Source organism: Hevea brasiliensis, chromosome 2, assembly GCF_030052815.1.
Source record: "Hevea brasiliensis isolate MT/VB/25A 57/8 chromosome 2, ASM3005281v1, whole genome shotgun sequence".
Lineage (NCBI taxonomy): Eukaryota > Viridiplantae > Streptophyta > Magnoliopsida > Malpighiales > Euphorbiaceae > Hevea > Hevea brasiliensis.
Genome location: NC_079494.1, coordinates 4,695,436 through 4,839,614, shown reverse-complemented (window position 1 = coordinate 4,839,614; position 144,179 = coordinate 4,695,436). Strand labels below are relative to the sequence as shown.

Sequence of the window (144,179 nt, the reverse complement as noted above, 5' to 3'; positions counted from 1 at the left end):
AACAGGAAATTTAAATTGCAGGAAATTAAAATCAACTTAGATCAAGGAACTAGAGGTTGATAACAGGAAATTTAAATTGCAGGAAATTAAAAATTAGCAGGAAATTTAAATTGCTGGAAATTAAAATCAACTTAGATCAAGGAACCAGAGGTTGATAGCAGGAAATTTAAATTGCAGGAAATTAAAATCAACTTAGATCAAGGAACCAGAGGTTGACAACAGGAAATTTAAATTGCACTTACAAAGCAAGCCTAATCCGAACACGAGAAGTTCTTCCCCAATGAAGTGTACTTAACAGAATCCCGAAGACCAATGATGAATGGAGAACGAGTTACAAGACTTAACCTATGACCCTATTTCTTCAAATGCCCCTTTTTTGTTTTTTTTTCTTTCTCCCGAAAAGCGCCCTTGTGGGTTTTTACTTCCCCTTCGTCTATATGACTAGAAGTGCCCTTCCAGGTTTTCACCTCTAGTTTTTTTTTTTTTTTTTTTTTTTAGATAACTCACTTTTTCAGGATGCCCTTTCGGGTTTTCATCCTTCACTCATTTTGCAGAAGGCGCCCTTTCGAGTTTTCACCCTCTTTCCCACATTTTGCTAGGAGTGCCCTTTCGGGTTTTCACTCCTTTTTCTTTTTTTTTTTAAGGATGCCCTTTCGGGTTTTCATTCCTATTTTCCTTTTGTGTACCTTTTTCCTGGTCATTCCCTGCAAATCTCATAGTAAAGTATGTGAGGTTATCAATTGTCAAATCCTAATCTTATGGCAAAAATTTTAACTGATTAATAGCGCATTAAATAACGAGATTGCAGAAGGATAATGTTAAATAATAAATATAAGGGAAAGATAGAAGCATAGGGAATGAAGTATGACTTTATTACGATTTTAATAAAAACAAAGAAGAAGTTTCAAAGAAGAAGGGTACAAGGATAGCTCTCACATATTCCCTGTGGCTGATTTTGAAATCCCTTAACTGCCATTATTTCAAGTTCTCTGAAGCCTCATGCCGTGACAGTTTCCTCTTCATCCTGGTTTCATGCCCCCCACTCCTTATTTCTCCCTTTTTGTTCTCGGGGTGCCCTTTCGGGTTTTCACCCCTAGGTTTTTTTTTAGGCATAGTATTTCTTGACGGTGTCAGCATTCACAAGCCTCGGAAACTCTTCACCGTCCATGTGGGTCAAGATCAAGGCTCCTCCAGAAAATGCCTTTTTAACCACATAGGGTCCCTCGTAAGTTGGTGACCATTTGCCCCGGGGATCGTTTTGATTCGGCAGCACTTTCTTCAGAACTAGGTCCCCGGGTTGGAATTCGCGTGGGCGAACGCTTTTATCAAATGCTCTAGCCATCCTCATCTGGTACAACTGCCCATGACATGCTGCTGCTAACCTTTTCTCATCTAGCAAGTTTAACTGATCCAACCTTGACTGGATCCATTCTGACTCATCAATCCCTGATTCCTTCAGAATCCTTAGGGAAGGAATTTCAACTTCGATAGGTGATACCGCTTCCATCCCGAAAACCAGTGAGTATAGAGTTGCCCCGGTTGAGGTTCTTACAGAAGTCCGGTATGCGTGGAGGGCATAAGGAAGCATATTATGCCAATCCCTATACGTGACCGTCATTTTCCGGATTATCATCTTGAGGTTTTTGTTTGCAGCTTCCACCGCTCCATTCATCTGGGGACGGTATGGGGAGGAATTGAGGTGTCGGATTTTGTATTGATCACACAATTTCTGAATCCTTGGACCATTCAGATTCTTAGCGTTATCAGTGACGATTTCATTAGGGAGGCCATGCCGGCAGATGATATTGTTTCTGAGGAATTTGAGAAACGTGTTCTGCGTGATATGGGCGTATGACGTGGCTTCGACCCACTTAGAAAAATAGTCGATTGCTACTAGGATAAATCTGTGCCCATTGGAAGCCTTAGGGTTGATGGGACCAATCACATCGATGCCCCACATTGTGAAAGGCCATGGCGAGGCGAGGTTGAACAATTTGTGAGGCGGCACATTTATCGGATCTACATAGATTTGACACTTATGGCATTTTTGGAAATACTCGATGCAATCCTTTTCCATTGTAGTCCAAAAATATCCCCGTCGCATGATTTGCTTAGCCATCATGTGCCCATTGGCATGGGTTGCACAGTTTCCCTCATGCGTCTCAAAAAGGATTTTCTTCGCTTCTTTTGCATCCACACATCTCAACAGTTCACCGTTGGACCCTCTCTTGTATAGGGTTTCACCACTGGGGAAGTATCCCAATGCTAATCTCCGAAGCATCCTCTTTTCGTTTCGGTTTGCCCCTGAGGGGAATTCTCTGGTTCTGCAGTAGACCAGGATGTTATGATACCAAGGTTTACCGTCGGGTTCTTCCTCAATCATGAAGTAATAAGCTGGCTCATTTCTTGCCTTAATCTTCAATATCTGAGCCATCTGCCCTTCTTCGATTTGAGCCATAACGGCTAGAGTAGCTAAAGCATCAGCAAATTGATTCTTGTCTCTACTAAGGTGAGTGAAAGAGATCTCTTCGAATTTCTTAATCAGCTCCAGTAAGTACTTCTGATATGGGATTAGCTTGGGGTCCTTGGTTTGCCATTCTCCCTTGACTTGGTATATAATCAGGGCTGAGTCTCCATATACCTCTAACTTCCTGATTTTCATTTTGATTGCAGCCTGTAGACCCCTCACACAAGCTTCATATTCTGCGACGTTGTTGGTGCAGTCAAACCTCAACTTGACAGCTATCGAGAAGTGTTTTCTATCTGGGGATATCAATACAGCTCCAATTCCATTACCGGACAAATTGACAGCTTCGTCGAAATACATTTCCCATACATCGGTTGGCCCCTCTTCTTCGCAATCTACTTCATTAATATGCTCATCAGGGAACTCAAAATCCAGAGCTTCATAATCCTGAATAGGATTTTCTGCTAGGAGGTCAGCAATCACGCTACCTTTCACCGCTTTCCGGGTCATATAGACTATGTCGTATTGGGAGAGTATGACCTGCCATTTAGCTATCCTCCCTGGCACGAATGGGCTTTCGAATACGTACTTGATAGGATCCATCCTGGAGATGAGCCATGTCTTGTGATTCAACATATAGTGCTTGAGGCGATTTGCTGTCCAAGCTAACGCGCAGCAAGTCTTTTCTAAGAAAGAGTACCTTGACTCACAATCATTGAACTTCTTGCTCAAGTAATAAATAGCCCTCTCCTTTCGGCCGGTATCATCATGTTGTCCCAAAACGCACCCCATCGAGTTTTGTTGGACCGCCATATACAGGATAAGAGGCCTCCCTGCCATGGGTGGAACCAATACTGGTGGACTGGTCAAGTATTGCTTAATTTTCTCAAAAGCCTCTTGGCAAACTGAATCCCATTGGGTGGAATTATTCTTCCAGAGTAGTCTGAAAATAGGCTCAGCTTTGGCAGTGAGATTAGAAATAAATCTCGAAATGTAGTTCAACTTTCCCAGAAAACTGCGCACCTCCCTTTCTGTTTTTGGGGATGGCATTTCTTGAATAGCTCGAACCTTGTCTGGATCAACCTCTATTCCCCTCTCGCTTACTATGAATCCCAACAACTTTCCCGATCTAGCTCCGAATATGCATTTGGCGGTGGTTCGGGCCAACTGGTATTTCCTGAGCCTTTCGAATACCCTCCTCATCACCTGTACGTGGCTTTCTTTTCCTCTGGATTTAATGATCATATCATCCACGTACACCTCAACTTCTTTATGCATCATATCGTGGAATAATGTGACCATGGCGCGCTGATAGGTGGCACCAGCATTCTTCAATCCGAAGGGCATGACCCGATAGCAAAATACTCCCCATTGAGTGATAAAAGCGGTTTTTTCTTTGTCTTCCTCATCCATTGGGATTTGATTGTACCCAGACGCCCCATCAATGCATGAGCATCTGCCCAATCCCGCAGCATTGTCTACTAACACGTCAATGTGGGGGAGAGGGAAATCATCTTTTAGACTTGCTTTATTAAGATCCCTGTAGTCAACGCACACCCTGACTCTCCCGTCCTTCTTCATTACCGGGACGACGTTAGCCACCCATTGGGGATATTTGACCACTTCCAGGAACCCAGCGTCATACTGTTTCTTGATTTCATCCCTAACTTTGAGCAGGGTGTCGGGATTCATTCTCCTTAACTTCTGCTTTACCGGGACTGTCCTCGGAATTAGGGGAATTTTGTGTGTCACTATCTGAGGGTCCAAACCCACCATATCATCATAGCTCCAGGAAAATATGTCGAGGAATTCTTTAAGCAAACTGATTATATCTCCCAATTCTTCACTCTCCACTACCTTAAGTTCCCTTTTTACTTCTTCTGTGCCTAAATTTATGGTGTGCGTTTCGTCTCCATAAGGCATTAGGGAGGGTTCATCCTTTTCATTACTTTCTTGTGCAAGGTCTTCCTCAGAATCACTTGAAGTAATGGCAGTTATGGGGATTTCAAAATTAACCAGAGGAATTTCTGAGTCTATTGGATTATTAGGTGTTAATTGACGAATGGTCCTGAATGAATAAAAATGGAACATATTATAAGGATGAAATTCAAAAGGAAAGAATTGGATTTAAAATGCACTATTAATTCATTAATATTTATGCCATAAGAAAAAGGTCCATTTACAGTATTACACTTGTCACCATGGACAAAATGATCAAGTGTAGATAACCAAAGGTACTTTACTCGAAATTGAGTACAGGGACGTCCTCTGCCGACCAGTTGTCTAGTTCTTGCCCCTCAGCTATCGGTGAGACTAGAGCTTCATACAAGGGATCCAGGTAGATGACATCGATGGATGGTTCATCAGGTGATTCTTCCACCTCTGCCGGATTTTCAATGACCGGTTTAGTGAAGACTTCTGTGATTCTCGGGACTACTTTCATCTTTCCCATTTTCTGATCGAATCTCTGATCCCGAAGTGTTTTCCTCATCCAGAATCGTCCATCCATAAGGGCATCTTCCTCATAACCCAAACCACAGCGACCTATCTTCTGAATAGCCGGTATAGGTTCAACGATCCCTTGCAATGCGGTGCCCAAGCCTTTGCCCTCCTGATATCCATTCTTTGACATCACTTTGGCCACCATAGCCATAGCCTTATCATTTCCGGTGTCTTGTAACTCAAGGGCCTGGAAAGAACTTTCCAACGACTCCTCGGCCGCTTCCACATAAGGGAGTGATTGCGGCTTGGTGACTAATATGGCTTCTTCTCCTCTCACCGTGATGATTTTGCCGTCCATAATATATTTGATCTTTTGGTGCAAAGTTGAAGGAACGGCGTTCGCAGAATGGATCCAAGGCCTCCCCAATAACATAGTGTAGGCCGGCTCAATGTTCATCACCTGAAACGTGACGTTAAAAGTACATGCACCGACTTGGATTGGCAAGTCAATGTCTCCCAGCACTTCTCTCCTTGTACCGTCGAAGGCTCTCACCACCATAGCACTCTGACGTATATCAGATTGGTCAACCGGCAGCCTGGCCAAGGTGGTATTAGGCAGTACATTAAGAGCTGACCCGTTATCAATAAGTACCTTGGCTACTATACAATCCTTACACTTCACTGTTACATGCAGAGCTTTAGTGTGCCTTAAACCCGTAGGGTCTATCTCGTCCTCCGAGAAAGTAACAAAACTGGATGCCTGGATTTGTCCCACTATCTTCTCAAACTGCCCCGGAGTAATGTCGGGGTTTACAAAGGCCTGATCCAGGATTCTCTGCAAGGCTTGTCGGTGCACTTCCGAACTCAAGATCAGCGATAACAGCGAAATTCGGGCAGGTGTCTTTCTCAACTGCTCCACCACATCATACTCGCTCTGTTTCATTATTTGGAGCAGCAGTTCCTCCTCTGCTTTATGCTCAGCAGGCTCTACTTCCTCTGTCTTCTCAACCTCCTCTTCTGCATTCTTCAATGGCTCTCCCATCTTTACTTTCCCTTTTCTCTTTTCTCTTTCTTCGTTCACGTAACACCTCCCACTTCGAGTTATGAGCTCAACTTCTTGCTCATGCGAGGAGGATTTTGTGGTAGTGACAGGTCGAAGATTATCCTGGGGAGTAGCACTGGTGGTAGGTCCGGCATAAGTCATCTGAAAGTGTTCATGAGGAGTGAAACATGGCTTAGGAGGTGCCGGGGGTGAAGCAAGGTTAGGAGCCGGTGTACTGCTTGACGCTCTTTGGGTGAAGACTTGGAAATTGTAGTTCCAAGGTATGGCATGGGTGTTGGTAATAGGGAGCTGAGATGGGGCTCGGATAACTGTTACTGGCGGCAAGGCTACTGGGGGTGAGAAGGTGATTCTGGGTTTAGAGGTAGAAGCATTCTGGCTGTATCTAGTTGTGTTCACTACCTCTTCCATCTTCGATCTTGTCTGGTATCTCAGAACCTTGAGAGACAACAAGTTTTGAACCTCTTGCCTGAATCCCTCACAGCCCCGCAGCTCATAATCAGCTGCCCCTCCATGATAAGGACACCCCGTACCTTCTTCTAATCCCGTTACCTGACGGCGAAGGTAGCCTTCCCTTATTGCCACAGCAAAAATTTCTTTAAAGTAAGGAACCAGCTTGTCTACTTCCGGTGTTGATCCTTCTCCATCAGACTCTATCATATTTACACCACTGCTCGCATTATGGTTAGGCAGTGGGTTTGAGGTAACATTGGGGAGGGAACCATTTCCCTCAATTTTTAGCCACCCATTCCGGATTAAAGCGTGCACTCTTCCTCTGAGTGCTCCGCAGTTGTCAGTTGAGTGCCCTTGTGCTCCCCCATGATACTCACAACGGGCAGTGGCATCATACCACCTGGGATATGGAGGCTGAATTGGGTCTAGGAGGACTGGTACAATTTGATTGATACCGACAAGGTATCGGTATATTTCACTGAGAGGGAGGGGAAGAGGTGGATCAGGGTTTCTTGGGGGTCTTGGGTTGTTTTGTGGTGGTCTTGGTTGAGCAGGAGGAGGAGGTGGTATCGGTTGGTAATTTATAGGTGGGAGATATTGTGGGCGCGGGTGTGGATAATTTGGGAAAGGAGGCGGAATGTTTGCGACTGTTTGGCCATGAGGGGGAGGATATGGCCGATAATTGTTTTGAGGGAATGGGGAATAATTGCTTTGACGGGTGACAGAATGCACATCACCCTCCTTCTTCTTGCCAAAGCTGGCAGTCTTTTTCGCAGGGTTCTCAGCCAAGTCCTGCAACCATCCCATTCTTAGATTGACCTCTATTCTTTCACCGGCCTGTATGATGTCAGAGAAGCTGTTGGAAGTGTTCCCAATCATCAAATTGAAATAGGGGGCTTTCAACGTCTCAATGAACAGAGAGCACAGCTCATTGTCAGTCACCGGAGGGTGTACTTCTGCCGCCTTTTCTCTCCATCTCTGGGCATACTCCTTGAAGCTTTCTCTATCTCTCTGCACCAGGTTTTGAAGATCCCTTCTTATGGGGGCCACATCGCAGTTAAATTTGTACTGCTTTAAGAAGGCATCAGCTAAATCCTTCCAGGAACGCAGTCTGCTCCTATCCAACTGAATACACCATCTCAAAGCTGCCCCGGAGAGGCTCGCATGAAAGAAGTGGACCAGCAGTCTGTCATCCTCTGTCAGAGCAGACATCTTGGCGATATAGGTGGCCAAGTGAATACAAGGGTCTGAATTCCCAGTGTACTTATCGAAATCAGGGACCTTGAACTTGGGTGGCACCACCACATTGGGAACCAATCTTAGTGATGCCACGTCGACCGAACCATACATGTTCAGCCCCTCTATTGCTCTCAGTCTCTCTTCTAGAGCAGATAGTTTCTCGTTTTCTTTCATCTTATTTTCCCCTCCCACTGCATGATATGCTCCCCCGGCCGGGAGCTGAAGGGTGGAGTAAACTGGAGGGATTAGGATTGAAGGGTGAGGCTCGGCATTTGAGACAGCCGGGTAATAAGAGAAAGGCAGGTCATTATTCATAGCGACCGGATTGACGGTGACTGTCGGGTCCGGGATAGGTGATTGAAAGGTGAAAGAAGTTGTAGCTTGATGGGGATCCATCGTTGTAGGTGGTGGAGGAGGTAGCGGTAGGCTAGGCTCTGCTGTGGGTTTATTCTGGGACATTTCCCTCATTAGTCTCATAAGTTCTGAGACCTGATCTTTCAATTCGGAAACCTGCCCTTGTAGGTTCTGTACTTGTTCCTGATCTTCCATTATTTTCCTTGTCCGAGATCTTGTTAAGTACACTCGCTTGGGTTGAACCGTGTGTTTGGTCAGACTTGCCTTGTTTGAAGCAATGTTGATTTCCTGTAGGGAGTCGAAAAAAGGATTTTTAATGAATTTTGAATTTTGTAAAGAAACTAAAAGTCCTGGTCTGGACGGATCTGATGGCATTTGGGAGCCAGAATGAAATCTGCGAAAGGATAATTGCATCAACTTTATCATGGCATCGTTCGATAGTCTGACTGTGAATGACTGGATTGAATGTGCGTTTATGATACCTGTCCATATAGCGCATTCAATTTTTCATATAACCCTAGCGAGGGAGTTCCTACGGGAGTCATATTATTCATTCACAAATTTGCTAAACAATGGTCCAAAAATCATTTCATTAACTGAATAATTTGTACACCGTATTCTTTACATCGGTCTAGGCTCTGGGAGGTTCTTTATAATGAGATGACATTTTCTGAGATACTCATATAACCTTTCTTCTTGTTTGGCAGGGTTGAATGCTTTTAGAGCATACTCGGATTCAGGTAGGAGTTCTTGCTTTCCCTGTGCTATCGTTCTCTCCAGCTGGTCAACATTCTCTTTCAGCTCTTGATAGAGAGCAGCTAGTCTTTCTTTCTCCTTCCTTTCCTTAGCACATTCTTTCAAGATATCGTTGATGAGTAGGGTCTGTTCTTTTAATTCGAGCTTCTTCTTTTTGTTTTCCTGTTTATACTCTTCAACGAGTATCTCTTGGTATTTGATCTTTTCCTGAAGCTTATTATTCTGTGCTTCTACTTCTTTCATTACATCGTGGAGAGAGTTTTTTCCCTTTTCCCACCATATCTCTTGCTCTTCAAAACCCATCTTTTCGGCCCTTGCCTCTTCCCTGAGCCTTCTTACTTTCCTCTTGAGAATATGCTGTTTGTCCTCCAACTGTTTTATTTGTTCTTGCAGTTGCGAGTTTTCGGTGTTTGCCTTTTGTAGTGAGTTTATCAAATGGCTATCAGCTTCTTCTAATAGGACGTTCCGGCGAGGGTCACTGTCTTCGAATTCTACAGTTGAGTGTTCTCGGTCCCTGCCAGCCCTCCATTCAAGATAATCGCGTGTGGCACTTGGACCTTTAAGCGACCTTTCTATCAGAGAGATGTTTTCCCAGGATTTGCGAGCCATTTTCAACCCTTCCTCTTCCTTGAGCTCATGGTATAAATGACCTTGGTGGTATTCTTCAATGTCGATTCTGGTCTGTGTTGAGCCAAACTGCCTCATTACCAATGCCGGAGTGTAACTTGTGTATCCGGTTACTCCGATTAGGGACACCGACTGATTACCTCCCGTGTTGATCAAAACGGATTGGCCTGACACCCACAGCTTCCTCCAACAATAATCATGGCTATTGAAACTCAAAATTTGTTCCCGCCACTGCTGTTCATTCTTCGGACTGATTACTAACCGGGTCATCTTCTCGATGGGAGGCTGGTCAAGGTACCAAGTCAATCCCTTTGTCTCGACAGGGCATATGTGACTGATAATCCAGAGATATAACAATTGAGAACAACACTTGATGGACCCTTTACCCTGTTGTCTGCAGTAGGTAAGGGTTAATAAGGTCTCCGCAAGAATTGCGTGCTCGGATTGACCCCGCCTTTCTACCGCCCAGAATACTTCCACCGTGCTGCAGGTTATGATTCCTAATGGTCCCGGGAACAAAATCAGGCCATAGATTCCCAATGCGAGTGCTACTGAAGCTTGATCCCACTGTTTCTCTTGGAGGCATTGATCTAACCACTTCTCGAGGTAGGTCCAATACCATCCATGCGTGTTCCCTTTGACCGTTTCTTTTGACTTTGCCTCCTCCGAAGGAATACCCAACAAATGTGTTAATCGTTTCCAGGTCTGCCTATGCTCAAGGTGTAGGTAGATCCGATTCTGTGTTGAGTAAGGAATCTCTAGTAATGCCTGATATTCTTCCATAGTGGGAACTGTATCAATGTCATTGAAATAGAATACCCCGTGCTTTGGATTCCAAACTGACAGCATGGCCTTTAATGCCGGGATTTGGACCTTGACTCGCATTAGGGTTGCAATTTTCCCGTATTTCCTTTCAAATCGTGCCTTGACCTGATCGGGAAGCGACCTCCATCCATTAGACAGACCCTCGAGGCTGTTCATTCTGACCTCAATTTTATTCAGATCCCATGAGGGTAGTAAGCTAGCATGTGCCTTGGAAACATTATTTTGCGAGGGTACTGGAGTATGAGTTGATTTGGACCAAAGTTTAGCATTCTGAACTTCTTCTGCCGACTGACTCAAGGATGCCATGATAAAAATGATGCCTTATCCTTTTCACAGACTCTTGGTTTGATGATGGCTGCGGAAAAACTCGTTAGTAAGATAAATTTGGGTAATTTTGAATCATATCATATAGGTGACACATACACATTTATCAAAGTAGGAAAATGTGTAGGTGTTTCAGTAGAATTCAAGATTACCCTCACAAAAACGAACAAAAGGAAATTAAAGCAGAACGAGGTAAGAGTAAAAATGCCCCTTTGTCCTAGCATAGGGAGACTCCTGATATAGGATGAGTGCTACCTAATTGGATAGTTCTATCTTATAAGGTAGCTTACTACGGCTTTCAGCTATTGTGATAGTTTAGCTCAAGGTCTAATTTTCTAAAAGCCACAGGTTCCCAAATTGCCCTTACTGTAACAGTAGAGCCCTGTTCTATAACCATGATATTATCGGGAAAATTCCACAAGTATCACAGTGGATAGAACGAGTTTCAATCTGAGCAGAAGTCTTCACGGATACTAACGGGGTAAAACCCACGGGTACCGCTACATGACCCCCTCCTACTTTCCTAAAAGGGTAAGAAAGCCCGGGTATAGGACCGAAGTGTGTGAGGACATAGTGTGAGTGTTCAGTGTGTGAAGGGACACCTTTACCTCTTCCCAATTCAGGGGGATTTTATTCTTTCCATTTTTTCCTTTTTCCTTTTTTTTTCGAAACGAAGAGCACTGTGGGAGGATAAAACAAGCAAAACAAGCAAAACAAGCGGAACAGTTAGTAGGAATAAACAAAAATTAACACGTAAACTATCGCCGGGTGAGCCCAACTAACTATAATTTGATTGGAAAATTAAATCTACTTTTTAGACCTCTAGACCGGGGTTAAATTCGGATATACTAAAAAGTCCCCAGTGGAGTCTCCAAGCTGTAGCAAGGAGTTTTGCGGTCGCCTGAACTAACCCTCACCGAAGTGGGAAAGAGTGAGGAGTCGCCACTTTAGTTTTGAGGGAAACTAAAGAAAACCATTTGTGAAAATAGATTGAAATGAAACCACTTCAAGACAGAGATTCTAGGTTCGGGGTCCGTAAACGGGTAGGGAAGGTGTTAGGCACCCCACCTCATCCCTTAATAAGAGTAAGTAGATTTAACTTTGCATTAGTTAGGAGGACGTGAGTGGACATGTTAATCCTTTTGTCAAAAGGAAAATTTAATTTTTCACTAAATTCGGATCACCCAGATACATAAGTAAATGAGACAACCTTAGTGAGTTACTGTTGTATGTTAATTTTGTTTGAAAGGAATATTTTATTGAATTTTAATTTAAGGATCGGATAAGAACTCTTCTCCGAACTCTTTAATATTTATTAAAAATTCTGAGTTGAGACCGGATAAGAACTCTCATCCGATCTCTATTTAATATTTATTAAAATTTTGAGTTGAGACCGGATAAGAACCCTCCTCCGATCTCTATTAAGTATTCATTAAAATTTTGAATCGAGACCGGATAAGAACTCTCCTCCGATCTCTATTTAATATTTATTAAAATTTTGAGTTGAGACCGGATAAGAACTCTCCTCCGATCTCTTTTAAATTATTTGTTAAAAATTTTGTTTGAGGAACGGATAAAGACTCTCTTCCGACCTCTTCGAAATTTGGACACAGCCATATATCATAGGAGTCTAAGTTTAAGAGTCCTAGTATTTAAAGGTGCCAGAGGTCGAAATAAGACTTCTTTTAACTCGTTAGTACTTTGAGACTAAATAAGGGACGTCGGACTGAATTTTGCTGACCTCCCCTAAGGTTACTTTACCAGTATCCTGTCTGCCCTTTTACTTATCTGAGTTTTGATTTTTATTCCGCCTTATGGCATTATGCCGGATCGCCTTCCATGTCAGCCTAGTGATTCAATTTTGCTATTTCCCTGACGTGTTATTTAGACCCTCTTTTTTTTTAAAGAGACACTTTAAACACAGTTACCTACATTTTGCCTAGCTGCTTCTACGTAACTCGGGGCTAGATGACTTGTGTTCAGAAATAATAAAGGTTAATAAAAGTGTGGGTTAGCCAGCACAGGAGTAACCTAGAGCATATCTTTCCTTTGTATTTTTTAGCGTGACATGAACTTAAAGAAAACAACAGGCACAAGAAAGAGAACGAAGGAAATACGTGAAACGAGAACTAGACTTAATAAAATGGCGATATTAACACTGACCTGTAGGGAGTCGAGTCTATTGAACTAACTACAGAATCGCAAAAAGTAGCAAGATTGCAGGTTGGCAGCCGGAGGACTACGGTTCGCCTCGAAATGAAGTATTCTTTTTTAAAATGTAAACGGGTCAGAATAACCAAGCTTTAGTGGAGTTGAGCTTAGACAATATGAATGGAAATAGAGGATAACAAAGACAGAAAGTGAGAGTGCCACAGAATAATGAACGAACTGAAAATGAAAAATTCGGTATTCAAGAATCCTTTTGCAAGAAAACACTTGAAAACTAGTTTGAAAGTTTTTCCTACGAAATCTCAAAGAAAATAGCAGAGTAACAAACTGAATTAAGTTTCAGAGTTATTCTGCTATAGTTACTGCCTCTTGTCTATATGTTTTTTTTTCGTCTCCTTGAACAGTTTTTAGGCAGGTATTTATAGGAATCGGGTGCTCCCCATGAAGGGTCAGGATTTATTTTGAGGGAGATGGAGGGTCTGGATTTTGAAGGATATGATCGGATGCTTGAGAATTAAAGAGAACCAAGATGAACGGCTGAGATTATTCTTCAGAATATTCGTCCTTTTCTTCTTTCAATCTGACGGTCTCAAATCCTCTTGTCCGGAGCGAACTGAGGGCTAAGAGCGAAAGACGCTGGTCTTGTCGTCTTCTCTCTTGATCCAAGGGTTCCGGGTTTGTCCTTACAAGTGAGATCAACGGTGGAGATTGGGATGTACAGGACTGTCATGACATACCACGGCACTGTCGGCATTGCGGGCGATTCTTAGGCGTGCGGTGGAGATCTCGTGCGCCACGCTTTAACTACCTCGGCTCACGATTCGGCGGCGATTATTTGGGATTTGTCTTATTCTTTTTGCCTTCCGATCCCTCCCACGCTCCTATTCTGATCTCTCATGCTGATCTCCCATCTTCCGATCTTTATTATTCCGATCCCTAGAGATCGCCCAAATGATGTAATCCGATCTTTTGGAAATAAAAGTCAATTATCATCTAATTATTATTGCATTGATTATTTTCCGATCTCTGATGTGTTTATCCGATCTGGTTCCTAACTGAACAACCCTTAACTGATTCGCAATTCGAAACATTTATCTTAATATGCCGATCTCTAATTAGCCGTTCTCTTTATGGAATTTGGAGTGTTCGAGAGACGTGTCAGAACAGCTGGTGAATCCCGTTAACCAATGCATTGCCTGGGACATCGTGAGCATTAAATGCTCGAACGAGTATAAATAGGGATAAAGGGTTAGCCATTTGCTCCTGTATGTCATTTTCAGTCTCTTGCTCACAACTTCAAAGTTCTCTCGTTTTCTCAAGTTCTTCCGACGCCGATCAGACTCCGGTAAGGGCTTTGATCTTCTTTTTAGTTTAAATTCTTTATTTCCTTTGAAAATGAGCGTAGAAGGTCAGAGAGCGACGAGCCCTCCTTCCATTCAGTTCTCGTGGTCGTCTGATGAAGAAGAGGTGGTCGGGCCGAGCACACAACCAGAACCTCCTAGGGTCTCCGTTCCAGCTCGGGGGCGGATCGCACCATCAAGGCATGCACCTTCTTCAGGGAGGGAGAATCTTCCTATGGACGAGCTGCCATCGATCTTGCAAGAATCCGATCTGCAATCGTTCATCCAGGAGTACAATATTCGTCCTGATTCGTACGAACTTATCCGGTGTCACGGCGATCATCGAGTCGATCACTTCTTTGAAGAGAATGACATGGTTATGGTATACGAGGAACAGTTAAAGGCCGGTCTTCGGTTCCCTCTGGACGACTTCTTCAAGGAGGTCCTAAAATTTCACCGAGTGTGCATTGCCCAAATTCACCCTAACTCGTGGCGGATCTTAGTAACCTTCCGAGGCTTGTGCCAAGCTAAGGGAATCAGTCCTACGGCTAAGGTGTTCGCCGAACTGCACAGGCTAACTAGCCGAAAGGACGATGAGCCTTTGGTTTTCAGTGAAGCCTCATTGTGGGCTCTTTATCGATCTGCCTTCCTCCCTTAAGAATTGGAAGAACCGCTTCTTCATTCTGAGGAGCAAAAATCCGACCTGCTTTGAGGACTTCCCCCGTAGCTGGTGGCACCAGGGACCCTTGATTCCGAAGCGTATTACCCTGAATAAGGAGGAAAGCCTAATAGTGATGGAACTGAAGAATCAGGTGGCCACTCAGAAGTTTTCCTGTTTAGATGCGGTGACTGCCGAGCTGCACCATTGGACCATACAGCTGATCACCGGCCAAGATCGCAAACTTCCGCTCTCTGACCTCGGCATTGGTATTTTCTACATCTCAGATCTCAGGACCTTAGCGATCTCACTGACCTCTTCTTTGTGCAGGTATGGCGGGTGGTGAGGGTTCCAGGAAGCGGAAGAAAGAAAGGGAGATTTCCCGGAAGGTGAAAGAGATGAAGCGTTCGGCACTGCTTCAAACACCCGGTCATGAACCTGGGGAGACGCAAGGAGGCCCGCCCCGACCTTCGGGACCGCCAATCGCAGAAGCTGTCCGATCTCCTCCTCAACGAGAAGAGCCGCCTCCACCACCTCCAGCTGTTCCAAGCACAGAAGGGGGTCGTTCTCGACCTCCTGCGAGGCCCCCTTCTCGAGACGCTCAAGTGCTGATTGCTTCCCTGGAGAACAACCGGACTATTCGGGAGAACCCCGATTTTTCCAAAGTCTTGGGGTCTTCCATCTGCCTTCGAGAGGATAGGGACAGACTGTCTCCGGACAATCTCGACGACATCCTGACCCGATCCATGAGTTTGAATGTAGAGTGCCTGGTGAACCAGCACGTAGTCCGGGAAAAGGCACACCGCCTGGGTAAGGAGGTCAAGAAGAAGAGTCAAGAAGTGGCATCCCTCCGATCCCAACTCTCATCCGCTCAGGATTACATATCTCAAATTGAGGGGCGCATAAAGTACTATGAGGATAAGCTGGCCGAACAGACTCATGTTCTGGCTGAAAGGGATCATGCCCTTAGAGAAGTCCAGGCGCTCCGGGCCAACGAAGCTGCTTAGGTCGCTCACCTTGCTGAGGAGCTTAAGGCAAAAGATGAAGAGATGGTGACAGGAATAGCCGGTGCTTATGTGAACGCTCACAAGGATCTCTTGGCCGAGCTCCAAAAGCGTTACCCAGAGGAGGACTTCTCTTGGATGGCCGACCTGGCTCCCGGAGGCGAGGAGGAAAGTGAAGAGGAGGCCGAGGATGAGAGAGAAAATGAGCAAAATGTAGATCAGGCGGGGGTGATCCCCCAGCCGAATGACTTCTACAAATTTTGAAATGAAATGAAGTGAAATGCCCTTTTTGTTCGATGAATGGTTATGATCGGAAAATTTCTAAATTATTAAACACTTGATTGTCTGAGTATGTTGAAATAACTGAAAATGATTATTAACCTAAGTGTGAGAGATCGGAAAACACAATGAGCATGAGATCGGTAAACGGGACTTGGTCAAAATCGGCTTAAACACTTAGGATCGGGGTCATCATTAAACCGGTATGGAACCTTAGCTCTTAAACTTTTGAAAGGGAGATCGGCAATAAAACTGGTAAGAAAAGATCTAGTGTCAGTTCATTTCGTTTGTCAACAGAGATCAGGAATATACTTGACTGGTCCGGAGATTCGACAATGGGTTTGTGAGATCGGTAAGGCTTTGACTGATGTGAGGACTTAGCATTGATTCAATTCTTTGTGAGGAGAGATCAGAAATGTGACTGTCTATCAAAGTGGGATCGAAAATGTGATTAGCTGTCACAGGGAGACTTAATGCTGGGGATCGGTTTCGAAGTTTTATTGATTTTGGGGATCGGCCAAAATATGGTGTCGACAAGGGGAGCCACTATCCTGGAAAAATCTTGCACAAAACGCCTATAGTAGCCAGCTAGACCCAGAAAACTTCGCACCTCAGTGACTGTTATAGGCCTAAGCCAATCAGTTACAACCTCAATTTTCTTGGGATATACTTGAATGCCTTCACTAGAAACCACGTGTCCCAAGAATGAGATACTTTCTAGCCAAAATTCACATTTTGAAAATTTGGCATATAGCTGGTGCTCCCTCAAAGTCTGCAACACCATCCTCAAGTGCCACACGTGTTCTTCCTCGGTCCGAGAGTATACCAAAATGTCATCTATGAATACGATGACAAAACAGTCCAGGAATGGCCTGAACACCCTGTTCATCAGGTCCATGAAGGCTGCTGGTGCATTAGTGAGTCTAAAAGACATCACCAAGAACTCATAATGACCATATCTCATCCTGAATGCTGTTTTGGACACATCCTCATTCTTGATTCTCAACTGATGGTAGCCTGATTGCAGGTCTATCTTAGAAAAGAATCTAGCCCCTTGGAGCTGATCAAACAGATCGTCGATCCGAGGAAGTGGATACTTGTTCTTCACAGTCACCTTGTTCAGCTGTCTGTAGTCAATACACAACCTCAATGACACATCTTTCTTTCTCACAAATAGAACAGGAGCGCCCCAGGGTGAAGTGCTCAGACGTATAAAACCCTTGTCCAAAAGCTCCTATAGTTGCTCCTTTAGCTCTTTCAATTCTGTTGGTGCCATCCTGTAAGGCGGTATTGATATGGGGTTTGTACCCGGAACAACATCAATGCAGAACTCTATTTCCCTTCCTGGTGGCAACCTTGAAGCTCTTCAGGGAAGACATCCATGAATTCTCTAACAACAGGAACATTTTCCATGTTGACACCTTCTACAGATGTATCTCTCACCAATGCCAAATACCCTTGACATCCACGCCTCAATATTTTTCTAGCACTAATTACTGACACCAAATTATATGGAGCCACGCTCCTGTCACCATCAAAACTAAACTCTTCCACACCAGGTATGTGGAAATACACCTTTTTGTTCCTGCAGTCTAAAGTGGCACAATGAGTTGCCAGCCAATCCATTCTCAAGATTACATCGAAATTTATTACTGGTAGAGGAACCAAGTTTGCTGAGAGGATCTTTCCATCCACTACTACTGGGCTAGCTAGAAAAACCATATCTACATCTATGTTGTCACTAAGCGGGGTAGCTACAGACAAAGGGTATTCTAAAGTGGTAGGGTTTCTACCCAATCTCATGGCAAACACAGGGGAGACAAATGAGTGCGTAGCACCCGGATCTATTAAAACACGAGCCTCATAGGAACAGACCAGAAGAATACCTGCCACAACTACATTGGAAGCCTGAGCATCCTGATGGGTCAGGGTGAAAACTCGAGCTTGACCCCTACCCTGGGTGGCAGAACCCTGATACTGACTTCTATCTCTTGATCTGCCTCCAAATCCACGTCCCCCTTGTCCTCGGCCCTATTGGCCACTGAACTGACTGCCTGCCATGCTGGAAGCACCAGGATACAATTGACGAGAAACATTTGCAACAGAACCTTGTGACCCCATCTGTGGCTTGCTGAACACGTGGCATTCCCTAGCAAAGTGACCTGGTTGGCCACACTTGAAACATACTCCTGAACCCATCATACAAGGTCCTGAATGTCCTCTTCCACATTGTGCACAAGGTGCCAAGGAGGATCCTGAACCAGACCTAGAACTGCTGTACCCCGAACTGTGACCACTGCTGGATCCGTACCCTGATCTGAATCCTCGAGATTTGTGTCTAAAACCACTCTTTGTATTCCTGCTTCTTCCTCTGTAATTAGTTTGGCCACCACTATCCGTAGTACCCATGTGGGGAACACCTGAAGAACCCTCTGCTCTATTTTTTTTGCCCTTCCGCTGTCATCCATAACATAACTAATCTCAATCTGTCTGGCTCGATCAACTACCACATCAAAAGACCGATCAGACATCATGGCCAGGTTTGCATACCTCCTGTCCAACCCCTTTAGGAATCTCTTCACCTTCATAGTTTCTGTAGCTACTGCTGTAGGGGCATACCTGCTCAGTTTCAGAAATTCTATAGCATATTCATCTACAGATCTGCCATTCTGTCTTAAGGCCTCAAAGGCCCACTGCTTTTGATCTCTGAAACTTTCTGGTACAAACCGGTTGATGAACAGTTCCACAAACTGAATCGACGACAAACCCTCCATCCGAGGTAATATGTAGTCATTCATCCATTGTCTAGGCATAGGCCCCATGACATGCTATATACACTCTATAAGTTTTCTATCAGTCAACTGCAAATCTGTTCCTACCTGTCTCCAGGAATCCAAAAATCGATATGCATCGTCTGACACATCATAAGTACCAGGCACCAACTTCTTGAAATTGATTATCTGTTTGTAAGGTTCCCCTCTTGGTGCGGTGGACTGCTGCTGCTGTGCAGGGTGGACCATTTACTGTGCCATCATATCGATGGTTCTCTGCAACCCGGCTAGAGTAGCTGCCATGGGGTCCATAGGACCCTGTGCCATAAAAGACTGATCCTGAACTGGTGGCAGCTGCTCTTCTACTTGAGCAGCTCTAGGCCTCCTACCCCGCCTCCTCAGGGTAGGCATCTCATCCTGTGCTGACACCTCGTCAGGCACATCTAGTTCTGGTGCAGTGGCAGCTCTCCTGCTTCTGTGCATTTTCCTGAAATTCAGCAGCATTAGCCCACGAAATTCAAAACTGCACATTACACAGCTCTATAGACTCATATTTACACACAATATATGAAGCAGAGACTATAAGCAAAGATGACAATGCAAGACGAATGTGGACCCTATTTTCCGCATGTGACTCCTAGTAGACTCTTCCCAACACTTTAGACAATTATTCCCTATGAATCTAGAGCCTAAGGTCTGATACCACATTTGTCACGACCCAACCTGTGGGCCGGACCGGTACTAGGGCCTGGGCCAGCCTAAAGCCTCCGAGGCCCGTAGTAAGCCTAACTATTCCTTAACCCAACTCTAAGGCCCATTTGGGCCCAATTTTAAGAATCCAACCGGACAGAGTCTGACCATAAAATGGACCTTTCAACGGGGAGTTTTTTGACTCACCCGACCTGTAAACACATTATATAATCAATTGGGGAGCTCAGCTCACCCTCCACATACTCATACAACATAAAAATAAATGAGAGCTCAGCTCCCTCCTCCAGTCCATCAACATGCATAAAATAATAAGTTTACAGGTCCAAAATAACAATTTATATTATAGACCCAATTCAAATAAATATTTCTAACACATGCGAAAATTCTAAGAGTTAACAGGTTTATACAAAAATAAATAAATGACTTGCGAGGGAGAAAAGCAGGTTAACCTCAAAAATATCCTCCTGTGGCCTGGAAAAATATTGAACAGGAGTGAGCGTTCAACTCAGAGAGTAAAATATCAATTTTAACTATAATCTCTATAATTATCTAAAGCTAATGCATCCTGTAGAGTGAAATGCAACATCACTAATATTTTTCACATCATAACAACAAAAAGGTAATTTGGAGCACTCACGCACCCAGTAATGTCAAATCATAAATAAATGGGAGCTGATCCCCTATACAGCTCTCTTAAATCCAACCTGTGCTAGCGAAGAACTCAGCTCGGACTTCTACTTAATAACCAAATCAGGGTCCCAGCGAAGAACTCAAGCCGTGTCTATCCCGAAGGACCGGGTCCTAGCGAAGATCTCAAGCCGTGTCTACCCGTCCTATCCATAGCCAACACCACATCACACGCACGCCAACGCACGCACACTGCTCCAAATTACCACAACAACATCTATGGCACTTTAACAGTTATAAATGCAACATAAATCGTGCCTAGAGTTTAACTACATAGATATATGCATATAAGTGATGCATGGACATGCTTGAACATATAATAATATCGAAATTACAATTAAAATTAATATTTTACTCACAGACTTAACAGCAATCATTGTGGCGGCTGGGCGGAGGAAGAAGGCTGTCCCGGCTCACCTGACAATTTTATTATAATCATTTAATAAATTTGACTCAATACAAATTAAGAAAAGACTAAATACGTCCTAAGTCGTGCCGAAAATCCGGCCGAGTCTCCCCTATATTTAGGACCTACCCAACCTGCAAAAGGGCTCAAAACGCACTTCTATATTCACAAATCATACACTCACAACTCAATCACATCACACAGCCCCTCCTGGGCCCATCCAAACAGTCCTCAATCACAATATGTAAATTTATGGTTTAGTCCATATAATTGATATTTTTTTTGCAAAAACTGCCCAAATAAGCTCAAAAAAATTCTAAAACTTTTCCCTGCGGTCCTTAGCAATATTACTAGGCTATTGCAAAAAGAATCAAAATTTTTTGAGCTACTACGAATATTTTATGGATTTTTAATCCCATTTAAGTACTAGAAAATTACAAAAAAGTAAGGTTCGGGTTTACCTATGCCAATTCCGACTTCGGAGATGCGCTTGGGACATCTGACAATGGTTGGGTAGCCAAAACCTCGATCCGATTCGGAGACTTTTTCGGTAACCGGTCTGTCTGGCCGGAAATTCACAGACCCGAACAACTGTCGAATTTTCGTGAATTGAAGATACTTACACGAAGCCCACAACACGAGGGTTAGCATATAAATTTTACAGAATTTTCTAAGCTCATTAAATGCTCGAAAAAATACTGCGAAGTTCTGTAGGACCCACCAAAAAATGGTGTCAGAAAATTTTGAAATTTATATTGCCGTGAAGCTCTCAACGAGTGGAGCGCTCTGGTACTCTCGGTTTTCTCTTGGGGTTCACAGTTTGCGAGAAATCTAGTCCAAAATTTAAAATGGGCTAAAACTTCCCGGATAAAAATTGGACAAACCGCTCGATAGATTTTGGTGTTCTTGGTGTCTATGGAAAGCTCTCGAGGTGTAGATGGGTTTAGACATAAGACCCGGCCCAATCAGCGGCCGAATCGACCGAATTTCGGCCAGGAAGACGAAGCATCGTGCGCGCGAGGGGGAGGCATTCGCGCCCGTTTTCCGGCCACCTGGAGCGTCGGCCGGCCGTGGGGAGGTGGTGGGGCGGCGCGCCGGCGAATTGGGGTGGCTGGGGAGGCGGCGGCGCGGGTTGGGGGTGAGGGAGGAGAGAGAAAATGAGGAGGGAAGGAGGGGAGGTCGGGATGCGTGCGGGGAGGAAGAAAAAGGAAGAAGAAGCCGATCCGATTCGACCGGTCCGATCCGGTCCGGTTCGATTCGGCCGGTTCGATTCAGCATACAAAATTTTGAATTTTTACTCTGTCTTAGGACCGAAAACGAGATCCAAAAATTCCGAAAAAAATTCCAGAAAACTCAGAAAAATTCGTAGACTCCAAATATATTTTTAGTTTTGCCACGTGGTCTTTAAATTAATTTTTTAAAATCATCAAAGTTTATATTTTCGAAAAATCGAACCGATTTCTAAAATCCGAAAAATTTCAAATAATTTTCTAAAATTCAAATAAAATAAAATATTAATATTTACTAAAAAATAATAAATTTAAAAATTAGGGTGTGACAAAGCCAAATTGATTGGGAAAGATAGAAGTGTCATGGCGTAGTCGATGTTTCATAACTCTACCACAGATTCATAGTATGGCTTATGAGTTTAATTTCTCTATAGTTTGAACAACTCTGTATGTCTCCCTTATTTTTAAAAATAGATAATAAAATACTCCTCCATTCATCAGGCATTTTCTTTGAGTTTAGAATCTTATTAAACAATTTAGTTAACCATGCCACTCTCATATCTCCCAAATATTTCCACATTTCAATTGCTATTTCATCGGGTCTACAGGCTTTACCCACTTTCATTCTCTTAAATGTTTCCTTTACTTCTAAAGATCTAATCCTTCTAGTATAATTCACATTCTTTTCTATTGCTCTGTAGTCAATATTCACGCTATTACCACTTTGACAATTATTGAAGAGATCATCAAAATAATTTCTCCATATTTCTTTAATGTCCTCATCTTTCACCAACACTTTTCCTTCTTTATCCTTAATGCACCTAACTTAATTAAGTTCTTGATATTTCTTTTCTCTCCTCCTTGCTAATCTATAAATATCTTTCTGTCATTCTTTAGTTTCAAGTTTCTTATAAAACTTTTCAAATGCCTGCGCTCTTACTTGACTGACTACATTTTTTTGCCTCTTTCTTTGTTATCTTGTACTGTTTATATGCCTCATTATTATCATACTTGGGTAATTTCCTATACCATTGCCTTTTGTACTTCCTCGTTCCACCACCATGAAATATTTCAAACAAAAAAAACCTATAATTTAGAACAAATAAAAAAGGAAAGTAAACTTATTTTTGTGGGACCAAAAGAGTAAAGGAAGGAAATCATTAATTTATCAATAATGTGTTCAGTAAAATTTGTCCAATAATGGGGGAAATTTTTTTAACAAAGAACAAACGAGAATAATTACATCAGGCTAATGCAACTCTATACTTTAAAAAAAAAAAAAAAAAAAATTCCGAGTAAGGATTATACAACAGTAAGCTCTCTTTACAAAGTTTACATAGACGCCAGAAGATCTCTCATTTCTGTCACAGAAGGGATGGTTTCATTGGGATAGATCTTTGCAACAAGTTGGGCAAAACTTTCATACTTGTCCAAAAACTCCTGTCAAATCATAAGAATGCAAGATATGAATTGTATCAAGACGCCTTTCTAACTTTATTAATGGTCTGCTAGCAAATCAGACACCATATAACTACAATTTCATATAAACACATATCATTGCAATAATAACTTGTAATAAATAAGATTTAACAAGCCGTGAAAAATCATCCACTTAATCAACTTAAAAAAGGCTCATTTTCAATCTGCTCCATTGGGCTCTTTAAGTCATGGACTTCACACCAAAACTAGTTGAGTTTTGACTGATATTAGCTAGCAGGTTTTTCCACAGTGATACTCGTCCATTTGGAACTTCCAAACCTAACCCAACTTCTAGATTTGGTTTTGTACTCTTCTGGTTGTTTACCAGAAATAGAAACAGTATTCTCTTAGGATGATTTCTTTAAAAAACTCAATCGAAAAAGTCTTCAATAATATAAGGACAGGACACCAGGGAAGGGATTAATGTGCATTACTAATTTCAGTATGACGCAAAAATTCTAAAACTTCAGCTCACATGACCATTCACTTTGTTTCTGTATTACGTATCAAGTTCCATTTTTTACACAAGTGATGAAGGCAGTAATGATTTCCAACAATTTTTCATGCTAACCAAAAAGGGGAAAAGGAGGAATCAATTGCCAGATTCCCTAGGGCAAACAACAGACAGCTGAACAAGTATGCTATATCACAAGTCCATTATCATCTACATCTACATATCACAAAACTTCAATTTACAGGTTCAAAAACAGAGTATGGGATATCACTTGAATGGATGGTATCCTGGTGGGGCTTCAAGGAGGATACCATTAATGTTTTTCTCAATAGTCCATTTGGCAGTTCCTAAAACCACTTAATCCGCAACCTGGTTAAATTCTTTGTTCCCTAATAAATAATATAAGAATTTAGCAACATCCACATCACAATTACTTGTACTACTTAATGTTTTTGAAAAAGCATTATGTAATGGAGTCTCGAGATTTAATAGGAGATCAGACCTTGCATTTATCCCATAAAGAAGGTAGCAGTTTCTCCGAAGTTAAGTTCTTTTGCAACTTCTTATACATTGCACTAAGGGACTTGTCAAACTGCCAGATAAGCCAAGTAATTACAGCTCTCACATTCAGACCAGGAAAAATACATTTTAGAGGCATTAACCGACTTACCCCAGATAAACTAGCTTTCAACATCTTCCGGAGATCCATTTTTGACAATCCAAGCTGGAAAGGGATCTGAAAACAAAAAGAGCAAAGCCAAGAGTCAATAAGCACAGCATTGCACAGCATTACACATCCCATTCATACTCTGCCATATAAGAAATAGGAGACAAGCACCAAACTCCATCACTCACCACACAAAATTCCTAGAAGTAATAATATTCTTGATATTTAAATAATCAATGATTTTCTATGAAAGTTAAAGAATGTGCAAAAAAGGAAAAAGAAAAAAGGATTATCATGCAATATCACCTTGCAAAAAATAAAGCTTTATGATGCACAAAAATATAAAACTGTCAACTATAGGTGACATGTGATGACCAAAACATAACCTCTTCTGGAGTAATTGTGTACATCAAATCCTTAATCTTGCGAGCAAACTGGAAAAGCCATTCAAATTGCTGCAAAGGGCAAAGTTAATGAGCACACACATTAAAATAGAAGGAAACGACCTCACAAATAAAATGCAGGAAAAATCATAAAAGAACTAGAATTTCTTACATAATAAATGATCATGCTGATATGACGAGTACAGGCTTGCTCATAAGCTTCACTGGCCTGGTGATAAAATTTGGCTAATGTCGGAACAACATTGGCTAGGTCATACAAGCTGCAAGCAACAGCTTCTAATCAGCAGAGGTGATCATTAAAAGAAGAAAGAAAAAAAAAAGTTTAATAACATTGTTAAATTTCCAAAAAAAGAAAAAGGAAATGCCTATTTTGAAATGCTGCATAGTTCTCCAAAAGAAATATGTCGGCATATTTTAGATCTGTCTGTGCAATTTTCTCCAAAGTTACAAACATTATGCTAACGTGTCCAACAATATCCAGTGTACCCCAAAACAAGGTTAAAAATAGATGATTTTGGCAATGTTTGAAGCATTATAACTACTCAAGATTAGATTAAGAATGCTTGCTCGAAAAGACTACTCACAAATTTTGTATAAGCCTGATCAACCAAATCCTTAGATTGTCCCTGAATGTACTGTTCCATGCGAGTTGCAAACCTTTGCAGAAATGAGAACATCTTTATATGTTGTAGAATCAAATTTTCAATGATAGATAGATATACAATTTTTAAAGCCAGAATCATTTGAATCTGTTCAGAACTAAGTCAGAGATGTCAATGCTGGATAAATTTCAACAATTATCCCTGAATTTATATAATTGTAACACTAAAGTCCTTTAACTTTAAAATGTAACATAAAACTCTCTAAACTTTCAAATTTTGCACAGTAAAATCCTTCTGACTTTCAATTACTGATTTTTTAGTTAGCAACTGATGTGAATAGCTCCCGCATGGTACTTAGTTAACATTTCTATCTCCTCTTATGCAAAGTGTAAAATTATTCTCTTTATGCATGAAAAATTATTCTGTCTATAGAGAGAAGAAGGATTCAATTTACACATGGCTTGAGAGAGAAAAGAGAAATACTGAATAAGCTTCATGCTCAAACTATCCAAGTTAGTGTCTAACTGAAAAACTGGTAATTGGAGGTTAGAGTGATTTTACTGTGCAAAATTTGAAAGTTGATAGGGTTTTATGTTACATTTTTAAGTTAAGGGACTGTAATGTTACAACTAAATAAGTCCAGGGACAATTGTCAAAATTTATCCGTCAATGCCAGTTTTCAGATCAACCCAGAAGCATGAAATTATTTGCATCAGTCAACACTACATTTACAAATTAATCCACCCAGGGACATTTGCAACTCACATTACTTATTTGAAAAGCATAAGATGGAAGTTTGCTAAAAGAACAGACATCTGATCTAGATTTCCTTCGTATGTATGATAAGACCCCCATCTGCCACACATTACACTCATTTCTTTCTATCTGATGGCAGGCTTCGTCAACAAACTGCAATACAAAATCACTTGGTAAAAATGAAATAATATTGAAATTGCCAAGCCATAACTCATTTCTGTTCAGAGCTAAAACATACACGGCCGAACTGCATAGAGATTCTTGACTCTAGATCACCAAGTAAGAGACGCACAAATCCAGCTGCATCAGCCTTCTGACCAGAGAGATATCGCTTTGTAATCCCATGCATTGATATGCAGCGTAGAGTATCAATCTTGTATGCCCAATCAACAACAGCATAAAAATCTTCCTAAAAAGTCATTAAATGGAGACCTTCTACAAGTCAAAACCAAGAATTTTGAAGTAATCTACAAAAGCGCTCTCCAAATCACCAGCAATGCCTACTGCTGCTTGTAAACAACATAAAAACCCTAGATAAGATGACGGCAATCCTAGAAAATAAAATGCTTTTACTAAATCATCTTGTTATGCAACAGTGTGAGGTATACATTACTTGAATTCCATCAAGCAAGTCCTGAAGAGATTCATTTAGTGCAGCCAGATCTGCAGAATTTTTACCTAGAAAATCAAATGCGTTTACTAAATCATCTGCAGGCTATAGAAGTGGAAAAGATTCATGGTAAAAGTTAGATGCAACATTGAATTGCAATGAGGGTGCATCTGATAAAGGTTACCAACCTTACTGTCATTCTCATCAATGTCCATAATACCCAAATCATCATCATCATCCTTGTCCTCATCATTGTCATTTCCACCCCTAGTACCATTAGCAAGACCACCTAAGGGGACAAGTGTAGGAACTTCAAAGCACATGAAATGTGCAAAAAAGGAACTCTGCAGTTTGAACCATGGAAGAATAAACTCTTACTACAAAAAGTAAAGACAGAAGCAATTTTCCAATACAAGTGTATAGAAAATTACTACCTCATCCACAAGGAGTGGAATAAAAATTGTCAGCATTTTGGCATAAGCATCAGAAACTGATGGTGTATTGCTGTATGTGGACTTTGATTGGAGCCCGTGGAAGCTTCAAGCCAGACAGTTGGATTAGTTGACGCTTTTGTACTAGCACGAAGCTCGTTAGCAAACTCATGAGCCTGTAAACAAATGTGAAAACTTTCGAAACATTGCCAGTAAGAAACTCCTAAAAATATGCCCTTGTTTAGAATTTAAAGAACCAGATTTCAGTTCATTGCACAAAATAAAAACTTCAGATGTATGCATAAATACTTAAGAAGTAACTCAATGATTGCCCAGAAAAAGGAGTTTGTTGCCTGACCTCCCGGCGAAGAAGCAAGTTCAGGGAGCTACAATATGCTTTTCTCAAAGGCCCCAAGCAATTCTCATCAAGACTCTGACAGTAGAAGGCAAAAAAAGAGAAAAGTTCAGAAAGGGAAAAATGAGATGTACACTTCTAAAATTTTATTTATAGCAAAAGGACAGTAAATCAACCTTTAAATGTTGCAGTAGGCGAGCATATGTTCTGCATTTGTACCGTAAATCTGCATGATCAGGCCTCTTCAACTGCCCCCGCTGTTTATGCAGCCATACAAGCAATGCTCAATAATTACCAGCCCCAATATTCTTATTATTAAAACAAAAGCAGCACAAAGAATACATGTACCTGTGAAAAGTAACTCTTGTCACTTATCATGAAATCCACCAAACTGGTAAAGTAGTTTCTCAAGAACTCAGAAGCTCTCCTAACAAATGTAGTTTTTAATTTTTCAAGTTCTGCCCTCTTCTCTTTAACCTGTAAAACATCAGTCACTACATTAGAAAGACAATTCCACAAGCTATGTTTGTATAATCTATAGCTTCCTAATTCAGCTCCACGGGAACATTTAATCCATAAGATTGATTCATAAAAAATAAGGCAACTGTAATGGTCGGGCTCCAACCACTAGAGGAATTATCCGCTTCTGCCATAAGCCTTACGGTTTTGTCCCATAGGTGGAATGAAGAGCTTCCTAAAAGGTCACCCATCCTAGGATTTCTCTCAAGCGAGCACGCTTAACCCTGGAGTTCTTCCAACTTTCCAGGCCATTCCACCAAAAGGCACTTTTAGTGATTAGTTCCCCCATTTTATATATCATTACTTTTTGAACCCAAGATCATCTCCGTGCTTTGCCGATGTGGGATTTGCCTAAGGGACCTTTCTTTCCCCCCTTTTGGGACTCAGCGTCCTCGTCGAGGTTTGCCCCACCATCGCCCAAGAGAACACGCGAGCGGCTCTAACACTAATTGTATGAGTTTCACTTAAAAGCCTTTTAATCAATAAATTAAGAACTGAAAATTGAAATAAGATAAGATAAGATGCTCCGGCACACTGTGTGACATGCCTTGCTCGGCTACACTGTAGACGGGTAAGGGGTGTTACAGCAACAGAAAAGAGTATGATTTGTGTTCTTAGGTTTCAGTAACATGTTGCTATGAATTAGGTTCAGAATATAAAGACATTATTTACTTTAGCTGCTAGACATAGAAACATTACCAATTAATCCCTTGCACAGTATTTTTAATAATCCGCTTTCTCATTAAGCTGGCATGGAACAGTAAGGAAAAAAAAAAAAAGCAGAGTACATACAGCACGCATGTTTGCATAGTTGGGATCCAGATTAGGTACTTGGAGACCATGTAAAGCACCAGTTAACCATTCACATGCTTCAATATTTTGAAGCATTTGTGCTTCATCAAATGAACCTCCAGTTAGGCATGCTGCATACTACAGCCAATGGAACAATGTTAAAAGATGAGAAAACTTAAAACATTTAAACTTAAATTATTTGAAGACACAAAAGTGAAGGATAACATACTGCAGAAGGTACATGCAACCGTTCAAGGAGCTTATCAAGTTCTTCAATGAGTAATTTATTATTCACAGACTGCATCTCCAACTTGTTATTGCGGGTTTCGATCTGGACATCATGAAAGCAATAATCATCAATCATTAAATTTAAAATAAACATATAAAGCATTCTCCTTCAGGCTTCAGCCAATTATAGAGGCAAAATCATGACTTAATTTAATGTACATAGTAAGCCTTTAGCATCTCGAGGTGAATAATCTCTCCCTAAAATATCTCTTGCAAAGAATATCACAGAATTCTAAATCCCCTAGTGCAATGAAATGAGCTGGTTTTTCACCTTTAAAAAAAAAAGAGAGATAAATGAAGAATAAGAGAATAAACACCATTTTGTGCAATAAAAGAAGAAACATGATACACGAGGTTAGTGGTTTAAATGAATTCAAAAGCATACAAAAGTACAAGGAAAGGATGTGTCTAGAGACACAATGATACATATGCCTGCAACTGTGAAAACAATATGCCCATCGCTATAAGAACCAGCAATAGCATGACAAGTATGACATAACACAGGAGTACCAGAGAAAACAATAGTAAACACCACTTTTGTGCAAGAATGTCCTTACCGACTCAATGTCTTCTCTCATGTGTCTAAGTTTCATATTGAAGATGCCTAACCACTAATCCATATCATCAACACAATTTGTTGCTGCCTCAAGCCCTTGCAGAACCTAAAAGACCCAACAATCAAAGGAAGATAGAACAGTGTACATTTCATAACGTCAGAAGTAATATCACTAGGTAATAAACATAAACAGCATATAAAATATCACCAGTAAATGCAGCTGTTAAATATTAAAAGAACTCAACCACAAGGTACGGAGATAACATCTACAATGCACAATAAATTTTATAACAAAAACTCAACCAAAAGAACAGACATTAAACTCATAGAAACTATTACAATATTAAAACAAAAGGCTAAACTCTTGCACACAATTATACTATCAAAGGAAATACCTCTTCTATCAAAGGTTCACTTTCTAAAATAGCATGCACATTTGCAGCTTCAAGAGCATGAAGTTCACGCTTTAACCTTTCAGAAAATGCCTCTGCTTCACCAATACACATAACATAACTGCACATCATTGAATAATGAAATACATCAGGCCAGTAATAATGCAGATTGACAGGCAAAATTGATGCCATGCAGCTGCCGTCTATGACTATTCAAACATAAGGGGAAAAAGTCAAAAAGAAAAAAAAAAGAAAAAAGAAAAACCATTTTCAGCAATGAATAAGGATCAACAGTAGGGCAGACAATCATACAACCAATACACATCATAGTTCCAACAAAAATGGTATGATTGGTGAGTGCCAGAATCTAAAAGAATAGTCTGAAAAACTAATATGCACACACCACTAGGCCAGAGTAGTTTTCTACACACTAAACTGAGTTTTGAAAAGGAAAAATTCAAATAAATGAGAAGCAAGAAGGATCCTAAGGATAGATCCCCTTCTCATTTTATGGGAACCTTAGAAAGAATTCTTGCAAACTGTAAATCACAGGTGAGTACAGGGTCTGAAGCCCATGCGTGATATAACAGTTTCAGAAAACTTCATTGACCTCAGTGAAAATGTTCACCAGACAGCACCAGGAGTCTGAACTGTTCAGTTTTCACCTCCTCCATTTGTTAAAACCAGCTCTCACAGTCTCACTCGAATCTTGCATTACTAAAAGTAAGCCTTGCAGGAAAAGAAAAGGAAAAAAAAAAAAAAAGCATAATTATCAAGCAGGGCCTCCATATCCTCTTCATCAGCTTGGGAGACGAGTGCTCTTTCAACACTCACTTTCAAGTCACTTTCCGCCACTGTAGTAGCAACAGGCCCATCTTGCAGATTCCTTTTCTTGGTAACTGTAGGCGTATTTTCCTACATCAAATTAACAAGTACAAAGAATTTTAGAAGACAACAATAATGCATGAATAATGATCTGCACTTCCAAATTTGTTAGGGGAATTTCAACTTCATAAATCATACTGGCTATGAATTTCAAATTCAATCTTACCCTATAACCATCCTGTTGGAATATCACTTGTGGGAATAAGTCCCATATTGGTAGTGAACAAGAAAATTAAAGGGCATATAAATGTTGGCAAACCAAACCTAAGTCATTTCGGTGATGGAGAGCCCAGTTTCAAGCCTAGTTCAGCTTTTAGCCTGCCAATTTGACACTCACTTTGGATCATAAATCTTAACATGGTATCAGAACAGGTCAAAGCCCGATTTCGGTTTCAGATCAATTTCTAGGTGTTACAGCCGTGATTTAGTTTTTGATTTCAAGTGTCAACCGGATGTCTTGATTGCCACTTAAGAGGGAATGTTGGAATATCACTTGTGGGAATAAGTCTCATATTGGTAATGTATAAGAAAATTAAAGGGTATATAAGTGTTGACAAACCAAACCAATGTGATGGAAAGCGGAGAGGCCAGTTCAGTTTGTAGCCTACCAATTTGATACTTACACTCTTTTGGTCATAAATCTTAACACATCCTAAATATGTGAAGTGTCATAGGATCAGTAAATTCATTAGAACGTTATATTCCAACAACCCCTAACAACACACACACACACCACATAGTCATGGTTTTTAAACCCATGCACAATGTATTGTACACATGGAAGAGCATCCTAAACTTCAAAAATCAATACATATATAGAAAAAGAATTAATTTAAACATTATTTAAAAATACATATGCAAAATGATTGGTCTAATCAAACTGGGGTCATCAGGCTGCAAGCACAAGAGTTCAAATCTTGCGACTAGCCAATTCAATAAAAAAAAGGGCTAAAAATGAAAAGAATTCATATATTCCACCCAATTCATTTAAGATTGATTATGTTGAATGTTGATGGATCTAGTCAAACCTGCTGTATATATTTCATTGTTGGGGAAGAAGATGGAATTTAAATACGTATGCTACAATCTGGTCCATATCCAATCGATAATAAATTATCACGCATTGCTGCAGAACGTAATAAACTGTGGTTGAGCATCTTAGGAGTGGCCACAGTTTAGGTTTGATGAAATCATGAACCGGAACCAAACCGCAAGGGAATAGTTTGGAAGACGATTTCTGACCCACCGACTCTAGTTCGAGCCCCAACTTAAAACGGTTTAAAGGGCGGTTTGAAAAATAACAGTTTAAGACAGTTTGGAGAACGGTTTAGGAGTAATTTAAGAGTGACTTAGGCAAAAAAAATTAGAAAAAAATTTGATTGATTTAAAATTTAAATTATATTTGTAAAAATATTTTAATTTTTCTTAGTTCAATCAAAATAAAATAAGAAAAAAGAAAATGAAAATAATTTTTCTTTAAGAAAAATTTAATAAGTAAAGACTTGAACTTGATTAAAAGCTAGAGATGAAAAGACTTGAACTTGATTAAAAAGTTAGAGATGAAATTAATTTTTTTAAAGAAATTAGAAAAAGGTGCATGAATTTAATTTTGACTATATATCTCTTTAGAATTTAAAGGAATCAAAATTTTTAGTTCTATTCTTTCTTTTTTAAAAAAATTATATGATAATTGATAATTAAAAAAGTATAAAAGAGAAAAAAAAATTAAAATAGAGGGTATTGAAAATTTTATTGAGGATATAAAATAATAACAGGGTAATTGAGATAGTATTAAAAATTTTAGTGAGCATATAAAATAATAAAGTAGGAAAATTGAGAGAGTACTGAGAATTAAAAAGAGTGTAGAAAATAATTATTTAGAAAATTTGAGAGAAATTGAAAAAATATTAAGAACTAAAGAGAGTGTAGAGAATAATTGTATAGAGAATTAATGACATATAAATGAATTAGGAGTAGGGTGAGATGTTTGTTGAATTCTTTTGTATTTAAATCGCCAGTTTGGTTCGGTTCGAAACTGTAGGTTCATTCCGGTTTGGAACCACCGGTTCACAGTTCCTGAAAAATATGAACCTAAATCAAACCGCAGAAGGGCGGTTTTGGTCTAATTTGAAGCCGGTTCCGGTTTTAATCAAACCGGTTCTAGTTTGAAATCGGACCGTGACCACCCCTGGAGCATCTAGTTTAGAATTTTAAACATAAATCAGGTCAACTCTATCCAGCAAGATTCTTTAGGAAGTTACAAGAGTCATCAATACACCACTAAAGCTATGCCCTCCCCAACATTATTGAGCTTTGAAATTAAAACCCAATTTCAACTCAACTCAACTCAACTAAGCCTTTATCCCAATTTCATTGAACACCATGCTACAGAAGATAGCATACAGTTTCAAGCATTAATAACAGTAGCATACAAGGTTTTAAGTGACAGAAATATTCAGGATATTTATGGAAAAGTTCCTAAGAAAATACAGTGACCAGTAATAGTACTGAAAAAAGCAAGAAAATAGGAAAGTATCCCCAAAATAGATAAGTTACATGCTACAAGTAACAGTATTTGGTGAAAGTAAACTACAAAATCATAGGAGTGTATCTTAGCCCAAAGTGCCATCTCCACAACATCTATTCCAACTACTTTGGGTAGACGGCCAAGTACATCTTTGCAGATGTTTAAGACACAAAATATAAGACGATTACTACAAAAGAAATTTAAATGAATGAGATAAACTGAAAATAATAACTCTTTAGTAAACTAAATTCAAGAAAACTAGCAACGCATCAGATGGAGAAAATCTTCAATTTAGAACTCTTTCCTAATTCATGAAAGGAAGATGGGATGAAAGAGTTGTCACCAGCTACGCTTACCTATCATCAATGTTGCGCATAGTCCACTGACGTAGAGCAACACTCTGGCTTCTAAGATTATCAAATCCCTGTAAGTTCAGTAAGAAGCTGCATTTAAAGGGGTTTGGTGATATGAAGTTCATAACTGAAGGAGAAACCCTTTTCCCTTTTGATCAAGTGCTTCCTTAACTCAGATAGTCACCAAGCAACAAACCCAAATGTAACATAGAACTATTTCCAACGGAACAAACATCAAAGAAGCATTGCCAAGGTAAATGTACATCCACTAGGATCATTAGTTATAACCTCCACCTTTGAAAGATGCTTTAGCTTGTATAACTTCGCAGGCTGCACAATAAAACCAAAGCATCATCATCATCCTAAATCAGTACATTTATTCTTTTACTTTTTTTCTTTTCTCCAAAACCAAAAAAGAAAAAGGTAGAATTTATAGCATTTGTATGATCAATCCCCTCAAATGAACATGTAACTATTCAAGCTTTGTTGGTCATGGGTGGTAACGGAGCCAAAAACTTTAGTTAGTGGGTTCAATTTTATTTAAACATTAATACATATATAACCTTAAAAAAACTACAATTGTTCTCGACGAGTTTTCATATTTTGGAAGAGCTAAATAATCGCTTCATTATCTACACTATCAAATACACCTTTTCAATGCAGGTAACTAGACAATCATTTATCAATTGATCACCTATTCCGTTACATTTTTGCAAATAATATCTTCGAATTTTATCTTGATTATTACAATGATAGTCCAATATTTTAGTGTGCAATGCCAAATCACTATGAAGGCTTTCTAAGTCAATCTCCACGCGAGATTGCTTTGAAGATTTTTGCTCATTTTGTTACTGATGCTCAAAGGGTTTTCTTTTTGCAAGAAATTTATCTATTACCTAAAAAACAAAATATCTTTCATAATTAAATTTAATTCTTACAAAATAATAAAATAAAATAGATGCAATTTTCTTAGAATGATATTAAACTAAATGGGTCAAACAAAATAGAAATTTTGATACATATTAGATTGACATCAAACCAGTGTTATCAAGGCGAAAGGCGACACTAAGGCGATAGAGTATTCTATTGCCTTAGGCGAGAGGCGAGAGGCGAGGCGAGGGCCTTTTTGAAGCGAGGCGCCATAACCTTAATTGTTTAAATTATATATATGTATATACTTTTAAATAGTTGATAAGTAAAAAAACATATTAAAAAGAAAAAAAATATGATTTACACTATGTTTATATCTAAAATAAGAGAAATTAAAAATAGTGCACACCTGTATTTCCAGCTTAAGTATAAGATACAAGTGAAAGTATGAGACTGTAAAATTAAAATATATAGCATAAGTGAAAACACACATAATAATAAGAGATGTTAAAAAAAGAAATAGTTCATACCTGAATTTTCAGCAGATGTATATGATAAAAGTGACGCTATAAAATTATACATAATAAATAAAAAATTAGAAATAAGTCATAAGTCACATAATAGAAAATATAAATTATAGAATTTCAGACATTAATACATAAAAATAAGTTGTAAGTCATAATAAACAAAATGCAATAAGTACATAAAAAACTTATAACTAAAACTACTCATCATCAAGATTTCCAAAATCATCTTCATTTTCAACAACGGCCATCACAAATTCTTCCTCCTCTTCATCATCATCAACTTGCAAAGAGGATGCACCTCTCATTGCACGAGGCCTTCGAAATGATAGAGTTTCAACTGGTGGTGTTGATCTTGCAGCCGATCTCGATTCATAACAAGATTCAGAAACTCCAGCTGCTCTACCAACATCACCCCAGGTCAATACGTCATTCATGAAAATAAGAGAATCATCATCATCATCATCCCCATCACCTTTTTCTAATTCACCAAGCAACCATTCATTACTCTCATCAATATTTGCCAAATCAATAGGTGTTGTAATATCCCCAAAAGTGTGTCGGCGTAGCAACACTCTATTGTACTTCACATATACCAAATTGTCCAAGCGTTCTTGAAATAGCCGATTTCTTTTCTTACTATGAAGCTGTCATTTATTTCTGATAACAAATAAGTTAAACTTCAAACTCAAAAGGCTAAAGATAAAATAACAAATTAAGAAATCTATATATATATATTACTTACATGCTCAAATACACTCCAATTTCTTTCGCAACCACTTGCACTACATGTGAGACTCAGAACCTTTACAGCAAACTTTTGTAGGTTTGGAGTTGAAGAACCATATGTTTTCCACCAAGCAGCTATTAAAATATAGAACCAATGATTGTTAAATTCATGATATAAATTAATAAATGAGCAAAATGAAAAATTAATAAGAATAAAAATAATAACTGGAGATTTGGTTGTTCTTCCTCTAATAGTGAAGGAAAACCAAAGGTCCTCAGAATCGCCTTGTATTTCTCAATTTCATCAAGAATCATATCAACTTTTGCTGAATTTTTTTCCATTTTATGAATGCATGAAAGCAATCTGTATTGACCTCTTCATCGATTCAATTCTCATCTTATTTGGATAAAAATTCAAGATTCAAAAATATCCAAAGAAGATGCAAAGGACGATGCAATTGAAGTGACCATCTCGCATCAATAATCTCAAAAATGCTCTTGTATTTCTCTTCATTGCCATTGAGTGAGTTGGCAATGGCTTCTTTAGCCCTATCCATGGCTTCATAAATATATCCCATAGCTGGTTTTTTTTCATTATCAACAAGTCGAAGCACACGAACAAGAGGACCGGAAACCTTAAGAGCATAAACAACATGATTCCAGAAGGCAGGACTCAAAACTGTCCTTTCACACTTTTTGCCTTTCACCTCTTTAGCCCATTTACTAGTTGTCCAACTTTCTGAAGTAAACATTTTTCTAATGTTAGCTTTCTGAAGATGAATCCTTCCCAGTGTAATAAAAGCAGTAGCAAATCTAGTTTACTCTTGCCTTAGCAATTCTACTCCATTAGTAAACTTCCGCAACATATTTAGAACTCCTGAAGAGCCATATGTGAAACCAGTAAGCTCAACAGCTTTGCAGAATGTTTCTTTGAAAACACGGATCTTAAAGATATCCTCCAACATCAAATCTATACAATGAGCTGCACATGGAGTCTAGTATAGATGAGAAAATTTTGCTTCCAATATTCTCCCTGTCATAAACAAGTAGAAAAATTCATTCCATTAATAATAAAAATAAAATGATATTTTTTTTAGTAATATAAAAAATTAAATAAAAATTTTACCTGTTGCAACATTATTTGATGCATTATCTATAACAACTTGAACTACTTTTTCAGGACCAATTTCCATCAATTCTTTCTCAATCAAACTAGCCAACAATCTCAATCAAACTAGCCAACAATGCCGCCGTCTTTGATTCATCATTTGCATCAACTGATTTAATAAATACACTTCCCTTTGGACTATTAGCCAAGAAATTAATCAAGGTTCTCCCTTTTCTATCCGTCCATCCATCACACATCAATGTACATCCATAATTTTCCCATTCTTCTTTATGAGAGTCGAGAAGATCATTTATGATTTGCACTTCTTTGTTAAGTAACCGAACTCTAACCTCATGAAAACTTGGAGGTTTTATTTCTTTCCCATAATTTCCAATTGCTCGAATCATTTCCCCAAAGCTATCATAATTCACAGCATTAAAAGTTATTCCCACATCATACATCCATCGTGCTATGGCAACACAAGCACGCTCCCTTAACTCCTTTTTAGCTGGACTATTTTCATCAATGGTAGTTTGCCTCATATTTTTTCCCAAAACAGCAGATCTAGGGGAAAAATAACAATCAATAGGCCCTCTACTACTTTGTGGTGGTAAAACTTTTGGTTTTTTAAAAGCACTAGTACCTGTAACTTCCAGTACTTGCCTTCTTCTTTCACTGCCAATTTCTTGCATCAACTCTTCCTCTTCCTCATTTTCATCTAATCCCGATTTCAACATCATCAAATTCAGGTGGTCTTTACATATTCATAATTGATTTTTGCTCTCTTTTTTTAGCAATGAATTCCTGCATTTGATTCCTTACATCTTCTGGACATTTTGGACACCGAATTACATTTTTGTAACCTCCAGCAAGATGTTGCTTGATTCTATCAATTCCTCCTTTATAAACTTTCATACAGTACATGCATTGAAGATCATTGGTATTGTTTTCACTAACTTGAATTACATGTGCCCATCCTGGGTCCGTTCTTCTACTACTAGCAGAAGATCCAGATGTATTATTCTTATCACCCATTTATAATCTAACAAAAAAATTAACAAGAATAAAAAATAAATTAATTAACAACAAATTAACAATATCCAATATAAATTAAATAAGTAATTAACAAGATTAATAAGTAAAAAGTAAAACAGTAAACTAATTAACAACAAATTAACAATGCCCATATAAATTAAACAATTAATTAATAAGAACAAAAAGTAAAATCATAAATTAACAATGCCTATATAAATTAAACAATTAATTAATAAGAACAAAAAGTAAAATCATCAAATTAATAATAAATTAATAATACCATATAAAATAAACTAATGTCTAATTAACAAGACAAAAGTAAAACTAATTAATCTAACAACTAATTAACAATGATAAGAAGTAAAAAGTAAACTAATTAACAACAAAGTAATAATATCCATATAAATTACACAATTACTTACTAAGAACAAAAAGAAAAATAATCAAATTAACAATAAATTAATAATACCCATATAAAATAAACATCTAATATCTAATTAACAAGAAAAAAGTAAAATTAATCAAATTAAAACTAATTAACAACAAGAACAAGTAAAAGGTAAACTAATTAATAATAAATTAACAATACCCATATAAATTAAACAATTAATTAACAATAATAAAAAGATAAAAAATTAAATTAACAATAAATTAATAATACCTATATAAAATAAATAAATAATTAATAAATAATGTCTAATTAACAAGGTAAAAAGTAAAACTAATCAAATTAATAAGAATAACAAATAAAAATTAAACTAAATACCAACAAATCAACAATACCCATATTAATTAATCAACTAATTAAACAAGAATACAAAGTAAAATAATCAATTTACCAATACCCATAAAATTTAAATAATTAATTAACAAAAATAAAATAAATAAATAAATAAATAAATAAATAAATAATAATAACTAATTAATTAAAAGGAGGAGAAGGAAAAAAAAAAGAAAAAATAAAAAGGGACTGCTGAAAAAAGAAGGATAGGAGAGAGAGAAAAAAAAAAGAAAAAATAAAAAACAGAGCAGCAGGAAAGGGACGTGAGATCGAACAGAGGAGAGCAGCAGTAGAAGAAAAGTGGAGAGGGAGAGAAAAAAAAAAAAAAAAAAAGGGGACGTGAGAGCGATCGAACAGAGCAACGGCAAACAGCGCAGCAGGAAAGAAAAAAAAAAGACTTGAGAGAGAGATCGAACAGAGGTGGAGAGGGAGAAAAAAAAAAAAAAGAAAGGGACGTAAGAGAGAGAGAGATCGAAGCGGGAGAAGAAGAAGAAGAAGAAGAAGAGAGAGAGAGAGAGAGAGAGAGAGAGAGAGAGAGAGCGTACCTGTTGTCGTCGTGAAGTCGAGGTTGAGCCGTTGAGGAGAAAAGCGTCGTGTCTCTGCTGGTGGAATGGCTGCATCAGGTACGCAGATAGGTTTATTGACTTTTTAATTTAAAAAAAAAAAAAAAAAAAACTTACCGTTGCTGTGAAGAGGCGTCACCTCTCGCCTGCGTCGCCTCTCGCCTCTCCGGCCGGAGGCGTCGCCTCCTCCAAGCCGAGCCAAGCGTTCCAGTCGAGGCGACAGAGGGGCGCCTCGCCTCGCCTCGCCTCGCCTCGCCTGGGCGCCTCGCTCGCCTTTGATAACACTGCATCAAACTAAATGGATTGAAATAATTTCTATTTGACTAATTTATTAAAATTTATGCTAATTAAGTCAAGGAAACAAAATAATACCCATACAATAAAGTAAAGAGGAATTCTAATAATTTAGCTAATTTATAAATTACAAATCAATTATCAATTGAAGTTAGCAAAATTAGAATAATACCATGACCTTTTGCACTTAGAGACTCTTTTGTGTTGTGGAATGACAAGAACCAAGCCAAAATTGGTGAGATTAATAAATGGGATGAAAAGAGAGAGTTTGAGAAAGAAGTAGAGGGGTGAATGAGAGAGAGGAGCTGCTTAGCTTGGCTTCTTGGAGACTCTTCACTCTTGAATTGTGGGTTTAAAAATTGATGTGTTGGACACTCTTTTAGCAAGTATGTGAGAAAAATAGAACAGAAAAAAAAACATTGAGAATGATTGAAAAGCTTGATTATTCCCTCAAGCCAATGGTATCAATTTATAATTTGTACAGGACAACTAAATAGGAAATACAATCCTAATTAAATACGTAATTATAGCCACGATTCTAGCACCTAAATATATTCACACAATCACTACAGATACACATATCCTAGCTATTTATGGTACATATCTTAACACTCCCCCTCAAGCTGGAGCATACAAATCATATGCTCTAAGCTTGTTACAAATATATTCAATCCGAGAGCCTCTGAGAGACTTTGTCAGGATATCTGCTAATTGGTCATTTGAGCTAGCAAAGCTAGTGGCAATACACCCAGATTCAATCTTTTGTCTAATGAAATGACAATCCACCTCTATATGTTTCGTTCTCTCATAAAACACTGGATTAGAGGCAATGTGAAGTGCAGCTTGATTGTCACAAATTAGCTGCATTTGTTAAGTTCCCCATACTTCAACTCTTGGAGAAGTTGTTTCAACCATATAAGTTCACAAGTTGCCAAAGGCATAGCTCGATATTCTGCTTCTGAACTTGACCTAGCAATCACATCTTGCTTCTTACTTTTCTAAGAAATCAAATTACCTCCAATCATAATGCAATATCCTGAAGTAGACCGTCTGTTTGAAGGAGAACCTGCCCAATCTGTATCTGAGTAACCAATAATTTGTGAATGACCCTTGTCTTCATATAATAGGCCTTGTCCTGGAACTCCTTTAATATATCTGAGAGCTCCTTTAATATATCTGAGTATCCGAATAACTGCATCCCAATGACTACCACATGGTGCTTGAAGGAACTGACTGACCACACTTACAGCAAATGAGATGTCTGGGAGTGTGATTGTAAGATAATTGAGTTTTCCAACCAATCTCCGGTATCTACCAGGATCCTCCAATGGCTCCCCCTGTCCAGGAACAAGTTTGACATTTGGATCCATAGGAGTATCTGCGTGTCTACAATCTAACATGCTCGTCTCTGTCAATATATCAAAAGCATATTTCCTTTGAGAAATGGCGATACCTGTCTTGGATTGTGCCACTTCAATCCCCAAGAAATACTTTAGCTTCCCAAGATTCTTAGTCTAAAAATGATTGGACAAGTGTTGTTTGAGTTTTGAGAACCCAACATAATCATTTCCTGTAATAACAATGTCATCAACATAAACAACGAGATAAATGCACTTATCATGGCCATTATGGTGGAAAAATTCCGAATGGTCAGCTTCACTTCGAGACATTCCAAATTGTTAGACTACAGTATTGAACCGTCCAACCCATGCTTTCGAAGATTGTTTCGAGCCATATAAAGAACGCCGTAGGCGACACACCAAACCGGACTCCCCCTGAGCAACAAATTCTGGTGGTTGCTCCATATAAACTTCCTCAGCTAGCTTGCCATGTAAAAAGGCATTTTTGATATCCAGTTGATGAAATAGCTAGTGATGGATGGCAGCCAAGGAAATAAGAAGGCGAACCGAGACAATCTTAGCCACGGGAGAGAACATATCACTGTAATCAAGGCCAAAGATCTGAGTATAGCCTTTTGCAACAAAGCAAGCTTTAAGTCTATCAATCTAGCCATCTGGCCCTACCTTGACTGTATAAACCCATCGACAGCCAACAATAGATTTTCCCTTCGATAATGGCACCAAATCCCGAGTGCATTATCCCAAGTGCAGTCATCTCTTCAATCATTGCATTACACCATCCTGGATGTTCCAAAGCTTCTCTAACAGTCTTAGGTATAGATACATTAAACAAAGCGGTGACAAAAGCATAGTAAGAAGGAGACAAACGATGATAACTCACAAAATTATAAATAGAATGAGAATTTTGTGACGAACAAATACCTTTTCGGATGGCAATGAGAGGAGTAGCATCGTCTGTTGAAGGCGAGATCGGAATAGGTGAAGATGAAGGAGGGCGAGAGTCACTAGGAGCCGGTGTTGTACCTGTATCAAGCAAATGAGCATCAATGGTGTTAGTGGGAGGATGAGGACGACATGAATTGACGTGTAGAGGTGGAGGACCGATTAGTGGTGGAGGAAGAGTAGGAACTGCTAAGGCAGTGGGAATAAAAACCTTGGATGCGGTGTTGAAGGAAAAATAAAGAGATGTTTCAAAGAAGGTTACATCAGCTAACACAAAGCATTTATTTATAAGTGAATTGTAGCATTTGTAACCTTTTGAAGTCTAGAATATCTCAAAAAGACACATTTTATTGATTTGGGCTGAAGTTTGTCTTTGTCAGGAGTGTGATCATGAACAAAACAAATACAACCAAATACACGCAGGAACAACTGATGGGCATCTTGGTCGGGGAACAAAATGGAATGAGGACTTTGATTCTGCAAAACAGAAGAAGGCATTCGGTTAATTAAGTAACAAGCAATAAGAATAGCATCTCCCCAAAAATGAAGAGAAACATTATGGTGAATGAGTAAAGTGCGGGCAGTCTCAACTAGATGACGTTTCTTTCATTCGGCAACCCCATTTTGTTGAGGGGTATGGGCACATGAAGTTTGATGAGTAATACCCTGAGAAGATAAGAAATGAGTAAAGGGAGTAGACAAATATTCTTTTCCATTGTAACTACGAAATATTTTAATAGAAACACCAAATTGATTACGTATTTCAGTAGAGAATTTTTGAAATATAGAGAATAATTCAGAATGAGTCTTCATTAAAAATAACCAAGTGCAACGAGAATAATCATCAACAAAAATAACAAAATAATGAAATCCCAAAGTTGTACTGATACGACTTGGACCCCAAATGTCTGAATGGACAATTTCAAACATAGACTTAGCCCTATTATTGACTCGCTTGGGAAAGGAAACACGACTTTATTTCCTAAGTTGACAGGACTCATATTCAAAAGAAGATAAACTAGAAAGATTAGGAACTAATTTTTGCAATTTGGCAAGACTCGGATGACCTAGACGATTGTGAAGAAGATCAACGGAAGTGGTAGAGGCAAGAGCAACTAGAGAATTTGAAGTAGAAAGATGGTACAACCCTTGTGACTCACATCCTACTCTAATCATCTTCCACGTACTCTAGTCCTGCACAACAACAAAGTCAGCTGTAAAGGTGACAGAACAATTGAGAGTTTTAGTCAATTTACTCATGGAGATTAAATTATATAGGCATTACAGAACAGTTGAGATTTTAGTCAATTTACTAATGGAGATAAAATTATATAGGCATTCTGGAGTGAACAAAACTGTGGTTAAAGGAATAGGTGGAAAATTTTTTACTTCTTCTATGCCCTTAAATAAAGTTTGTGAACCATTAGCCAAAGTAACTTTAGACAAAACCGGAGGAGAAACTAGAGATGAGAAAAAACTTTTGTCACCAGATATATGATCAGAAGCACCAGAGTCTAGAATCCATGGACCAGTAAGCAAAGACTGTGTTGGACAAGCAAAGAAATTACCAGAATGAGCACTGCTAGAAGATTGCTATTTGACTGTTTGATATTGCAAATACTCCTTGTAATCAGCTCCAGTTACTAGGATAGAATCTGACACCTGATCCTTTCCATTAGGTAATGGAAGAATACCATTTTCACCGGATTGAGCCATATGAGCAGCTGATCGGCCCACATTATTTGACTAAATGTGGCGTGGTGGTCGATCATGAAGGGCCCAACAAGTGTCTCAAGTATGATTACTCTTATCACAATAAGTGCAATGGAGCTTTTTACCCTTGCCTCTCTGATAAGTACCCTGTCTCAGTTGGTTTCCACTTTGTGCAGCTAAAATTGAAGATTCAATTCCAGAGAAATTATTCTTATTGAGTGAGATGCGTAGAAGCCGAGCAGACACATCCTCTAAAGTGGAAACAATCGGACTAATTAATATCTAGTCTCTAAAAGAATCAAGGTCAGGTCTTAGCCCAATCAATGCCAAAACCATGAAGAACCTGTCCCGCTGTTACTCAGAAATATTATCAGTACATGGCATGATAGAATTAAATTTATCTTTCAGTGATTCTACCTGTCCCAAATAATTAGACATATCTTGTTTATTTTGCTGCAGATGAACCATATCTGATATTACCTCATAAATACGCTGCACATCATTTATATATAAGGTTTTCGCCTTAGTCCAGACCTTGCAATAGGTTTTACAAGACTGAAAAATAAAATATTAAGTAATTTTGGGTCTAGAGAATGCCACAAAAGACTATATAATTGAGCATCAATCTTAGTCCAATTAGTTCTATTTGTTAAAGCTATATCTATGGCATTTTTAACCAAGTAGTCATCATACCCCTACCCCATAAACCATAATTCCACTGATGCAACCCAAGACATATAATTTTGACTTCCTACTAATTTAACAGTAGTAATAGCTGGTGAATTACCAATGGAAGAAAATATGGATTTGAGAATCTCAGAACCTGTGTTGGATATGGGTTTGAGAATTTCAAAACCTGTGTTGGAGGTTGTATTGGAGGATTTCTCAATCTCAGACATGTTGGCAAGAGAAGCACACTGAAATGTTGCTCAGAAATACGTCAGAAAAGCCAACTGTATGAAGAAGTAGTGACAAAAAAGTGAGAAACAGGTGACGAGACCAACGTGGTTGAGGTCGCCTGAGGTGGGCGAGTCGACGGGAAGAAGCGCCGGTGAGATACTGTCGCCGAAGAGGGCTCACACGCCGACGCGTGTGACGGCAGGCTGACAGTGCGTGACGGAGCGTGAAGGCTCGTGTACCAGAGTCTTTCGCCAGCGGTCAGTGGAGAGGCCGATCCTGGGTTGGGTAATCCACTAGGCTAGGCTGTTACAGCCACAGACTCCCAGAAAGTGAACGGAAAAAGAGAGAAAGTTCCTCCCTATGAGGACTTTGTTTCAGATTTCAAATCAGACCCATCGGGAGCTCTGATACCATGTCAGAAAAATAGAACAGAAGAAGAATATTGAGAATGATTGAAGAGCTTGATTATTCTCTCAAGCCAATGGTGTCAATTTATAATATGTACAGGACAACTAAATAGGAAATACAATCCTAATTAAATACGTAATTATAGCCATGATTCTAGCACTTAAATATATTCACATAATCACTACAGATACATATATCCTAATTATTATTTATGGTACGTATCTTAACAGGGCAAATCAGCATTTTTTTTTTTTATCGAAGTGGGTCACTACTTAAAAAAAATTGAAGTGGAGTCAAAGGAGCTTTAGAGTGGGGTCAAAAAACCTTAATAACATATAATATATGAAAAAAAAAAATTAGTGGGGACAATTGACCCCACTACAAAAGTTGTGGCACCTCCACTGGGAATGGGTGAAACATGTTAGATGACTCCATTTGCAACAAAGGCCATAAGCAAATGTATTTACACCATGCAATATTGCAATAAAAGTAAAAATGACCTCAAGTACTCCTCTAGTGGAATATTTTAAGACTCGAAGAAATGCTTTAGTCTGATTACCCTTTGATTTTGCTGTAAAAAACAAATTTTTTCATTGAAACCACCAGAGAGCAACCAGATATTTTGTCAATTGAAAAAGAGGATGATCAATACTGTAGCATCTTATCAACTTCTTAGTGTAACACTAGGCTGCTATAGGGCACCCAGATGTGAAATTTCCAAGCAACAGCACAGTACAGTAAACTAAAGTATGATTTAGAGGAACCAAACTTTAATACGGTCAAGTGTCTGATTCTATAATGACAGCACAATTAAGCTTTTAAAAATATCAAGTTTCAAAATGAAATTTACGACAAAGCATATCAAATCTCCCACGTACAATGCTAAAAACTCTTTCCCCTACTGCTCCAACAGCTTTCCATTAGCAATTCCAAGTATTTCCGCAAAGTTCAAGTTTCTAATATTTTTAATATAAGTATAGTATGCATAAAAAAAATGACAAGTATAACACGTTGCAACTCGTTCAAGTTTCTGAATGTTATTGTTCTTTTCATAAACCTAACCACTTGGGGCCTCCAAGCAATCAGTGAAAATACACTATCCCATGCTAAAATGCCATCGAGCAAACTGATTAACAATGTGATTTAAATATTATCAAAATCTCACTCTTAGAGCACTGATACGAGACAGAAATTGCTTTACTTCTAAATGTCAAAAGAGCCGCTCATCATCCAGACATCCCATCCGTTTAATCGATCTATGCTTATTAATTTGACTAACTATAGTGCCTATTCAATAGCAACAGTCGGAGCTAAACTTTTAACAGTGGCTAGAAATGTCGCTAATGGATTAGCTCTATATAGCTTGAAATTTCCCCAGACACCAGGAAACAAGTAACTCAAATCCAATAAGAAACAAATCGGGAAGATTATGTGTAAGCAAGAATGCAAAAGAATGATCAGAAGAACAAAAACGGAAAAAGAAAAATAGGCATACTAGAGATAGCGAGAACTCTAGGCTTGGCCATTTGGCGACCTAACTTGCCAGATTTGCCCCAGATCCCTTGGCTCTTGGCAACGCGGATCGACATGACGATCTTCTGCTTGGTGCCTTCGATTACTGCCTCGCAGGCCTTTCTGAGCTCGTCGTCATCAGCGCTCGATTTCGCCATTTTTCAGTTGCTTAGCAGAATTCGGTTCAAATTCAAAAATCGAATCAAATCGAGTCAATTTTATTTAATCGATTTGATTTTAAAATTTAATATGTTCGATTTGATTTTACATTATAAAAATTTCAGTTATTTCGATTAGGTTCGATTTGAAAGAGAAAAAATTAATTAAATCAAATCGAATAGAATAGTAATTTATATAGTCAAATAAAACTAAATCGAATAGAATCGATTTTTGAATTGATTTAATTTTATGAAAAAATTATGAATTATATTTAATTTTATATATATTAATTGTTTAATTTCCTTGATTAATGATTATTAGGTTCAAATCAAAATTAAAATTAGATCAAATAACTTAAAAATTAAATTTAAATTAAAAATTAATAAAAAAATCAAACCAATTAATTTAAATCAAATTAAATTAAAATAGAGTAATTCAATTCAATTTTTTATCTATTTTAATTCGATTTAATTTTTGAAATTTATAATTTAATTTTTATAATTTAATTTAATTTAATTAAATTAAATTCGATTCGATTTAAATCAAATTTTCACCTCTACTTAGCTCGCCCAGGCGTGAAAGTTGAGAGAGAGAGATACAGATGAGCAAGCGTGTGTAGTTTTGGTTGTTTTGTAATGTTTCATTGTTTCTTATTTGTTAATCTAATTGATTTTCATTTTTCTTATCTGTCACTGTTTTCGGCTTGGGCTTTGTAGCGTTGTCCCATCTCCTCCTACACCAGTAGGCCTATTTGGCATTATTTTGGCAGTCAGAAATCATATTTTTAAATATATTAATTAAAAAAATATTAAAAAATAATTTAAAATTAAAGTTAAAATATTTTAATTATGAAAACAAAACAGTTTTTTTAGAATTATTCTTTAATTACATTTAAAATAATATTTTTATTTAAAAAAAGTAATTAATTTTGTCCCTCTAATTTTAATGTCAAATGAGTATTAAACTACTAAGCTAATTAAATTATATATTTAACTTATATTTGATAGAGCATAATATAATATAATATAATTAATTATATAATATAATTAAAATTATAATGTAATTGTCATTATATTTATCTATTTAATTATAAAATAAAAATAAAAATATTATAATATAATGATAATTTTTATTTTAATATTTAATTTATCTATAATGTTAATAATAAGTGGTAATGAATCTAGCGATTGGTAGTCAATGATAGTGGTGACAGAGATGATGATAGTTTAATGGTGGTAGTGGTAGCAAGATGAGGCACTGGTGGTGGTAATGTTTATGAAGTGATAAATATGACACTAACTAAATGGTGATAACAGTCGTTAAATGATAATCATAACAATGGTGGTAATAAGATTGTGGTTGTGATGGTGATGATTATGACAGTGGTAACAGAGTAGGAATAATAGTGGTAGTGGTAGTAATGAGTGCAATGATGATAGTGATAGTATTGACAATAAATTAAAAAATCAAAATAAGTAATTATAATTACATAACTATTATATTATTTTAAATATATTAATTATATTATATAATTATCATTTCATTACGTCAAATTTTAAAGTTTTAAATATTTTATTTTTCATTAAATTTGTGAGTTGATAAATCTTTTCCTTTAAAATCTCCTATTACCTTTAAAAATTTACATTTTCCCTTAATACAGAGAAAAATTTTACTTTAAAAATCTTATTTTAAGAATTCATATTTCATTTTAATGTTTACAAAAGATTAATTCAGTCTAGACTCGTGGTTGCTCTTCTTAATAAGTATCTTTTACAAAAATTGAGAGCAATAGATCCTAGCCTAACCCTTTCAGTTTCATTTTTCTTTTAACCGGACTTGCTATTGGACTTCTTAACATTTTAAAATGAGGAATAAATTTTGATAACTGTTTCTAAATTTATCTAGTTGTAATATTACAATCTCTCAACTTAAAAATGTAACATAAAATCTCATCAACTTTCAAAATTTGCACAATAAAATCCCCTTTACCTCAAATTATTAGTTTTTCAGTTAGACGTTGATTGGATAGTTCCAGCATGAAACTTGATCAGTATTTCTTTTTTTTCTCTCATGCCATGTATACATTGAATCATTTTTCTTTTTATAGACAAAATAATTTTTCATGTATAAAGAGAATAATTTTATATTTTGCATAAAAGATGAGAGAGAAATGTTGACTAAGTACCATACGAGAGATATTCACATCAATTTCTAACTGAAAAATCAGTAATTGAAAATCAGAGGAATTTTATTGTGTAAAATTTAAAAATTTAGAAGGTTTTATATTACATTTTAAAATTAAAGGATTACAGTGTTACAACTATATAAATTCAGAGACAGTAGTTAAAATTTATCATTAAAATGAGCCACGAAGAGAAGCATCACATGCCTCAATTTAGATTGTTATCTTATTTTAGTCATTTAATTTTAATTTATTAAAATAAAATCTCTTAATTTTTATTTTATTTCAAAAATGTAAAGAAATTTACTATTGTAGGTTAATTAAATTAATTTTCTAATTTATTAATTTAACCTGCAATAGTAAGTTTTTATGTACATTTTTTTAAGTAACATTAAATTAATTTTGAATCAAAATAAATATGTAAATTATTATTTATTATTTATTATGTTTTTATTTTTCTATATAAAAAATCAAAATATCGATAACATATCATTATATGTTAATAAAAATATAATTTTAAAATTTTAAATTTATTATTATATTATCATTTTTCCAAGTTTTACAAATTAAGTTTTATTTAACAATAAATACAATTAATAAGTTTATTAATAAATTTAGTTAAAATAAAATAATTTTATTGATAATAATTATTAATTAATTTAATTATGAAGGTAAAAAAAAAGAAAAAGAAGAAAAAAATAGTAAAAAAGTATTTTTATTTTTTTTTAATTTGAAACCTACTATTAAAAACGAGAATAACTTTTTTTAAAATAAAATAAAAATTAATAAATTTTACTTTAATAAATTAAAATTAAATAATTAAAATAAAACAACAATATAAGCCGATGAAAATTTGGTGCAATTTTACCTACTTTCTATTACTCTTGTCAAATTTTGATGGAATGCTGAACCGCTTGAATATTTTAAAAACTTTTTAAATTTCATTAATAATTAAAAAAAAAACTTTAAATTATTTATTACCATATTGAAAAAAAAATAAGATACTAATAGTGCATTACAAAGTTACAAACCTCCTTGCCAAAAGAAATAGCCATAGCCTCATAACACTTTATTCTCTATCAATTTTATTATCACTAATTTTTATTTTAAAAAAAATAAATTATTGACTAAAATTATTAAAGAAAAGCCTAATATAGTTCTCTCATTATTTTTTTTATGAATTAAAAATTTTAGTAGTTTTATTATTATAATCTCATTATTATTATTGGATCTCTTTCTTACTGAAATTTGTTTATATTCGAATTAAAAAAAATTATTCTATAATATTAAAAGTTAGAAGCATGTATTTATTTTATTTAATTTATAATTTTAATTAAATTTGATTTTCTTGATTGTTTTTGTCACGACCCAACCTATGGGCCGGACCGGCACTAGGACCTGGGCCAGCCTAAAGCCCCCGAGGCCCGTAGTAAGCCTAACTATTCATTTACCCAATTCTAAAGCCCATTTGGGCCCAATTTCAAGAAACCAAACGAACAGAGTTCGGCCATAAAATGGACTTTCCAACGGAGAGTTTTCGACTCACCCGACCTGTAAACACAATAAATACTCAATTGGGGAGCTCAGCTCACCCTCCACATACTCATCAGCATAAAAATAAATGGGAGCTCAGCTCCCTCATCCAATCCATCAAACATGCATAGAATATTAAGTTTACAGGTCTAAAATAATAATTTAGTTTACAGACCCAAATCAAATAAACATTTCTAACACATGCGGAAATTCTAAGATTTAATAAGTTTATACAAACATTAGTAATCGACCTGCGAGGGAGAAAGCAGGTTAACCTCAAAAATATCCTCCTGTGGCCTGGAAAAATTTTTGAACAGGAGTGAGCATTCGACTCAGAGAGTAAAATATCAATTTTAACCATAATCTCTATAACTATCTAAAACTAATGCACCCTGGAGAGTGAAATGCAACATCAACAATATTTTCACATCATAACATTAAAAAGGTAATTTGGAGCACTCACGCACCCTGTAGCATCAATCATAATATATGGGAGCTGATCCCCTATACAGCTCTCTTAAATCCAACTCGTGCCTGAAGAACTCAAGCCGGACTTTCGCTTAATAAACCAAATCGAGGGTCCCAGCGAAGAACTCAAGCCGTGACTACCCCTCGAAGGATCGGGTCCCAGCGAAGAACTCAAGCCGTGACTACCCGTCCTGTCCATAGTCCACACCACATCATACGCACACCAACGCACGCAACTCAGCCTAGAGTTTAACAGTTATGAATGCAACATAAGTCGTGCCTAGAGTTTAACTATATAATATATGCATATAAGTGATGCATGGGCATGCTGAACATATAATAATATCGAAATTACAATTAAAATTAATATTTTACTCACAGTGTGACACCCCTTACCCGTGTACAGTATACCCGAGTAAGTAATGCCACACGGTGTACCGGCACACTCTAATATACCTTAATTATTTTATACCATGCTTTTGAATATAATTTGTGAAATATACTTTATTTAAGCTATTTATCAAAATTATTATTTATTTGAGGTTCCGAAAATTTTAAAGAAAATCCGGCGGAGTACCGGCTAAAAATGGAGAAAACAGTTCTTCGAAACCTGTTAAAAACACTTCCAAATAATTACCAAACAATCCCAACATCAATTTATCAGCAAAATCTCAATATTAAGATCTCAACAACATTTCAATTCCAGTTCTCAATCATCTATCACATGTGATGATCACATATAAATTACAAGTAAACATTTACTTTTCCATTCACAAGTACAATTTTCATAATTTACATAAACATCAATATACATTACACAAGTTTAATTACATAGGAGAAAAACAAAGTTAAGTTACAAAATGTCAAAATGACACCTAATGTCCTACCAATGCACCGCAGAAGTTGAGTTGACACGGACATCGCAGAGTCAGCAGGATGGACTCACCCGACCGTGGTCTACTGGGCTCACGATCTGTATCTCCAGTACCTACGCGTGGCAAAAGCAACGCGCTAAGCAATAATGCTTAGTGGTGCAATAATATAATAAAAGAAAATAGCAAGAAATTAAATGTGTAGTGAATGCGTACGTTTTATTTGTTTGGTATTTGTATATTATTTACTTTGTCCACTTTTATTCATTTGGTTGCCCCAAGTAACCTACACTAGACGACTGGACTGGATAACGGGTAAACTGGCACTGGGTATCTAGTACCTCGGGCCGTCACACCATCGGTCACATATGCATCTCCCGGTGTGCATAGCGGCTAACAAGTCAGAATAATATTAGGCACGAGGCCAAGTCTCAATATAATGTCAAAATGGCTAAAAGCCATAAAATCACGGAATGGCATATTGCCATGTGCAGTACTGCTAACTGAACCCTATTGGCATGCCAAACTATCCAAACCAATCTTGTTAGGTATACTAGGGCATTCGATACTTTAAAATTCTTCAATCTTTGAATTTCAAGTTTCGGTGTTACTATTCACCTCTATGGTCAACTAAAATGTTGACTTTTAGGTAGAAATTAGGTACATTGGTTTTGGCACTTCCAACATACCACATTTTGTGTTTAAAACTTGTTGGCATTGAGCGTTAATACCATTTCTAAGCATTAAACAAAAGGAGCAAATTTTTCAGATTTTGTACCATAATTTTACTGTTCCATTTGGAACTGTTACAGTGGAAATTTGAAGAAATGGCAAACATGAAAGTTGTTCCTTATTTTGTCTAGTTGAATTTCATTTTTTGAATCACTCCATTTGGAGTTTTGTATCTCCAGATATGGTCCAAAAACCACAGCTGGCCGGATTTCCATTCTGCAGAAATTACCATATCTACAGTAACATGAACAGTGACTGCCACTGCTATTTAGGTTAGGTTCTGGCCATAATTTGGGGTAGGTTTCTTCATGAAAGTTGTTTGTCTATGTCTTAACTTGTTGCTGTAAAAATTTCAGGTCAATTGACCAAATCTACAGTGAGTTATGGCTTACTGTTCATTTGGTCAATTCTACAGGGGCTATTGCAGTGTGTCCGGATTGGGGCCAAGTTTTGGTCCTCTTGCTTTGGTCTTTTGGGCATGGTTTCTTCAGCAAAAATGTGCCATTATAAGCCTAGTTTCATGTCCAATTGGCCAAAAATCAATTGGACCTACACAGCCAAAGTTATGGCTGTGCAAGTGGACTGAAATTTCAGTCACTCTGCTGCACTAAGAAGGCAGCCTACACATTCACTTGGCTATACTATTTTTCAGTCCAATTCATGGTCAACATACCTAAAATGGTCACTAATTGACCCTTATAATGTTCTTTCACAATTTCATAAGCTAAATCCAAGTTTCACTTCTCAAAACCCTAATGTCCAATTTAAATTACCCATAAACCTCAATTAGCACACTAATTCAACATCCATGCATATTTATACCTTAAACATCATTTCTATCCATTCTAAATTCATTAAAACAATCAACCACATCCTTCCTTAGGGCTGCCAAAAATTGAAGATGCCCTAACACATATAATTTACTTCAAATTCTTACAATTTCTTAACTTAAAATGATGCTCTAACAAGGATTAAAGGAGTGAGAGTGAAAGGATAGCACTAACCTCACTTTAACCTCTTGTAGGGCAGATTTCTTCAAGCTAAAACTTCACTTTCCTTCTTCTTCTTGGCTGCCAAAAGCTTCCTCAAGTGATATGGTCAAGGTTTAATGAAAGGGGTTAGGGTTTAGTGGTGTAACAAGGTAGGAAATTAAGCTTGCTTGATTGAACATCAATGGAGGGAGGAAGAAGAGAAACTCACGTTTTTGGCTGAAGAGAAGGAAGCTGGTTTTTGGTCTTCCTTGGTCTTTATTTAGCTCTTTTATTAGTTAGTCAAATGGTTACTTAATGGTGATTGGTTGGCAATTTTAAATGACATCATCAAGATGTCATAAATGAGCTTTTCTTTGATTTTTCTTTTCTTTTCATCACTACTCAATTTCGATTTAATTTCTAGTAATGTTTATTCATATTTTATGTCATATTAATTATTTACTCAACTAGACAAGTCGGCCAAAAATCACCTCTGAAGGCGAAATGACCAAAATGCCCTCCGTTTGGCTTAACGGGTCAAAATTATCTGTACCGATTGAAAAATTTTTCTAGGTATTTTCTTGGCATTCTAATGCCATGGGAACCTCAATAACCCTTCTCTGGAGTCCCAAAAATTATTTTATAATTTTTCCCTTGGGTCTAGGGCTCCTCGTTGAGAGAACCGCAACTTCCCTCTGGTTACCCATCGTTAGGGCACCGGCTCGTTTAACTTGGTTGTATTTTATTTCAAAAATTTTTATTAAATTTTTCTTATTAATATTTGAGTTAATTATGATTCCCGACTTTAGTTTAAATATTTTTCCGGACGTTCTAGCTGTCCGGACTGACACCGGTCACCGGAACAGTAGAATGTACGGAGTTGGTACAGGGAGGGTGTTACACACAAACTTGACGACAATCACTGTGGCGGCTGGGCGGAGGAAGAAGGCTGTCCCGGCTCACCTGACAATTATATTACAATTATTTAATACAATTGACTCAATACAATTCAAGAAAAGACTAATTGCGTCCTAAGTCGTGCCGAAAATCCGGCAGAGTCTCCCCTATACCTAGGACCTACCCAACCTGCAAAATGGCTCAAAACACACTTCTATATTTACAATCCATATATCCATAGCTCAATCATATCACACAGCCCCTCCTGGGCCCATCAAATCAATCATCCATCACAGTATGTAATATTTCAATTTAATCCTTATAATTGACCATTTTTGCAAAAACTGCCCAAATAAGCTCTAAAAATTCTAAAACTTTGCCCCGCGGTCCTTAGCAATATTACTAAGCTATTGCAAAAAGAATCATAATTTTCTAAGCTACCACGAATATTTTATGGATTTTTAATCCTATTTAAGCACTAGAAAATTACGAAAAAGCAAGGTTCGGGTTTACCTTTGCCAATTTCAACTTCGGGAACGCGCTCGGGACATTTGACAATGGGGGGCTAGCCAAAACCTCGGTCCAATTCGGAAACTTTTCCGGTAACGGGTCTGTCTGGCCGGAATTTCGCAGACCCGGTCAACTGTCGAATTTCCACGAATCGAGGATACCTACACGAAGCCCATAACACGGGGGTTAGTACATAAATTTTTCAGAATTTTCTAAGCTCATTAAATGCTCGGAAAAACACTGCGAAGTTCCATGGGACCCACCGAAAAACGGTGTCGGAAAAATTTGAAATTTATGTCGCCGTGAAGTTCTCGACGAGTGGAGCGTGCTGGTACCCTCGGTTTTCTCGTGAGATTCACGATTTTCGAGAAATCTAGCCCAAAAGTCGAAATGGGCTAAAAACTTTGCGAGCAAAAATTGGACAAACCGCTCGATGGATTTCGGCGTTCTTGGTGTCTCTGGAAAGCTCTCGCCAAGTAGATGATTTTAGACACAAGACTCGGTCCAATTGGTGGCCGGATTGGCCGGATTTTGGCCGGAGAAGTCGAAACGCGCATGAGGGAGGATTCGCGCAGTTTCCGGCCGTTTAGCGGCATTGGCCGGGAGGCTGGGTGGCGGCCGATCGTGACAGGGGAGGTGGCCGTGGCCAGGCGTATGAGAGAGAAAACAGGAGGAAGAGAGAAGGGGGAAGGGACGCGCGCGGGAGGAAGAAAAAGGGGAGGGAGCTGGTCCGATTCGACCGATCCGATCCGGTTCGGTTCGATTCGACCGGTTCGATTCGAAATACAAAATTTTAAATTTTTACTCTGCCTCGGGACCGAAAACGAGGTCCAAAAATTTCGAAAAAATTTCAGAAAACTCAGAAAAATACGTAGACTCCAAATATATTTTTAGTTTTGCCACATGGTCTTTAAATTAATTTTTAAAATTCATCAAAGTTTATATTTTCAGAAAATCGAACCCGATTTTTAAAATCCGAAAAATCTCAAAAAAATTCCTAAAATTTAAATAAAATTAAAATACCAAAAATGCTCATAAATTTAAAATTTTTGGGGTGTTACAGTTTTAAAAAAATTATATTTAAAATAAATTGATGAACTTTTTAATTTTAGACCATCACTATATTTTAAATACATAATTTATAATATTAAAAATTCATTGTATTTTTTAATTAACTTTAATTTTTAATAAGCTAATTTTATTTAATAAGATAAATTATTTATTTTATCACTGTATTCATGGATTGTTTGTATTTTTGTAATTATGGAATGATTTTATCAATCAATCATAACATCATCGATCAACATCTAAAATTTTATATAGCACTGATTTTTAATCTTTTAAAAATTCAGAAACCATGAATGCAAACAGGGTAAATCGATGCACGGATCATAAATAATATTTGAAGTTAAATTACATAGTTGGCTTGAATTTTCTTGTACAGACTAAAAGGTAAATTAATCACATCCTGGAATTACAAATTCAATTTCATCTGAATTTGACTCACTCAATCTGACAGAACTGGAGTTGCAATCTCAAGAATAAAAAGTTGGCAAGTATGGACAGCGGAAGAGGATTCATAAACCTGACTAGAAAAACTCAGCGTCATCCTGGAATTGTCTCAGATCGATCTGGAAATCTAAGCTGAAGATTTACGTAGTAAGTTGCAGAAAGACCATCCGTCTGAGCAAAAACAGCAAGCCCACGAGCAAATGCGAACGAACCAGTTCCACCAACCACTGTAAGTTCTTCTCTATCTTTATGTGCTACATGCTTGGCCTGCAAATTCAGGCTGCCCGAGTAGTGAGGTGTATCAAATGAGAGATGAATAATATTGAAAGCAGAGTGTGCAAAATGTTCAATTGGAATAATGAAACCTTGTGCTTTCCCAATAACCCTGGAAGTGTTCTCAGGTCCTTCTGTGAGGATGCGATGGAAAATAAAAGCTCCAGCATCCGGGCGTAGTGCTGGCTGCAAGTTGGAGCTTGAAATGTGATCAGGTTGCTGAATGTACAGTGAGAGTGCCACCCAAGGCCTGGAGGGATCCTGTGATGAAGCCTTGTGAGGTGCTGGAGAAAAGACTGACAAGAGAATTACTAACAGTATGGATATAGAAACTGCAACGCAGAATATTATCCTACACAGCATCATGCACAGATGAACCTCTTTCAAGTTTGTTTTAATTGGTTTGTTCTTGGTTATGCTTTAAGAGGATCAGTTTAATGGATTTCCCATAATGGAAGGTAAGATTGTAGGTTTTGGCCACCTAATCCATTTCTCAGGTCCACTCCTAAACCTCAAATCCTGAATAAATGGATTATTATCATGGATACCAACTCTATTAATCTGCTAATCAACTAACCGGATTATGAACTTTGGCCCCACTCTATTCCAGAACACATACCATAGAAAGAGAGGTAAAGATCTTATTTCAATATTGGTTTTATTTTAATTTATCTTCATTTTTCTTAGATTTTGCGGAGTAAGAGTGAACAAAAATCAATTTGAATCGAAAAATCAAATTAAATTAATTTATTTTATTTTTCAATTTGATTTGTATTTTTAGAAAAGTTTGGTTTTCAATTAGATTAGGTTATTTAAAAGAAAAAACATAATAAAGAGTGAATTAACCAAAATTTGCTATGCTAGATTTTTCACACACATATAGTGCTACTTAGCTTAATAATAGTATTTAAAAGATTACCGTATAAACCTGAAGCCTTACTTCATAAAAAAATTATTATTATTTAAAGTTTTTTTCCCGTATCATTTTTTATTCGATTAGATTAGAAAAAATTATTTTTAATATATATATATATATATATATTAAAAAATTATTTTTAAATATATATACATATACATATATATGTATATATATACATATATATATATATAATAATATATTTAGAAAAATATTTAATGAACATTATTTATAAAATTTTTTTAGCCTAATAAGAGTGCTCAAAATTATTATGTAACCTTCTTTTTATCTTTATTTGCATATTTTGTTATTTTAAAAAATAATTTATTATCTATTTTTATATATAATAATCATCATTAATTAAATATACAATATAATTATAAAATAATAATAACGTTAAATATGAATTTAATTACACATTACTATTATGTTCCATACTTAATTACATCACATTAAACATAGACTTAAAATTGTAACATTGAATTTCTCATATGTCGAAGAGGCCCTGAGACGGTCTCTAATAACGTATTCAAGAAAGTAATAACAAGATCAACAAAGCTCATTTCTCATTCTATAAGCAGTCTCTAACTTGAAATCATAACAACGCCGCCTTACTTTGTTGTATTGAGGCAGCTTTTTTCACTGAAAAATCAAGACCAGCCACAGATGGAGGCAACGGTACAGCGTTACCCATCGATGTAACTTATCAGTTCACCAAAAATTTAATTCCAAGCTGATCCAGAAAATAAGTGAGGGCAGCCTTAATCAAATTTGATGTAGTGCAACTCTCCTCTTTTATCCGGTATTGGGACTGACTGTGTTTTATCCAGGCTTGGGACTGACTGTGCATATAACACAGGCCTTTACATGCATTAAAGAACACACACAAATACAAACACCTAAAAAGAATTTTTCTTTAAAAAAAAGGCAAGAACATTTTAAAAAATAATAATAAAAATTAAACATGAAACTATTGACCCTCGCCTCAGGTAGGACACCAATACATCAGAGAATAATATAGATAGTCCAGTGTTATAGAAAACCCATGCAGAACCAAAATATACAGATGAAGCAATAGAAGACCAATGCACTCAACAGAACCCAAATAGCCAAAAAGAGCAGCTAGAGTTAGAAAAGTATCAATCCCTGTACGACAGAGCCAAAAAGAGCAGCAAGTCTAGTATCAATCTCTATCCACCAAGCTTGCTTCCAAGCTGCCGACCAGCTACAGAAAAAAAAAATATTATCTGCAAACCTTATTTATGGAAATGCCAGCCACAATTCCTCTAAAACAAGGAAATATCTTAAATGGGAAAGAACAGAATTATAAGTGTAACATCATCAGAGAAGCAAATCATGAAATAGACCCAAGGAGAGGCCAAGTGTAACGTGTTACAACCCGGACACCACTGTCACAACCCAGAAAAAATAAACCTTCTGTAAGTAAACCAGGAAGTGGACCCAAGGAGAGGACAGGTGTAACGTGTTACAGACACCACCATACAGTCAGCATAGCACCGGACAACTTTGTAAACCCATCTTAACAACTGAGGTCAGTCAATTGAGATGTAGCAGCCTTATGGTAAGGAATCTGAAAAACCCAAGCCTCCGAGAAGGATAATGAAGAAACAATAATTGGACATCATGGATATCAAACATTAATATTCTGAACCCACATATTGGAAAAGAAATAAGCCTCTAATCCATATTTGTCAAATCAAGAATCGAAATCTTCACTTTGTGAATTAAGACTACCATTTAAATTTGAACAAATAATTAAATAGCAAGTTAATTAAAGGTTAAAATATATTAATATAAAATATCATAATTAAACAATTATAATTAAACAAGTATCTATTAACCAAACAAAAAAAAAAAAAAGGAGAGGGAAATTAATGGATAATGAAAGAAAAATAACAAAGAGAAATTTTATGTTTGATAATAAAAAATAACATGAAATATTAAAATTTGAAGCTATATGGTCTAACAAATCTCTAGAAAAAAAATTGACTATATCGGTAGATTCATATTCATTTAAATAATAAAAAATTATAACAAGTTAATTAAAGGTCAAAATATATTAACATAAAATATCATAATTAAACAAGTATCTATAAACCAAAAGAAAAAGGAGAGGGAAAAGAACGAATAATGAAACAAAAATAACTAAAGATAAATTTTATGTTTCATGGTAAAAAATGTCAATTTTTCAAGTAGATAGCCATGTGAGGAGGATGTCAGTTATAGGATTAAAAGCCGGATGATTAAAGTGTAGACGTGCCACGGGAGTTTTATGTTGTAACGACCCAGCCCAGCCCAGTCAGTATTGTCCGCTTTGGCCCGTGGGCCTCACGGCTTTGTCCCTTGGGAGGTTTCGCTCCCAAAAGCGCGCTGACCAGTTTAGGCTGACCCCCACATATATGGCCCAGATTCCCTTCTCCCGTTTCCGATGTGGGACGGGCGGCACCTGCAGGCGTTACGTATCGCCGTCCCCACAGTCCGTTACAACCCACCAACTTCCGCTGGGGGCGTCCTCGCACCCACTCGTACTGGAGGGAGTCCGGCTCTGATACCAATTGTAACGACCCAGCCCAGCCCAGTCAGTATTGTCCGCTTTGGCCCGTGGGCCTCACGGCTTTGTCCCTTGGGAGGTTTCGCTCCCAAAAGCGCGCTGACCAGTTTAGGCTGACCCCCACATATATGGCCCAGATTCCCTTCTCCCGTTTCCGATGTGGGACGGGCGGCACCTGCAGGCGTTACGTATCGCCGTCCCCACAGTCCGTTACATATGTGATCGAAGATTCCCAATAAGTTGAAAGGAAAATTTCACCGTACAACCATACAACTGGCCATATTATATGATAGTGAGTGTTAAACAATGAAGAAGTCGTATATGTCCAAGATGAGAGTTGCGGAGATGAGAATGTTAAGGTGGAAAAGTAGCCATACTAGACTAGATAAAGTCCATAATGAGAGTATGAGAGAAAAAGTAGGCGTGGTACCAATTGAGGATAAGTGGAGAGAAGGAAGATTGAGGTGGTTTGGTCATGTGAAGCATAGATATACGGAGACTTCAGTTACAAGTAGAGTATATTGGGTTAGAGGATAAAAAGAAAAGAAAGGGACAACCTAAACTAACTTGAAGAAGAGTAGCACAACATGACCTAGAAGCATTATATATTTCCGAGAATTTAACCCAAAATCATTTAGAGTGGAGAAAAAGAATCCATAAAATCGACCCTAATAAATTTTTAAGACAAATGCTTAGTTGAGTTAAGTATGGTAAAAAATAACGTGGAATATTAAATAATCAATAGATACATATTAACTTAAATAATAAAAAATGATAGCAAGATAATTAAATGTCAAAATATATTAATATAAAATATCATAATTAAACAAGTATCTATTAACCAAAAAAAAAAAAAAAACCAAAAGATGTATAGGGAAAAAAATGAATAATGAAAGAAAAATATCTAAGAGAAATTTTATGTTGCAGAGTAAAAAAATAACATGAAGTATTAAAATTTGAAGCTACATGTAAAACAAACCTCTAGAAAAAAAATCGACCAAATCGATAGATTCATATTGATTCACTATTCAATCAAAAGATTTAGTTAAGATTCAAGCACATTTGAGATCCACCCCACAGATTTGAATCGTTAAGACAAAAATTGAATCAAATCATAAGATTCGGATAGAGGATCATATTCTAACAATAATGCTCTGTATCCCTTAAAAGCAAGAAGTCATGTTCCATTCACAGATTACACACAATATTCTTGAAAGACAGATAACTAAGGCAAAGAGTTATTGATAAAACGTACACTCATACTCACTAAATAAAGGAAAGGAAAAGTTCGTTGCTCTATCAATGGCTTTTAATTTCTCAAAGCCACTAGACTCCAAAAAAAAGGGCACCATTTAATTGCTCAAAACCACTAGACTCCCAAAAAAAGGGCACCAAGATCTTATTAGAAGGACCTCTCATATGAATTCAAAACATAGAACCCCTGAAAACATGTGCAAAATAAAGCATACCAACTCGATTCAAACATCCCTTTCAATCATAAACCAAAACACAGATCAATCTTAGCCCAAGTCAATGAATTTCTCAATGCAGTCTTAGATCCTGAGAAAACAGGAACCAGAAGCTCACTTTTTTTTCAAGTAAAGAATTTATTTTAGAGCCTTACAACTAAAGGGTTTGACTTCCTATATTTTCTCAAACCAATGAATGACAACAATAATCAAGCTCACTGAACTGTGATCAAGAAGCATGAAATACCATGATGCACAAGAGACTTCCTGACCAAGCCTTTGAACATATTCTCACTGGAGGAAGACGCAAGCTGGCATCCAAGCTGTAATCAAAGAAGCCAACACCAAATGTATGCCAAAAAAAAAAGTCTTCAATATATTTCTCCACAAACCCTCCACAATTGATCAAAACATTAATCCTCTATATTGATGGAATCCTAAAAAATTGCCACCAATTCTCAGAATCTACCACCACCACAGACACATAAGATCATAAATTATAGATTACGATTTGAGAAAACCCTTTGATCCATCTTAGTCCAAGTAGTCAAAATAGGGCACAAATCACCTACAAATAAGCAGAAAATCTCAGGTTTCAGATCCATTTGCCAAGAAACATATAAAATTATATGTTAACCAATAAAGACACTAAAAGAAAATCCAACACGATATTATGGGCAGAATATCATCGTATCAAACACTTAAGGTGTTGATCTTCATACATGTGAAGCCATCAATTTTTATCCAGCAAGAGCAAGCATGCGAAGCTCACATTCTTGTTGTCAAGTAAAAAATTTGTACATCTTAAACCAAACACTACCTATTCATGCCCATCCACGAGCTGATAAAACAACTCACTGAAAGAACTGAGCATGCTGAAGCCGCAATCAAGAAGAACTGGAATTAAGGCTGAAAGCAGCAGTCATAAATAATCTCTATCTATGCAGCCAATGGGACCCAAGAGACATACAGAAGGCAAGCTCCAACTTATCACCTTAAACTTGATGTGTTCATAACAAGAAATTATGGCCAACATATCAAATAGAAGTTCTATAAATTCTTTCTTTTAAGTAAAAAATTGTTAAAACTATTCAGGAAGGTTTGTCCACATATTCTCAAAACAATTAGGGAGTTTCTGGAACAACATGCAAGCTCACACCAAGCAGAATAAAATAACGATTAGGGCACAGGGAAACTAGAAATTAATCTTTATCAAATAATTGCTAAAGTTAATGGACCAAATTCTTTTTAGATAATGGAGTCTTTGGAAAAGTAAGTGCAAGCTCATAGCCAAGCATTACAAAGCAGACCACTAAATTACCGATATTATGAAATGATCTCACTATGCTCCATGGTATGATTTCTCAAAACACTGGAATCAAGGAAAGGCACTAAAAAAATCAAAACAACATTCACTCAAGGAATCTACTAACATAAAAGAGAGCGAATTGAATATTAGAAGGCATAAGAAAACTGCCTGATCATTCATAGTCACCATTTTCCTCAAATAAAAAAGCTAGACTCATGCAAACATACAAACTCGGAAACTAATTCTATGTGCCTAATAAATAGGGATATATAAATTTAATTGACAGACACAAAACAAAGAGGTAAAAAATCTCTCTCTACTACCCTGCCAATAGGTTTCACCATGCATATGGGATTTACCCATAGAAACACTCTTTGATCCTGGAAATCACGCCACAAACCACCAATTCTAATAATATAATGTCACTTAAGAGAGAAGAAACTAATTTAAAAATCACGACAATTGAGGTTATGCGTGGTAACATGTTGGATTAAAGAATAGAGGAAAAATTGCAATAATTCAAAATTGAAATAGAAAAGTTTTGGCACAATCTGCATTGCATCCATGGAAATAAAGTTTGCAGGTAAAAACCAGAAAGAAGACAATTACTTGCATTTTTAACTCTGAGGGAGACAGAAAGTTACACGGGTCCATAGCCCAATTTACATGGACCGTGTACTGTCTCTAGCAGAATAACTTAAAGCCAGGGAGTTACACGGGCCTCCTTCTATTTGAAACGGGCCGTGTAACGTATCCAGTAAAGCAACTTGGGAGAAAGAAAGTTACACGGGTCCCAGAGCTCATTTACACGGGCCGTGTACTACGATAGAATTTAAAATTTTCAGGCAGAAATTTACACGGCCCTACACGTCGGGACCCGTGTAGTGATACACTTACCCGTGCATCATGTTGCAGACGCGACTCCTGGGGCACGAAACGAGCAAAACAAAGAGTCCTAACGGCTCTTTAAATGCACCCATAGCATTAAAACCATTCATAAAGGCGAAACCCTTCATCTTCACCCCCCTAGCCTATAAAAACCCCTCAAATCTCATCTCTCTTCACCAAAACCCTACTTTTCTCCTCCTCAAAAACTCATCAATGGCTCCTGCAAAGCGATCTACAAGAAGAATCGGCTCTTCCTAGAGGCAAAGAGGAGAATCCTCATCTTCTCCACCTCAGCCTCCATCGTTGCCCCAAGAACAAGGATAGTCTCTCCCCAACCATCTCAACCAGCCCATTCTCCACCGCAACCCAACCACAAGTCACTCCACAACCCGAAATCTCCATTCCTTGGGGATTCCGTGACGATGCCCATAAGGCAATGTGCACCCGACTTCACACCTGGAAAATAAGCTACACCAAATACATAGATTTTTTGCTGCTGGAGCAAATCGGGCTGCAAAATGATATCAATGGGCTACTTGATAGCGTCGAGTGGACAAGGTTGGCCCAACTCCAATTTTCAGCATACCCTGTGCAGTTTCAAGGCCACCTTATGGCCTACCGACAGGGAGGATAGGGGCAAGATTGAATTTCGCCTCCTTGGTGTCGACCAGGTGATGAACATAGATGAGTTCAACGCCATCTTCGGTTTTGACAGTGCCGACCACCAGGAGATCCCTAGGAACCACATGCTGTACAACAACATCAACTTCTAGAGTTCCATTACCCCGAACACAAAGCCATATAACTCCAGCAAGTCCAAATCCACGGGCATCACAAGTCCAGCCCAGCGCTATATGCATCAGTTCGCCGCCCACACCATCATCGGGTCACCGGACAGCGCTACAGCATCGATTTCTTTTTGTGCAACCATCTTCGACACCTCTGTCATCAGTCTACCGGGCATATCGTGCTTGGTGGCCTTGTCACAACAATTGCCCTCCACTTCGGCTTCGTTCCAGGATATCACAGGCTGCGCTCTGTCACTGGAACGTCAAGAACAGATCAAACTATCTGCATATCCATGGGGATATGTAAGAAGGTGGGCAACACATGGTGATATGTAAGAAGGTGGGCAACACATGCTACCTGCTGGATGCCGAAGGAAACACCATCTCTCAAAGAGACGAAGCACGAGGACTTGGCGAGACTTCACAGCCTAAAAAAGAAGGCAAAGAGCGGATGTTTCAAGAGTCCCCCGTTCGAGTGCCTCCATACACACCGCCACCAATAGATCCGGTCCTCGCATACCTACAGCGCATGGAGACCACAATATACAGCAGAATGCGAGCAATCGAGGACAGCCTCCAGGAAGCCCACAACAAATTGGACATGCTAATGGAGAAGCTAGATGATGAGGAGGAGAGCCAGCATTGCCATCATCACCATCAGAGACCTTTTAGAGCTAGGACTATAGTACATTGAGGACAACGTCTGGTTTGAGTTTGGGGGGGGATACAAGTGCATTGCATATCATTGCATTTGCATATCATTACATGCACATCATTACATTGTTTAAATTCAACTGAATTATTCTTGTGTATTAAAATTTTTGAAAAATTTTAGACTTTAAATTGTGAAACTTAGCTAATAATTGGACTCCACGAAATAGAGGAATGAACATATCTAGATAGGCAAAAAAGGATTCTAATATGTTGTTTGTGAAGAAACTAATCTCTTTAATGGAACTAGACTAGTTAAACCTCTTCATAACTATTAATTTATCACATTGAACTTGTAAAGTTAGGAGAACAATTTTTGAAATACAAGCAAACCTAAAAAAATACCTCACTAGCTCTAAAACATATCTCTTGGACCTATCAAGGCGAAATCCTAGCATATGCTTGATGAAGAAATTATTAAGGTATTCTTTGATATAGGCTCACTAAGCCTTAACTACCCCTAATTAAAATGTATATCCCTTGTAGCCAACTTGAAGCCTATGTTTATCCTCTAAAATTTATTGCTTACCCATATTATTTACCTAGCCCCTAGCCTTTACCCACCTTTCCCTTTTGAGGAAGCAAAATGCATAAGCAAAATGAAGAGAGGATGTAGAACTCAAGAAAGAGTACAAGTGTGCAATTAAAATCAAAGAAAAATTTGCCTTTCCAACCCAATAAAAGCAATGAATTTGAGAGAGAGGACAAAAGGGACATTAAAAAAAAAAAAAGAGAAGAAGTCCCAAGTAAAAAAAATTTGCACATCTTAAACCAAACACTCGAGCAAACACTTCTTGTTCATGCCCATCCACAAGCTGACAAAACAACTCACTGAAAGAACACTCAGCTCACACTGAAGCTGCAATCAAGAAGAACTGGAATTAATGCTGAATGCTCCGTAGTATGATTTCTCAAAACACTGGAATCAAGGAAAAGCACTATAAACCTAAAAATCATAACAACATTCACTCAAGGATTCTACTCATATAAAATAGAGCGAATCAAATATTCTAAGGGGTAAGAAAACTCCCTGATCATTCGTAATCAACATTTTCCACAAATAAAAAGGCTAGGCTCATGTATACATACAATCTCAAAAACTAATTCTATTTGCCTAATAAATAGGGATATATAAATTTAATTGAAAGACAAAATAAAGAGGAAAATCTCTCGACTACCTTGCCAATAGGTTTCACCATGCATATAGGATTCATTCATAGAAACACTCCTTGATCCTGTAAATCATGCCACAAACCACCAACTCAACTCAACTCAACTCAACTAAGCCTTTATTCCAAAAATTTGGGGTCGGCTATATGGATTCGCTTTCTCTACTCTAAACGATTTTAGGTTAAATCCTCATAAACATGCCACAAACCACCAATTCTCAAATAACATGCCACTTGAAAGAGAGAAGAAACTAATTTAAAGACCGACAAATTTGAGGTTATGCGTATAGAGGAAAAATTGCAATAATACAAAATAGAAATAGAAAAGCTTTGGCACAATCTGTATTGCAACCATGGAAATAAATCTGCAGGAACAAAAACCAGAAAAAAGCCAATTAAAGGATATTAAAAAAAAAAAAAAGAATAAAACTCAGACCAACATTGCAGCTTAGGACATAATACGCCAATTAACCTAGACAAGTACAACATTGCAGCTTTGATTAACACCTTAAACTTGCCGTATATAATATGAGCAAACCAAAAAAAATTAAAAAAAAAAAAACTTATGTACGGCATATTTGTACGAAACACTTCCTAGATCAATCTTTGCCCATGTCCACGAATTTCTCAATGATCCTGAGAAAACAAGAATCAGAAGCTCACATTTCCTTTTTTTATTATTAATCTAAATAAAGAATTTTAAACCTAATAACTAAAGAGAGAGACTTCCTTAATATTCTCAAACCAATTGATGAGAACCACAACCAAGCTCAGTGAATTGTGATCAAGAAGCATAAAATACTGCTATCAACAAAAATTCTAAAAACAAAAAGGAAAAAGACAAGTCAAAAAGACAGGTAGATGGACCGCATATCTTGTTCTTAAGTAGAAAACTTTCAACCAAAAACTAAGGCACAAAAGTCCTCTTGATCAAGCCTCTTCACAAATGGGAAGAAGATGCAAGCATCCAACCGGCATTCATAAAGCCAACCAAATTAACGCAAAAAGTAAGTCCTTATAATTTGTGTCTCCACAAACCCTCCACAATCAACAATATTAGTCCAACTAGCTCTCAGAATCTACCACCACCAGACACATAAAATCATGAATTTTAGATTAAGATCTGAGCAAACCCCTTGATCCATCTTAGTCGAAATAGTCAAAATAAGGCACAAACCACCTACAAACAAGCAGCAAAACTCAAGTTGCAGATCTATTTGCAAAGAAACAAATAAAATATATGTGAACCAATAAAAACAGGTAAAAAGAAAATCCACCAGGATATTTAAGACTTGCTCTGTACTGTATCCTTGACTGAAAACAGAAACTGCAGGAAGAATTTGAGAACATCAAAAGCAGAAGCACAACTGAATATCGGACTACTACACAAAACATAACATGAGCAAAGGACAATAGACACTCCCTTGCCAATCATCTTTGATTAAGTACATCTTTGATTAAGACATTAACCTTGGCATAATGCACAATACCAACCAACACAAGAAGAATAATTTATGGGATTACGGGCAGAATACCATTGTATCAACAACTTGACGAGTTCATCTATGAACATGTGAAGCCAATTTATCCTGCAAAAGCAAGCATCGGAAGCTCACATTCTTCTTAAAAAGAATTTGAACATCTTAAACCAAAAGCTCAGGCAACGACTTCCTGTTCACTGAGGGGTTCTACTCATAAAGGGGAGAGAATCAATATAAGAAAGGGAAAGAAAACTCCTTGATCATTCCCAGTCAACATCTTCCTCAAATAAAAAGCTGGAAACACATGCAAACATACAAGTCAGAAACTAGTTCTACGTGCTTCCTAAACAGAGATATATAAATTTAATTGACAGCCGCACAAAACGAAGGGGTAAAGAATCTCCCTGACAACCCTGCCAACATGATTCACCATGCATATAGGATTCATCCGCAAAAACAGTCTTGATCCTGGAAATCACACCACAAACCACTAATCCTCGTAATAACACGTCAATTAAAAGAGAGAAGAAACTAATTTAGGAACCACCAAAATTGAAGGTCTTTGTGGTAACGTGTTGGATTAAAAAATATGAAGGGGAAAAATTGAATAATCCAAAACTTAAGATCAGATCAAATCGATTATCAAACCACCGCCACCACTGTCGTAGCACACCTTAAAATATCATGAATCAAACTGAATCAAACTCTGTTTCCTACTAGAGCTGAAATCAATTAAACAATCATCAGACTCCGAGCGAAACTACATGGCAATGCAATATCAAAACACAATTTGCCTCAATCAAACAGAAAGCCAAAATAACCACGAATAATCCTTTGTACTCAAGCTTCGATTCCGCTTATTCCAAAACCTAGCACCACAAAACAACCAGAAAGATTTCTACCAAAATGTAAACAATCTAACAAATCCAAACCAACCAAGAAAGCCATCGGAATAAGTCTAGACATTAGATCTTCAGCAAATAACTTGGAAACAAAAACCAGGTATGGAGAAAAGAAGAAACACCCCTCACCGATTTGCAATACCAATCAAATCAATACCAACTGTTCTCTTCGCACCGAAATATTCTACGCACCGAAATATTCTACGCACATACGAACCAAAACATACACAAACCGATAGCAAACTACATAAAATATCAATCAAACCAAAAAGATACAGAGATCGAACAGACGAGGAAAAACAAATTGCCAGAAGAAACTAGACAAAAAACCAAAATCACAGAGCGCCCATAACCCGAAGCGTTTGAAAATACGGAGGTTTTATAGAAAGGACGAATGAGATGAAAGGCTGAGATTAAATTGTGATTGCGTATAGGATTTATTTTTAATCACATAGTCGGTTAATCTGGAAGCCGATCAGAGTCGGTCACGTAATCTGGACGCGGTCCTTATTTTGAGGCGGTGTGCGATGATTTGTTAGCTAGCTTGTTCTGTAAGCGACGGGTTATTTAGTGGATCTAAAGTTAACGGCTAGAATTGACAAAATAAATAAATGAGTAACGGCTAGAATTTACTTTTAATCAAAGAGTCGGTTACTTGATGTGGATTAGTTATAGTCTTATGACTATAACTAATAATCAAATGCTTGGTTGGCGAGAAAAAAAAAAAGAAATTAATTAAAGGGAATTTTACAATTTGTCGATTTTGAATTCGTAAACAAATCTTCCTAGAAACCTTTGGATACCCTGTTTCGAAGGGGAAAAAGAAAATATAAGAAAAACTTTTCATTTAATTTTCTCTAATTTTATTTAAACACAAAATATAAAATAAAATGACTCATTTAATATAAATTTAAATTCATATAAAAATAAATTTAATAACAGTTAAATTAAATATTTATATTAAAATATATACATAATTAATATATATATATATATATAATGCAAAAATCTATAAATAAATATTTAATTTAATAGTTGATCTAATATAAGCCCTAACTTATAGAAAAATAAACTTAATAATGGTTAAATTAAATATTTTATTAAGATATATATATATAATTAATTAAAAATATATATATAAAATGTGAGAATCTATATGTAAATATTTAATTTAATAGTCGATGAGTTTATTTTTATATGATCTCTAATTCTCTATAACCATGAAAAAATAAAATAACCTTGTATTTATTAGATGAGTAAAAATTACATTTATTTTATTTTTGATGCGCCTTATCTTAATTTGGGATGTACACGATGCTGATTCTATTTGAACTTGGTTTGATTTAAATGTATATTAAATATAAACTCAAATTCATGTGAGAACAAATTTAACAATTGTTAAATTAAATTTATATATTAAAATATGTATAAAATTAATTAAAACATATCTCTAAAATATATAAATTTATATGTAAATATTTAATTTAGCGCTTAATGAGCTAATTCTCATATTAGCGTGAGGTCACCCTTAATTTAATTCCTTTGCTTTAACTTTAACCATCCAAACCATTAAAGTTTAGTCCTCTGCAGCAGGCTACAAGGTAAGAAAGGGCTGGTAAAATTCAATGAGCAAAGGAAGCAGAACCCAATAAAATGAAGCTCGATGAAAGTTGCAAAACTTCCAACAAATTAGGTAAATTGATTCATTCTATTTCTAACAATTGGAATATGAAGATAAATACATCTGCTCTTGAGCTGATCAAGAAAAAAGGAGGAAACGGGTAAAATTTCTCTTTTTCACCAATTCCTCCAATCCATTTAACTTAAGCAAGTTAATGAATGAATAAATACAGCCTGCCAGCCAGTCACACTGAAGGCATTCATTCATGTGGAACCGTGACTGCAGTATCATAGCATCAACTTATCAATAGCTTAGCCTTGCGTATGTGGCCCATGCTATTAACCAGATGCAAAAAAGGTACATGTTGATGTTCTTCAACAATTTCAACCGCCATAGTACACATGGGAAACTCAACTGATCCCTGGAAGTGAAGGGAACAACTTCGTTAAACCAGAGGCACATGAATAAATTAGTCACCGGTGTATGCTCCCTCATGATGACAGATGCTTCATTTAAAGCTGCAGAGATTAATTACTCCTTATCAATATTAGATCATAAAGATAAGCATAATATGCATTTGTTTCAATATTAAAAGAAAGAACAATTCACCCTTCTTTCCATTAAATCTCGTCTTCAGGCAAGCCACCCTGCCGGTATTGAGTCAACCGCACCTCAACTTCTTCTGGTGAGGCTTTGTGTTTCTTCACAATAGCTGTAGCCTCCTCATACGAGCTCCATGTTGTGAAATTGCTAATACAGAATTTGACAGCCAAAGAAGGGCTTCTAGAACACCAAGAGGGTCCCTCCTAAATTGGGATTTTGAGTCTACCCAAATAGAGAACATGGCATGAGGAAAGAGACGATGCCCCAACATCCTTTATATGATTTCAATTTGTTGATCTTGTTATTGCTTTCTTGAATCCGTTATTTGTTGTATTGAGGCAACCTTTTTCACTGAGGCAACCTTTTACTCACTCCACTTCAATTGGTATTTTTTCACCAAAGCAAACATGAGATAACAAATCAAAAAAGAGTCCTGAATTCAAATTGATTATGTTTCACTCCTTCCTAAGAGAAAGACATCAAACAATTTCCAATTATGGTGCTCTTAGTTCAGTTCGGTAGAATGTGGATCTCCAAAACCCAATGTTGTATCCAAAAAATAAATGAGAGCAGCTTTAATCAAATTTGATATTTTGCAACCCTCCTCCTTTTATCCGGGCTTGGGACCGGCTGTATGTATAACACAGGCAGAGTTACATGCATCAAGGAACACACACAAATACAAAACACCAAAAAAATATTTTTCTTAAAAAAAAAAAAGGCAAGAACATTTAAAAAATAATAATAAAAATTAAACATGCAACTATTGACCCAAGCCTCAGGTAGGAGGACACCAAGACATTAGAGAACATAGATACTCCAGTGTTATAGAAAACCCATGCAGAACCAAACAATACAGATAAAGCAATAGAAGACCAATGTACTCAAGTAACAGAACCCAAATACCGTGATAACAGACCCAAAAAGAGTAGCAAGTAGAGTTAGAAAAGTATCAATCTCTGTACAACAGAGCCAAAAAAAGCAGCAAGTCTATCAATCTCTATCCACCAAGCTTGCTTCCAAGCTGCCAACTAGCTACAAAACAGAAAATATTATCTGCAAATCTTATTTATGGAATGCCAGCCACAATTCCTCTAAAACAACGATGAACAAAGAGATCCTCATCACATATCAAGTCAAAGGACAAAACAAAGCCAAGCCAGCTTTATTCTCTTGCTGCCTTCCATCACTAATCCAAATATGAAAACCACAGCAACAAAATCAAAGAACCAGCCATCTCCAGAAAAACAAATTTCAACCCAGAAAAATAAACCTTCTGCAAGCAAATCAGGAAATAGACGAGAGGCCAAGTGTAACGTGTTACAACCAAGCACCACTGTCACAACCCAGAAAAAATAAACCTTCTGTAAGCAAACCAGGAAGTGGACCCAAGGAGAGGACAAGTGTAATGTGTTACAGACACCACCATACAGTCAGCATAGCACCAGACAACTATGTAAACCCAATTTAACAACTTCAGTCAGTCAATTGAGATGCGGCAGTCGAGAACCCACATATTGGAAAAGAAATAGGCCTCTAATCCATATTTGTCAAATCTAGAATAGAAATCTTCATTTTGTGAATCAAGAATCCAGAATCTGTTCAAATTGTCAAATAAGATAAAAATTCTCAACATTAATTAAAAATGATATATAAAAATTATAAAATAAAAAAATGTGTCACAATGGCATATTTTGATAAAGTATAAAATTATTATTTAGCTAATGAAAATGATATTTTATAATAGAACAAAATATTCTTATTATGTTATGTTTATAATTATGAACTTAATTGCAAACAATGATTGTCATTGTGCAAGTGCTAAAAACTACCATTTAAATTTGAACAAATAATTAAATAGCGAGTTAATTAAAGGTCACAATAATAATATAAAATGTCATAATTAAACAAGTATCTATTAAAAAAAAAACCCAAAAGAAGAGGGAAAAAAGAATGGGTAATGAAAGAAAAATAACAAAGAGAAATTTTATGTTTCATAGTAAAAAATAACGGAAAATATTAAAATTTGAAGCTATATGATCTAACAAACCTCTAGAAAAAAAAAATGACTAAATCAGTAGATTCATATTCATTTAAATAATAAAAAATGATAGCAAGTTAATTAAAGGTCAAATATATTAATATAAAACATCATAATTAAACAAGTATAACCAAAAGAAGAGGGACAGGGAAAAAATGAATAATAAAAGAAAACTAAGTGAAATTTTATGTTTCACGGTAAAAAATAACGTCAAATATTAAAATTTGAAGCTACATGGTCTAACAAACCTCTAGAAAAAAAAATCGACCAAATTGGTATACACATTAATTTAAATAATAATAAATAATAGCAAGTTAACTAAAGGTCAAAATATATTAATATAAAAATATCACAATTAACAACTATAATTAAACAAGTATCTATTAATAAAAAAAAAAACGCAAAAGAAGAGGGAAAGAGAAAAAAAAAAAGGATAATGAAAGAAAAATAACTAAGAGAAATTTTATGTTTCACAGTAAAAAATAACATGAAGTATTAAAATTTGAAGCTACATGGTTTAACAAACCTCTAAAAAAAAAAGACCAAATCGATAGATTTAAATTGATTCACTTGATTCACTATTAAATTAAAAGATTCAGTTAACATTCAAGTACATTTGAGATCAATCCTATAGATTCGAATCACTGCGACAGAAACTGAATCAAATCATAGGATTCGGATAGAGAATCCGTCATGTGCCATTCATAGATTACACACACACTAAGCACCAAGCCAACACAATATTCTTAAAAGACGGATAACTAAGGCGAAGAGATCAATCCTATAGATTCGAATCACTGCGATAGAAACTGAATCAAATCATAGGATTCGGATAGAGAATCCGTCATGGGCCATTCATAGATTACACACACACTAAGCACCAAGGCAACACAATATTCTTAAAAGACGGATAACTAAGGCGAAGAGTTATTATTATTGATCAAACCTGTCCACATTCTCTCAGAAAAAAATACATACACTCATACTCACTAAATAAAGAAAAAGAAAAAATAGACTTACATAATCATATGAAACAAGAGCTTCACCACAAATTTCTGAAAAATACAGAAGTGACCCTGAAAAAACACAAATATTCAATTTGTTGCTCTATCAAAGATTTTTAATTTCTCAAAACCACTAGACTCCAAAATAAAAGGGCACCAAGATCCTAGAGGATCTCCCCTACTCATATTCAAAACATAGAACCCCTGAAAACATACCAACTCGATTCAAATTCCATTTCCCTAGAAGAAACTTTAAGTTTTTGGGACAATCTGTATTGCATCCATGACTGGAAATAAAATCTGCAGAAAAAGGGCACCAAGATCCTAGAAAGGATCTCCCCTACTCATATTCAAAACATAGAACCCCTAAAAACATGTGCGAAATAAAACATACCAACTCGATTCAAATTCCATTTCCCTAGAAGAAACTTTAAGTTTTTGGCACAATCTGTATTGCATCCATGACTGGAAATAAAATCTGCAGAAAAAGAACCAGAAAGAATCCAATTAAAGGATGTCAAAAAGAAACCCTGAATCTCAGACCAACAGTAGCAACGGACATTAAGTACTCCCTCTCAATCATAAACCAAAACACTTCCTAGATCAATCTTAGCCCAAGTCCATGAATTTCCTAATGCAGTAAAGCATATCCGGAGAAAACAAGAACCAGAAGCTCACTTTTTTTTCAAGTAAAGAATTTAGAGCCTTACAACTACAGAGTTTGACTTCTAGTATTTTCTCAAACCAATGAATGTCTTCCTGATCAAGCCCCTGAACATATTCTCACTAGAGGAAGATGAAAGTTGGCATCCAAGCTGTGTAATAAAAGAAGCCAACACCAAATGTATGCACAAAAAATAAAATCTTCGATATTTTTTTGCACAAACCCTCCACAATCGATCAAAATATTAATTCTCTATATTGATGGAATCTTGAAAAATTGCCACCAGTTCTCAGAATCTACCACCACCATAGATAGACACATAAGATCATAAATTATAGATTACGATTTGAGAAAACGTAATCTATTTGCCAACGCAAAGAAAATCCAACATGATATTATGGGCTTCTTATCATCGTATCCAGCAAGAGCAAGCATCCGAAGCTCACATTCTTATTGTCAAGTAAAAAAATTTCGACATCTTAGAACAAACACTTCCTATTCAATGCCCATCCACGAGTTGACAAAACGACTCACTGAAAGAACTGAGCAAGCTGAGGCTGCAATCAAGAACTACTGGAATTAATGCTGAAAGAAAGTAGCCATAAATAATCACTATCTATGCAGCCAATGCCCAGAGACATACAGAAGGCAAGCTCCAACTTATCACCTTAAACTTGATGTGTTCATAATAAGAAATTATGGCCAACATATCAAATAGAAGTTCTATAAATTCTTTCTTTAAGTAAAAAATTGTTAAATCGATTCCGGAAGGTCCGTCCATATATTTTGAAAACAATTAGGGAGTTTCTAGAAGAACATGCAAGCTCACACCAAGCAAAATTAAATAACGATTAGGGCAGAGGAAACTAGAAATTAATCTTTATCAAATATTTGCTGAAGTTAATGGACCAACTTCTTTTTAGATAATGGAGTCTTTGGAAAAGAGTGCAAGCTTATGGAGAAGCATCACGGAGCAGAGACCAAATTACCGATCGAAATGCAGAAGAGCAAGTGATCAAAAGACCAAAACAAGAAGGGCTCAGAGATCTCTCAAAATATTAGAAAATCCAGGCACCAAAAAAAATTATTAATATTATGAAATCATCTCACTATGCTCCAAATTCTTTTCCTCAAATAAAAAAGCAGGACTCATAGAAACATACAAACTCGGAAACTAGAAATTAAGACCAAATTCTTTTTAGATAATGGAGTCTTTGGAAAAGCAAGTGCAAGCTCATAGCCAAGCATCATGGAGCAGAGACCAAATTACTGATCGAAATGCAGAAGAGCAAGTGATCAAAAGACCAAAAGAAGAAGGGCTCAGAGATCTCTCAAAATATTAGAGAATCCAGGCACCAAAAAAAAAATATTAATATTATGAAATCATCTCACTATGCTCCATAGTACGATTTCTCAAAACACTTGGAATCAATGAAAGGCACTAAAAATCATAACAACATTCACTCAAAGATTCTACTAATATAAAAGGGAGCGAATCAAATATTAGAAGGGGTAAGAAAACTGCCTGATCATTCATAGTCAAACATTTTCCTCAAATAAAAAAGCAGGACTCATGCAAATATACAAACTCAGAAACTAATTCTATATGCCTAATAAATCCCTATATAAAATTTAATTGACACACACAAAACGAAGAGGTAAAAAATTTCTCTTGACTACCCTGCCAATAGTTTTTCACCATGCACATATAGGATTCACCCACAGAAACACACCTTGATCTCAATCACGCCACAAACCAACAATTCTCAGAATAGTAATGTCACTTAAAAGAGAGAAGAAACTAACTTAAAAAATTACCAAAATTGAGGTTATGTGTGCTAACATGTTGGTTTAAAGAATAGAGGGAAAATTGCAATAATCCAAAATTGAAATTGAAAAGTTTTGGCACAATCTGTATTGCATCCATGGAAATAAAATCTGCAGGAAAAAACCAGAACAAAGCCAATAAAAGTAAAAATCAATTAAAGTATACTAAAAAAAAAAAAAACAAAAAAGAATCTCAGACCAACAGTAGCAGAGGACTTTAAACACACCCTCTCAATCATAAACCAATCTCTTTTGATTAACGCCTTAAACTTGCCGTGTATAATATGAACCATCAAAAAATGAACAACTTAAGAATGACATGTTATTATACAAAACACTTCCCAGATCAATCTTCACCCATGTTCATGAATTTCTCAATGATCCTAAGAAAACAAGAATCAGAAGCTCACATTTCCGTTTCTTTTTTTACTATTATTCTAAGAATTTTAAACCTAACAACTAAAGAGAAAGGCTTCCTGAATATTCTCAAACCAATTGATGAGAACCACAACCAAGCTCACTCAACTGTGATCCAAAAGCATGAAATACTGCGATCAACAAAAAATTCTAAAAACAAAAAAGAGAAAGACAAGTTAAAAAGACATGTAAATGGAACGCAAATCTTGCTCTTAAGTAGAAAACTTTCAACCAAACACTAAGCCACCAAAGACCAAGCCTCTGAACATATTCCCGCAGGAGGGAAGATGAACGCAAAAAATAAGTCCTTAATGTGTGTCTCCACAAACCCTCCATCACCAGAATCTAACACCACCAGACACAAAATCTGCGATCAACAAAAAATTCTAAAAACAAAAAAGAGAAAGACAAGTTAAAAAGACATGTAAATGGAACGCAAATCTTGCTCTTAAGTAGAAAACTTTCAACCAAACACTAAGCCACCAAAGACCAAGCCTCTGAACATATTCCCGCAGGAGGGAAGATGAACGCAAAAAATAAGTCCTTAATGTGTGTCTCCACAAACCCTCCATCACCAGAATCTAACACCACCAGACACATAAAATCATGAATCATAGATTAAGATCTGAGCAAACCCCTTGATCCATCTTAGTCCAAGTAGTCTTTAAGGCAAAAAAACACGTAGCTCTTCAAACAAGCAGCAAATCTCAAGTTGCAGACCTATTTTCTAAGAAACATATAAAATATTTGTGAACAAACAAAAAAAGGTGAAAAGAAAATCCACCACGATATTTAAGACTTGCTCTGTACTGCATCCTCGACTGAAAACAGGAACTGCAGGAAGAATTAGAGAACATCAAAAGCAAACGCACAAATGAATCTCAGACTGCACCACAAAACATAACATGAGCAAAAGACGATAGATCAATCTTAGCCCAAGTCCATGAATTTCTTAATGAGAGTCAAAAGCTCTTTTTTTTTTTTTCAAGTGCAGAATTTTGAGCCTTACAACTAAAGAGACAAAGACTTCCTGTATTTTCTCAAACTAATGAATGAGAACAATAATCAAGCTCACTGCAATGTGATCAAGAAGCATGAAATAACATGATGGACAAAAAAAAAATAAAAAGAAAAAGAAGACAAAGTTGATGGACCCCAAATCCCATTCCAAAAACTGAGGCACGAGAGACATCCTGATCAAGCCCGTGAACCTCACTGGAGGAAGATGCATGCTGGCATCCAAGCTGTAATCAAAGAAGCCAACACCATATGTGTGCCAAAAGAAAAATAAGTATTCAATATGTCTCTCCACAAACCCTCCATGATTGATCAAAATATTAATCCTCTATACTGATGGAATCCTGAAAAATTGCCACCAGTCCTCAAAATCTACCACCACTATAGACACATAACATAAGATCATAAATCATATATTACGATATGAGAAAACCCTTTGATCCATCTTAGTCCAAGTAGTCAAAATAGGGCACAAATCACCAACAAACAAGCAGAAAATCTCAGGTTTCAGTTCTATTTGCCAAGAAACAATATCCGTGAACTAAAGACACGCAAAGGAAATCCAACATAATATTCAAGACTTACTCTGTATTGTGTCCATGACTGAGAACAGAAACAGGAAGAATTTGAGAACATCATAAGAATCATAACTGAATCGCAAACCCTCAAAATCGCAACATAACATAAGCTAAGGACAATAAATACTTCCTTCCCAATCATCAAACACTTGGGGTGTTGATCTTTGTACATGTGAAGCCATAAATTTATCCAGCAAGAGCAAGCACCGAAGCCCACATTTTTTTTGTCAAGTAAAAAAATTTGGACATCTTAAACAAACACTTGGACAAACACTTCTTGTTCATGCCCATCCACAAGCTGACAAAACAACTCACTGAAAGAACATTTAGCTCACACTGAAGCTACAATCAAGAAGAATAGGAATTAATGCTGAAAGCAGTAGTCATAAATAATTTCTATCTATGCAGCCAACCTACCAAAGACATACAGATGGCAAGCTCCAACTTAATCACCCTAAACTTGATGTTCAGAAAGCAGAACATGTGATCAAAAGACCAAAACAAGAAGAAGGGTTCAGCGATCTCTCAAAATATTAGAGAATCCAGGCACCCAAAAAAAAATCCTAATTAATATCATGAAATGATTGTGCTCTGTGGTATGATTTCTCAAAACACTAGAATCAAGGAAAGGCACTATAAACCTAAAAATCATAACAACATTCACTCAAGAATTCTACTCATATAAAATGGAACGAATCAAATATTAGAAGAGGTAAGAAAACTTCCTGATCATTCGTGATCAACATTTTCCTAAAATAAAAAAGTTGGGCTCATCTATACATACAATCTCAAAAACTAATTCTATGTGCCTAATTAATAGGGATATATAAATTTAAAACAAAGAGATAAAAAAATCTCTCTTGACTATGCTGCCAATAAACCACCATTCATATAGGATTTCATCCATAGTAACGCTCCTTGATCCTGGAAACCAGGCCACAAACCACCACTTCTTAGAATAACATGTCACTCAAAAGAGAGAAGAAACTAATTTAAAAATTAACAAAAATGAGGTTACGTGCATAGAGAAATTTGCAATAATCCAAAATAGAAATAGAAAAGTTTTGGCACAGTCTGTATTGCATCCATGGAAATAAAATCTGCATGAAAAAAAAAAACCAGAAAGAAGCCAATTAAAGTATTAAAAAAAAAAAAAAAAAATCAAGACTGTTCCAACAGCAGCAAAAGACATTAAATACTCCCTCTTAAATCATAAACCAATCTCTCAATACGCCAGTTAACCTAGACAAGTAAAACATTGCAGCTTTGATTAACACCTTAAACTTGCCGTATATAATATGAACCAACAAAAAAAGAACTTATGAATGGCATATTATTGTGCAAAACACTTCCTAGATCAATCTTTGCCCATGTCCACGATTTTCTCAATGATCCTGAGAAAACAAATATCGGAAGCTCACATTTCCTTTCTTTTTTTATTATTATTCTAAGTAAAGAATTTTAAACCTAACAACTAAAGAGAAAGACTTCTTGAATACTCTCAAACCAATAGATGAGAACCACAACCAAACTACTGAACTGTGATCAAGAAGCATGAAATACTGCTATCAACCAAAAATTCTAAAAACAAAAAGGAGAAAGACAAGTTAAAAATACAAGTAGATGGACCACAAATCTTGTTCATAAGTAGAAAACTTTCAACCAAAAACTAAGGCCCAAAAGTCCTCTTGATCAAGCCTCTTCACACATTCCCATACGAGGAAGATGCAAGCATCCAAGCGTTATTCAAGAAGCCAACACCAAATTAATGCAAAAAATAAGTCCTTATACATTGTCTCCACAAACCCTCCACAATTAATGAATTAATATTAGTCCATCAACTAGCTCTCAAAATCTACCACCACCAGACACATAAAATCATAGAGATTAAGATCTGAGCAAAGCTCTTGGTCCATCTTAGTCCAAGTAGTCAAAATAAGGCAACAAAAACACCTACAAACATGCGGCAAATCTCAAGTTGCAGATCTATTTGCCAAGAAACATATAAAATATTTATGAACAAACAAAAAAAGGTGAAAAGAAAATCCACCCCGGTATTTAGAACTTGCTCTGTACTGTGCAGGACTAATACACAACTGAATCTCAGACTAACACAAAACATAACATGAGCAAAGGACAATAGTTACTCCCTTCCCAATCATCTTTGATTAAGTGCATCTTTGATTGAGACCTTAACCTTGGGATAATGCACAATACCAACCAACACAAGAAGAATAATTTGTGGGATTATGGGCAGAATATTATTGTATCAACAACTTGAGGAGTTCATCTATGAACATGTGAAGCCAATTTATCCTGCAAAAGCAAGCATCGGAAGCTCACATTCTTCTCGTCAACTAAAAAAATTTGAACATCTTAAACCAAAAACTCAGACAACGACGTCCTGTTCACTCAAGGATTCTACTCATAAAGGGAAGAGAATCAATATAAGAAGGGGAAAGAAAACTCCTTGATCATTCCTAGTCAACATCTTCCTCAAATAAAAAGCTGGAAACACATGCAAACATGCAAACATACAAGTCAGAAAATAGTTCTATGTGCTTCCTAAATAGAGATATATAAATTTAATTGACAGCCGCACAAAACAAAGGGGGTAAAGAATCTCCCTGACAACCCTGCCAACAGGATTCACCATGCATATAGGACTCATCCACAAAAACAGTCTTGATCCTGGAAATCATACCACAAACCACCAATCCTCGTAATAACACGTCAATCAAAAGAGAGAAGAAACTAATTTAGGAACCACCAAAATTGAAGGTCTTTGTGGTAACGTGTTGGATTAAAAAATATAAAGGAGAAAAAATTGAATAATCCAAAACAAAAGATCAGATCAAATCGATTATCAAACCACCGCCACCACTGCCGTAGCACACCGTAAAATATCATGAATCAAACTCTGTTTCCTACTAGAGCTGAAATCAATTAAACAATCATCAGGCTCCGAGTGAAGCTACATGGCAATTCAATATCAAAACACAATTTGCCTCAATCAAACAGAAAGCCAAAATAACCACGAATAATCCTTTGTACTCAAGCTTGGATTCTGCTTATTCCAAAACCTAGCACCACAAGACAACCAGAACCAGAAGGATTTCTACCAACGTGTGAACAATCTAACAAATCCAAACCAACCAAGAAAGTCATCCGAATAAGTCTAGACATTAGATCTTCAGCAAATAACTTGGAAACGAAAACCAGGTAGGGAGACAAGAAGAAATACCCCTCACAGAGTTGCAATACCAATCAAATCAATACCAACTGTTCTCTTCGCATCGAAATATTCTACGCACATACGAACCAAAACATACACAAACCGATATCAAACTATACAAAATATCAATCAAACCAACAAAATACAGGGATCGAACAGACGAGGAAAAACAAATTGCCAGAAAAAACTAGAAGAAAAACCAAAATCACAGAGCGCCCATGCCCTGAGGCGTTCGAAAATACGAAGGTGGAGCGTTATTTATAGAAAGGAAGAATAAGATGAAAGGCTGAGATTAAATTGTGATTGCGTATATCAACGGCTAGAATTTATTTTTAATCACAGTCGGTTAATCTGGAAGCCTATCAGAGTCGGTCACGTAATGCGGACGCGGTCTTTATTCTGAGGCGGTGGGCGCTGATTCGTTAGCCAGCTTGATCTGTAAGCGACGGGCTATTTAGTTGATCTAAAGTAACGGCTAGAATTGACAAAATAAATAAATAAATAACGGCTAGAATTTACTTTTAATCAAAGCGTCGGTTACTTGATGTGGACCAACTTGATCTGTAAGACTATAACTGATAGTCAAATGCCTGGTTGGCAAGAAAAAAAAAAAATAAATACAATTAATAAAAGGGAATTTTGCTGCTGGTCGATTTTGAATTCGTAAAGCTTTCTTCCTACTTTCCTAGAAACCTTTGGATATGCTATCTGGAAGGGGAAAAAGAAAATATAAGAAAAACTTTTCATTTACTTTATTTTATTTTATTTAAATATAAAATATAAAATAAAATAATTCATCTAATATAAATTTAAATTTATATAAAAATAAATTTAATAATAGTTAAATTAAATATTTATATTAAATTATATATATAATTAATTAAAAAAAATATATAAAGTATATAAATCTATATAGAAATATTTTATTTAATAATTTTTTTCATATAAACTCGAACTCATATAAAAATAAACTTAACAATAATTAAATTAGATATTTATATTAAGAGATATGTATAATTAATTAAAGTGTATATATAAAATATGTAAATCTATATATAAATATTTATATCAAAATATGAATATAATTAATTAAAATATATATATAAAGTGTGTGAATTTATTTGTTAATATTTAATTTAATAGTTAATGCGCTCATTTTTGCATGAATTCAAACTCTTTGTAACCACACACAAAATAAAATAATCTTGTATTTATTAAATGAGTAAAAATTACATTTACTTTATTTTTGGTAGAAATTACTTTAATTTGGGATGTTCATACTGATTTAATTTGAACTTGATTTGATAGTTTAATTTAAAAATGTATTTAATATAAACTCAAACTAATGTGAAAACTAGTTTAACAATTGTTTGATTAAATTTTTATATTGAATTTTTATATTGAGATATGTATAAAATTAATTAAAATATATCTCTAAAATACATAGATTTATATGCAAATACTTAATTTAAAACTTGATGAGTTTATTCTCATATGAGCTTAAAGTCACCCTTGAGAAAGTGCTGGTAAAATTCCATGAGCCAGGAAGTAGAACCCAATAAAATGAAGCTCGATGAAGGCAGCAAAAATTCCAACAAATTAGGTAAATTGATTCGTTCTATTTCTAACAATTGTAATATGAAGGTAAATACATCTGCTCTAGCCATTTACGTGAAGACCATAACAATACAAGGAGCTGATCAAGAAAAAAGGAGGAAACGGGTAAAATTCCTCCTTTTCACCAATTCCTCCAGCACATTTAACTTAAGCAAGTTAATGAATGAATAAATACAGCCTGCCAGCCACTCACAATGAAGGCATTCATCCATGTGGAACCGTGACTGCAGTACCATAGCATCAACTTATCAATGGCTTAGCCTTGCGTATGTGGCCCATGCTATTAACTAGATCTTTTCGAATGCAAACAGGGAACATGTTAATGTTCTTTAACAATTTCAATCGCCATAGTACATATGGGAAACTCAACTGATCCCTAGAAGTGAAGCGAACAACTTCGTTAAACCAGAGGCACATAAATAAATTAGTCAACGGTGTATGCTCCCTCACGATGACAGAAGCTTCATTCAAAGCTGCAGAGATTAATAACTTCTTACCAACATTAGATCATACAGATGAGCATAATATGCATTTGTTTCAATATTAAAAGAAAGAACAATTTACCCTTCTTTCCATTAAATCTCTTGTCTTCAGGCAAGCCATCCTGCCGGTATTGAGTCAACTGCACCTCAACTTCTTCTGGGGAGGCTTTGTGTTTCTTCACAACAGCTGTAGCCTCCTCATACACATTGCTGCGAGCTCCATGTTGTGAAATTGCTAATACAGAATTTGAGCGCCAAAGAAGGGCTTCTAGAACACCAAGAGGGTCCCTCCTAAATTGGGATTTTGAGTCTACCCAAATAGAGAACTTGGCATGAGGAAAGAGACGATGCCCCAACATCTGATTGCAGCAGGAGTGAATATAAAACCTCAATAGCAGAATACCCCAAAAATTGAAATTTACAGGCATGCACTGACACAGCGACAAAGAAAAGCAGATTACATGATACCATCTTATAGAATGAATAACCAAAGAACCATGTATGACAGTGATGAACATAAGAATCAGTATCACCTTTCTGTTATGTAACCAGATTCTACATCACAGAAAGAATAGAGATAAAGAGGAAATAGAAAGGGGAGAAGGAATAGAAGAAGAGAGGAGGGGAGAAAGAATAGAATTTAGGAAGAAAAGAATGAGGATTTTATTGATAATATTTAGGAAGAAAAGAATGAGGATTTTATTGATAATATTCTGGAATACTTTCTCTAGTTACAATAACTGTTATTTTTACAGCTTTAGATCTCTCTAATAACTATTCCCGCCATTCTCTAACTAATTCCTAGTTAACTCTACTAACTTTTCATAACATTCCTTTATTACAATTTCAACCCCAAAGACCCTCTATTTATTTTCAAAACCATTATTCTCCTTAGTCATAGCATTCTCCATTTCTTGAAATAATTATTGTCCTCAAAAATGAAGAAAGGAACAACAATTAGGAAAAACATATTGCAACTATAGACCACATGCTACTACTAGGACCTGTAATGAATTTTGATATTCAAAACTAATATCTTGCATGCCAAAACTAGAGAGTCCTTTGGTAAACAAACAGCTGCAGCAATTCCTGATTTTCTTCCTCGGCCTTCTCCTTATTTCAAACTCATTTTCTTTGAGTCATAAATGATTGCAGTATCTCAAAGAACACATTTTATTTCTTTGTCTTCTCTTGATTTCAAACTCATTCTCTTTGAGTTTCATACGATTACACAAACTCAGTTCAAATAAAATACCACTGAGATCCCAATACTTACCTTCTTCAAAAATTTCCATGTTTCCTCATTTAATCAAAACATTCTCAAGAAGAGAAACATCCGTTTGGTTCCCTGAAATTTTATCTTCAAATTTTTGTTCCACAAACATCTGATCGTGCCTATTAATGAGTTGCTGAATGCCAAGAGCAAGAGTATCTTTAGGAATAAAAGCTATAGGAACCCTGCCAGTGCCCTGCCGGAACCTTGCCCTCCCAACTTCAATATGAATAACACTGACATAGAAAAGATGAGAATCACATGCATAATCCGGAACCCTTTCCTTTGAGAAAGACAAATTAGATATTTCCTCAGCATTTTTATATGAATCACAACTCAAATTGAAAGCTTCATTCACTATTCCAGTACCCAATATTTCCTTGCATGAGGTACCATTTGATGTCAATGACAAAATGGCATCACTAGCAGCCATGTCTTCATTTTCCATTGAATTTGATCACTCTAGGACAATCTCCTCTCCATTACCAATAATATCAACCTCTTCCTCTTCTCCATCACTATGAAAAATTGCTGCATCAACACGAAGATCATTCTCCTTCTTAACACCAAAACCCCTTGTCTTTCCTTTTTGAATTAGCAATCCCATTTCATTGCCACTATTCCAAGAAATTTCAGTTCCATGGTTTATGCCTTCTACATCTCTATCATTCTCCTCCTCAAAGTCCACACTTACACTGGACATATTAGCAAAAAAATCTTGCACCATCTCAGTAGTGCCCTTGTCATTCTTCTGCGAAACTTCATTTGAGCCATCTTGGTCTTCATTTGGCTGGGCTAAATTTCCAAGAAGGTAATCTTCATCAATTTTCTGTTCACTGAAGTCAAGCTTCTCAGATGAGCTCCATAACTTTTCTTGTATTCTCTTGAGACCTTCAAGCACATCTAGCAGAATCTTTTCTTGCCAATGTTGTAGTTCCATGGATACGCTTAACAATTCTTGAAGAGAAAAACTGATGGAAAGAAGGGAAAGGAAAAAAAATCCCAAGTGCAGAAGAACAGAAAAACAGAAGGGAAATAGAGAAAAAAGAGGGAAATTGAGAGGAAAGAATCAGGTATTTTCTTGATATTTCTACAAGAGGTCTAACACAGAGAAGTGGAAATGAAAACCTAAAAGATAAATCTAAGAGAGAGATTAGTTGAAAAAAGAAACATAATTGAAAGGAAGAATAAGAGAAAAGAGAAGAAGCAGAAAGATATCTGTTGTATTGATTGTTGATAGAAAAATTTCAAGAATTTCAAGAAACATGTTCATTGAAATGCAGGAAGTGAAAAAATTAAGGAATAAAAATAGAAGAAAGAACCAGATATTAACAGAAGAAGAAAAAAAATTGATTCAAGAATTTCAAGAAATAAAGAAAGAAGAAGAAACAGGATATGCTGAGAAGAAGAAGGAAATAAAGGGAAAGAAAGAAAGAAATTTCCGGGGAAGAAGGAAGAAGAATTAGAGGAAAGAGAGGGCAGAAATCCAAGGGAAGAAGAAAGAAGATATGGAGAAAGGAAGAAGATAGAACAGAAGAAGAAGAAGAAGAAGACGAAGAATAGAGGGAAAAACATGGAATTGAGCAGACTTCCATTCATCTGCCCATAGTTGCAACTATAGTGAGAAGATGTGGAAGCATTCCCATCTCATAACCAAGCTCTGATACCAACTGTTATGTAACCAGATTCTCCATCACATAAAGAATAGAGATTAGAGAGGAAACAGAAAGAGAAAGGGGAGAAGAAATAGAAAAAGAGAGGAGGGGTGATAGAATAGAATTTAGGAAGAAAAGAAGGAGGATTTCATTGATAATATTCTGGAATAGTTTCTCTAGTTACAATAGCTGTTATTTATGCAGCTTTAAATCTGTCTAATAACTGTTCCCTCCATTCTCCAACTAATTCCTAACACACTCTACTAACTTTCCATAATATTCCTTTATTACAATTTCAACCCCAAAGACACTCTATTTATTTTCAACACCCTTATTTCCCTTGGTCATAACACTTTCGCACATACAATCATGGTAATTTAGTACTGCAATAACTAAACCATGTTGAAAAATATAGGCATACTCAAGCAGCAGTCAGTACAAGATATTGTTCCTGATCCAGGCAACACTCTAGGCTACATTTGGTACCAAACATATCATTTATTTTTCCCTGAGCTTGTTTTCTTTCCTATATCATGGTGATACTGATATGAAATTGTCTAACTCCACTTCAAAAGCTAGCTCACAAAGGGAAGTTTGCAAACTCATCTATATAATACCTAAGACCTCCCTATAGAACCGATATGGGATGCATCATTCCCGACCCCTTTAGACTGAACGTCTCGTAAAGCAACCAGGGTCATGACTCGTTCACTCCGACCTCTCCCGAAGAACATCAAAGAAACTTTGTACATGGCCCACCAACCCATACAAAGTGAGGCTCTGATACCAAATGATATGAACCTGCCTAACTCCACCTCAAAAGCTAGCTCACAATAGGAGGTTCGCAAACTCATATATACTAAAGACCTCCCTGTAGAACCAATGTAGGACGCATCATTCCCTACCCCTTTAGACTGAACATCATCGTGAAGCAATCGGGGTCATAACTCGTTCACCTTGACAGCTTCCGAAGAATATCAGGGAACCTTTATACATAGCCCACCGACCCATATAGAGTGAGGCTCTAATATCAAATGATATGAACCTGCCTAACTCTACCTCAAAAACTAGCTCACAAGAGGAGGTTTGCAAACTCATATATATAACGCCCAAGACCTCCCTATAAAACCGATGTGAGACGCATCAAATACCCATTTGGTAAAGAATAAGGAAACTCTGCCCAGTTGGCGCAATCAACATACAGGAATGCAGTAATACGTTGCAAACATGATTATTAATAATTTGATACGCCATGCTAACTTAGCATATGAACTAAAAAAGTATCCATATGAAATAAGTTTACTAAATGCAGATAAGGTTAAACACTAACTAAACAAAAGTAGCATAATATTTGTTTTCTCCCATTATGATCAATCATTTTCTGGTTTTGTGGATTCATAGATCTGAATTGGCAAAATTCTACCGTATTTCCACATGTGCTTTCTCAAGAAATTGCAAATCATAATTGATAAAGAAGCTCACAATTAACAAACGTGAAAGACAATCTTTTTAAAATTCTGATAGTAGACAAGAATTTCACAGTTACTAAATGATACAGGAATATAACAATTTTATATACTGCAAGAATATGAGAAGCAACTATTATGTCATTATTTTCTTTCATTATTCCCCAACAGTAACTGCATTAAAACAATATATTGACTACATCAGCATATACATTCACAGGAACACAAAGCCTCTATGGATTAAGTCAAAACCTGTTTGAGACATGAAATAGACAGATGAAGGCAACATGAAACAATCACATACATATATATGAATGCAGCTACATAGTTTTTCCAACAACATATCAAAAATAATTAAATGTACAACTTTGGTACCTTTGGGATTTTACCATTTAACCTTTGGTCTATAAAAGGCAGATCCCTTACGACCACAATGCGCCATTTCCCAATAAAATGGTCCTCACCAATTCTGTGCCTCTTTAATTCTTGCGCTGCTAAAGTAATTTCATCCCAAAACGCAACATAGCACACCTGCACCAGTGTAGTCAAAATACACATAGAGCTTGTATATAAGCAACAAGGTGAGATTTCAACACCCCTGAAGCTAACCTTTTGCAGTGACGTGTCTAACATTCCAATAGGTTGATAAAGGTCATCTCCACCACCAAATGCACAAGTAGACACCACAACTTTGCAGGTTTGCATGAAAATTTTGTCCTCACCAGAAATCTTAAACCCTCCATTTTCACTGTAAAAACCACAATGTATTTGAGCTGTTTCACTCACCTGAAAGCCATAGTTACCACGCAATATGAGCAGAAACCAACATCAAGGGCTTAAGAAAAAGCTTAATGTCAAAGAATTTCACATTCCAAAGTTGCAATCCTAACATTAATTTTATAAATCTTCTACTCATCCTAAAGCTGTCTGATGAAGTGAAGATGCGGCTTATAACCTTAAAACTTCTCTCTCTCTCGTCAAGTGTTTGTTCTCCAGAAAATAAATTAAATCGTGTACCCTCTGAGCGCAGCTGAGAGAGGGTACTATTCCCTCCTTCATGTTGTGCTTTCTCTGAAATGTATACCACATTTTTAACAGGACTAGATTCATCATGCATGGGAATTTCCAGATGTTGAAGTTCTTCAGGAGGTAGTAGCTTCAAGCAACCTGATACCATCCACAAATGTGCATTAAATATTGGTGGGTTCTAATGACCTGCAGCTACATGACTATTCCCTTAACAGAGACTATACATAAATGTTAAATGTGTATTCCAATAATCTAAAAGCACACATCTTCATGCGAAATTTCTTTCATTTGTTGATGATCATGTTTAGAAAATAATAAAGCTAATTAGAAAACAAATATTCAATAATCACTTACGTGGTGGATCAAGCCGATCCAAATTCTCTTCCATTTTCTTCTTTGATTCATCAACAGTCTGGTTAATTTTCAAATCCGGTGTCTTCTTTACATCGTGCTCCAATTCCACATCCAAACTGGGCTTTTTACCAATTCTCGAGGCTTCAAACACCAGTAACCCAGCAGCGGGAAGGAAAACCAAAACCATCCAATATTTCAAGAGGAATCTTACAACACGCCGAGAGAACTCGTTCCTAACTCGGTGAACCTGCTGTTTCTTGCGCTTTATACGGACTCGCTCCTGCATCCGGCCGAGTTCGCTCGACTCCTCGTCTGATACGGAGATCGAAATGCTGTTGTTGTTAAACATAGAAGACGACATTGAGAAATAGTTTATCAAAGATTGAATTGAATAAATATGTACAGAAATGATAAAATCAAAATTGGAATTTTGGGAAATTAGGTTTTGGAGGAAGCAGTAAGCTGCGAGCACACTGCTGCAACACTCATAGTCACAGTGGATGGTACGTTATTAATTATGAGCCAAGAGCTTTCAGGTTTTTCTTCACATAATAATAATAATAATTATTATGAATAGAAAACTTCTATGATTATTTAATTCTATAAAAAGTATAATTATTTTGTTTTAAAAAATAAATTAATTTCATATAAATTTATCATCCATTTTATTAAATTTTTGTAAAATAAAATTTTAAATTAATTAATTATAAAAATTTTATTAATTTAATAAAAAATAAAGTTTCTTTAAATAAAAAAATATAATATTTTTTAAAAAAAATCTAAGAAATAAATTATGTATGATAAATTTTATTAAAAAATTATAGAAACAAGTTTATGTTTATTAAATATTATTTATTAGATTTTTTAAAAAAAATATTATATATATATTTTTTTACATGAAAAAGTTTTATTTTTTTGTTAAGTTAATTAATTAACTACTGGGAAATTAATTATTTTATAAAAATCTCATAAGATATGTTATAAATTTATATAAAATTTTTTTATTTTTTTAATAAAATAATTATACTTAATATAAAATTAAATAATTATAGTAGACTTCAAATGAATATTAGTATTTATATTTGTTATTTATTAAAAAAAAAAAACTAGGCACAAAACTAGGACGGATCTCAATTTTCACATATGATTTATCAACTTATGTCCTCGATTATAATTTAACCTGTCATTACAAATTTTTAAATTAATTTATGATTAAATTTTACTTATCATCTCCTAATTATAATAAATATAAAACATATATTTTTTTATTTTAATTTATTTCATAAAAATCTTTAAACTTTAATTTAATATATAAATAATTTTAATATGAAATAATTAAATAATAATTAAGTTTCATATATTATTTTGCTAATATAAGAAATAAAGATAAAACTATATACAATACCATTCATAGTTAATTAGGTTTAAAAATCATTATTTTCTTACATTAAAATTAAACAAAGGAATTAAGATAAATTAGATATAAATTTTTTATATATTAATTTAAAATAAATTAAAAATAATATATGCAAAAATAATAATTTTATATGATAAATTAAATAATTAATTAATTGTAAACATTTATAAAAATATTAAACTATTTCCAAAACTATGATTTATTAATAAATTGAAATTAAATAAAAATTTAAAATTTTAGAATGACTATAAAATTAAGTGATAACTATGATAAATCTATTTAAATAGAGAGACGATTAGTGAAACTTACCTTTAAATTAACCTGTAATCCTATAATAGCATTTAAATTAACATGAAAACTTATAATAGCATTTCATAAGTATTTTAGTGACATTCAAATTAAAATTGAGTTTTATGATATAAATTGAAATTAATAGATGATATTGAGATAACTATTTAAGTTGAAAGACCATAAGTGAAATTAACTTTCAATTTTATCTTTTCTATTAAAAGTTTCATTAAATGCAAATTATGAATGCTTTGCTAAATAATTAAAAAATATATATTATTAAGTACTTATATTTTAATAAAATTAATTATTTAATTATTTATCTTAAAAAATATATTAGTTAGTCCTTATATTTTTATTTCTTCTACTATTTAATTCCTCCATAAAGTTTAAATCAAGTTAACTTTGTTTTGGATCAATTCAATTTTGAATCAGACCAAAATTGGCTAGAGTCAAATTCAAGGTCGACTCGAGTCAATATTTTAGGAGCATGAACTAGAATCGGATGATCGACTATAGTGGGCCGATTTCAATCCCCTCCCCAAGCCCTGAACCAGAATCAAATTGAAATTGGCTCAAATCATCAATTCTAACTAGATTCAAACCATTTTTTTTTTCTTTTTTTAAAAAGATGGTGACTTTAGAGGACGCCACATAGACCAAACCATTTTCGAACCGAAATTGAAACCGTCAAAAATAGAAATTGCAACTAAGGCCAAAATTGAACTGAATCAAAATCAAAATTAACTAAAACCATGATCAACTGGTTCGGTTCTAATTCATTCCCTGGCTAAGCCTTGGTCCAAAATCAACTCAGACCGAACTGGCCAGGTACATCAACACATGGAACTAGTTAATAGGCTAAAGATGGTATCATTTGCTTAATTGAAACAGGGTTTTACTTTAGATTTTTTTTTTTTTACAAAAATTTTTCCTGTGTGATTCATGTGAAATTTAGACATAAATTGGGTGAAAACAGATGAATTTAACTCAATTCTAAGGTAAGTTGAATATGAAGGTTTTTCTCATGACAAAGACCAAAACAAATTAAAGTTGCAAATATAACAAATAAACATGTCAGGGAATCTCAAAAGTACAGAGATGGAAAACCATAATGACTCGAACAGCAGTTCCTTGAGCTAACCGCATTTAGAAAAGCAAAGCTTTGATTGCAGCTTATGATACCAAATGCTGTGTTTATTTATTGACAAAACTGCATGCATTGTTGACAAAGCCACGCAGATGCTACCATTGTTAGCTGAGAGTCGATTGCAACTGCTCACAGCGTGCGTGTTCAAGTTAACTACATTGAAATATTCCCATCCTGATGCAGATGATCACATCTCCATCCAGAACTATAACATACGCCCATAGAAAAGGAATAAGGGTAATCCTAACCCTTTCATTTGATCGTTTAATTTGAAGGGAAGAAAGCAATTGCATCTCAGCAAGAAGAACCAAAGGGAGAAGAACCAAACTAAGGGCTTCAAAGCTATTCATCAACCAAAATCAATATAATAAACCATTCCCTAGAAGCTGCCCATCAATTCAACGTCAACCACAAACCACGACCTATTTTCATTTGCTCAGCAGCAATAGCAACAGATGAAGAGTCTTATTTCCAATATGGGAAAGTATAGCCTTTCTTTGTAAATTCATTCCAGTGTGATCTCAAATTTTCAGGAACCTTTGTACAAATTCTTTTGTTTTGCAATGAAAAAGTGCTATGCCTATTAAAAACATGAGGAACACTTCAACGATTCCAAGTCACAAGAAAATACAAGACAGCAAGTGTTATGAGCATTCCCATATATTTGATCCATCTATCTACACGATTCCGCCTCTCAATGAGTCTCAATACAGAGTTGGAGAGCCCCACTGTGTTGAGAACATCCAAAGCTTTGCGTTGTGCATTCTGTACAAGATACAAGATAAACAGAGCAGTTCATCTTTGCATCAGAAGAATAATTCAATGCACGCCTAACCATCATGTATTCATGCTTTCCCTCAAATATAGAGATTGAGATTGTCTCTAGTTATTTTAAGTTTGAATAGTCTATCAGCAGGAATCTTTGTATGGTTCATTGGTCAACTAGATAAGCTAGGGGGATAGAACTCAACCATAAACCCATTGCATTTAATCCTAACATCTCTCACTGGTTATCTTAAGTTTTAAGAACTAGGATATGCATAAATTCATAGATTTCCATTGATGCTCAAACAGACAATCCTGGTTCCTAGATGCCAACTCAGACCAATTTAGACTTCTTCATCAACCTACATGCTCCATGATAATTGTTCATTGTTCAAACACAATACATCTTTAAGAAATCAACTTAAGAGTCCAAAATCCAAATTGCCATACAGGGATCCCAGGACTACCATCCTAAGCACATGGTATTTATTCTTTTCAAGAAGATTTAATTTTCAGTTTTCTTATCTATAAAACTTATCAAACTTATTTTGCTAAGTGAAGTTCAAGAATAACTCTGATGTGTTTATTTCAGTGAGAGCTACAGCAAGGCTACTTATTAAAGGTTGGACGAATGTGTCTTTTCAATGAACATTTGTGCATAGATAGTTAGATACTGTGCAAGTCAATACACAAGCAGTTAAAACAAAGTGAGTACACAAGGACTTAAAGCCAACCTTCAAGCGTTCCCTTTGCTCTGAATATTTGGAAAGGATGGCCGTTCCTGTTGATAAAGATTCTTGCAACATCCTTTTTGAATTTTGAACTGACTGCATTGCTTGTGCTTCCTCATCAAATATTCTTAAAACATGAGCTGATTCACCATTCTGAAATATAAATGTAAAGTGTCAATAAAGCATATTTTCATCACAAGGGAGCATTACAACTAGTTTAATGCATTGAATAATAATAAAACTTACTGCTCTTCCAAGCAATTCTGCCCTCTCCTGAGCTTCCCTCATCCGCCTTTGATTCCTTGAGAAGTATCTATCCAGACTTTGTTTTAATGATTCAGCTTCTTCTGCTACTAGTTCTACCTTTCTGTCAAACAAAAAGTCAAAATTCTGCCCAACATTTGACTAAATGAAATAGTTATTTAGGTATACAGCTATAAACTCGTATGCAGATTTAGCGTGCCTTGATTATTCATCTTGCTTGTAAATAAGATAATTTTTCATACAACAGTAATTATCTGAAAGTTTTGGTCAAATCATATAATCATGAGTTATCATTAAAAGCATTGTGTTAAGCAAGAGTTCTAAAAAAATGTTGCTTCAAATAAGTGAAGGAAAATAAAGTTGATATTGTTGGTCAAGTCAATATTTGTTTTGTATCCTTTTCCTAATGGTTAGATTGTTAACTTTAAAATAATGCTTTGAAGGTTGTTAACTGTGGTCTATTTGGCATATAGTGACAATATCTTGATTTTGTAATGAACCTTTTAGCTTAATTTTTATTTTTTTTCTCTGTTTTCCTTGTGCCTGGGCTCCAGGGCTCCTTCATGCCTTAGTATGCTTTACACCTTTAACAACTATGGACCCTGGTTATGAGAGCAAGATATAAAAGACCATCTTTTGACCAACTTAACACATTCCAAGAAAGCAGTCCCCAATCCGTCAAAATCAAAATTTCAAATACTTCAACTCGATAATTATATCATAAAACACAAAAATGAAAGATGATGTTTGGTGAGTGAGAAATATACAACACATGCTTATAACTACTGCAGCTTGCAATTGATTAATTTAGCTACCACAAATGCATTAGGGGAATGAATCCTTGTACAAAACCAGTTGCTCTTAAACTAAGTTAGCAATTAGCTTAATGTATTTGGATTTTATTAAAAAATTTAAATTATTTGATTAGTGTCTACGATGCATACCTTTATTACCAATTACAATGTAGATTGAATTCATAGTTAGGAACGAAAACTCTGTATTTAAAACACACCTGCAAATTCAGAAAGACTTTCCACAAGATTTGGTTGAAATATCATTTTTCGACACTCACATTTGTGGGACAATAAAGGCCATCTGATGATTGCTTTCAATTGATTTTCCTAACATTGATTAAGCGAGGTCAAAATTTTGTTTTCCAATTAAGAAAATTGAGCCTTAAATGGATGCACATACATATGCATGTAATTAATAAATAAATAAATTGAAAAATCCAGCTCTGCAACTTCCTCATTCTAGGGTTTTAAATTTAGGATCCACGTATTAGATAACGGGAAGAGAAGAGAAAAGATCATTGAGGAAGCACCTTTTCCAGAGATCACGTTGGGGTTTAGCAGCGATTGGGCGCCAGAGACGATCCATTTCAGCGCAAAGGGACTGGATCTGAGAGATGTCCTTTTTAACCTTGAATGAGAGCTCAGGGAAGTCCAACCTTCCATTAGACGTTGAACTCTCGAGACGCTCCAATCTCTCGACGCCGTCTCGAGCTATGAGCAGGACCTTCTTAGCATTCTGATAAATCTCGGATAGAGTCCGTCCTCCTTCAACAGCCATCGCCATTCTTATATTCTGTTTGGATGCAAAATGGAAGGAATTTATTTTTCTTGCTTGGAATTGTTTGGATAGGTGGAAAGTGAAAGGCTGTTTAGACAGTCACACGAGTTCTTAAATTGTTTCGGATCTACTTTTACAAATATTAAATAATTTTTTAAAATTTTAAAAAATAGAGCAAAAGATAAGTTTTTTAATTTTTAAAAATAGTTAAAAAAATTCAAATTAAATTATGATTTTTTACTTCTAACATAAAAGTTATAAATTAAATATATAAAATTATTGATGAGAATATTGTATATTATAAAATTTTTATTTACTTACTGTCTTAAAGGAATTTATATTTGAAATAAATTATCATTTAATAATTTTTATTTATTTTAAAAATTAAAGAATTAATTGACATAAAAGAATTATTTAATTTATTTTTAAAATTTAAAAAACTTATTTATTTTTTTTATATTTAAAGACTTATTTAAATTTTTGATAATTTAAAAATTATATAATTATTGATTTATACTTTAAGCATCAAAATAAATCAAATCAAGCAAAAGAAAAACATAATAATAGAAATAAAATAATTATAATTTTGTGATTAATCAACTCTCAATTAGCCATCATTAGCATATTGTTTATTATAATAATTTTATAATACAAAAAATTTTATCCTGTCAATTAGCCATCATTAACATTGCTAATCACCTTAACAAGTGCAACCTAAGGGTAAGAAGATTTCAATTTTAATAGAAAAATCGAGCCAAATCAACTTAATTTAATATTTTGATTAAATGACTCGGTTATATTTTTACAAATAATTTAATTTTTTATTTAATTTAATTAATTTAGTAAAAAAATTGAACAAATCAAACAAATAACAATCGTTGTTTTGAAGTTTTCATCTTTAAAACTTTTGAGTTTTTCTTTTTTTTCTTTTTACTTCAGTTCAAAGCCTTCCTTCTCGCTCAAGCTCACGCCAAAGAATGGCAACAAGTCGAGTATTTACAAATATCCGAGTCAATTGAATCCTAATAGAATAAATTTAAACAGTAAAATCAAATTTGAGATAAAATGATTAGGGTATTATTTGGATAATAACAATAAAGTGTAATTGAGGATAAATTTTAATAGGGCTGAAAAGAATTCAAATAGTATGAATATTAATCAAGTTTTTGTATATACCTTACTCGTTGCCGTTACCATCCCTACTCACGCCTCGTTCTTCCTCACCCTCAACTCGCCAATTTCAACACCTTGTTCTTCCTATTGCTTCATGCCTTTCCCTATTAACAAAGACAAGTGACGATGCCGCCTCACAAGTTGCAATGACTCTTCGCCCTCATTTGGCTTCTACGATTCTAGCCTGGGCATCTGACTAGGTTTTGCTATTCTGGTCTGACCATTCTTCACCTTCATTTGAGTTCCTAAAATTTTCTCATTTTTTTAATGTATATAATAAAATATTAAATTGCCTTAAACTCTCCTAATCACCTCCCTCCCCCTCCCCCTCCCCCTCTCCTCCCTTCCGCTACAAACGCATACCAAATTCTCTCCTAAACTCTTTTTTCCTCAATAACACAAAACAAAATCACAATCAAACCTAATCAAAGGCAAATCATAATCAAAGTTAAGAAAAATCTTTGAAAATCAAGCCAAATCTCGGGCAACTTTCCCCCACCATTTCGCATGTTTGCTATGTCGCACAAGCACAACCCAAAAGTTGCTATGTCGCACGACCCAAAAGCCATCCTTTACGAATCGATTTGCTTCAACATGGATGATTCTTTTGCTTTCTCTGCCAACTGGTGGCCATTGTTGAAGCTTCAGATTTGAGAAGAGTAGTGAGGTTTAAGACCCAAGCATTCGCATTCACCTCACTCCACAATAGCCAAAAGCACAGAAAATAGGAATTAAGAAATTATTACCCAAATCAAACTCTACTCCATCTCTACTCCAATATTGACAAATTATTCCTTATCCAAATCAAACTAAAACCAAAAATTGAAAAGTTGTCTATTCCACAACCAAATCAAACTCTCTTCCATCTCTACAAAAAGTTCACTCTCCAGTGTTGAATCAAGCTATTGGGTGTGTTGAATCAAGATATGGCAGGGTTGCACTGATTGGCCTTGGAATCGCTAGAAACAAATGTTGTAACAGCAGGTCACATTCTTCCTCTTCTTTTGTTCTCGACGGCAAAGAACAGATTTTTTTTTTCTCTTTTTCTAGCCGAAAATATTTCCTTCAGTTTCACGCGTGTTTAATGTCGCGTATATAACAAGTGCTTAGCTACTATGAAAAAGTCCTTAATCTAAAAATAATAAAGTTCTAAAATACAAATTGACCAAATAAAACCATAAAGAATCAATTAAAAATATATATATAAAAAGTTCAGAGGCAAAATGATGTGTTTTGCCATTATTCCTAAGTTATGGCCAATGAAAATTTGCAGCATTGGAGTCCTATAACTACTTATGATTATGTCACAGTTGAATATAAAGGACATGTGTACCAGACAGAGACCAAAATGGCTAAAATTAACCAAGGAAATTCATGATCACCAAATGGAGCACCAAATTGCAGAGAACAAAATCAGCAAATGCACGCTCTGGAGGTAAATCCTGCAATTTTTATATAGAAACATCCAATTACTTGGCTGTAGAAACAATAAGAAGAAAAAAATATAACAAACTTGATCTGGCAAAATTGGAAAATAGAGTTTGGTATTCAGTTGTAATTTTTCAAATGGATTTTTTTTTTTTAAATTATCTAGTTTTCTAGATTATACAAATCTTTAGAAAACTACCTTGAATGGGCAAACAAGTTTGTTTCCCATTTATCAAGTTTTCAATGGGCAAACAAGCGTGTTTCCAATTTATCAAGTTTTCCATATGTTCTTTTACCCCATGTTTGGAATATAGAATTTTACAAGAATTCAATTTAATTAATTTCTTTTTTATCAATTCTCAATTTCAAAAAGAAAGAATTTAATTTTTTTTAAAAAAATTTCTTTTTCCAAAGAAATAAGTATAATTATATGAGAATTCAATTGAATTTTTTTCCTAGCAAATGATTTATTTCAAATGATTAAACGAAGCCTAAGAAAATAATTGCAATTGAATGGGAAAAAACAAGTGTGCTTCAAATTTTTCATGTCTTAGTTTTTGTTGTCAAGTTGAAACACCAGCAGCATCATTCTTTTTTTTTTTCTTCTTCCAACTTTCTTTCATTCTTTTTTATATATAAGTAAAATTTTAACACTAGGATTAAAATTTTGCTGCTAGGAATGAATCCCAGCAGCACAGTGTTTTTTTTTTCAATTTCTTTTATGTTTTTATTAAAAAATATGTATTAATAGATATTCAAAGTAAAATATTTATGGGCTATTTTTTTTAAATTAAAAGATAAAATCAATTTTAATTTATCCTTTATTTTTTTTAACAAAAATTTCATTAATATATAATTTCTTGTTAATTTTGAAGTATCAGACTAAATAGCATATTCATAATTGTCATGGTACTTTAGATTTCAAACATCTATTTAGGTTTGAAAAAATTATATATTTAAATGACTAAACTATAAAATTATTTTTAAAGTTATTTTTAAATAATTAGTATATTCAATCAAATAATAACTATTGAATAAAAAATTACAAAGTGGAATATAAAGTGCAAATTTGAAAATAGGATTAAAAAAAATATATTTTCCAGTTTTTCAGCGTTCAACTTGAAAAAATGAAAATGAGAAAATAAGGAAATATTAAAACTGAAAAATTTAAACATAAAATGTTTTCTGTAATTAAACAAGACCTTAAATTTCTTCCTTCTCTTTAATGGAAGCATAAGGCAAACAATATGTATAGAATCTTACCTTGAATTCCTTGTTTTCTTTGTTCACTTGGATACGGAGACAAACTGTGATGAATAAGAAAGAAAGAAAAAATATATATATATATCATTCACAGGCCCAATCTCCTCTTTGGAAACTAAAACAGGGATTTTCTCCCACGAAAGAGTTATTTCTATAGTGCTTCCTGCTTACCAGCAAGGACAGCTGTGCCTACACAAGAAAGTACTCCAGACAGAAAAGAATTGAATGGAAATGATCCAACAATTGCCATGTAAACTACCTGTTAATCAGCAAAACAAGTTAAAAATGCTTCAAATCAGCACATCACAAATAGATGACACGAAAAGGATGCACTCAAATGATTTAACATGAAGGTCCCTAAAAAACAAGTGAGAACGGAAACCAATTATGAATAGCTTAAACCATTTGCTGGAGGTGATGTAGACAAATTCACAGAAAAATCAACATCCAAAAATTGTGTCAGACGCCTACAAGATTTGCGACAAAATCTTCAAGTTCAATTAAAAGTTACACACATTACTCTATTTGCAACAAGTTAACGAGTTTTATCATATGCTCATTGAATAAGTCTAATAGTGAACGTTGAAGCACTAAAATCCTGTGACGATGCCAAGTAAAACTATATTATTCAACAAAAGCCACAGAATAATCAATTTTTTTCCCACAAGTACATAAACTAGAGAATCATTAAGAAAATGCAACAGATCAAAAAAGAATAACCAGCAATGAAAAATAACTCTTGTCAGCCACCATTTTAGGATAGCCAGCAACCTTTTGCTGATATCTTCTGAAACAAGTGCACGAGGTGCAAGGGGGAATGAAACATTTTGCAAGCATGAGGTTCAAATTCAACAAATTTTTTAAAGCTTGAGCGCTTAATTGTGAAAATTTAAGTTCAAGTACCACATCATGAAAAATTAAAAGTTTATGGGATAATATAAACTTAATCCACTACATAAACACTTGTTTTAAGCAATTTTAAAATCCACAAACAAAGAAGTTCAAAGAAAGTCTTCAAAACAACATATTTTGAAACTTAGGGGTTTGATTTTGATTTCAGCAAAGACAAGAGTTCATGAAGAAGACCTTGAGATTAAATCATTTCCAAAAGATATGGCAACACCCAGAAAATTTCTTAGGAATTAAAAGGGAAAATTGACGTCAAGCTGTCCAAATTCCACAAATTGGGCAATGAATTATTAGGACAAACAAGTTTTTGATCCACAATTTCATGCATGTTGAACAAGCCACGAAGACACACTAGGCAGCTCTAATTCAAAAAAAAAAAAATAAATAAATAAAAAAGAATATCAACATGAAAAGTAAAATTTAGCCCACATATATCTTGACCCAAATCATCAGCTAAATGTCATACTAAGTGTGGTTAAGAAACGTAACATTTTTTTTTTCCAAATTTTCATAATTCTACAACAATTTCAACACAAGACCTACCCCTGCCAGGACAGGGAGAGAAACTTAAGAAACACATAAAGCTATTTTTCCTAGATCAAAATCCGCTGGTGGGTTATGTCTGATCTAATCCAACAAATGAACTTTGTGAAATCCATTCTATAGGATATGACATTTCAAAATTATCAATAACTGTTGGAGTGAATGAAAATCAGCAAAGTTTTCTTTTTCTTTTTTTTTAGTAAAAAGATTCCATCATCAGAAATAGCTCAACAACCTCTCAGAGACCTACAGAATTAGTTGTATGAGATCAAACTGATATAGACAAACTCCAGAAGGGAAACAAAGAAGGCAACAAAACAATCATGAACATTTGTTCTTCCTCATTGTCGGTTTTGCCAGTCAGGATGATTACTCCAAAATAAACGAAAATTACCAAAAACAAATGCATATTAAGAAACAATTCAAAAACAGATAATCCTTACATCCTCCCTGTTTCATTCCTCGACCAATAACTATAACAGAGAAAAAAAAAACATACAAACAAGTCGTAGATCCGACCAATGATTCCTCATTACCAACATTAAATAACTGATCAATGACAATAACAAATACCACATAGCAATCAATACCTGAATCAGAGCACCAGTATCAAATAACAGATCAATGAAAAGAACAAACACCACATAACAATCAATACCTGAATCAGAGCAGTGAAAACCGCAAAGCCCACATACAGATCGATGATCTGCACCCATAATAACTAAAAATGTTACAATTACATTCTCAGATGCGTGTAAGGAAAGGAACACAAACACGCGCGCATACACACACAGACCTTGAGGCTAGTGGGAGTGGCAGAATAGGCAGAGCGAAGGGAATTGAAGAGAGCTTGGGCATCCTTGCTGGTTGATCTTGCCATTTCAAGCCAAGAAACAAAGCTCTACACTAGCAACTGCAACTTCAAATTCAATATTGCTTGAAGAGATAATTAGGGTTTTAAGCAAATCTCTTCCCCACTGAGAATGAGAATGACTAAATTTCAATTGTGATACATAAATTTTAAGGTCGGTAATATTATGAAATGTAAATTTTAAAATTTCACTTAAAATTTAATAAATTATTATAAATATACTTTAAATTTCATATAATTTGTAAGAATTTTTAAAGGTTAAAAAGTGATGTGTCATGTCAAATTAAAAATTATCTGTTCTTCTTTTCTCTCTCCTTCAATATATATTACGCTATTTTTATTTCCTTAACTTTATTTATCTTGAACACTTTACCCTTTTCATTTCTCTCTCTTCCTAGTAGAAAGTAAAATCGTGTTTCCTTTTGTTCTCTTCCTTCTTCAGGTTTGTAGATGAAGGATATTCTTGTACTTTTTTTTCTTTCTTTCTTTATTTCATTGATGATATCTCAGTTTAATGGGAAAAGACTATCACTCAATGGTATTCTTCTTTGCCGATATGAAGAATAAGCGAAATTAGCAACATCATGGACCAATACACACCCTGAAATAAGGTTCTATAGCTGTCCAAATTATGGGGTAAGTGAAAATTAAATTTTCATCTCAATCTAGATTTTGGTAAAATTTTTTCTATGGCTACATGATATAGGTAGTTGTTTGTTGATTTTTCAATCACGGCAAGTGCACGGATCGCTAACAAGTAATAAAGTAATAAATGAATTATTATTCTCTCGAGGAATTTAATTAGTAAGTACCAGGTTACATGGTAATTTTGACTGTTTAGGCTACCAAATATAGATAGAGAATGAGTTAAACCTATTTTAGATGCTAAAAGTATTTTTTGAATTAAACTATTTATAAAAGTAATTTCAGAATTAAAATTTCACACTGCAACCTTACTATGGATTTTAATCTTGTCTATTCATCGGATTGAGAGTAATTGTTTTGATGGAAATTAATCATAGAATATCCTAAGTCCTCTCTCAAGGCACTCAAGGTGTATTTTAATTAACCTAAACCCTATTTTCGTGGTGATTAAATTAATTAAAACCATTTAAGATCTATAATTAATTTTGAAACTCCATAAAGGTATCTGCCTATCTCTAAGTCAGATTTCCTAGGTTTAAGATCTCGATTTTCTAATATTAATCTTCACCTTTCAGTCCTTCAATTAATATTTGCAATCAATACTAAGTGGGTACCAACACTTAGCTTGCATTAAGACCACAAGAAATTGAATCAAAGAACCAAACTCAAATCCAATAAATAGAACTCAATATTTATCCATAATAACAATTGCAAATGCCACTCTCCTAACTCCAGAATAAAGGAATTACTCACTCATGGTGAGTTCAACAAACATGGAGAAAATAAAATAAAAGAACATAAAGAGTCCGTTTAGAGAAATAGAACAAAAGAACCGAAGACGAATGATTGCAGTCTTGATCCTTGCGGAACTTCGGCTGAGGATTTCCCTTCTGTGCTGGTGTTCTACTTTTCAAGACGGCTGCGGAGGATGCAAGTATGAAAAATGAACCCTTCTGAAAAACTCCAAAAAGCTCTGCAAAAAGGTTGAACCGAAAAGAAGAGCTCTCTCTGTTGTTATTTTTTGCTTCTATTTATAATAGTTGGTCTAGGGTTAGGTCTTTAGAATCTCAAAAGTATTAGGCCGTGTAACTTACTTGAGCTAAATGGTTGCGTCTTGCATTGGCACAGGAGTTTACACGGGTCCGCGCTGGGTGCATAGGTCTGGTTGCACGGTCCTTATTCTTCTATTTTTTGGAGAATTCTTCAAGCTTGTGCCCGGCAGAGACTTACACGGGTCTGATTACACGACCCGCGTACTTTTGCTTCTTCTTTGGCTCCTTGACTTTCTTCTAGCAGTAGGTTACACGGGTCTGTGGCTTTGCTTACACGACCCATGTACTTTGTATCAGTAGCTTTTCTCAATCCTTTGACCTTTCCAAGTTTCCTTCTTCACTCCTATACCCTGGAACTTCACCCAAATACCTGAAATGATGCAGAAAATATGGAATTTAGAGCTTGGCAATGAAATTTACAGAAGTTAATGAAATTAATGGTTATGTATGAGATTACTATTCTAAATGCTATGAAATATTATACAAATGTACTTAAAAATATCTATATAATACAAGTGTATCAAATACCCCCAAACTTAAACTTTTGCTTGTCCTCAAGCAAATCAAAACTCTTTTTAGAACACTTTTTAGGGGAAAACTTAGAAACATAACCATAAACTCAATATGCACATAATTGAACTCTTTCAACCTTCATACCAATTCCCTTCCTTCAAGGCATAAGCGCTTCAATAGTTACCTGCTTAAACCTTTACACTTTTCATGGAGTCTTAACTAGTTATTCCTCTATGTAAGGCTATTAATAAGTCACAAATAACATATTTTATTAGGATAGACTTGAGAAATACTTACTCTCCCAAATTTTCCTTTATTATGGATAATTGTGATGGAGTATTCAAATTCTAACTTCATATGCATATCCCAATTTTCTATCTCCACTAATGTAGCATACACTTTTCAAAAGATCAAAAGGTCTTTAAAGGGTTGTAATGGGGGCTAGAGGATAATGACTTGGTTGCCAATGAAAAGTTTTTAGAGAATGTAAATATGAGGATAGCATGTATGCATAAAATATCAAGTATACTAAGTTTATTCACTGATTTTGAATGGAGAGGAGGGGCTTTTAGTTTTTTTTATAGGGCCAAGCATGCTTCCATAATACTTATCTTGGGACTTTTTCTTCTCTTTTATTTATTTATTTATTTATGTCCCTTTTGTCCTCTCCCCCAAACTCATTTCTTTTACTGGGTTGGAAAGATAAATTTTTCTTTGATTTCAATTGCACACTTGTACTCTTTCTTGAGTTCTACATCCTCTCTTCATTTTCCCTTTTTTACACTTAATATACTTTCTACTTATGTATTTAGCTTCCTCAAAAGGTTATGGTAGGTGTTTAGGCTAGAGGTTAGATAAATAATATGGATAAACAATAAATTTTTAAGGGATAGATATAGGTTTCAAATTGGCTACAAGGGATATATGTTTTAGTTTAGGGTGATTAAGGCTTAGTGAGGCTATATCAAAGAATGCCTTAATCATTTCTTCATCGAGCATATACTAGGATTTCGCCTCGATAGGTCCAAGAGACATATTCTAGAGCTGGTGAGGCATTTTTAGGTTTGCTTGTATTTCAAAAATTTTCTCCTTACTTTGCAAGTTCAATGTGACAAATTAATAGCTATGAAGGAGTTTAACTAGTCTAGCTCCACTAAGGTGATTAAGTTATTTTTCAGATAAAGATTAAAGCCTTTTTGCCTATCCAGATACATTTATTCCTCATCCCGTGGAGTCCAATTATTAGCTCATTAAATTTTGAGGTTATAGTTCTAAGTTAAAAACCAGTTCAAAAAATTTAAAATTTACAAAATTTTCTGGATTTTTGATATACAAGTATGATATGGATATAATTAAGCAATGCAATGCATGAAATGCATCAGTACCCCCAAACTCAAATGTGTCATTGTCCTCAATGTCAACACAACATGCAAAATTAAAGCATAGCACACAGAATTAACAAAAAAAACATATTATGTTATAAAGAAATTTAAAGTTTGGACAAAAAGCAAGCAATAGAGACCTATGAGCACTGAGTAGGATTAGGGCATATAAATTTTTACATGAAAAATCTTATCCTAATGTCCTAGCACTAAAAAGTCTCTGATGGGGATGATGGTCCTTCGCCATCGAGTCTCTCCATGATCATGTCCAGTTTGTTGTGGGACTCCTGGAGACTATCCTCGATCGCGTGCATCCTGTTGTTGATGGTAGTCTCCATTCTCTGAAGGTAGGCAAGGATGGGATCTGTCGGGGGTTAGAGTGTAGGGAGGCGAAGGAGCGGAAGTGTCGATACCATATTTTGGCTGATCCCCAGAATCAATAAACTTTGAAACCGATCCCAGTACTAAGTCTCCCTTTGACAGCCAATTATATTCCCGATCTCTCTTTGCCAGATAACTACATTTCCGATCTCACCTCACAAGGAATTGAATCAATGCTAAGTCCTCATATCGGTCAAAGCCTTACCGGTCTATTAAATCACTCACCGATCTCTCAAACCCATTGCCGAATCTCCTGACCAGTCAAGTATGTTCCTGAGCTCTTTTGACAAATGAAATTGAACCGGCACTAGGTCTTTGTTACCAGTTTTATTACCGATCTCCCTTTCAAAAGTTTAGGAATAATCAAAGGTTCTGTCCCGGTTTAATGATGATCCCGATCTTAAATGTTCAAGTTAAATTTTCAACTTTAATAAGTCCCGTCTAGCGTTGGTTCCTTGCCGATCTCATGCTCATTGTGTTTTCCGATCTCTCACACTTAGGTTAATAATCACTTTCAATTATTTCAACATACTCAGACAATCAAGTGTTCAAATAATTTAGAAAATTTCCGATCATAACTCTTCGTCGAACAAAGGAGGTATTTCATTTCATTTCATTTTAAAATTTGTACAAGTTATTCAGCTGGAGGATCACCCACAGCCTGATCTACATTTTGTCCGTCTCCCCTCTCACCATCAGCCTCCTCCTCACTCTCCTCATCTTCATCCTCGGGAGCCAGGTCTGCCATCCAGGAGAAGTCTTCCTCAGGGTAACGCTTTTTGAGCTCAGCCAGGAGATCTCTGTGGGCATTCACATAAGCACCGGCTACTCCAGTCAACATCTCTTCTTCTTTCGCCTTGAGTTCCTCAGTAAGGTGAGCGATGTGAGCAGCTTCATCGGTCCGAAGCGCCTGAACTTCTTCCAGAACACGAGTCTGCTCGGCTAGCTTATCCTCGTAAAGTTTCATCTGCCCCTCAATATCGGATATATAGTTTTGAGCGGATGAAATCTGGGATCGAAGGGAAGCCACTTCCTGACTCTTCTTCTCAACCTCCTTACCCAGGCGGTGAGCCTTCTCCCGGACCATGTGCTGATTCACCAAACACTCTACGTTCAGACTCATGGACCGGGTCAGGATGTCGTCAAGATTGTCCGGAGACAGCCTGTCCCGATCCTCCCGAAGGCAGATTGTGGACCCTAATACCTTAGCAAAACCAGGGTTCTCCCGAACAGTCCGGTTATTCTCCAGTGAGGCGATCAACACTTGAGCGCCACGAGAAAGGGGCCTCACAGAAGGTTGAGAAGCACCCCCTTCAGTGCTCGGAGCGACTGGAGGAGGTGGAGGCGGCTCTTCTCGGCGAGGAGGAGATCGGACAGCTTCTACGATCGGCTGCACCGAAGGTTGAGACGAGCCTTCTCGTATTTCCCCGGGCTCATGCCTGGGTGTTTGCATTTCCTCAGCTCGTTTCATCTCCCGTACCTTCTGAGAGATCTCCCTCTTGCGCTTCCGTTTCTCCTTGGAGGCTTCGTCTCTTGTCATACCTGCACAAAAGAGAGGTAAGTGAGATCGCTAAGGTCCTGAGATCTGAGACTTAGAAAATAACGGTGCCGAGGTCAGAGAGCGGAAGCTCGCGATCTTGGCCGGTGACTAGTTGTATTGTCCAGTGATGAAGTTCGGCAGTCACTGCGTCCAAGCAAGAAAACTTCTCCCTAGCCGCTTGATCTTTCAATTCCATCACCACGGCTCCCTCTTCCCTATTCAGGGCGAGATGCTTCGGACGCGAAGGGTCCAGATAGCCGCCGAGGAAGCCCTCGGCCGTTCGAATTTTGCTCCTCGGAATAAAGCGGTTCTTCCAATTCTTGAGGAGGAGGGCGGTCGGTGAAGAGCCCACAATGTGGCTTACTGAAAGAACCAAGACTGCCGTCCTTTCTGGTCGGTCTATGTAGTTCGGCAAATACTTTGGCTGTAGGATAGAGTCCCTTGGCACGGCAGAGCCCCCTGAAAGCCACCAGGATCCGCCACGAGTTCGGATGAACTTGGGCGATGCACACTTGGTGAAATTTTAAGACCTCCTTGAAGAAATCATCTAGAGGGAACCGCAGACCAGCTTTTAATTGTTCTTCATAGACCATGATCATATCATTCTCTTCGAAGAAGTGATCGGCACGAAGATCGCCGTGGCACTTAATTAGCTCGCACGAATCAGGCCGAATGTTGTATTCTTGGCTAAACGATTGTAGGTCGGTTTCTTGAAGGATCGACGGCAGCTCGTCTATAGGAAGACTTTCCCTCCCTGAAGAACGTACATGCCTTGAAGGTTCTGCTCGCCCCCGAACTGGAACAGAGGCCCTAGGAGGTTCAGGTTGCGCGCTTGGTCCGACTACCTCCGCTTCGTCGGACGAACATGAAACGTGGATGGAAAGTGGGCTTGCTGCTCTCTGACCTTCGGCGCCGCTCATTTTCAAAAGAAATAAAGAACTTAAAGTAAAAGAGGGATCAAAACCCTTACCGGAGCTTGATCGGTGCCGAAAGAGCTTGAAAAACCGAGAGAATTTTGGAATTATTTGCGAGAGACCGAAAATGGCATAAGTGAGCAACTGGCTAACCCCCACCCCTATTTATACTCGTCCGAGCATTTAATGCTCACGATGTTCCAGGCAATGCTTTGGTTAGCGGGACTTGCCAGCTGTTCTGACACGTCTCTCGAATATTCCAAAATTACATAAAGAGATCGGTTAACTGGAGATCGGTATATTAAGATAAATATTGTGAATAAAGGAGCAGTCAAGGGGTGTTTAGTTAAGAACCAGATCGGACAAATACATCAGAGATCGGAAAATAAATAATAAGATGATAATCTACAAAATAAAATCTTTATTTCCAAAAAGCCAGATTACATCATTTGGGCGATCTCAAGATCGGATTACATTAAAGATCTGATTATATCAAAAGGGCCGATCTCTAAAGATCAGCAGAATATCCTATCTAAAGAGGGTCTATGTCAAAGTCAACATTGTGACTGATCCAAAGGGTGTCACCGACCCGAACTGAGCCGCTGTCGGAACACCCAATGTGGAGGAAAGCCGCTGTCGGAACACCCAATGTGGTGAGAAGCCGAATAAACTTGGAAGAGCAACCGCCAAGGGTCAGCGGAACATTAGCAGTTTTCTCGGCCAAAATCGATTCGCTGATTCTACCGGTCGAACTACTCGAGATCGGCACGATCGAGGTCCGCGATCCGGATCAGTTAATTGGTCCAGTTCCCTCACCATCATCAGATAGGGTTATCACGATTATTCGATCATCAGGATCATAAATTTTCAGTCGGGGAATAAGGAAGTCCATCGGAAAGGGATCAAAAGCCACAATCGTGGCCGGAACTATTGCCGGAGCAGCTAGAACAAGAAAGTAAGAAGGAAGAGAGGAAAATCGAATAAGGGAAATCTTTTCTGTCAGGGGTATATATAGGGAGAAATCAGGCATTTATTGCTAAGCAGAAAATGAAGCGGGCGCTTCGAAAATCGAGGGGAAAACGCTTCGAGAATCGGGGGAAATTAATGCTTTGATCGGACCGGGCCTGACTAAGGAAAGGATCGGAATGATAAAGATCGGAAGAGGGGAGACCGGTATGGAAGATCGAAAAGGGAGCGTGTCAAGAAGATCAGAAAGAGGGGAGATCGGAAGGCAAAGAGAATGAGACAAATCCCAATAACCGTCGTCAGAATCAGAACCAAGGTAGTTAAAGCGTTGCAGACGAAATCTCTACCGCACGCCTGAGAATCGCTCACAATGCTGACAGGTGCCAGTACATGTCATGACAGTCCTGTACATCCCAATCTCCACCGTTGGTCTCACTTACAAGGACGAGTCCAGGGCCTTTAGATCAAAGGAGAAGACGACAAGACCGGCGCCTTTTATTCCCAGCCCTTGGATCACCCAGGTCAACGAAGTTTCGGACCGTCAGATTAGAAGAGGAAAAGGACAAGTGTCCTGAGAATGATCTCGGTCGTTCATTTTGATTCTCTTTAATTCTCAAGCACCTGATCATGTCCTTTGAAATCCTGACCCTCCATCTCCCTCAAAATAGATCTTGACCCTTCATGGAGAGCACCCGGTTCCTATAAATACCTACATGAAAACTGTTCAAAGGAGGGACGAAAAAAGGGGAAGGTTGTTACTATAGTGGAAGAACTTTGAAATTTAATTCAGATCGTTACTCTGCTTTCATAAAAAGAGCTTTTGAAACCAATTTCCTTAAGCGTTTTCTTAAAAGATTTTGAACACTGAAACTCTTCATTTTCGGCTCGTTCATTATCCTGTAGCGTTCACATTTTTCAGTTCCTGGTTATCTTTATTTTCATTTCCGTCGTCCGTGCTCAATCTCATTTAAACTCGGGTATAATTCTGACTCGATTGCATTTAGTAAAGTACTCTTTGTTCCAAGGCTAACCTTAGTCTCCTGGCTATCAACTTGCGATTTTATTACGTTCTGTGATTCTGTAGTTAGCTCACTAGATTCGACTCCTTACAGGTCAGTGTTCATATTGCCATTTTATTAAGTTTAGTTCTTGTTTTACGTATTTCCTTTCTTCTTTTTTTATGCATGTTATTTTCTTTAAGGTCATATCACACTTGAAAAATGCAAAGATAGGTTGTGCTCTAGTTTGCTTCCGCGTCGGCCAATCCATATTTTTGAACGCAAGTCATCTAGTCCCGAATAATATGTAAGTGGTTAAGATAAAAATAGGTAACTGTATTTTAGGGGTCTCTTTGGAAAATAGGGTCTAAATAACACGTCAAGGGAAATAGCCAAATTGAATCACTAGGCTGAAGTAGAACGCGAGCCGGCATAACACCATAAGACGGAATAAAAATCAAATCTCAGATAAGTAAAATGGAACAGATAAGATACTGGCAAGGCGACCATATGGGAGGTCGGTAAAAGTCAGTCCGGCATCCTTTATTTAGTCACAAAGTATCAGTGAGTTAAAGGAAGTCTTATTACGACCCTTGGCATCTTTGAATACTAGAACTCTTAAACTTTGACTCTTATGATATATAGCTGTGATCAAATTTCGAAGAGATCGGAAGAGTCTTTATCCGAGTCCCATTAAAATAAAAGAGACCGGAGGAGAGTTCTTATCCGGTTCTCAAACTAAAATTTTTTAATAAATATTTAAAAGGAGATCGGAGGAGAGTTCTTATCCGGTTCTCAAACTAAAAATTTTAATAAATATTTAAAAGGAGATCGGAGGAGAGTTCTTATCCGGTTCTCTAACTAAAAATTTTGAAAAGGTCGGAGGAGAGTTCTTATCCGATCCTCAAGCTAAATTTTAATAAATATTAAAAGAGATCGGAGGAGAGTTCTTATCCGATTCTCAACCCAAGATTTTAATTAAAAGAGATCGGAGGAGAGTTCTTATCCGATTCTTAAATTGAATTTTAACTAAATAGCCCCTTCAAACAAAATTAACGTACAACAGTAACCCACTAAGGTTGTCTCATTCACTTATGTATCTGGGTAATCCGAATTTAGTGAAAAATCAAATTTTCCTTTTTGTTAAAAGGATTAACATTTCCATTCAAGCCCTCCTAACTAATTTATAAAGAACGTGAAATTAAATCTACTTACCCTTATTAAGGGACGAGGTGGGGTGCCTAACACCTTCCCCACCCGTTTACGGACCCCGAACCTAGGATCTCTGTCTTGAAGTGGTTTCATTTCAATTTATCTTCTCAAATGGTTTTCTTTAGTTTCCCTCAAAACTAAGGTGGCGACTCCTCACTCTTTCCCACTTCGGTGAGGGTTCGTTCGGGCGACCGCAAAACTCCTTGCGACAGGAAGCATAAAAAATATAAGTTTAGATCATTGAATTCAAAATTTTTCTCCTAGGGTCTCATGCATCGTGCAAGATTTATTTTTACCTATTTGATTTCAATGATAAACATCATATTAAAACTCTTTTAATATATATTTTTTTGGATCTATATTTGCCATTTAAGATTTTAGAATTAACAAATTAATTCATTAAAACCCTAGATTAGATCAAGAACAAGTGCACTAACCTTTTGATGCACAGCAGTTATGTTTAGCACCTTTGGGATGCGTGTAGGACACCAGATGTTGTCCCTCTAGATTGTCCACACCAAGATCACCAATGGCAGCCCCTTGAATAGCTTTTCAAGCTTTTCCAATCAATTAGAAATTCAGGTTTTGCCTTTAGAGATGTTATAGATGCATACAGGACACTAGAAACGATTTCTAGTATTTTTAATTCAAGAGAATGTTGGCAACTCTCTTTGAATTGATGAGAGATGAAAAAGAAGAGAGGAAGAACAAGGCAAGGGTGGCGGCACCTTTGGAAGAAATAGCAGATTATTATTTTTCTTTTTCATCCTTTCCCTTATATAGCTAGGTCACCACTTAAAACCCTTGCCACATGTCACCTTCTAATTTTTTCTTAGTTTAATTGACCCAATCACATTATGCCAAGTGTCAAACTTAGATTTAATCTTGACTTTGATCATCTTATATGATTAAAAGACAATTGGCAAGCTTATGTGTAGTGCCATGTGTCACCATCTCATGGTGCCACATGTCACCCTGTGAAATGACCAAAATACCCTTGTGTCTTAATTTTGAGTTCTCAACTCAAAATAATTATTTCTCTTCTTCTAATCAATTTATATCAAATGTAAATAAATTAATTAATCTCTATTAATTAATTTCTCATAATTAAATATTTAAACACTTTAAATATAAATTTAACTTATATTATATATCCAATAACCTAGATTTGGTTTCAAGCCATGCTAGGGACTTTGCAATCTAATTGCAAACCAAACCTATTTAATTAATTAATTAAATTCTTTAAATAATTAATTAAATTATATTTAACTTGGTGATTACTTGTGTATGTGCGTGACTCACTAGGCTCATCACTAATTGGCAATGAGATATGATATCAACTCTTAATATCATCAGAACTCTTTCTTACCATAAATGATTTCTCTAAATCATTTTATGCAGCTCATAGACTATGGTTAACACCTAGCATAGTATGCCATAGCCACCCAATCAATAATAAGGTTTACCTTAAATGAACCTACAATCATATGTTACCATGCACTAGAATCTCTCTGTTACAAAATCCCAATTCGAGCTGGAGTCATGGTTTATGTCAAATCCCATTTGCTATGAATATTATGTTCTCTTTTAATTCCAGTTATTGATTAAAAAGATTTTCTTATCAGAAACTCTTTTCTGATTAAATCTATCTATTCTAGCCTGGAACTTGAAACATCAAGAACAATTAAATGAACATAGGATTTTATCCCTATTTACTTAGGGTAACAGATTCCATCTTGATCAACACCTACATTCATATATAACTAGTAGGAGCCAACACATGCCCATATACCCATACACAGTACAAGTATGAAAGCAGTATCAAACTCAAACCACCTATATACAAGATAACTGTGTTATCTCAGTTCCAAAGATTATATACACTGATATGATTTATGACAATGCATTGACAAGAGTAAACTCCATGTGCTTATCATAAATGTCACTGGTTCGACCTACTTATCATGTATAAGTGCCTATTATGTTTGTTATATGGCATGAGACTCACCATTCCATCTTATTTATATCTCATATAAATACATTGGGAACAAACATGAATACAATCTTTCTGGATAAGTCATATTCTGTGTGAAGTATCCTCGATTGTGAACTAATTTATGATACTTTGTACTAGAAATACTATCACTCATATTCTTAACAACTTAAGAATAGAATTTCTAAATGGACCTTTTCTATTACACATAAATATATTATGTAAACGAAAAAGTGAAAATGCCTTTTATTAATAAAACATGTACAAGATACATACTAAATGATATGCTCTAGGGCATATTACTAACAGGAGGCACTCGGGCTGGAGAATCATGGTGGGGTGGCTCTTGGGCTTCCTTCTGTGGCTCTGATGATTCACTAGGCTCTGGTTGTGCTTCTCGTCTTCTGGGGATGACATTGCCTTCGGCATCGACCAGGAAGCAGATGTTCCCAACTTTCTTGCATATCCCCATGGATATGCATATGGTTTGGTCAATTCTGGTTATACCAGCAATGGAGTGCAGCCTGTTATGCCCCGAGACGAAATTAAAGTGCAGTGTGAGGGCTGTGATGAGGCCACCAAGCACTATTTATCCTGTAGGCTGGTGACATAGGCGGCGGAGGTTGTTGCAGAGGAAGAAACCAGTGCTGCAGCGCTGTCTGGTGACCATACACCACAGGAAAAAGAGTTTGTTGGCATTCACTACACCCAAGCTGCCCCCTCGGCCCATTATAGTGTGTGCGGAGAGTCTGTGCATATATCCTAGGGCGGGACTGGTGATGCTTGTGGATTTAGATTTGCTAGAGTTGTAAATTTTAGCGTTTGGTACGATGGAGCACCAGAAGTCCACACTGTTATAGATCATTCGGTTTTGTGGAATTTCTTAGAATCCGGCACTGTCAAAGCCAAACACCACGTTGAACTCATCCATGTTCATGATGTGGTCAACGCCAAAGAGCCTGAACTCGATCTGTCCCCTATCTTCCTGATCTGTAGGCCATAAAGTGGCCTTGAAACTCCCTAAGAACTCCAGGGTGGTGTCATGGTAGGCTAAAAATTAAAGTTGGGCAAATTTAGTCCACTCAATGCTGTCTAGCAGCCCGTCGATCTCCTCTCAAAGGCTGATTTGCTCCAACAGCCCGAAGTCCATGTATTTGGTGGAGATAATTCTCCTGTTGTTCAACCAGGCACATAAGTCTCGGTGGGTGCTGTCTCTGAATGGCCAAGTGATGGAAAACTCAGGTTGTGGTACTTGTGGTTCGACTTGTGTCTGTGGTTCGCCTAGTTCTCGGGCGTTGGGGTGATGGCTGAGGAGGAGAAGGTGTGGAGTCGCCTCCTTGCCTTGAGGAAGAGCCCATTCATTGGGCTAGTCTTTTTGCAGGTGCCATTGATGGTTTTTGAAGAATGAAAGGCTAGGGTTTGTGAGGGAAGAAGAAGATTTAAGGGGTTTTTATAGGGGAGGAGGCTTGGAGAGGAAGGGTTTTTGATTGTGAGGGAGTTTAAGGGAGTGGGATGAATTTAAAGGGTCGCAGTGACCCTTCGTTTTGCGCATTTCACACCTCAGGAGTCGGGTCTGTGACATGATACACGGGTCGTGTATCACTACACGAGTCCCAACCTGGAGACCCGTGTAACTTTTTGTCTGAGATTTTTCTTTTTCTGTCAATTTACATGGACCTTGTAACTTTACCCAGGGACTCGTGTAACTTTCTGTCTGAGGATGGCAATGCTAGGTGAATTACATGGGTCATGTACTTTTGTTTTGGGACCTATGTAACTTTCTATCTCTTTCAAATTTAAAGTTTCTCTTTCTATTATCAAAGCACAACCCGTGTAATGTTACACGGGGTCAACTCGTGTAAGTTTCTGGAGCTTGTACAGGGGTTTTTCCCGGATCCCAGAAGGTTACACGGGGCGTGTAAAACTAATACACGATCCGTGTAATTTTCTGACTCTCCAATCTTTCCCGGATGAAAAATTAATGCTTACCACTATGCATAAAATGAATGAAAAGGTTAGCAATAGAGCTACTTCCCCGGTTTTATATGGTCTCCTCTTGTGTAGTTTAGACTTGACGTCTCCTCTCATTTATTGCTCTCAGTTCTTACTTCTTGCAGATTTGAGACTTGGGGTGCCTACAAAATAAAGCATAAACAAACACAAAACACAAATAATAGTTGAAATAAAGGAAATTATAAAATAAAGTAAAAACAGAAATAAAAATAGAAATTTTGGGTTACCTCCCAAAGAGCACTTGTTTATAGTCATTAGCTCGACTCTGTCTTCGTTCTATCACGGTCTGTCTGGAGGGTTGCTGAAGGTACAGTTGGTTCCCTACTCTATGGGTTCTCCTTAAAAATATGGTTTCAGCCTTTGCCCGTTCACTTTGAATGCTCCTGAGGTTTCACTCCAGATTTTCACAGTTTCATGCGGGAAGATTTGCATAACCTTAAATGGACCTGACCATCTTGATTTCAGCTTCCCTGGAAAATGTTTTAGTCTGGAGTTAAAGAGTAGGACAAGGTCTCCTTCTCTTATTTCTTTTTTTGCTACGCGTCTGTCATGCCATCTTTTGGTCTTGTCTTTGAAGATTTTGGTATTCTCATGTGACACCCCTCACCCGTCTACAGTGTAACCGAGTGAGGTGTGCTACATTCGGTGTTGGAGCACCCTATCTTATCTTACTTTATTATTTTAGTAATTTTGAATTCGTTTAATTTAATATCAATTATTTTTCACATCTCATACGCATCCTGTTGGATTTCTTCCAACTCATTAAGCTGTAGCAGTCTTTTTTCACTAACAGCCTTGAGGTCAAAATTCAGGGTCTGAATCGCCCAGTAGGCTTTGTGTTCAAGTTTGACAGGGAGGTGGCATGATTTCCCATAAATTAGCCAAAAGGGTGTCGTTCTAATTGGAGTTTTATATGCAGTGCGGTATGCCCACAATGCATCATCTAACTTCACAGACCAATTCTTCCTTGAGCGGTTTACTATTTTCTCTAGGATTTGTTTCAGCTCTCTATTTGAAATTTCTACTTGACCACTGGTTTGAGGATGATAAGGTGTGGCCACCTTGTGAGTCACTCCATACTTTTTTAATAGTGTTTTGAATTATTGATTACAGAAGTGACTTCCTCCATCGCTGATTATCGCTCGTGGTGTACCAAATCTTGTGAAAATGTTCTTCTTAAGGAACTTTGTGACCACTCTAGCAGTGTTGGTTGGCCTGGCTACTGCTTCTACCTATTTTGACACGTAATCAACACCAACCAAAATATACTTATTTCCAAAAGAAGAGGGGAATGGGCCCATAAAGTCTATCCCCCACACATCAAATATTTCTACCTCAAGTATACCGTGCAGTGACATTTCATTCCTTCTAAAGATGTTACCTGTTCTTTGGCATTGATTACAAGCTAGCATGAAGGATCTCACATCCTTAAACAGGTTAGGCCAATAAAATCCTGCTTGCAAAATTTTAGCTGCTGTTTTTATGGTGCCAAAGTGTCCCCCATATGGTGATGAATGACAGTGCTGGAGAATACTTTCTATATCCTCTTCCGGTATGCATCATCTTATCAGCCCGTCATTGCATCTCTTGTACAGCAGAGGTTCCTCCCATGTATAGTACCACACATCATGTAGAAATTTCTTCTTTTGCTAATAAGTCATGTTAGGTAGTAAGACCCTGCACATAAGAAAATTCACAAAATCAACATATCAAGGAACTAGGGATAAGGCTAGTAATTACTCATCGGGAAATGAATCATCAATTGGCAAATCCTTGATGTCTCTTGTGTATTCCAGTTTCAGCCTGGAGAGATGGTCAGCTACTACCTTTTTGGATCCCTTTTTATCCTTGATTTCAAGGTCAAATTCTTGCAGGAGTAGAATCCATTGAATCAGTATTGGTTTCGCCTCCTTCTTGTTCAAAAGGTACCGAATGGCGGCATGATCTGTGAATACAATGAATTTTGACCCGATTAAGTAGGATCTAAATTTGTCAATTGCAAACACTACTGCTAGGAATTCATTTTCTGTGGTAGTATAATTGATTTGTGCGTTATCGAGTGTCTTGCTGGCGTAATAGATGGCATGGAGCTTTTTATCTTTCCTTTGTCCAAGTACTTCTCCCATAGCATAATCACTAGCATCGCACATGATTTCAAATGGTAGCTCCCAATTAGGTGTTTGCGTAATGGGTGCTGAAATCAAGGCTTCTTTTATCTTATTGAAAGAAATAAGGCAATTTTCATCAAAATCAAAGGGAACATCTTGACTTAATAAATTTGTCAATGGTTTAGCTATTTTGAAAAAATCTTTGATGAATCTTCTGTAGAAGCCTGCATGTCCTAAAAAGCTTCGTACTCGTTTGACTGATATTGGTGGTGGCATTTTTTCAATGATCTCAACCTTCGCCTTGTCAACTTTAATCCCTCTTTCTGATATTAAATGACCAAGAACTATGCCTTCTCTTACCATGAAGTGGTATTTTTCCTAATTCAGGACTAGGTTTAATTCTTCACATCTTTGCAACACTTTGGATAAGTTAGCTAAGCAATCATCAAAAGTGGTGCCATAAACAGAAAAATCATCCATAAAAACTTCCATGATATTTTCAATATAATCAGAAAAAATAGCCATCATGCATCTTTGGAAAGTAGTGGGGGCATTACAAAGACCAAAGGACATTCTTCTATATGCAAATATTTCATAAGGGCATGTAAACGTGGTCTTTTCTTGATCTTCTGGGTGAATAGGAATTTGAAAAAATCCCGAATACCCATCTAGATAGCAGAAGTAGGAATATTTTACTAATCTTTCTAGCATTTGGTTTATGAAAGGAAGAGGAAAATGGTCCTTTCTGGTGGCACTATTCATTTTTCTATAGTTTATGCACATGTGCTAACCAGTAACTACCCTAGTAGGGATTAGTTCATCGTTTTCATTTTGAATGACAGTTGTCCCACCTTTCTTAGGCACTACATGCACTGGACTAACCCAATTGCTATTAGAGATCGGGTATATAATACCTGCATCTAATAGTTTTAAAATTTCCTTTTTCACTACTTCTTTCATGTTTGGGTTAAGTCTTCTTTAATGTTTAATAGTGGGTTTACTGTTTTCTTCCATAGGTATCCTATACATGCAAATGGAAGGATGAATCCCTTTCAGGTCTTTTATTTTATACCCTATGCTCTTGCTATGTGTCCTAAGCACTTTTAGCAATTTTTCCTCTTCTATTTCAGATAGACTGGCATTAATAATAATAGAATATTCAGAATTTGAGTCCAGGAATGCGTACCTTAGCGTAGAGGGAAGAGGTTTGAATTTTACCTGCTCAAAATTTTTCTTCAGATTGCTTTTGGTTTGTTCCTCCTTTAGCTCTTCTACCTTGAAAGCTTGAGCTAAGGGTAGGAGTGGATGAGCTACTAAATGTTGTGCAAAAGCTACTATTTCTGTGTTCTCATCATTTGCTGTGAGGTTGTGCACAATGCATGCTTCAAGATGATCTTCAGGATGGGTCTTATGAAATTCTTCCTCAACTTGCTTGTCAACTATGTCAACCCTAAGGCACTCATCAGATTCGAATTTGTGCTTTATTGTGTCAAACAAGTTGAATTCCAGTTCTTCATCCCCTACCTTGAGAGTCAGTTACTCGTTTTTGACATCTATGATTGCTCAGACGGTTGCCAAGAAAGGTCTTCCCAAGAGGATGGGGATTTGAACATCCTCTTCCATCTTAAGGACAACAAAATCAACTGGAATGAAGAATTTTCCCACCTTGATAGGAATGTTCTCAAGTATTTCCACAGGATATTTAACGGACTGGTCAGCCAATTGCAATGAAATTGTTGTGGGTTTCAGTTCTCCGACTTCCAGCTTTTGGCATATTGATAGAGGCATTAAACTCACACTTACCCTAAGATCGCAGAAAGCCTTGGCTATTTTCTTATCGCCAATGAGACAAGGTATGGAGAAGCTTCCTGGATCTTTCAGCTTTGGAGGCAGTTTGTTTTACAGTATGGCACTGCATTCCTCTGTTAGAGCAATAGTCTCATAGTCTTCCAGCTTACTTTTCTTTGACAGAATTTCCTTAAGGAATTTGGTGTAGGATGGCATCTGAGAGAGTGCTTCAGTGAAGGGGATGTTGATATAAAGTTTCTGTAAAACTTCTAAAAACTTCCCAAACTAGTTATCCAATTTGGCTTTCTGGAATCTCTAAGGAAAAGGTAGAGGAGGCTAATCTGGTAGCTTATTTTTCTTCTTTGTTTCCTCCTCCTGATCCTTCTTGGCTTCTTCCTCTTTCTTCTCTTCTTGGCTTTCAGATTTTTCAGAGGTTTCCTCTGTTGGCACTTTCTCTGACTATTCTAAAATTCTTTCACTTCTCAATATAACTGCCTTACAATGCTCCTTTGTGTTTATCTCTGGTTCTCTAGGCAGTTTATCTCTGTTTGATCATTTCATTTTGCTGTTGCTGGTTTGCTAGGAAGCTTTCCATCATGGATTCCATGGTTCACCTTGATTCAGGCTGTTAGTTCTGAAGGAGTGGTGATGGCTGTGTAGGGTTTTATCCCTTGTTCTGAAATCCATGGGGTGCAGGTGGTCTGTACCCTTGCTGTTTGTTCACTGGCTAATTCTGAGAATTTGACCATGAGAAATTTGGTGATTCCTCTATCCAGGGTTGTATGTATTTGAATATGGGTTGTGGGGCTATCTCTGGTTGAAGTTCCCTCCATTATTCACATAGGTCATCTATTCTGTGGGGAGTTCATTGAAGCTGTTGTACTCTGAACTCATGTATCCTCCTCCATAGTTGTCATCATGTTGACTGTTCATCCCTATAGCATTGGCTTGCATTTTATTAAGCCTCTTTGTGAGCTGGTCAAATTGAGCATTTATCATGCTTAGGGCATCCAGTTCTAGGATTCCTGCTGTTCTCCTTGTATTTCCCCTTTCATTCGACCACTCATAGTTGTGATAGGCGACCCTCTCCAGAAGTTCAAGCGCTTGATCCACTGTCTTCTCCATCAGGTCACCTTCTGCTGCTAAATCTATTGTGCTCCTTGTAGAGGGCAGTAGCCCATTATAGAAGATCTGAACCAAGAGTTGTTTGTTGGTTTTTCAACCACCGTAAGTGCACGGATCGCTAACAAGTAATAAAGTGATGAGTAGAGTATCGTTCCCACGAGGACCATGTTGAGTACCAAACTATAGTGATTTTAATTATCTAGACGATCGAATTGTAGAGAAATAATGATTATATCTAAATTAAAAGAAATAAAATCTAAATAATGAACTAAAATAAAATATTAATGGATAAAGTCATTCTAGAGCTAGGGGTTCACACTTCAATAAGTTATAGAATCAATCCAATTCATTCAATAAATGGGAGATTATTACTTTGATGGAAATTAATCCTAAGTTATCTTAAGTCCTCTCTCAAGGCACTCAAGGTGTATTTTAATTAACATAAACCCTACTTTCGTGGTGATTAAATTAATTAAAACCCTTTAAGATCTTTGATTAATTTTGGAACTCCACAAAGGTCATCAGCCTATCTCTAGGTCAGATTTTCTAGGTTCAAAATCTCAATTTTCTAATATTAATCTTTACCTTTTAGTCTTTCAATTAATATCTGTAATCAATACTAAATGGGTACCAATACATAGCATGCATTAAGATCACAAGAGATTGAATCAAAGAATAAAATACCCAATGTATTAAATAAAATCAAACCAGATCCATAATAAAATTGAGTGCTACACCCTAACCCTAGAATAAAGAACCTACTCACCCATGGTGAGTTTTACAATCAAGTTTATAAAAAGATAAAGAGAAGACATAAGAAGAAAATAGAGTGAAAGAACCCAGAAAGAGAGTTGCAGCCTTGGACTTTTGGAACTTCAGCTAAAAATCCCTTAGAGAAATCTTGCAGATCTTGTTTTCTCCCTTGCCTCCCTTGAGGTTGATGTGCATCCTTGAATGTAAATCGGCCCCCTTGAATGTAAATTCTGTTCTTGGATGTAAATTCTCTCCTCCCCCTCAATTCTTGACTTGTTCTATTTATATCTGGTGTAAAAACCCTAATTTCATAGTCCTAGAAGCATTAGGAGTCCATCTGGGTCGAGTTGGAGCGAAGAAAAGTCACATCAGAATTGTTAGCAGGGGACTTTACATGGGCCGTGTAGTGATACATGCCCAGTGTAAATTTCTACCACTTCATTTTTCACGTTTTCTTCAGTCTAGAGAGTTACAAGGGGTCCAGAAAGTTACACGGGGCTAGTTACACGGCCCGTGTACTGCTTCTGGCCCTCTATTCTTAACGTTTTGACCTCCAGATCTCTTCCAAATTCATCTTTGATTCTAGAATCACATAAAAACACCTGATAAAATATAAAAATCAATGAATTGAGTCGGATTAATATGCTTTCTAAAATAATAATGAAACATATAAAAATAAACATAAAAGAATACTAAATGCTAACAAAATGCAATGGATGTTAACCTTAAATGTCTATATAATTTGATGCAATCAGGAGTCAATCTTCTATGCCATGGTGCGGGCATTTTCTCTGTAGGTCCTTATATCTCTCCCATGCATCATAGAGTGATTCACCTTCCCTTTGCCTAAAGGTGTTGAGTTCAACTCTCAACTTTGCAGTCTTTGCAGGTGGGAAGTACCTTACTAGAAAAGCTTGTGAGAGGTCCTCCCATGTGGTGAATGTTCCAGCTGGTTGAGAAAGTAACCACTTCTTTGCTCTATCTCGAAGGGAAAATGAAAATACTCTAAGTCTTATGGCTTGATCAGAGACCCCATTCATCTTGAATATGTCACAAAGGGCAAGAAAGCACTGGAGGTGGTAGTGTAGATCTTCTGTTGGTGAACCCCCAAATTGAGTCTGTTGGATCATCTGGAGCCATGTCGGTTTTAGTTCAAAATTGTTGGCATCCACTGTGGGTCTTGTAACACTAGGTTGGAATCCTTGTATGGAGGGAGTTCCGTAGTCCTTCAAGAGTTTCAGCCTGTTGTTGTTATTGTTGGCCATATTTGGAATTTCTAGGTTCCCTTGATCTTGTCCTTCACATTTCCTCTCCCTCCTGATAGTTCTTAGAGTTCTGTCTATCTCTGGATCCAATCAAAGACTTCTTCCTCTGGTCTTGTTCTGGTCATATACCAAACCAATCACCTGAGAAAGAATAAGAGAATAAAACAATGTAAAAACAAAATTAAATAATAAATGAAATTGCCTAAATCAACTAAATTACTTATCACCTAATATTACTAAAATTAAAATTCCCCGGCAACGGTGCTAAAAACTTATTTGCTAGTTTTTCAACCACTGCAAGTGCACGAATCGCTAATAAGTAATAAAGTGATGAGTGAAGTATCGTTCCCATGAGAAATTTAATTAGCAAGTACCAGGCTACACGACAATTTTGACTGTTTAGGCTATCGAATATAGATAGAGAATGAGTTAAACCTATTTTAGATGCTAAAAGTATTTTTTGAATTAAACTATTTATAAAAGCAATTCCAGAATTAAGATTTCGCACTATAACTTTACTATGGATTTTAATCTTGTCTATTCATCGGATTGAGAGTAATTGCTTTGATGGAAATTAATTCTAGGATATCCTAAGTCCTCTTTCAAGGCACTCAATGTCACACTTTACCCCTCTGTAAGGCATAACATGATCCCGTAGAATACCTAATGAACTACCGAACTTCACCTACCGATAACTTATTAAGTACACTACAAGGGATTTTGAAACCATTTTCTTACTTTTTGGAAGTGGTGAGCATTTTTGGTAGGAACTAAGAACATTTAATTGAAGTTGAAAAGCTATGTAAAATTTTGACCAATTTTATTTTTCCACAAATTCTAGAAAAATTTTGGCAGAGTGCCGGCAGTAATTGAGAAAAACAAAAAATTTTACCTATAGGAAAAACACTTCCAATAATATTACACTTCACCAAATCAACCACCAAAACTCAATTCAACACAAATCTTATCCATCTACACAATTTAAAATAAGATTGTTATCCCAAATTTTCCAAAATAAGTTATACACCAAGCATTTAAATTTACAAACATCAGAATTCAAAGGACAATATGATTACATATTAACTGTATAACTGCTCAGTTACAATAATACATATGACTCCAAAATTATTTACATCAAATAATTACAAGGGTATAATCAAATACCCGTACAAAAGTCTCTTGAGTAGTCCCCATAATCAGCAGCTCACTCTGCTGCTTTTTCCTTGCCTCTATCTGCGATAGCAAAAGAAGCTATCGCTGAGTATAAAAATACTTAGTGGTGCATAATAAAATGTAAATGCATAATATAAAACATTTATGAACAATTCACAGTTCAAAAATTTCACAATCATATTCCATAATAATTTTTTTTAAAGCGTCTTTTAGCACAATTTTGGTCAAACAATTTAATAAATACAGTGTTGCCAATTCATACACAACTTAAGCCATGACACAAAATTTCTGATCAATGCTGTGTTGTACATCACGACAAAGCAATCTACAACCTCATTAATCGAAATCAATGAGGGAGGTGGCTAGCTAGCTAATGAGTACTCATCCGATCTCGACCTCAACTAGTAAGCCAGAGAAGAAGGAAAATAAACGATCTCATCCCCATAAATGGAGGAATAATGTGGTACTGTCATGCTAAGTGTGAACATAAAATCAATTCAAAATAATTTATTCAAATAATTTGTGAGAAATCTGGCCAATTTCCAAAGTCATATTCACAATCATAAATGGCAACACAATTCATAATTAACTCAAAAATCAAATTTTCAAGAATCATATATTTAAACAAAAATTACTATGCACAGACCTGATATGAGTCGCCTCTAGGCCTTGACTCAGTCCTTTGTCCCTTTCGGGTCTTTTCCAGCTGAAACACACAATTTACAGTGTTTCAGTACCTTATCTCATAATAAATCTAATAATTAATTCATATCTATTCAATTTTAGCCCCAATATGCTTAAACTAACGTTCTTGGAAATTTTCATTTCGGGGTTACTATTTATGTCAATATGTTGACTTTCTTATGCTTAATAGGTATGGGAAATCCAATTATACCCACATACCACATTTTGGGTGCCAAATTTGTTGGTTTTGATTGTTTCTTCAAATTTTTGGTCTCTTAGGTACAATTTCAAAATTTCCAGATTTGATGTCCTGTTTTGTACTGTTCCATTGGTCATGTTGCTGTGGGAATTTGGCAAAGTGTTCTTCATAAAACTTGTTCCTTATTGTCTTAAATTTAATTCATTTTTTTTTAATCACTCCATTTGGAGTTTTGTAGCCCAAGTTATGACCATTTGAACATGGCTGGCCGGATTGGTCTACCCAAAATTTCTGGGCACTTAATCTGGTTCTGTCAGTTTTGGATTATTAGCTTTGGGTGGCAAAATGACTAGGTTATGGGCAGAATTTGGGTTGGTATTCTTCATGGAAGTTGTAGTGCTATGTCATACCTTTCCAATGCCACAAAAATCAGGTCATTTGGACCTGTATAGCCCAAGTTATGGCCAAATAAACAAGCACTATTTATTTGGTCATTTTGGTAAGGTGGCAGTGCACTACACCCAGGTTTGACCTAATTGTTCACTATGTTATGGTCATTTTCTGAGCATGATTTCTAAATAAAAAAATGTGCCATTATGTGTCCGTTTTCATTCCCAATTGGCCTCCCACCAATTGGGTTGGTAAATTTTTAGTTTTGGTCCCTTAAAGGGACCTAGGTCAAGCTACCAGAATCTATACACTAACCAATCCGAATTACAATTTGGTTCTACCAATTCACACACACCACAAATGGTCCCAATTGACCATTTTTTAACTCAACTAAGGTCAATTGCATCAATTGACTATTTCTCCACTTTTTCCCAATTTTTCAAAATATTCAAGAACCCTAATTACCTAAGCTTAAAATCTAATGAAATCAAAGTGTATATTCATGGTCTACATACATAATTCAGCCTAAACAACCATTCACTTGCATCAATTTCATTCAATTTCTAATCTCCCATAGGCTAGCTGAATTTCTAATTACTCCCCTAACAAGTGTTTTCTTTAAATTTTAAGTTAAAATCTAAGTGAATTGAACTAAAAACATAAGTATTAAACACAACTTTTCAATTCAACTACTAACCTCAAACTTGAAGTTCAATCACCAAATTTCCTTCACTTTCTCCTTTCTTTTTCTTCTTCAATCTCTTTCTCAAGTTAGTCTAACAGGTTTTTAACAATTGATTGGAGAAGAAATTAGGGTTTAGTGGGAGATTTGAAGCTTGGTGGAAGCTTTCATGGAGGTTGGCTATGGAGGTATCCAAGGGAGAGGGGCTGCCGAATTGGTTTGGGGAAGAAAGAGTGAATTTTTGTTTTAATTTTAGTGTATTTGTATTTTATTTAATCAAATTTGACTTAGTAAAAAATTGTAGGGAAATTTGAATTTGAATTATGATGTCATAAGTATGATGTAAGGTGATGTAATAAAAGCTTTTCTTTTCTTTTCCTTTTTCATTTATTTTTCCTTTTTCATTAGTTCTTTAATTTAATTTTCAATCCCAAAATTTTCATTTCTCCGATTTTATTGAACAGCTAGGTCAAGAATCAGCTCTAAGGGTGAATTGACCAAATTGCCCCTCGTTGGTTCAATCCGATTTGCAAGTTATTCAATATTTCTTCCGGATCCCTGACCTAATTATTTGACCTGCTTAACAATTCTTTTCTGTGATTTTCTCTTTTCCACTGTGTTCGCAATAGTCCTAAAGACCACGGTATCACATTTTTCGGTTCAAAATTCGGGTTAAGACAGACCTCGCAGTCACTTCCCAGGAAGGTCACCCATCGCTGTGACTCCTGGCTCATTTAACTTTTTATGCTTTGTTTTTCTTATTTATACTTACCTATCTATCAATCACTAATTATTTGTATTCAGAGCTTATCTAGATGTCTTAGGTGTGGTTCTAATCTCCTTAATTGTCCGGACCGACACCGGTCACCGGAACAGTAAAATATACCAGGCCATGCAAATAGGGGTGTTACACTCAAGGTGTATTTTAATTAACCTAAACCCTACTTTCGTGGTGATTAAATTAATTAAAACCCTTTAATATCTATGATTAATTTTAGAACTCCACAAAGGTATCTGCCTATCTCTAGGTCAGATTTCCTAGGTTCAAGATCTCGATTTTCTAATATTAATCTTCACCTTTCAGTCCTTCAATTAATATCTGCAATCAATACTAAGTGTGTCACACCTTACCTCTCTGTAAGGCATAATATGATCCCGTAGAATACCTGATGAACTACCGAACTTCACCTAACGATAATTCATTAAGTACACTATAAGGGATTTTAAAACCATTTTCTTACATTTTGGAAGTGGTGAGCGTTTTGGTAGGAATTAAAATCATTTAATTGAAATTTCAAAACTAGTTAAAACTTTTGCCCATTTTATTTTTCCGCAAATTTTATAAAAATTTCGACAGAGTGCCGTCTGTATTTTGAGAAAACATTTCTTCAAATACCTGAGAAAAACACTTCCAATAAATTTTTCCGCAATTCTCAACCTCCAAATAATCTCAATTCAACATAACTCAAATCAACTCCACAATTCAATAAAAATTTGTCATCTCAAAATATTTCACAATTTCATTCACAAAGCTAATTTACATTCACAAATTTAATTTACAGATATAAAATACAAAAATAATATTATTACAATTTATTATACAACTGCTCAACTTTACATTGATACATAAAATATTATAATATTTACATCAATTAACTACAAGGATATAAATAAATACCCGTACAAAAGATCAACGAAGGCCTTGTCAATCCAGCAGCTCACTCTGCTGCTTTTTCCTTGCTCTTATTTGCGATAGCAAAATAAGCTATCGCTGAGTACAAAAATATTCAGTGGTGCACAATAAAAATTGAAATGCAGTGCATAAAACATTCCTTGACAAATTCACAATTTGAATATTTCATAATCACAATTCATAATTTATCAAAACTCATTATAGCACAATTTTGGTCAAATAATTTAATAAACACAGTGTTGTCAATTCATACACAACTTAAGCCATGACACAAAATTTTCGATCAATGCCATGTTGTACACCACGACAAAGCAATCTACAACCCCACTAATCGAAATCAATGAGGGAGGTGGCTAGCTAGCTAATGAGTACTCATCCGATCTACAACCTCAACTGGTAAACCAGAGAGGGAGAAAAATAATCAATCTCAACCCCATAAATGGAGGAGGAATAATAAGGCACTGTCGTGCTAAGTGTGAATCAGAAATCCATTTCAAACATTTTATTCAAATATTGCATACAAAAATCAAATCAACTTCCAAAGTTACAATTTCATCACAAAGTGGCAACACAAAAGTTCTTAAACTCATAATGCGTTCTAAATCAAATTTTCAAGGATAAAATACTAAAATAGGGTTTATTGTGCACAAACCTGACATGAGTCGCCTCTAGGCCTTGACTCAGTCTCTCAGACTTTTTGAGTCTTTTTCAGCTGAAACACAAAATTTATAGTGTCTCAGTATCTTTACTTCATAACAATTCCAATAACTAATTCCAATATGTTTAAACTTACATTCTTGCAAATTTCATGTTGAGGTTACTATTCATGATACTATTCAAGTCAAAATATTGTCTTTCTAAGGCTTAATATGTATGGAAACTCCAACTTAACCCACATACCGCATTTTAGTCACCAATTTTGTTGGATTTGGTTGTTTTCTCAAAACTTAGGTCTTTTAGGCAAAATTACAAATTTTTAGTTTTGGTGTCTTAGGTTACACTGTTCCATTGGTTATTTTGCTGTTAGAATTGGGATAAGTTTTCTTCATAGAAATTGTTCCTTAATGTCTTAACTTTATTCTTCTTTTTGAATCACTCCATTTGGAGTTTTGTAGCTCAAGTTATAGCCATTTGAATCATGGCTGCCGGATTGGACTTAACCCAGATTTCTGGGCACCAAACTAGTTCTGGCAGTTTTAGGTCACCAATTTTGAGTGGCCAAATGACTTCGTTAAGGGCATAATTTGAGTTTGTGTTCCTCATGAAAGTTTTAGGTCTATATCTCAGCTTTCCACTGGTAAAATTTCAGGTCATTTAGACCTGCCTAGCCCAAGTTATGGCCAAATGAACAGACTGTTCATTTGGTCATTTTTGTACAGGTCAGATTGCCAATTCCGGATTTGGTCAATTTGTTCACTAGGTTTTGGTCACTTTTTGGGCATGATTCCTAAATGAAAAATGTTCTATTTTGTGTCTATTTTCATTCCCAATTGGCCTCACACCAATTGGACTTGTAAATTTTCAGTTTTGGTCTCTGAAAGGGACCTTGGTCCTGCTGCCTGTAGCATGACCCTAAGCAATCCGAATTTGCATTTGGTTCTAATACTTCTAACATACTCCAATTGGTCATAAATGACCATTTCTCACCTCAAACCAAGTCCAACACACCATTTAACACATTCTCACATTTTTGTCTCCAAAACCCTAGATGCCAAAACCCTAGATGCCAAAACCCTAGTTCATGCCATTTGTTGCATTTAACTAATTAAACACCTATACACATGCTTCCTTAACTCATTCAAGCTTACCTACTCTACTAATTCAATCAAAACACAAGTATACACTTATCATACCCTAGCTGGCCAAAATTTAACTTTGTCCCCCAACACTTATTTTCATTTCATTTTAAGTTTATTTCCAAGTTCATTCAATCATAAACACTAGAATCAAACCAAAAAAATTCAAGTTGGATCACTAACCTTAGTGCAGAATTTTAATCTTCAATTCTCCTCACTTTCTTGATTTTAATGGCATCCAAGCTTCATATCAAGGTCCAAGGATAATATTTACTCAAGAAACCTTAGGGAAATTATGGCTAGGTTAGGGTTTATGAAGCTTGAGTCAAGCTTCTATGGAGGTTTCAAGAAAGAAAATGAGAGAGTGACCAAGGGAGAGCTGCGGCAATATGGATGAAGAAGACCCAAAAATGAATTTTGTTTTAATTTAATTCCTTTTTTTTTTATTGGTCACTTAAGTAGATAATTATCCTACTTTTCAAAATTTAAAATTAAATTTATTATGTCATGCATTATGTCATGCATGATGACATCATCACTTTTTCACTTTTTCTTTTTCTTTTTTTTTTTTCTATTAGTTCTTTAATTTAATTTCCGACTTCAAAATTTTCTTTTCTCTGATTTTATTTGACATTTAGGTCAGGAGTCAGCTCTCGGGGTCAATTGACCAAATTGCCCCTCGCCGGTTCAACCCGGTTTGCAAATAATTCAATATTTCTTCCGGCTCTCTGACCTAATTATTTGACTGGCTTAACAATTCTTTTTCGTGATTTTCTCTTTTTCACTGTGTTCTCAATAGTCCTAAGGACCGCAGTGTCACATTTTACGGTTCGAAATTTGAGTTTAAATTGACTTCGCAGTCCTTCTCGAGAAGGTCACCCATCGCTGTGACTCTCGGCTCATTTAACTTCTTATATTCTGTTTTTCTTATTTATACTTAACTAATTGACAATTACTAATTATTTTTGTTCAGGGCTTATCTAGTTGTCTTAAGTATGATTCTAATCCTCTCAGTTGTCTGGACCGACACCAGTCACCGGAATAGTGAAATATACCAGGCTATGCAAATAGGGGTGTTGCAAAGTGGGTACCAACACATAGCTTGCATTAAGACCATAAGAAATTGAATCAAATAACCAAACTCAAATCCAATAAATAGAACTTAATATTTATCCATAATAACAATTGCAAATGCTACTCTCCTAACTCCAGAATAAAGGAATTACTCACTCATGATGAGTTCAACAAACATGGAGAAAAAAAAAATAAAAGAACATAAAGAGTCCGTTTAGAGAAATAGAATAAAGAACCGAAGAGGAATGATTACAGTCTTGATCCTTGCAGAACTTTGGCTGAGTATTTTCCTTCTGTGATGCTGTTCTACTATTCAAGACGGCTGCAGAGGATGCAAGTATGAAAAATGAAAACTCTTCTGAAAAACTCCAAAAATCTCTGCAAAAAGGTTAAATTGAAAAGAAGAGCTCTCTCTGTTGTTATTTTCTGCTTATGTTTATAATAGCTGGTCTAGGGTTAGGTCTTTAGAATCCCAAAAGCATTCGGAGTCTGTTTGGAGTGTGTAAATAAGAGCTAAAATTCGGATTAGGAAACTGGCTGTCGCATGGTACACGGCCCATGATGTCACTACACGGCCCAGGGCCATGTAACTTACTGGAGCTGAATGGTTGCATCTTGCATTGGCACAGGAGTTTACACGGGTCCGCGCTGGGTACACGGGTCTGGTTACACGGCCCGTGTTCTTCTGTTTTTTGGAGAATTCTTCAAGCTTGTTTCCGGTAGAGAATTACACGGGTCTCCATAGCTTACACGGGTCTGATTACATGACCCGTGTACTTTTGCTTCTTCTTTGGCTCTCTGACTTTCTTCTGGCAATAGGTTACACGGGTCTGTGGCTTTGCTTACATGACTCGTGTACTTTGTATCAGTAGCTTTTCTCAATCCTTTGACCTTTCCAAGTTTCCTTCCGCACTCCTATGCCCTGGAACTTCACCCAAATACCTAAAATGATGCAAAAATATGAAATTTAGAGCTTGGCAATGGAATTTACAGAAGTTAATGAAGTTAATGGTTATGCATGAGATTACTATTCTAAATGGTATGAAATATTATACAAATATATTTAAAAACATCTATATAATACAAATGTATCAGTAGTCATCATTTTGGTAAATTTTTTTAATGTGGGTTTTAGGGTAAGAGAAGATATTTATAATGATATGGGTTATGAGTTTTTTTTATATGAATAATGCTATGATTTTTTTTTTTTTTTTTTTTGCAGAGAATCAATTGTTGTTATTATTTTGAGTGGGTTGATCCAAAATTTCCAAGGCAAGCAAATGTTGTTATAGTTGGGTTGCTGAATCGAATCAAAACAATGGAGCTTGAGGGAGATGTTAAAAAGAAAGAGATTGAAAAAAATTGCAGGAGGTGGAAAATGGTTGTGACATTTTTGTTGTTGTGTGTAATTGGAAGAATTGTCTTTTATGCTTAGTATGAAAGTTGGTTAGTAATGCTGGGTTCTGAGCCAAAATTTTGCAAGTATTTTATAGATGGTTCTTTTGTGTATTTTGGATAGAACTTTATGTATAATGTAATTGTGGTTAAGATATTATTGCTTTGTATTGCTTAATATATTTAATCGATTATGTAATTTTAATCATTTGGAATATTATAATCATTGTTGTCTTTGATAACTCTTGTTCGGGTTGACGCTGCATAATTTTTTGTACTATATTATTTTTTATAGTAATTTCAATACATTTGGACTGAAATATTTAGAAGAATAACTCAAAGTCATCAAATTTTAATTTTACTCTAAAAATTAGAGGGTTTAAAAATTCATAAAATCCTTCACAATAGTAACAAAATCTAAAGTAAATAATACCAAAAACTAATATGAAATAAATTATATTTATATATTCATATAAACAATCAATGTTCAATAACAATCCTGTTCCATATATTCAAGATATGCTTAAATATTGATCAATAATATATTCATTTGATTCAATATTTGAATCACAAAAACTATTGCTTTACAAATTCTAGACATGTCAAATATGCCAACCCTGCCAAAATATATACCCAAATATGACATATACTTGTGGTATTACTAAAACCACAATAAAAAGCAATCAACTAAGATATTCCACTAATAGATCATTCAAACACTCATGCTGAACATCAAAAAAAAAATTTGTCCAAATTACCCAAAACAAGCTAAAATAAATCATTCTCAAACACAAAAAGAAGACTCAAAATAGAACATCAATCTTTAGTTGACTTTGTCTTTTTTCACATATGTGCTCCCTTTGCCGTTGCCTCCTTTCATTTTAAGTTTGCTTGCTGCATTTAACCTTCCTTTTCCCTTAGATGTGTGAGATGCCCCTTCGCTATTAGATGTCTTTGCTTGACCCTGCAAAATGTAAAAAATAAATAATAAAAATAAATCTTAACAATTCATTCAACTTAGTAAATACATGAGTTTGTACACACTTTTAAGATGTAGTTGTATATCAAGCCTGATAATGTTGCAAAATTTAGCTGAGATTTATCTTGTCTTGACAATGTCTGACTAGTACCCTATTATGTAAAAAATGGATATAAACAAATCAAATAGCACATAACATAAAGTGGGAAAAAAAATAAACAAATACTTTATAATTTATGACATGAAAGAAAATTTTCCATTTCATCCATAATTCATTGTAGAGTTACTGGATGAGTTGGTTCAGACATTGTGCTATGATACATGCTTGCTTCAGTTTGTATCTCGGATGCCTACAATATTGAAAATCATTAAATTTATTGCTAACTTGATGACTTTCACTTATATGTAAATTGTAACACCCCAAATTTTATTATTTATGAGTATTTTTGATATTTTAATTTTATTTAAATTTTAGGAATTTTTTTGAGATTTTTCGGATTTTAAAAATCGGGTTCGATTTTCCGAAAATATAAACTTTGATGATTTTTAAAAATTAATTTAAAGACCACGTGGCAAAACTAAAAATATATTTGGAGTCTACGTATTTTTCTGAGTTTTACGGAATTTTTTCGGAATTTTTGGACCTCATTTTCGGTTCCGAGGCAGAGTAAAAAATTCAAAATTTTGTATTTCGAATCGAACCGGCCGAATCGAACCGGACCGGATCGGACCAGTCGAATCGAACCGGCTCCCTTTCCTTTTTCTTCTCCCGCGCGCGTCGTCCCTCTCTTTTCTCTTTCTTTTCTCTCTCCTCCCCTCCCCTGCGCGCGCGCGTCGCTCCAGTTTCTCCGGCCAAATCCGGCCGATCCGGCCACCGATTGGACCGGGTCTTGTGTCTAAAATCATCTACTCGGCGAGAGCTTTCCATAGACACCAAGAACGCCGAAATCCATCAAGCGGTTTGTTCGATTTTTGCTCGGGAAGATTTTAGCCCATTTCGACTTTTGGGCTAGATTTCTCGAAAACCGTGAATCCCACGAGGAAACCGAGGCCACCAGCACACTCCATTCGTCGAGAGCTTCGCAACGACATAAATTTCGAATTTTTCCGACACCGTTTTTTGGTGGGTCCCACGAAACTTCGCAGTGTAATTTCGAGCATTAAATGAGCTTAGAAAATTCTGAAAAATTTATGTGCTAACCCCCGTGTTATGGGCTTCGTGTAGGTATCCTCGATTCGCGGAAATTCGGCGATTGATCAGTGCGCAAATTTCGGGCGCATGGACCGTGACGGAAAAGTCTCGAATTGGGTCGAGGTTTTGGCTAGCCCCATTGTCGACGCGTCCCGGCGCCTCAAGTCGGAATCGGCAAAGGTAAACCCGAACCTAGTTTTTACGTAATTTTCTAGTGCTTAAATAGGATTAAAAATCCATAAAATATTCGTGGTAGCTTAGAAAATTACGATTCTTTTTGCAATAGCTTAGTAATATTGCTAAGGACCGCGAGGCAAAGTTTTATAATTTTTAGAGCTTGTTTGGGCAGTTTTTGCAAAAATGATCAATAATAAGGACTAAATTGAAATTTTGCGTATTGTGATGGATGATTGATTTGATGGGCCCAGGAGGGGCTGTGTGATATGATTGAACTGTTGATGTATGGATTGTGAGTATAGAAGTGCGTTTTTAGCCCTTTTGCAGGTTGGGTAGGTCCTAGGTATAGGGGAGACTCTGCCGGATTTTCGGCACGACTTAGGACGTAATTGGTCTTTTTCTTTATTTGTATTGAGTCAGATTGTATTAAATAAATGTAATATGATTGTCAGGTGAGCCGGGACAGCCTTCTTCCTCCGCCCAGCCGCCACAGTAATTTGTCGTCAAGTCTGTGAGTAAAATATTAATTTTAATTGTAATTTCGATATTATTATATGTTCAGCATGCCCATGCATCACTTATATGCATATATTTATGTAGTTAAACTCTAGGCACGAATTATGTTGCATTCATAACTGTTAATGTGCCATGAATATTATTGTGATAATTTGGAGCAGTGTGCGTGCGTTGGCGTGCGTGTGATGTGGTGTGGACTATGGATAGGACGGGGTAGTCACGGCTTGAGTAATTCGCTGGGACCCGTTCCTTCGAGGGGTAGTCACGGCTTGAGTAATTCGCTGGGACCCTCGATTTGGTTATTAAGTGGAAGTCCGAGCTTGAGTAATTCGCTGGCACCAGGTTGGATTTAAGAGAGCTGTATAGGGGATCAGCTCCCATATGTTATGATTGATACTACAGGGTGTGTGAGTGCTCCAAATTACCTTTTTGATGTTATGATGTGAAAATGTTGTGTATGTTGCATTTCACTCTACAGGTTGCATTAGTTTCAGATAGTTATAGAGATTATAGTTAAGATTGATATTTTACTCTCTGAGTCGAACGCTCACTCCTGTTCAAAAATTTTTACAAGCCACAGGAGGATATTTTGTTCTGGGTTAACCTGCCTTTTTACCTCGCAGGTTGTTTATCAATATTGTGTAATTTTAATTACTCCTAGAATTTCCGCATGTGTTAGCAGTAATTATTTGAAATTGGTCTGTAATATTATATTCATGTTGGACCTGTAAACTTAATATTTTAAGTCTGTTTGATGGATTGGATGAGGGAGCTGAGCTCCCATTTATTATTATGTTGATGAGTATGTGGAGGGTGAGCTGAGCTCCCCAATGGATTGTTTATTGTGTTTACAGGTCGGGTGAGTCGAAAACTCCCCGTTGGAAAGTCCATTTTATGGCCGGACTCTGTCCGTTTGTTTTCTTGATATTGGGCCCAAATGGGCCTTAGAGTTGGGTTAATGAATAGTTAAGGCTTACTACGGGCCTCGGGGGCTTTAGGCTGGCCCAGGTCCTAGTGCCGGTCCGGCCCATAGGTTGGGTCGTGACAAATGTGGTATCAGAGCTTAGGCTCCAGATTCCTAGGGAAAAGTTGTCTAAAGTGTTGGGAAAAGTCTAATAGGAGTCACATGCGGAAAAATAGGGTCCATATTCGTCTTGCATTGTCGTCTTTGCTTCTAGTTTCTGCTTCATATATTGTGTGTAAATATGAGTCTATAGAGCTGTGCAATGTGCAATTTTGAATTTTGTGGGCTAATCTCGCTGAATTTCAGAAAATGCGAGAAGGTGAGAGCCGCCACGCACTGTAACAGATGTGCTCGACGAGGTGTCAAGACAGATGAGGCGCCGGCCCCGAGGAGGCGGGGTAGGAGGCCTAGAGCTGCTCAAGTAGAAGAGCAACTACCCACAGTTCAAGAACAGTCTTTCATGGCACAGGGTCCCATGGACCCCATGGCAGCTACTCTAGCTGGTCTGCAGAGAACCATCGACATGATGGCGCAGTATATGGTCCACCCTCCACAGCAGCAGCAGTCCACCGCACCAAGAGGGGAACCTTACAAACAGATCATAAATTTTAAGAAGTTGGTGCCTGGTACCTATGATGTGTCAGACGATGCATATCGGTTTTTGGATTCCCGCATGTGCAGAAATGTAATTACGATTGGTGATAGAAGATTGATAGAATGTATGCAGCACGTCATGGGGCCCATGCCTAGACAATGGATGAATGACTACGTGTTACCCCGGATGGAGGGTTTGACATGGGCTCAGTTTGTGGAACTTTTTATCAATCGGTTTGTGCGTAAAGCTTCAGAGATCGAAGCGTGGGCCTTTGAGGCCTTAAGACAGAATGGCGTGTCCAGATGAATATGCTGCACTTCGAATTGAGCAGATATGCCCCTACAGCAGTATCTACAGAGACTATGAAGGTGAAAAGATTCCTAAAGGGGCTTGACAGGAGGTATGCGAACCTGGCCATGATGTCGGATCAGTCTTTTGATGTGGTGGTTGATCGAGCTGCATGATTGAGATTAGCTATCTTGTGGATGACAATGGAAGAGCAAAGAAAAACAGAGCAGAGGGTTCCTCGTGTGTTCCTTCCATGGGTACTCGACGGTGGTGGCTGTGGTAATTACAGAGGAAAGGGTAGGTGCAAGAGAAGTGGTTTCGCATAATCACCACGAGGATTCTGCACTGTGGTACGGATCCAGCAGAAGGGTAGCCGGGTACATGAGTTCTGGTGCAGTTCAGATCCTCCTTGGCCCCAAGTGCACCGTGAGGAAGAGCCCATACAGGACCTAGTATGATGGGATCAGGAGTATGCATCAGGTGAGGCAAACCGGGTCACTTTGCTAGAGAATGCCCCATGTTCGTGAGCCACGATGGGGTCACAGTGGTTCTCATTGCGAATGTTCCTCGGCTTGTATCCGGTGCTTCCAACATGGCGGCGATCGATGTACAACAGGCCGAGGACAAGGGGGACGGGGATTTGGAGGCAGATCAGGAGGTAGAAGTCGATCGTGGTTACGCCACTCGTAGGGGTCAAGCTCGGGTTTTCACCCTGACCCACCAGGATGCTCAAGCTTCAAATGCAGTTGTGGCAGGTATTCTTCTGGTCTGTTCTTATGAGGCTCGTGTTTTGATAGATCCGGGTGCTACGCACTCATTTGTCTCCCCTGTGTTTGCCATGAGGTTGGGTAGAAACCCTACAACCTTAGAATGCCCTTTGTCGGTAGCTACCCCACTTAGTGACAACATAGATGTAGACATGGTATTTCCGGGCAGCCCAGTGGTAGTGGATGGAAAGATCCTCCCAGCAGACTTGGTTCCTCTACCAGTAATGGATTTCGATGTAATCCTAGGAATGGACTGGTTGGCAACTCATTATGCCACCTTAGACTGCAGGAACAAAAAGGTATACTTCCACATACCTGGTGTGGAAGAGTTTAGCTTTGATGGTGACAGGAGCGTGGCTCCATATAATTTGGTGTCAGCAATTAGTGCCAGAAAAATGTTGAGGCGTGGATGCCAAGGGTATTTGGCATTGGTGAGAGATACATCTGTAGAAGGTGTCAGCATGGAAAATGTTCCTGTTGTCGAGAATTCATGGATGTCTTCCTGAAGAGCTTCGTGGTTGCCACCGTAAAGGGAATAGAGTTCTGCATTGATGTTATTCCGGGTACAAACCCCATATCGATGCCACCTTACAGGATGGCACCAGCAGAATTGAAAGAGCTGAAGGAGCAACTACAGGAGCTCTTGGACAAGGGTTTCATACGTCCGAGCACTTCACCCTGGGGTGCTCCTGTTCTATTTGTGAGAAAGAAGGATGGGTCATTGAGGTTGTGTATCGACTACGCATTGAACAAGGTGATCGTGAAGAACAAGTATCCACTTCCTCGGATCGATGATTTGTTTGATCAGCTCCAAGGAGCTAGATTCTTTTCCAAGATAGACCTGCGGTCAGGCTACCATCAATTGAGAATCAGGAATGAGGACGTGTCCAAAACGGCTTTCAGGACAAGATATAGTCATTATGAGTTCTTGGTGATGTCTTTTGGACTCACTAATGCACTAGCAGCCTTCATGGACCTGATGAACAGGGTGTTCAAGCCATTTTTGGACCGTTTTGTCATCGTATTCATAGATGACATTTTGGTATACTCTCGGACCGAGGAAGAACACGTGTGGCACTTGAGGATGGTGTTGCAGACTTTGAGGGAGCACCACCATACGCCAAATTTTCAAATGTGAATTTTGGCTAGAAAGCATCTCAATCTAGGGACACGTGGTTTCACGTGACGGTATTCAAGTGGATCCCAAGAAAATTGTCAGAATCGATTGGCTTAGGCCTACAACACCATCGAGGTGCGAAGTTTTTTGGGTTTAGCCACTACAAAGCGCTTTTGTGCAAGATTTCTCCAGGATAGCGGCTCCCCTAACTAAGTTGACCAGGAAGAATGTTCCATTCATTTGGACAGATGACTGTGAGGTGAGTTTCCAGAAGCTCAAGGAGTGTCTAACCACTGCCCCTGTGTTGACACTACCTGTGAGTGGTGAAGGATACGCCGTGTCCTGTGGACGCCCAGAGTTGGCCTAGGTGTGTGTTTTGATGCAGAATGGAAAGGTAGTGGCTTATGCTTCAAGGCGGTGAAGAGGCATGAGCAACTACCCCACCCATGATTTGGAAATGGCGGTGTAGTCTTTGCACTTAAAACGAGACACTATCTGTACGGTGAAGTGTGCGAGATATACACCGACCACAAGAGTTTAAAGTACATCTTCCAACAGAGGGATTTAAACTTGAGACAGAGGAGATGGATGGAGCTTCTGAAAGACTATGATTGCACCATCCAGTACCACCCTGGGAAGGCCAATGTTGTGGCAGATGCCTTGAGCAGAAAATCTTCTGGCAGTTTGGCGCACATTTCACAGAGAGAAAAGACCATTGATTCAGGAAGTACATGAGTTGATGGATCAAGGTCTAATCCTAGATCTTTCAGATGAGGGGGTATTGTTGGCTCACTTTTCAGTGAGGCCAGACTTGAGGGACAGAGTTAGAGTTTCCCAAAGACAGACCAACAATTGATGAAGATCATAGAAAGAGTACAAAGAAGGTGAAGGTGGTGAGTTTGGATTTGCCAATGATGGCGCCTAGTGCAAGGTTCTAGGATATGTGTGCCCGATATGGACAACCTCAGAATGAAATCATGCAAGAGGCACACTATACACAGACAAGATTCACCTGTGTTCCACCAAGATGTACCATGATGTGAAAGATAGCTACCGGTGGAATGGCATGAAGAGAGACATAGAGACTTTGTGTCCAAGTGCTTGACTTGTCGAAGGTGAAGTTTGAACACTGAGACCGTCAGTGAAGCTGCAAGAGCTCCCTATCCCGTAATGGAAGTGGGAAATGATTACTATGGATTTTGTGGACTGGGTTGCCTCGTACCACGCGAGGATATGACTCGATATGGGTAATTGTAGACCGCTTGACCAAATCACTCACTTCTTACCGTAAAGACTACATACTACTGGGCACAAGATGCCCGCTCTACATTCGAGAAATAGTCGATTGCATGGAGTTCCTGGCCCATAATATCTGACAGAGGGCCCCAGTTCACTTCTCGGTTTTGGAGAAAGTTGCAGGAGGCACTTGGCACACAGTTGAACTTCAAAGATGCCTTTCCACCCTCGCATGCATTTGACAAATTGAAAGGACAATCCAAACATCGAAGACATGCTTCGCATGAGTGTCTTGGATTTTGGAGGTCAATGGGATGAGCAACTAGCTTTGGTGGAGTTTGCCTACAACAACGCTTATCACTCCAAAGATAGGATGGCACCCTATGAGGCGCTATATGGAAGAAAGTGTAGGTCTCCTCTGTGTTGGACAGAAATGGGGGAAGCAAGGGTGCATGATGTAGACCTAGTGCAGTACACTTCAAAGGTAGTTCCTTTAATCGTGAACGATCGAGGACAACTTTTCAGAGATGTAAGAGTTACGCAGACCCCAGACGGAGGGATGTGGAGTTTGCAGTGGGCGACTATGTATTCCTGAAGGTATCTCCAATGAAGGGAGTCATGAGATTCGGAAAGAAGGGCAAGTTGGCACCTCGGTATATCGGACCTTTTGAGGTTACTGATAGAGTTGGAGCAGTTGCCTACCGGTTGGAGCTACCACCCAACCTTTCTCACGTTCATCCCGTGTTTCACATCTCCATGCTCAGGAAATACATTCCTGATCCTTCTCATGTAATCGCAAATGGATGTGATAGAGCTAAAAGAGAACTTGACATTTGAGGAGCAGCCTGTAGCCATAGTGGACTACCAAGTGAGACAGCTGAGATCCAAACAGATCCCTATGGTTAAGGTTTTGTGGAGGAGTCAGTCAGTGGAAGAGTGCACCTGGGAGTCAGAGCGGGACATGCGTAGCAAGTACCCTTACTTGTTCAATGCATAATCATGTGTTTTATTCTGCCTTGTGTAAAAATTCGAGGACGAATTTTCTGTAAGGGGGGAAGAATGTAACACCCCAAATTTTATTATTTATGAGTATTTTTGATATTTTAATTTTATTTAAATTTTAGGAATTTTTTTGAGATTTTTAGGATTTTAAAAATAGTGTTCGATTTTCCGAAAATATAAACTTTGATGATTTTTAAAAATTAATTTAAAGACCACGTGGCAAAACTAAAAATATATTTGGAGTCTACGTATTTTTCTGAGTTTTACGGAATTTTTTCGGAATTTTTGGACCTCGTTTTCGGTCCCGAGGCAGAGTAAAAATTCAAAATTTTGTATTTCGAATCGAACCGGCCGAATCGAACCGGATCGGATCGGACCGGTCGAATCGAACCGGCTCCCTTTCCTTTTTCTTCTCCCGCGCGCGTCGTCCCTCTCTTTTCTCTTTCTTTTCTCTCCTCCTCGCGCTGCCGCTTCCATTTCTCGCCAAATCCGACCGATCCGGCCACCGATTGGACCGGGTCTTGTGTCTAAAATCATCTACTCGGCGAGAGCTTTCCATAGACACCAAGAACGCCGAAATCCATCGAGCGGTTTGTCCGATTTTTGCTCGGGAAGATTTTAGCCCATTTCGACTTTTGGGCTAGATTTCTCGAAAACCGTGAATCCCACGAGGAAACCGAGGCCACCAAAGACGCTCCATTCGCCGAGAGCTTCGCAACGACATAAATTTCGAATTTTTCCGCAGACCGCTTTTGGTGGGTCCCACGGAACTTCGCAGTGTAATTTCGAGCATTAAATGAGCTTAGAAAATCGAAAAATTTATGTGCTAACCCCGTGTTATGGGCTTCGTGTAGGTATCCTTGATTCGCGGAAATTCGGCATTGACCTGGTTCGCAAATTTCGCCGCATGCACCGTGACCGAAAAAGTCTCCGAATTGGGCCGAGGTTTTGGCTAGCCCCCCATTGTTAGACGTCCCGAACGCGTCCCCGAAGTCGGAATCGGCAAAGGTAAACCCAAACCTAGTTTTTACGTAATTTTCTAGTGCTTAAATAGGATTAAAAATCCATAAAATATTCGTGGTAGCTTAGAAAATTACGATTCTTTTTGCAATAGCTTAGTAATATTGCTAAGGACCGCGGGCAAAGTTTTATAATTTTTAGAGCTTGTTTGGGCGCTTTTGCAAAAATGATCAATAATAAGGACTAAATTGAAATTTTATGACAGATGGATGATTTATTTGATGGGCCCAGGAGGGGCTGTGTGATATGATTGAACCGTTGATGTATGGATTGTGAGTATAGAAGTGCTTTTAGCCCTTTGCAGTTGGGTAGGTCCTAGGTATAGGGAGACTCACTGATTTTCGCACGACTTAGGACGTAATTGGTCTTTTCTTTATTTGTATTGAGTCGATTGTATTAAATAAATGTAATATGATTGTCGTGAGCCGACAGCCTTTCTTCCTCCGCCCACCACACAAGTAATTTGTCGTCAAGTCCGTGAGTAAAATATTAATTTTAATTGTAATTTCGATATTATTATATGTTCAAGATGCCCATGCATCACTTATATGCATATATTTATGTAGTTAAACTCTAGGCACGAATTATGTTGCATTCATAATCATAATGTGCCATGAATGTTGTTGTGGTAATTTGGAGCAGCAGCGGTGTGCGCATGCGTGTGATGTGGTGTGGACTATGGATAGGACGGGGTAGTCACGGCTTGAGTAATTATTGGGACCCGTTCCTTCGAGGGTAGTCACGGCTGAGTAATTTTGGGACCCTCGATTTGGTTATTAAGTGGAAGTCCGAGCTTGAGTAATTGGCACCAAAGTTGGATTTAAGAGAGTCAGTATAGGGATCGGCTCCCATATGTTATGATTGATACTACAGTGTGTGAGTGCTCCAAATTACCTTTTGATGTTATGATGTGAAAATGTTGTGTATGTTGCATTTCACTCTACAGTTGCATTAGTTTCAGATAGTTATAGAGATTATAGTTAAGATTGATATTTTACTCTGAGTCGAACGCTCACTCTGTTCAAAAATTTTTACAGCCACGGGAGGATATTTTGTTCGGTTAACTCGCCTTTTTACCTCGCAGTTGTTTATCAATATTGTGTAATTTTAATTACTCCTAGAATTTCCGCATGTGTTAGCGATAATTATTTGAAATTGGTGTAATATTATATTCATGTTGGACCTGTAAACTTAATATTTTAAGTCTGTTTGATGGATTGGATGAGGGAGCTGAGCTCCCATTTATTATTATGTTGATGAGTATGTGGAGGGTGAGCTGAGCTCCCCAATGGATTGTTTATTGTGTTTACAGGTCGGGTGAGTCGAAAACTCCCCGTTGGAAAGTCCATTTTATGGCCGGACTCTGTCCGTTTGTTTTCTTGATATTGGGCCCAAATGGGCCTTAGAGTTGGGTTAATGAATAGTTAAGGCTTACTACGGGCCTCGGGGGCTTTAGGCTGGCCCAGGTCCTAGTGCCGGTCCGGCCCATAGGTTGGGTCGTGACATAAATAGAATGACTTTCATATGCCATTAAAATAACTTATACCAGTCATTAAGTTGTTATCCTTATATTGCCTTCATAAGTTTCTGCAGATGTAGCTCTCTTGCCCTATAAATGAAAACAAAAAGGTATGTATAAAATAATAGTTATTGTATATAACATGACAGTGCCAAATAAAAAAAAAAATTGCCTTTATTTAAATTAAAACCTTTATAGTAGGAGTTGATATGTTTCTATCAACTTCATGATGCCTCTTATTATGTCCAATTTGCCCACAAATGGAACACTTAATGCTTACTGCACATTTTCTACTCAGTTTGCCCCTCACTTGTGCATGTTCAAGCTCTTCAGCCTCCTTTTTTCGTGCCTTCCTCTTCCTACATCTTTTTTTCTCAATTGGATATTGATGTGTAAAAGAATACCTTATACTTGGCCTAGGCCACATCTCATATCCATTAATAGGATTAATATAGTGGGCATAAACTTTTGCGTAAGCATCAACTTTATAACACTCATGTATATAATCTTCTGGATGCTCATTATTACCAAAGATAACTGAGCAAGCATGTGCAGAAGGTATCCCATTTAAATCCCACCTTCTACATGTGCAAGTCCTTTCAACTAAGCTAACAACATACTGGGTTCCAGCACCCAATACTTGCACATTTGGTCCTCCAGAGAAGTGTGCTTCAAAAAAGCAAGACAACTCTTTTATCTCATTTAACTTCTTCTGTATTTTAGGACACATCCCACCATTCCATTTTTTAATATCTTCCTTCTTCTTAAACAATCGCTTCATTAGCTTAGATCTAATCATCTCTAAAAGTGAGATAATTGGCTTATCCCTAGCATCTAAAATGTATTTGTTAAAGCATTCATAGAGGTTGTTGGTTAAAATATCACAACATG

General features: G+C 36.7%; 6 protein-coding genes, 3 long non-coding RNA genes and 1 other non-coding gene across 13 annotated transcripts; 1 reads left to right on the top strand and 9 right to left on the bottom strand.

The window, feature by feature from the left end:
• Window positions 1–22,945: 22,945 nt before the first annotated feature.
• LOC110671162 (exocyst complex component SEC3A) lies at window positions 22,946–47,352 on the bottom strand. The gene is given in 27 exon segments (XM_058133106.1): window positions 22,946–23,241; window positions 24,237–24,326; window positions 24,405–24,470; window positions 24,788–24,856; window positions 24,957–25,065; window positions 25,171–25,263; window positions 25,373–25,482; window positions 26,257–26,316; window positions 26,402–26,572; window positions 26,777–26,841; window positions 26,958–27,117; window positions 27,208–27,275; window positions 27,278–27,380; window positions 27,563–27,637; window positions 27,736–27,816; window positions 27,908–28,036; window positions 28,871–29,008; window positions 29,100–29,201; window positions 29,716–29,820; window positions 30,110–30,230; window positions 30,879–31,021; window positions 33,585–33,705; window positions 33,875–33,942; window positions 34,121–34,201; window positions 45,600–45,670; window positions 46,595–46,785; window positions 47,336–47,352. Coding segments are annotated over 26 exon segments (2,682 nt in total). The 5' UTR covers window positions 46,770–46,785; window positions 47,336–47,352; the 3' UTR covers window positions 22,946–23,133.
• LOC131172149 (uncharacterized) lies at window positions 36,441–38,616 on the bottom strand. The gene is made up of 2 exons (XM_058133101.1): window positions 37,121–38,616; window positions 36,441–37,027 (listed from the first exon to the last, which is right to left on the bottom strand). The coding sequence occupies exon 1, from the start codon at window positions 37,840–37,842 to the stop codon at window positions 37,207–37,209; it is 636 nt and encodes a 211-aa protein (XP_057989084.1). The 5' UTR covers window positions 37,843–38,616; the 3' UTR covers window positions 36,441–37,027; window positions 37,121–37,206.
• An 8,955-nt stretch (window positions 47,353–56,307) lies between the features above and the next one.
• Window positions 56,308–57,687, bottom strand: LOC110671642 (dirigent protein 11). Its single transcript, XM_021834162.2, has one exon. It carries the CDS (start codon window positions 57,084–57,086, stop codon window positions 56,541–56,543), a length of 546 nt encoding a protein of 181 aa, XP_021689854.2. The 5' UTR covers window positions 57,087–57,687; the 3' UTR covers window positions 56,308–56,540.
• Window positions 57,688–60,026: 2,339 nt separating this feature from the next.
• LOC131172140 (uncharacterized) lies at window positions 60,027–69,506 on the bottom strand. The gene is made up of 2 exons (XR_009142718.1): window positions 66,552–69,506; window positions 60,027–66,232 (listed from the first exon to the last, which is right to left on the bottom strand). It is a non-coding gene; the product is annotated as an uncharacterized LOC131172140 (long non-coding RNA).
• Window positions 69,507–70,519: 1,013 nt separating this feature from the next.
• Window positions 70,520–79,852, bottom strand: LOC110671157 (uncharacterized). Of its 3 annotated transcripts, none has more exons than XR_009142715.1 (3): window positions 76,913–79,852; window positions 71,156–76,796; window positions 70,520–71,064 (listed from the first exon to the last, which is right to left on the bottom strand). It is a non-coding gene; the product is annotated as an uncharacterized LOC110671157 (long non-coding RNA). The 3 variants fall into 3 exon arrangements; XR_009142717.1 differs by having other exon boundaries at window positions 70,527–71,064; window positions 71,156–74,266; window positions 74,411–79,852; XR_009142716.1 differs by having other exon boundaries at window positions 70,558–71,064; window positions 71,156–72,747; window positions 74,211–79,852.
• Window positions 79,853–80,014: 162 nt separating this feature from the next.
• Window positions 80,015–82,538, bottom strand: LOC131172143 (uncharacterized). The gene is made up of 2 exons (XR_009142719.1): window positions 81,942–82,538; window positions 80,015–81,013 (listed from the first exon to the last, which is right to left on the bottom strand). It is a non-coding gene; the product is annotated as an uncharacterized LOC131172143 (long non-coding RNA).
• Window positions 82,539–83,531: 993 nt separating this feature from the next.
• LOC110671096 (probable hexosyltransferase MUCI70) lies at window positions 83,532–90,330 on the bottom strand. 2 transcript variants are annotated; one of them, XM_058133086.1, is made up of 6 exons: window positions 89,809–90,330; window positions 89,381–89,592; window positions 89,035–89,211; window positions 88,801–88,956; window positions 84,114–84,390; window positions 83,532–83,925 (listed from the first exon to the last, which is right to left on the bottom strand). In XM_058133086.1, the coding sequence occupies exons 1-6, from the start codon at window positions 90,167–90,169 to the stop codon at window positions 83,915–83,917; spliced, it is 1,194 nt and encodes a 397-aa protein (XP_057989069.1). In that variant the 5' UTR covers window positions 90,170–90,330; the 3' UTR covers window positions 83,532–83,914. The 2 variants fall into 2 exon arrangements, with proteins under 2 accessions (XP_057989069.1, XP_021689169.2); XM_021833477.2 differs by having other exon boundaries at window positions 83,532–84,022; window positions 89,809–90,329.
• Window positions 90,331–92,478: 2,148 nt separating this feature from the next.
• Window positions 92,479–96,095, bottom strand: LOC110671086 (membrin-11). Its single transcript, XM_021833467.2, has 4 exons — window positions 95,748–96,095; window positions 94,406–94,526; window positions 94,163–94,312; window positions 92,479–93,428 (listed from the first exon to the last, which is right to left on the bottom strand). The coding sequence occupies exons 1-4, from the start codon at window positions 95,999–96,001 to the stop codon at window positions 93,267–93,269; spliced, it is 687 nt and encodes a 228-aa protein (XP_021689159.2). The 5' UTR covers window positions 96,002–96,095; the 3' UTR covers window positions 92,479–93,266.
• A 2,250-nt stretch (window positions 96,096–98,345) lies between these two features.
• LOC110671077 (dolichyl-diphosphooligosaccharide--protein glycosyltransferase subunit DAD1) lies at window positions 98,346–102,397 on the bottom strand. The gene is made up of 5 exons (XM_021833456.2): window positions 102,108–102,397; window positions 101,970–102,017; window positions 100,031–100,118; window positions 99,860–99,903; window positions 98,346–98,610 (listed from the first exon to the last, which is right to left on the bottom strand). Exons 1-5 carry the CDS (start codon window positions 102,189–102,191, stop codon window positions 98,527–98,529), a joined length of 348 nt encoding a protein of 115 aa, XP_021689148.2. The 5' UTR covers window positions 102,192–102,397; the 3' UTR covers window positions 98,346–98,526.
• A 19,936-nt stretch (window positions 102,398–122,333) lies between these two features.
• Window positions 122,334–122,440, top strand: LOC131178152 (small nucleolar RNA R71). The gene has a single exon (XR_009147283.1). It is a non-coding gene; the product is annotated as a small nucleolar RNA R71 (small nucleolar RNA).
• Window positions 122,441–144,179: the final 21,739 nt, after the last annotated feature.

Bases quoted from the DNA above. Each gene is read 5' to 3' on its own strand.
- LOC131172149 (XM_058133101.1), bottom strand. From the start codon at position 37,842: ATGATGTTGAAATCGGGATTAGATGAAAATGAGGAAGAGGAAGAGTTG.
- LOC110671642 (XM_021834162.2), bottom strand. From the start codon at position 57,086: ATGATGCTGTGTAGGATAATATTCTGCGTTGCAGTTTCTATATCCATA.
- LOC110671096 (XM_021833477.2), bottom strand. From the start codon at position 90,169: ATGTCGTCTTCTATGTTTAACAACAACAGCATTTCGATCTCCGTATCA. The intron at 88,957-89,034 runs GTTAGCTTCAGG...ACACTGGTGCAG, and splicing joins TAGACACGTCACTGCAAAAG to GTGTGCTATGTTGCGTTTTG. The intron at 84,391-88,800 runs GTACCAAAGTTG...TGCTGCAATCAG, and splicing joins TAAATGGTAAAATCCCAAAG to ATGTTGGGGCATCGTCTCTT.
- LOC110671086 (XM_021833467.2), bottom strand. From the start codon at position 96,001: ATGGCGATGGCTGTTGAAGGAGGACGGACTCTATCCGAGATTTATCAG. The intron at 94,527-95,747 runs GTGCTTCCTCAA...TTTGTTTGACAG, and splicing joins CAACGTGATCTCTGGAAAAG to AAAGGTAGAACTAGTAGCAG. The intron at 93,429-94,162 runs GTTGGCTTTAAG...TATCTTGTACAG, and splicing joins AGCAAAGGGAACGCTTGAAG to AATGCACAACGCAAAGCTTT.
- LOC110671077 (XM_021833456.2), bottom strand. From the start codon at position 102,191: ATGGCAAGATCAACCAGCAAGGATGCCCAAGCTCTCTTCAATTCCCTT. The intron at 100,119-101,969 runs GTATTGATTGTT...GCTGATTAACAG, and splicing joins TTTTCACTGCTCTGATTCAG to GTAGTTTACATGGCAATTGT. The intron at 99,904-100,030 runs GTAAGCAGGAAG...TATTCATCACAG, and splicing joins AGGCACAGCTGTCCTTGCTG to TTTGTCTCCGTATCCAAGTG.